Source organism: Mixophyes fleayi, chromosome 6 (genome assembly GCF_038048845.1).
Source record: "Mixophyes fleayi isolate aMixFle1 chromosome 6, aMixFle1.hap1, whole genome shotgun sequence".
Lineage (NCBI taxonomy): Eukaryota > Metazoa > Chordata > Amphibia > Anura > Limnodynastidae > Mixophyes > Mixophyes fleayi.
This window is the reverse complement of record NC_134407.1, coordinates 155,118,799-155,243,369: the sequence shown is the minus strand read 5'-3', so window position 1 is coordinate 155,243,369 and position 124,571 is coordinate 155,118,799. Positions and strand designations below refer to the sequence as shown.

The following is a 124,571-nucleotide window of genomic DNA, read 5'->3' as shown; positions in this document are numbered from 1 at the left end:
ATCGATCAGCGCTGACAGGCTGCCAAAACGGCAAAGAGCACCGGTAAATCGGAGCATCGGGGGCCGCCATATTGGATTATACCAAGTTCCCCCCTCACCAAAGGAGGGGGGGGTACTTGTACAATAAGAGAAACGGCCACCAGAAATCTGCTAATAGCGACTGCTACCTAATGTAGATGCAGCAGATCACCCTCTTTAAACAGCAGAAAACTCGAGGCGCAGGAAAATGGTGCAGTTGGAGGGTACTAAGGACAGAGTCCCTCCTCCGCAATCTGAAGCAAGTGGGCTGTACCAAGGGTGCCAAACACTGCCCTGGATAAGAGCAGCAGACATTCTTGGCGACACTGACTTGCTGACAGACCTCTCCTGCTCCATAAGAATCTTGGGAGTGGTTGGAAGTACCACTTTTCTTATATCTCTATATGATAAGGGTATATTGAGATAAAGTTGTTGTAGCAATAGCATTTTTTAAATAAAATATAGAATACTATTTGCACAACACATAACCTTTGCAAGAAATACTAATTTTTGACTCATAGATTATATAGTATCTTTGTTTACTTGTGAGTAATTGCCTGTATTTCATTCTTTTACTGTTATACTATTCCCTTAGAAAAATGTGTAAAAAGGGAAAGGCACCTCGGGCAAAATATTATACCTGTTCCAAGTGTAAAGATGACTGCAGCGGGGGGGGTACCCTGGCCATGCAGGCTCAAGTTAGCGCACCTCCACTAGCAGAAATGTCCTGACATGGGGTTGAGACATTGGTTAAGCTGCTATCTAAACCAACAGAGATTGCAGCAGTTCTCTCCTCTACCTCAGTAGCAATTAACCCCCTATTAACAGGAGGGAGGACTATGGGGGCCACAGACTTAGGACAGGCTGGGGCTCTGTCTGTCATCACCATACAAGACCCTCCTACAGGAGAACCAGCTTGGTCGGCTTCCCTAGTTAGAGGACTTGATAGGTTAAACCGATTCTTGGATGCGCCAAGACACTTACCCAAAAATAAGAAAATAAACTTGCCCAAAAATAAAAATAAGAGACACTAACCCCCTTCTGACCCTCTCTGATTTGGAAGGATCGTCGAAAGAGGAGGGTGAACTGATAGAAGACCCTGATTCTACACAGGTCAGACCCAGAAGAGTCTTACAGATATCAGAGTATTGAGAACCTGGTGGTAGCAGTTCGTTAGGTATTCTGGATCTAGAAGAGAATAGAACATCAGATCAAAGTCTTTAAAAAACAAACAAACTATGAAACGTGCGATTCACTCTCCTCCATCAGTGTAACTGAAGGAAATAGCGGAAACAACCAGATAGGAAATGTACTGTTCCGCAAAAGTATCTAGCTTTATATCCATTACAGGAGGAGGGTATCAACCGTTAGGCACAGGTTCCAAGAGTTGATTCTCCGGTGGCACGCTTATCGTGACCCACCACACTCCCTATCCCAGGAAGAGCCACCCTGCAGGATAACACTGACTGCAAAAGAGGGATTTTTAAAGTCTACACTGGCAGGTACATCATACAGACCTATGTTTTCATTTCCAGAGTTATGGAAACATGGGCTGACCAATTTAGCAGCAGGTCTGCAAAATTCGGAATTGCTTTCCCTTGCTCTGCATCTCAAGGATGCTTATACGAGACTGCCCAGATTGCAGCCTCCTATTCTCCATCTATTTCTGCAACCGCAGTAGCGACCATGAGAACCTTATGGCTCATGTCCTGGGATGCAGACACGGAGTCAAAAAAGTATTTAGAATCACTCCCTTATTCAGGGAGAGTGTTATACGGACCTAAACTGGACCGCATACTTTGCCAGGCCATAGGAGACAAAAGCAGCTTCATCCCTGTAAATGTTTCATAACCTAAAACACTGATTTGGTTCATTTCAGCAGTCCTTTCGTGGGGGCTTTGCTGGTCGCAGCCAGACACATAGACAGAGAACTTCGGCCTCTAGAGGACAATCGTATAGAGGTAGGTCTTCCTCCTCCACAAAACATCCATCTCCCAAGCGTCCAGAAAAGCAGTCTGTTTCTCTCCCTCTCCTCCTTGCGGGAGGGGGTGGACGTCTGCTGCTGTTCAGAGATCAGTGGGCAGCATCCTCTGAAGACCATTGTATTCGGGGGATCATGACAAGACGATACAGGAGATCTATCAGGTCCGGCACTTCGTCTGTTCTTCGCAACCAGCTTACCCCGCAACCCTCGAATGAATGGGGCGATACTTACATGTATTGCCTCTCTTCTTGCCACCAAAGTTATCCACCAGGTTCTGGAACACCAAAAGAGACATGTTTCTACTCCAATCTCTTTCTGTTCCCAAAACTTGTTCCAGCCTTTGCTAAATCTAAAGTAGTTAAACCACCAATGGACTGGAACCAGATCAATTCATGGCATCTATAGCCATCAAAGATGTCTACCTTCACATACCTATCTGGAAGGCTCATCAGGCCATTCTCAGATTTACAGTGGGACCATCTCACTACCAATTCAGAGCTCTCCCATTTGGCCTTTCGACAGCACCAAGTGGTTACAAAAATAATGGCAGCCTGTTTTCATTCTAGAGGAGTGGAAATAGTGCCCTATCTGGACGATCTGCTCATAAAAGCCTCCTTCGCTCTCCTGCTGAATCAGCACCTGGTCCTCACAATCAGGACCCTGAAGACGCAGGCATGGCTCATAAATCAAGAAGTCACAATTGATTCTGTGCCAGAAAATGATCTTTCTGGGACTAATCATGGACACCAACAAACAAAAGGTTTGGGCTGCACGAAATGGGGCCTCGGCTAACCAGTTGTGCAAAGCAGCCACATAGTCCTCGGTCCATACTTTTAACCAAATGTTATCAATCCAACATGTTTGGGTCAGCTGCTTTTGGCAGTAGTGCTCTACGTGCCAGGCTGTCAGAGCAGTCCCTCCCTTAAGAGGGCTGCTTTAGAACGTCCCCATGGTAGCAGTGTCCCCCAGATAGGATGAAAGAGAAAAGAGGCTTTTTGTACGTTAAATCCATTTCTCTGATTCCATCTGTGGGGCACTGCGTTCCCTCCTTTCTGCTGGGTGGTCTCTGGTTGGTTGTCTCCCCTTCTTTGGGGCTTTATACTTGGACTGGAGAGGCTACAGGGGGTTGCAGAGACAAAGGGTTTATCAGCTTTGATACATTAACAAAGTTAACCTGTTAAGTGCCAACTCCACCACCACTCTCACAACCCATGGCAACAGTGTCCCCCAGAGGGAATCAGAGAAACGGATTTATCGTAAGTATAAAAATCCTCTTTTCTTTGTATACTGCCTAACAAAGATGATGTATTGATTATTTAAAAAAAACAAAAACAAAACAAACAGACTTTTGTACTGTAATCTGATGTGCATCTGTCACCTACCCCCAGTGGAGTCAGCCATTTTCTGCCTTTTATTATTCAATCTGCAAGATGGCTGCCTCTGTACACTTTAAATGTTGAAAAGGTCTTGCAAATCTTATGTTGTGCTACAGATTTTGCTCCCCTGGGAATGACAGATGACTTATTACTTGTTCATTATTTTCGCAGCAACAAGATTTATGTTTGTATATAAAGACTTTATTTAAATATAATGTCCAGGAATATACTGCTGCTAGTCCTGTTCTTCAGGTGAATCACTTTCCTCCTGCTTGGCCTTGTATTTCTCCATCTTTGTAATCAAGTCTTTAAAAAAAAAAAAAAGTTACTTTTTATTTACACAGTTCAAATGTCCATATTCAATACACTTTTATTGTTTAACTTGCAGTAGAGCAATCAAAGCTTATTGGTTGCTATGGTTTGTTATTCTATAGTGCCAACATATTGTGCAGTACTATACATTCAGAGGATCACATTACAAACAAGTGACTGACACAAATACAGTGTGTGCTTACATAACCATAGGATTTTTGATTCACCCTAAAATCCATTTCTCGTCGGCCATTGGGGGAATAGCTAGACAGGGGGTATAGCAGGTGGTTCAAGGCGTCAAAAGCACTTTAAAAAAAAAACTTGTGAATATAGCTCCACCCCTACTATACTCCTCCCACCAGAAGTTGTATTTAGTTTATTTATAACAAAGTAGGGCTGAAAATAGGTTAACCAGAACAACCAACCCACCATCGAACACAGAGCAAGGGTGGGCGCGCAATGTCCTCCAATGGACTACGAGAAATGGATTTTACGGTGGGTTAAAAATCCTCTTTTCTCTTACGTCCTATTGGGAGGACACTGCTAGACACAGACGACATACCAAATCTACCCCTAAGGGAGGGATTACTCTGACACCACTACACACAAAACCTTGCATTCTGGAATGCGAAGCTTGCAACCTGTAGATTGTGACAAAAGTGTAGACTGCCTATCACGTGGGCACCCGGCGCAACTGTTTGGCTGAAGGTCCGTGATGCGTCGCCCATGAAGCACCCACAGCCTTGGTCAAATGAGCCAACAAGCACTGGACTAGCTGACCTCATGTAGGCCATTTTTATGGTGGAAGTTATCCAACGAGCTAAGCTTTTGCGCAGCATACAGAAATAAATATATTCCTTGGTTTTGCCATGTCCCGCAAAAAGGTCCACATAGCGCCTGGGCCACGTCCAGTAATAACAAGGACTGATCTGAAGTCTGAGAGAAGGCAGGTACCATAGTCTCCTAATTCAAATGGAAGTGTGAGAACTTTTGAAACAAAGGAGGGCTTCGTGGGAAGCACCATCCGTTCTGAATGGAAAACTAGGAAGGGGGAGAAACACAAGAAAACGCCCCCAACTCTGACACTGGGCGTGCAGAAGACACCGCCAGTAGAAAAGCCACCTTCCAGGTAAGATACTTAAGCTCCAAATGGTTCTTTGGCCAAAGCTTGAAGAACCAAATTCAGATCCCATACCTCAAAAAGGGTAACATGTGAAGTGTCCCCCTGTGAAAAGATGGCAAGACAGCCAACTTGCGCTGAAAGAAAACCGACAGTGTTGAAACTTGCAACTTCAAAAAAGATAAATCGCAAGCCTTTGTCAAGGACTGCCTAAAGGAAGGCGAGCAGCCTCGATAGGTTGAAACGTGATGTGTAGGAATAATTTGCCTCACAACAATGAACACATGCAGTCCAGATCCAAAGGTAATTTTCAGCGGAGGCAGGTTTCCTGAAATTAATCGTGGTTTTTACCACCGACGTGGAAAATCCCTTTGTCTGGAGGATCATGGTTTAAATAGCAATGCAGTCAAAGCCAGCCAACTTAATCAGTGGCAGCGAAGAGGACCTTGTGCTAGTAAATGTGGGCGGAAAGGCAATCTGACCGGAAGTTCTATTGCCATCCCAAGAAGATCTGATTACCATGCTCAGTGAGGCCAATATGGGGCCACCAGGATGGCAGGCACCTGTTCCCTTTTCAACTTCTTGAGAAGCGAAAGAAGTGGAGGCAAGAGGTAGACCAGGCAAAACCACAGGTGTCCACGAATCCTGCAGCTGGATCCCGGAATTTTGTGCAAAATAGGGGAACCTTGAAGTTCAGCCATGGCGCCATCAGGTCTATGGTCTGGGCGACCTCATCTTTTTGCATTCTCTTGGACAGACCTTATTGCGGCTGAGAACCAATCTTCCAGTTTTCTACCTCTGGGATGAAGAGATGATGTAGAGATCACAGGAACATGTCGTTCCGCGCACATTATCCTGGAAGATTCTTTCATGGCCCTGGCACTGCAGGTGCCTCTTGATGGTTCAGGTATGCTACTGCTGTTGCATTGTCCAACTAGACTCAGTGGCTTTCCCTGCAGAAAGATCTGTGCCTGGACAAGTACATTGTAAATTGCCCGAAGCTCCAGTGCATTGATGGGAAATAACCCCTAATGGGGATCCCACAAATCCTAATAGGATCGGGTATAGACAGTCTGTGTCTGCAGTTGGTGTAACAAACTGCTAATAATGAATAGAACTCCTTTACAACTCAGCACTTATTGTTTTCTACCGGTCAATCTTCATTGATGAACTTGTCCTATTTTTTTTGCGAACCAAACCTCTTTTTAGACCCGGGTCTATCCGTTCAAAAGATCCTTATATCAAGTAATACAACACGCAGTCAAAGTGAAATCCTGTATTCGCATACATTAAGCCTGTCTTACGCATTTCTCCACGACTGTGGTTTCATCAGCGACGTCAGATGGTTGCAATCAAGCTTCCTTTTAAACAAATATCAGCCAATCAAATAAACCAATGTTCATACATGGCATAATAAATTCATTAATTTGTATATTTATAAATCATATGTGTATATAACACATATGGTAGAAACCTTTGTGATTATAAGTCACTTGGACAATTAAAAAAATTTTTACACAACATTAACACAATTAAAATAATTTTAAATATCAATCCTGAAAAATCACTTATTCACATCTTTTTGATGTTTGGATCAAAATACTAATCATTAACCACCAATAGGGCAATATCCAGAAAGTTAATTGGTCTTCTATTGTGAATTTTAAACCAAAATCATTTGAATTCAAGTGCTTAACAAGTAAATCAGAGGAAACAGAATCCCCTTTCCAAATGAAAAAAAAAATCCCCAATGTATCTCCCATACAGCACTAGGTTTGCACCATTTGGATTGTCCCAGATGTATTGTGTTTCGAAAAAACCCATATATAAATTAGCAAAACTGGGGGCGAACCTAGTGCCCATAGCTGTGCAGTGTATCTGTAAAAAAAAAAAAAAAGTGTGAAATTATGTGACAAAATAAATTTAATAGAATCTAGAATAAACCTATTATCTCTAGCTTTGTAAAGCCTGGTGGACCCCTAGCACCAAACGATCCACACCCTGGATGATGAATGATTCTTCCACACTACTTGAATCCTCTTCCCCAGAGTCTCTGGGAATTTCACCCTCTTTTCCAGATGAGAGGTCTGAAGTGGAGTCTAGAATACTAGCCTCCTTCAATGTCTAGCAGTGACCTCCAAAAGGTAAGAAAGAGAAACAGGATTTTTATATTTGCATTAAATCCTTTCCTCTGATGTTCAGACCTGGAATTTGTCACTTTAAAAGTTCAGCAAAATGTCAACTCCTATCTGCAGGGATCTTCAATTATTTTTACCAAGTCCCATAGGACAGGAAAGAGAGGAAAGAACATGAGAGAAAAAGGACTAGCTACTCTTGAAATTTCATACCTGGAACATAAAGGGTGAGCGCCCAGTGTCGGAGAAAAAGATTTAAGTAAGTAGAGAGAATGGGAAAAAACATTGAACCTGTAAAACCTCATACATATGTATCTGCTAGCTGCCCAAAACTGTGCGGCAAGACTCCATTGTTTTTCCGCCCAAGAGATGCTTAGTGTAAAAGCACATTCTACCAGGTCACTATCAGAAATAAGGCTCCTTGCCCCCAATGTGAGCCTGTTGAATGACAGCTGAAATAGTCTAACAATCATTGTCTTTGATGCAGGCCAATCTCTCTTGCAGGCATGATGAAAAAATAAAACGGCAATCTTCCAAATCTCAAGTGACATCCCGGCATAGTTTGTTTAACATACAATAAGTGAAGAGGACCACTTTTCTTCCACTGATTAATCATGGTGCAACACCAGAAAATCCTGATTTAAGTGAAAACTACCCATCTTAGGCTGAAAAGAAAGGTTCATTGGGAAGAAATATGAGACATGGGGGTATATTTACTAAACTGCTGGTTTGAAAAAGTGGAGATGTTGCCTATAGCAACCAATCTCATTTTGTAAAATGCAGTAAATAAATGACAGCTAGAATCCGCTTTGTTGCTATAGGCAACTTCTCCATTTTTTTTTCAAACCCGCAGCTTAGTAAATATACCTCATGGAGATCTATAAGGTCAAGGCTCCTCCCTGCACTGTGGAGATAACCAACAGGAACACCACTTTCTCAGGTTAAAGCTCATCTCCACCAGATCTAGCTGTTCAAAAGGAATATGTTGTAAGCCATCAAATTCAAATCGCAAGGTGCAATAAGAGGACTGTATGGAGGTTGCCATGCATAGCTCCCTGCAAATAGGTATGTACCTCCATTAAATCATCCTCTAAAGCAGACAGAAAAAGCAGGGATCTCCCCTTGAAGAACTAACTCTCAAACCCTTGTCTGATCACTTCTGCCTCCTGAGCTGTTAGAGAGAATGAATGCCCTGAAAACTGAAATTCTAGATCTAATGCTACCAGCAAACAGAGCTGCCTGCACCCCCCCCCCCATCATTTAGATGCATCACAAATGTGATCTACATATTCTGCGAAGACCTGTGTCTTGTTGACTGCAATCCATCCAAAAGCAGATCTTACCACTTTTCCACTGCCACACTGACACAACCCAAAGCTAAAATGGGTCTAACAGCAACCCCAGCCGCCACATATATAGACCTAAGGATGGTCTCAACCATATGGTCTGTGCCATCTCTATGGTTGGAGAATTAAGATTCAGAATAGTGGTGCTAGTAGACAAGCTCGCTATAGGCTAGCTTCAGGTGGAAATTTTCACTGAGCGAGGACTGAAAGTGAGAAATCTGCGCAAGTCCTGAAACCTCTGGTCCACAATACACCAAGTAAAACCTGCATAAGTGGAGAAAAGGGGAAGGTACCATGGTTTTCTCTTAATAATAAACTGCAAATTGTCAGGCGTCCCAGACTTCTCACTATCATGGGTGTCAAAGGCCTGGTCTCATAGCCCGCACTACAACCTCTGCCCCTGTATGTTCTGGCAGGCTTGAGTACAGGCAGCCCACTAATTAGGAAGTACTAAGATACATGGGGATGCACCTCCTGCTAGGGCCCAGCACTCATAATGGCTGGCATTCAAAAGACAGATTCCCCCCTGATCCCTAGCCAACAGTGCCTAGTGGGGACTGTGCCTCCCGGACTGTAGACACTGCAGTTCTAAGTGCAGGCTCTAGTCTGGGGACTCATTGGGACTTGCTACACTCCCCTCTCCCAACACTCACCTCTGCTACTCTTCCGGTATGTGTTTTGGGGTTGCAGCATCCAATGGTGTTTGACTAGTTCCCCGGTGTTAGAACAGTAACCTGGTTAGTAGACATGTTGCCTACACACAGTGGAGGCAGCAATTTTGGACAATAAATGAGTGTCCATGAAAAAAAAAGTGATCACTGGTTCCTAATTAATCAAAAAACCACAATAATATTGACTGAACAAAAAAAATAGCTACTCCACTATGTGTCGGGAACAGGTCCACTAACAATAACAAAACAAACAACAGTCACTGCATAATATAGGCAAACTATCATTAAACACTCACACATACCTTTAGCTGGGTTAAACACTCCATTTGTTTGCGTGTTGCAGACATAACACCGTTTGGATTTGCGATAATGCTGCAGGGCACAACTCTCACAGAAATAATGTTTACACCTGAAATATTAAAAATATAAGTCAAAGCTTGCTGATAGTCTCCATCACAATCCCTAGAATATTCATTAAATGAAAATGAAGTTAAAGTTGTTTAATACACTACATCAAGAATTATATTAGGATGGTATGAGGGAGAATAGGGAAAGTGCAAGCTTAATATAGTTGAGTAATTTTCATTGCTGTACAATTATACAACATGAACAGGGCCACATGAATATAATAACTCTGCTTGCAGGCCAAATACTTTAAAAGGGATTGTCTATTTTTCACCAGCCGCCCATTGGCTGCATATGGAATATATTTACTGCTCTATGTGCTGAGGAAATTCCCATCTCACTATATCTTTCTGCACAGTAATCTTACTCTCCCTATAAAATCTCAAGAGAACATTGTACAGATCATCAGGTGTTACTTACTTTGTAATGACAGGGTTCTTGAAAAAATCTCTGCAAATAAAACATTTAAAGGGCAAGTTCTCCTCGTCGCTGCTCACCTCATAATTCTCTTCATCTGAAAAAAGAAAAACCAAAAAAACGGTAGAAGCAAAATAGTCGCTAGTTCCACATTAGAATGACTAATGGTAGATAACCTACAGCAGATCTAACCATCTCTGACGAACCATGATGAGAACTGTAATTGCCTATATATCAACCTAGTGTACACGGGAGTGACCTACAATAGTACATAATTTCATGGAGCTCTCAGAATCGCACAGGCAGATCTGTAAATAATTCATCTAGAGTTTATGAGAAATATTTTGGGCTTCACGTTGTTGCTATCATGTAAAACGCTTAATTGGAAAGAATTAGTGATTGGCAGATGATGGTCATCTGCCAACTGGATTATTGAGCATTATCTGACCAAATTCCAACAAATCATTCTAGTATTGCACTCGCTTTAGAGCCACACTAGGTAAAATCTTGGCGATACTGTAACATTTACTTCAAGCATAAAGACCAACTACATATCTCTAAAGCTGCAGCCACAAGTATGAATTGGTGCAAAAAATGAGTAAACAAAAATTATGGTTGCAAAATTTTCACACTCCAATATGCCTTAAACAAAAAAAAAAAAACATTAAGTGGACATAGTGTAAGTCAGTTGGTTGGAGATTAATCTCACATCACTGCTCCCACTATCACAAGTTTCATTTTTCTAGGTTATTACCCTATCCAATATTCTAACCCAGCTGTATACCAATATTTAGGATAATGCAGACTACTAGTGACTGTATTACTCTACAAATCCATACAATTAATGAAGGGTAAAAAGACACCCAGAGGATAGTCTTATGTAAAGGCAACATGCCCTATATGTAAAACGAACATATTGTACCATTGGCCCCATAACGTCCCTCTTCCAGCTCTCGCTCCAGCTGCCAGCCATGTTTGTAGTCCGAGCGATCATGGAGGAATTTACAGCTGTCTGAAATAGAAGAAGAGGAGACCATTATAAGGAATAGGCACAGAAGATGAAACCTTAACAGCGGTGATAATAAAAAAGATTTTTACTCACCGTAAAATCGATTTCTCTCAGTCCATTGGGGGACACACCGAGACATTGGGTATAGTAGTGGGTCTAGGAGTTTAGGTATTTATCTATTTCTTTGATCTTCACTCTCCTCCCTACTATGCCCCTACTCTTCTGTGGATACCTCAGTTTTGACTAACCAAGCATATGAGGAAGGAGAGCCCTATAGGGCAAAGAATATAAGCATAACATTCACACAACAGAACTATTTACACAGCAAGGGAGGGTGCGCAGTGTCCCCCAATGGAGTAAGATAAATCGATTTTACGGTGAGTAAAAATCTTTTCTCTTTCCTACCATTGGGGGACATACCAAAGCTGCCTCTAAGGGAGGGATTGCTCTGGCACGGCTGCACGCAATACCCTGCGCCCAAAGCTCGCATCAAGGATGCAAAGCCCTGCAACCTGTAGAATTTAGAGACACAGATGACCATGTAGCCGCTATGCATAGCTGCTCTGCCAAGGCCCCATGACGCGCCGCCCACGAAGTGCCAACAGCTCTGGTAGAGTGAGCCTTTAACGATACCGGAACAGGCAGAGATGCTCGAACATAAGCCAGTCTAATGGTGGAAGTGATCCAGCGGGCAATTGACTGTTTGGAAGCTGGACAACCACGCTTTTGCGCATCTTAAAGAATAAAAAGATCCTTGGTCTTACGGACAGAGGTTGCGCGGTCTTTATACCGAAAAGCACAAACCACATCCAGCAACAGTAAGTCTTCATTAGAGGGGAAGGACGAAGACGGACGAAGACGGAATGCAGGGACCACAATCTCTTGATTTAAGTGGAACCTAGACACGACCTTCGGAACAAAGGATGGTTTGGTGCGAAGAACCGCTCTATCTTCGTGAAAGACTAGGAAAGGAGAAGTGCAGCAGAGCGCTGCTAATTCCAACACTCTACGAGCTGATGAGATAGCTAAGAGGAATACCGTTTTTTAAGTGAGATGGCACAAATCCACCGAATCTAGAGGTTCAAATGGCGTATGGATCAGCGCATTGAGCACCAGTTGGGGGGCACAAGGCTCTACTGGGTGAATGAACAGGGGCTGCACATAAATGACCCACTGCAGGGAGGTCTGAACATCCTCGATGGCTGCCAGCTTCCGCTGAAAATAAATGGAGAGCGCCGAGACCTGAACCTTAAGGGACCACAGACAGAGCCCCTTATCTAAGCCGACCTGCAGGAAGGCCAGCAGCTTAGGAAGGCTAAACCTGGATGTGTGAAAACCCTGGGCCTCACACCAAAGAATGTAAACCTTTTAGACTCGATAAATGGCTGAGGAGGACAATTTCTTGGCATTGATCAGACTACTAATAACCTGTTGACAGAAGCCCATGGCCTTGAGAATTAGGGTCTCAATAGCCACACCGTCAAAGTTAGTCAATCTAAATCGTGGCAAAGAGGACCCTGAAAGAGAAGATCTGGTCGCATTTACAGGAGGAAGGGAGGATCTGTTGCCAGTTTCAGAATGTCTGAAAACCATGCCCGTGTGGCCAATGAGGAGCTACCAGAATTGCGGGAACCCGCTCTCTTTTTAGTTTTTTTTAGTACCCGCGAGAGCATGGGTATTGGAGGAAACAGGTACACTTGCCGAAAGTGCCATGGAATGGACATGGCATCTGTGAAATGTGCCCTAGGGTCTCGAGACTTTGAGCAGTATACGGGAACTTGATTGTTTAGCCTGGATGCCATGAGATTGATCTCCGGCATGCTCCAGTGTTCCACTAGAAGAGCAAAGACCCACTTGTTGAGAGACCATTCGCCCGGGTGAACCCTCTGGCTGCTGAGGAAGTCGGCCTCCCAATTTTCTACGCCTGAAATGTAATCGGCCGGTATCTGGGGTACGTGGCACTCCGCCCATACCATGATCTTGGCGATCTCCCGCATGGCCCCTACATTGCGAGTTCCCCCTTGGCGATTCAGATGTGCCATGGCCGTGGCATTGTCTAATTGAATCTGAAGAGGCTTCCTTGCCAGAAACCTCTGAGCCTTTGTTAATGTCCTGTGCACCGCTCTGAGTTCTAGAATATTGATCGAGAGTGTGGCCTCTTGGAGGGACCAGACACCCTGAAATCTCAGGGACCCCGTTACCCCTCCCAAGCCTAACAGACTTGCGTCTGAGGTAACTAAGGTCCATGGGCCGGTCTGAAGGGTCTGATCATTGTCCAGATATTGTCTGGACAACCACCACACCAGGAAAAGACAAGTGGGTCTCGACAGGCGAATAATTTGCCTGTCTAAATGTTACAGAGAGCCCGACCACTTCCGAAGAATCTCTTGTTGAAGAGGGCGAAAGTGAAATTCTGCAAAGAGCGCGGCTTCGAACACTGAAACCATGGTTCCCAGGAGTTTCATGCAACTGAGGTGAGATACCTCTGTCCGCGCAAGCAGGATCCTGGTTCTGCGCAAGAGGGTGAGGATCTTGATTTCCGGTAAATAGACTCTCTGGGTCACTGTGTCAAACATGAGACCCAGAAAGCGCATTCACTGTGCCGGAATGAGAGATGATTTGGGTAAATTCAGAATCCACCCATGAGCTTCCAGATACTGCATAGTGGTCTGAATGTGGCGAGTTAAGAATGCTGCCGACGGTGCTTTCAGAAGATCATCGACTAGATAGACTATTGTGACTCCCTTCTGCCGCAGGAGCCCCACCATGATGGCCATGAGCTAGGTAAACACTTGGGGAGCGGTAGCTAGGCCAAAAGGGCCCTGAACTGAAAGTGGGAGTTTCCTACCGCAAAGCAGAGAAGGCAATGGTGCCCCCTCCATATGGGAACATGTAGGTAGGCATCCTTGATGTCTATGGAAGCCAGAAACTCTTCCTGCTCCATTCCTGCGATAACAGTCCGAAGGGACTACATCTTGAGCTTTTGAGTTATTACCCGCTTGTTCAGAGACTGCCGGTTTAAAATAGGGCTTAATGATTCATCCTGTTTTGGCACTAGGAAGAGACTGGAGTAAAACCCCTGACCTCTTTCCTGTGTTGGAACGGGAACAATAACACCGGCTGCCAGCAAATTCTGGATTGCTTCCTGAAGTGCCTTGCGCCCGAAGGGACAAACGGTGGTTGCTGTGGAAAAGAACCTTGGTGGTGGGAACAGAGCTAGGTCTATGACATAGCCCCGGGACACAATTCCTCGTGTCCCAAGCGTCCGCGGTGGATGCCCATCACTGGCGCTGGAAGTGAAGAAGGCGTGTCCCCACCGCAGGTTCCCGAGGAAAAAGACTGTCACGCTGTGGGCGTATCACCCGGTCTCGAGGCTCCACGCCTAACAGTGCCCCTGCCTCTGCTATACCCTCCCCTGAGGGCTGGCCTCTCAATTGGGTGCCCCGGCCTCGAACAAAGGAACAAAAGGACCAAAAACATCCTTGACGTGGTCTACTGGAACCCATGGGGAGAACGTTACTTTTACCTCCTGTGGCCACCTGAATGGCCACCTTCTCTAGCTCTCATCCGAACAGAGTAACCCCATCAAATAGCAAAGCCTCTAGAGCTCGCTCTGAATAAGCGTCCGCCGTCCAGGAGCGTAACCATAATGTACAACAAGCTGCAATAATGAGAGCCAAGAATCTAGAATTAACGGACACAGCATCCATGGCTGCCTGCCCTACATAATCAGAAGTCTCCTGAATATGCTCGGCCAAGGAGAGACGTTCCGCACGTGGGATGTTATCCTGAATGCTTCTAACTGCTCAGCCCATAGCTGAATAGCTTTGTTGGCTGAGGCCACTGCCATAGTGGGTCTAAACATACTGCCTGATGCCACGTAAGCTAAGCGGAGGGCCTGATCGCACTTTTTATTTGTGGGATCCCTCAGTGAAACCCGCTCCTGGGTGGGAATTGCTAAAGAGGAGGACACGCGTATTACAGGAGTGTCAACCCTGGGGAGGCCTCCCATTTAACTGAATCTTCTGCCGGAAGAGGGTAAAGTGACTTAAATCTACCCGGCATCAAAAACTGCTTATTTGGCCTTAGCCAGGCATCGGCTCCCATTTCCATCATCTGGGGGGGATGGTGGGAAAGCCGCCACCTGCGCCTTGGTCTTTTTAAAGAAAGAGAACCCCGAGGGGGCCGTGGGTTCTGGATCTACAAAACTAAGGTATGTCTGACACCCAAAATGAGATTATCAATATTATAGTCAGATGCAGAATCTATAGAACTGTGTCCTCTTCTTGTAGATCAAAGTCTAATACACCTTCCTCTTCTGAAGAATGCTCTGAATCATGATCGCAGCCATGGGCTGTATCAAAAATAATCCTTTTGGCCCTGTGTGTCACTGTAAGTAGGCGCTCCTCTCCCTGAACTAAATCGGGCTGAGCAGATGTGCCTGCGTCAACTAGGGAGTGTGTAGAAGTGTAAGAAAATGGAACCTCACGTCCCTCTGTGGACTGTATCACCACCCTGGTGAGTTCTTCAAGGGGGGTCAGTTCCTCCTCCAGAACGGCCCCTAAATATGGCCGCCTCTATAAACTTCCGATCAGCGCATACTTAATATGACTGTAGGCATGCATCGCATCAACGCCGTATTTACAGTGCCCAGGCAGCGTGTGCAGTCTCTCCCTAGTATACGAATCACCTCCTAAGGAGCGTGATTGATACCTTGTCCCCCGCTGCTCGTAGTCTAGGGGGAGGGACTTGCCGGCATGTCCGTCGGGCGGGGGGGGGCGCTGCATCTCCCCCACGCGACTAAGTTACAGTGGCCCTGGAAAGAAAAAAAACGTCCTCTTTCCTATGTGGGGCACCTAAAGCTCTAATGGCAGAAATATAAAATATGGCCCAAAAAGTTAATTTCTAGGGGATGACTGCAGGTCAAGAGGTGCAAGGCAAGCGAGCGTATGCTGCTGCTTACCTTCGCAGGGACCCTGGGTGAATAGAGCCGACAGGCTATTCACCTCTCTGGGTCTTAGGATCGATCCCCGCACAGCACCTGAAAGGGAAAATAAAATAAAAACATGAAAAAACCTAAAACTAGACTAAGTAGAGGCAGGAGCCTACACCAAAGTGTCCCATCTCATAGGGACTTTAAAAAAACAAACCTGAGGTATCCACAGGAGAGGAGGGGCATAGTAGAAGAGGAGGGGCATAGTAGGGGAGGAGAGTGAAGATCAAAGAAGTTGGTAAGTGCCTAAACTCTTAGACCCACTACTATACCCAATATCTCGCAGTGTCCCCCAATGGTAGGAAAGAGAAAAGGAGTTTGGAGTTAAGAGAAAAGTTAGAGAGTATAAAAAGATTAGCGGAATGACCCAGTATTGTGAAATGGGAGAGAAATAGGCAATGTTTGGAAAAGATAGTAAATGATACATCTCTCGTCATTTGTATGTTTCTTGACCAACTGGTGCAAAACATATTGTATTAATTTGTTTTGCAACTTTTTATAGTAAAATTATGTTATAGAAGCCATTAAAGCTGCAAATGAATCGGTTAGTCACATTAAAATAGAAGCACTCAGGATGTATGTCAATTACACTGCTATTATTAGGCTAGAATGCAAATAGCTTGTTGAAGAAACAAATTAATCTAGTAATAAAAAAATAGTCTTATAAACAAAATAAGTAGAATTAAAAACAGATGTAATTGACAATTTATCAGCAATGTCAATGAGGTGTAGCACCTTCACCCAACCTATAGGTAGTGACTTGTTACAGCAATGTACTAAATACGAGAGAGAACAGAGACGGACAAAGTACAGACTATGACAAATGAGTTTTGTGAATGTAATAAAGGATTAAGTAGAAGAGCAGCAGTGGAATCCATGACAGACAGAAGATCAGCTGTCAGCACTCACCCCCAAACCCACAAAATCCAGTCTCTTTATAATCTTTGCAAATATCTGGCTGGTAGTCCCACCGTACTGTGGCTCTGAGATGTTCTGGGGCCCTGATTGGACCTTTCCTGTGTTGAGAATTGGGTTTGCAAAAGTCAATATTAAAAGTGTTTACTATGAAAAGGAAGAAGAAAAACAAAACATTCACAACGTGTTAGTGTGTCTTTAAATACGATGTTCACCCTCGAAATATATGTCTTTTGCTACAAATAACAGACAACTTCTTTTATAGGAGAACTCAACCAAAACATTATTAACTTTAAAAGCCTGAATTTTAACTTATGTCCTACATTTTATTCTCCTGACTCTATATGAAGGGAGGTCCATAATGTGCTTATAGCTGTCAACAGCTTCTAACACTGAGCTAAGACGGTTCTTTTCAGTCAAACTGGGGCAGTTGTCAGTGTCCGCCTCCTTAGCTTGATTTATGCCTCCATGAAATTTAAGGCTCAGCAGGGAATATCCAGGTAATGGAGCAAAGCATGATGGGACACAGTTCTTTGAATTATAGCAGTCTTCAGAGCTCAGCAACGGAAGTAACATGGTAATGGAAGTAGTCAAAAATAGAAAGTGGCACCAGCCATGCCATACATGAAGCATGTAAAAAAATAAACAGTACAAGAATAGGGCAAATTAACTAAAATTTCTGCTTTGACTGGAGTTCTCTTTTAAACTTACTCTTACCCTAAACTCTTTTTAGAATACTTTACAGAATTTTTACGATGGTGCTAGTAAGGCTGCTTGCAAAGCTCTCTGTCACTAATATCCAGAAAAAGTAGCACGCTTTAATCATTTGTCCCTGGAAATACTCATAGTTTTCAGTATTGACCAACTACACAATAATATTCCTATTTTCCTGCATGTTAGAGGAAATTCTTATTCTATCTTAACACATATAGAAAATATTTAAACTCAAATTCCATAGTGCGTGGATTGTAGTGCCCCAAGGTCTCCTGAGACTAGTGCACACAACCTGGTTAAATCATGCACTGGTAGAGCAGCAGATTGTCCCTGGAAAACATTGTAAAACGTTGGCAACTGTAAAAGATCTAGCACACTTTATTTATCAGTATTCCTTTATCATCTGCTTCAGCTCTGCTGTCAGTTTTATTGCACACTCATAATCCAATAGTTTAGGGCATGACTTATACACAATTCCTTGGCACTGATGATGTTATAGGGGTGTAACCAAATCTGGAAAGGATCTAATATATGACATAAAGCAGGCACAACGTCCCTATGTTTACAAATAGCCCGCACAAAGGGGTAATAAAACTGTGTGTAGTACATACACTCCCTGTGCTAGACACAGTAAAGTAAAGAACATTTGAGGTTATAGTTCTTTTAGACTCCTGTATGAGCTACTTACAGCACTGTCACTAAACATTACTTATGTTGGAGTGAATTTTTATTCATTTAAAAGCTTTGTCATGGTGGTATTTGGCCACTCACGCGATTTAAATGTGATGTTTGCGATGTTAAACATTTGTTGTATTGATGGACTGGAGAAATATGGGAAACAAGATGCACATTCCCCACTCCCAATTAAAAATAGCAGAAAAATAATTATTATTCAGTCAAGCTGGAGGCTGAAGGGATAGGATAATTATAAGAGAAGGAGTGTCTGTACCTCACCATGCCAGAAGATGCATTCCCTAGTGATGTGTCTTTAGGTTTAACAAACTTCTGGTAATTGTGCATTCCACGATATATTTTATCGTCCTCCTTTCCCTTAATTTCCTGAAGAGACAGGAAGAAGAAAAGAAAAAAAAAAAGATTTACATGGCAAATGGACAATAGAAGTTTTAACTAAGTTTAAAGAAGACATTAAAAAAGTAAGTCTCCTCCTTTGCGTAATCAAATGAAACAAGTACAAGTTATAACCAATTTCATAAAGGCTTAGAGGAACCTGTAGCTCTACAAAGGCTGCAGAAAAGACAATGTTGCACCTTACCTCTTGTACTTTCTGGCTCCTTTCAAATATTGCCTGTGCATCCTTGTCCTTCTCTGTATCTAGCTCATACGTGGCTGTGGCTCCCATGTCATCTGGGCCTACAGCTTTCTGTAAATGTCAAAAGAGGACAATATAGCTAGATTAAGCTCAGGGAAGATAGTAAGCCTATATTTTTATCAAATGTTAATATTTGAGAAGAACATGTAATATGCTTCTAATAGAAGTTTAACATCTTCATAGAAAATAGGTAACAACTCTGCAGAGCTCACCATTCAGTGGAGAATAATTCTCTGTGTCCATAAATCCCTTATCTTTTCCCAGAACCCTGCTGTTAATCTTAACCAAAGCTCTGACGCTATTCTACCTTGGGGGCACACCAAATTTAAAGGGCTGCATATGTGTATTAAATTATGACAGAGAGCAGACAATGGGCCAGCAAGCAAAACTCCTTAAATTTCCATGTAGTCTGTACAGAGGGTTAACATAAAAATGTCCCAAACATATAATTTCCCTTGTATTAGGCACAAATAAGTAAAGAACATTTCTGTGGTTAAATTGCCTTCAAACCAAGGAAAAGAAAAGCAAAGGGTGGAAAAGAATGGATCAGTGTTTGAGTATTTATTTTTTGTCTGAAAATATGGAGAGGTAAATTTATCAAGAGTAGGTATCAGGCGAGTGAAACTCCTGCAAAGTATCTTACCGCAGATCGTGTGGATTTATAAGACACAGTTATGGATTTTGATGAAGCCTCCTCTTCATCACTACTACTCGCTTTGTAGTCAGCTGTCTCCTTGATACTTTGTTTTGTCTGAAAAAGCAAGACATAAAATGAATACAATAGAACACTTACAATGCTAGAGGCAGGTAAAGAAATTCCATGTTTTTTTTGTTTTCTTTTAATAAGGCCTCCACACAGAGAACAGTCACAAGTGGATGCAATGATGTAAAATAACACTGTCATTTCACAAATGGATATGTGAAACTTTTCATTCAACAATAAAGATACATTGGACATTGTCCACACCCTGGATTGTGAGACAACTGTAATCTGTAAACTGTCTGCTGTATTCCTTCATCAGTGCTAATCTGCTGTTTCTTCACTAGATTTCTAAAAGGGCATCCTGTTCAACAAAACAGGATGTCAGGTGTGCATAAAGAAATGCTTTATCCACAAGGCCTGATCTCAAATACAACCGGCTCCGAAATCTGTCAGTAGATTTGTAAACCGCCTTATCATCATCATCAGCTAACACCTACTCTCACCAATTTCTACATTCTCCTCCCCTGATATGGCAGTTCCTCATTTTCACCAAACCCTAGCAACTGCCCTTGATCAAGTGGCTCCAGCGACTCTTCATACTCCACGTACACTTTGTTGTCAACCGTGGCACACTAAACTAACAAAATATACAAAAACTCTCCCGTAAAGCTGAACGTCACTGGCAAATCTTGTACCTCTAATAATTTCAGTGCATAGACGGCTATCTACCACTCCTATCAAAGTGCTCTGGACACTGCTAAACAAGCATACTTCCAATCTCTCATCTATGCTCAGGCTTCTAACCCCAAATGCCTTTTTAACACATTTAAATCTCTTCTCAATCCTCCCATCCCAAACCCTCCAACTGCCATCAGTACCTAGGATCTTGCTTCCTATTTCAAGGACAAAATTGACAAGATCAGACTTGAAGTGGTATCATCTCCCTTGTAAAGCGCTACGGAATCTGCTGGTGCTATATAAATAAATGATGCTGATAATGAAGCACCAGCAGATTCTGTAGCCCTTTACAATTGGGAACAAACAGTAATAAACAACTCTGGGTAATACATACAGACAGATAGGTAAGAGGGCCCTGCTCGCAAGCTTACAATCTATGGAACAATGGTTTGATACACAAGGTTAAGTGCTACATCATATTGAATATTTGTCCAGCTAGAACGGAAAGGCTTTAAAGTATTTAGTGGGCTGTATGCTCAATCACACAACTATATTGGCCAGAGGGTTGTTGTCTTGTGTTAGCTGTGTAAAGGGTGGTAATAGGGTAAGCTAGGAAGAGTAAGAGGGTGGTAGAGGAATATTATAAGCTTGTCTGAAGAGGTGGATTTTCAGAGAACTCTTGAAAGTTTGAGGACTAGAGGAAAGTCTTGTGGTGGGAGGGAGTGAATTCCATAAAATGGGTACAGCCCGAAAAAAGTCCTGTAACCGAGAATGGGAGGAAGTGATGAGAGTGGAAGATGGCCGCAGATCTTGTGCAGAACGGAGTTGTCGAGTTGGGAAGATATTTTGAGACAAGTGAGGAGATGTAGGTCGGTACAATTTTGTTGATTGCCTTGTATGTTAGTAGAAGAATTTTATATTGGATTGTTTGAAAAACAGGCATCCAATGTAGAGACTGACAGAGTGACTCAGCAGACGAAAAACGATTCGTAAGGAAAATCAATCTAGCTCCTGCATGCAAAATAGATCGTAGGGGCTCAAATCTGATTTTGGGAAGACCAGTAAGGAGGGAATTACAATAGTCGATGCGGGAGATGATGAGAGCATGAATTAAAGTTATTGCAGTGTCTTGTGTGAGATATGTACGCATTCTGGAAATGTTTTTAGATGTATGCAGCATGATGTAAAATATAGAGTTGATGTGGGGAACAAAGCATAGTTGTGAGTCAAGGATTACACCTAGGCAGCGAGCTTACGGGGTGGGATTGATGGTCACGTTGTCAACAGAAATAAAAATGTCATGCAGAAAGCTTCTATTGTTAGGTGGGAATATTATTAATTCTGTTTTTTAAAGATTTGAAACATTTTCATATAAAATATATTAAGTTATTGGTCCTTGACATTGTGATAATAAATGTGCAAAATCCCTACCATCTGCACCATGGGCTTGATGATCTCCCTCTTTTTCCTCCTGATCACAGATGCCCCCTCATCATCTTCTCCACTGCTCTCTGCAGAGACAACAGTATAATACTCTGTCAGGATCCAACTGAAATTGAACATTTCTCAATCGGCTGCATATGTGTTGCAGCATAGGACATGTTTAGCAGATGAATATTTGTACACAAACATTTTACCACCTTCTCCTTCTTATGCAGGGACCAACTGTCTGCCACAAAAACAAATGTCATTTGAACTGCTTATGTCTTGTCATCATATAGACCTGCGTATATTTGGATTTTTGTACAATGTGGTTCATACACAGATGACCTACAACAATTCTGCATTCAGTTTGGCTCAGCAAAATGTCACACATTTCTTGTCAATTAAGCACGTAGTTGCATGATGGATACAACAAATTTTAATTAAAGAAATGTGCAACCAATCTCTGTCACCTACACTGTGTCTAGCAGAGTTCATGATGTGCAGTAATTGCATATCACATGTGTATGCCTACAAATATGCATGTTATCACATCATGAATCCATTAGTAACTGTGTTACATATATTCCATATATATTTATGCCACACAACACAAAACCCACAACCGCAAAGTTTTGAGTTGGTGAACAAATGTATAGCATCTAAAATTTGAAATGGATTTGAAATGGCTAGAGTCATTATAAGCATGTTTCTCCATACAGATCTATACATAACACACAAATGGATATTGCTTACCAGGGAATGCTGGTACTTGCCTTTCGACAATAGAGCCACAAGCTTCCCACCACTGATTATTCCTTGCACAATCAGAAGAATGCATATATATATTCAATAGCACAAGCTTGTCATTGCTGTTTAGCGCAACAAATAAACTGCACCTATAAGTTTTGTTACAGATGTAAAAAAAAAAACAACAAAAAAAAACGTCTTATTTTCAATTTCCAAGACTCATTGGGTGATATTGCCAGAAACGAATGTGCAGGAAAACTGTGGCACTGCCAATAACAACCAATCAGGTGTTTGCTATAATTTTCTAACCCGCACTGCAAATATTACAGCTAGACTCCGACAGGCTGCTAGTTGTCTTCTGCACTAGTTTCTATAAGTTCCCAAAATGTCTTTAGGATGTGAACTACTTACAAATGTTGACTTTCATGTAGGACAAACAACATGCTTGTTAGGATTGTCATCATATTTGCTACAGTATGTAAGCTTGCAAACACTGTATCTGTTAATACAAAAAATTCTGGTTCTATTACGGTGTTTGTTACTAACTGTAAATCACAAAATATTAACAGTAACAACAATAGAACGGTCTATATTTTTACGTGTTTCCAATACTAATGGGAACTTTGTATAGCTGAATACCACAAACATGCTCTGCCTTTCCTGGGGCCAGGTAGCGATCCCTTTAAATCCAGCGCCCCTTCCCCTGTGTTTTCCCACAATGCTCCGCGCAGATACCCAGCAAGTTATTCTCACCCCTGTCCTCTTCTCTGCGTTTCCGGCCGGCGAATTTCCTGGTGCTCTTCTTAAAAAGGAAACTGCAAATTGGGGTCTTCGACGAAGCAATTGCGGAGGGCTCCGAATCTGTCATCTTTACAGTGCCCGAGTCTTGTGTGTCCGCCATCTGTTTTGTGACGTCACCGAACTATAGAGACGGCTGTGGGATAGAGATGCCATAAGAGGCTGACATTACGAAGAGGACACCTGCTGGATAAAGGGAATACTACATGGTATCGTTACAGTAGCAACTATGGCTAATCATAGGCATTGTGCATATATACAAGAGACAGACTTAAGGCAGAGGCGCTCAAACCCAGTCCTCAAGAGCTACCCACAGGTCATGTTTTCAGGATATCAGTTTGCAGAAACAGGTGGGATAATTACTCACCCAGAAAAATAGATTCTCACCTGTGCATGATTAAGAAAACCTGCAAACATGATCTGTTGGTAGCTCTTGAGGACGGAGTATGAGCCTCTATGGCTCAGTGTATGTGCTGGATTTCTCTGACAAAAATTGTCATTAAAGCGTCTTCTTTAAGCATATAACGGCCTGCAATGTTCCCTGAGCGCTGTCTTACTCCGGTTTCATTATGTACACAAGATTCCAGGAGGCACAGGGTAAGTTGTACATTTATTTTCTTGGAGTGTATTATAAGGAATAACACACCCTACTGTAAATTATTATGGATGTTACACGTGACCTCAAAGTTTTCCGACCTTATAAAAGCACTCTGCCTGTGGCCTTGTGCCTTTATATCATCGCAAAACTCCTCAGTGACTTATAATTTGGAATAGGGGGTGCGTTTTACGAAATAAAACTGTTTTATCTAATGTCTAGATATTTTATTTCAATATTATGGGAGCCCTGGGCATGAAAGTTTTAAAAATATAAAAATAGCTCAGTGTGAACATTAAATAATTATAATATATATTTCTAAATAATCAAATAACTGTTTTTGTTTTTGGGATGCTGCAGTGCTAATCACAAAATAACAGCCTGCTTTATTTTTTGTGGGGGGTTACCACTGATGAGTTTTGTTTTGTTTGTTTTTAAACATGGGAAGCATCACACGTCATGCTCTCTCCCAGGTTGCAAGGGGCATCATGAGCCTCTGTTATTTTTAAGATCTACACAAGGCACTTTATAAAACGTCTTTCAGCCAAAATATGACCGGTCCTGTTTAAAAATGTTCATTGCTACAGCAATATGTGAAAAGAGCAAAAGGATACCATTCAGTTTTCCATTTTACAATTTAATATAAGAATGTTAACTTTGATATAGTTTGCTTTTTTGGATAAGGAGGTCAGGTCGAAATTCATTTTTCCATAGAAAGACATGGTAGAATGTTGCCATTGTAGATCACCTGTACAGTCATGGCCAAAAGTTTTGAGAATGACCCAAGTATTGGCTTTCACAAAGTTTGCTGCTTCAGTGTTTTTAGACTTTTTTGTCAGATGTTGCTATGGTATACTGAAGTAAAATTACAAGCATTTCATAAGTGTCAAATGCTTTTATTGACAATTACATTAAGTTTATGGAAAGAATAAATATGTGCAGTATTGACCCTTATTTTTGAAGACCTCTGCAACTCGCCCTGGCATGCTGTCCATCAACTTCTGGGCCACATACTGACTGATGGCTGCCCATTCTTGCCTAATCAATGCTTGGAGTTTGTCAGAATTTGTGGGTTTTTGTTTGTCCACCCGCCTCTTGAGGATTGACCACAAGTTCTCAATGAGATTAAGGTCTGAGGAGTTTCCTGGGCATGGACCCAAAATTTTGATGTTTTGGTCCCCGAGCCACTTAGTTATCACTTTAGCCTTATAGCAAAGTGCCCCATCATACTGGAAAAGGCATTGTTCATCACCAATCTGTTCTTGGATGGTTGGGAGAAGTTTCTCTTGGAGGATGTTTTTGTACCATTCTTTATTCATGGCTGTGTTCTTAGCAGGGCTGCCAAGAGGAATTCAGGGCCCCGGTACAACAAATTTGTGGGGCCCCCCCTTATAGTTGAGCATGCAAAAAAATTTTGCGCCGCCTCACGGCGGCGCAAATTTTTTCAAAGTTGTAGTTAGGCATTTGGGGGCGTGGCTAACATCAAAATCACTAGGCACTCAATTCGCCGGAGCGTCACATATGTCCAAGCACTCCTGACTTTCAGGACATCTACCACCACAGTGTAGTATACAAAGAATGCAGTGTGTACACAAACAGTTCAGTCTTGGCCTGCACCTAACATTGGGCACAACACTCACCAAAAATTGGTATTGTCCCTACTAGAATCACAACATTTCACACACTGTGCTGCTCTCTCCTACCTGTTCTTCTCACTTTCTCCACCTGTGGCTGCTGGTTTCTTTAGTTGTGGCTTGTCTGGATCCTGGAATGTTGAAGGACCTATTTGGAAAAAAAAATGGCTACACTTAGAAAATTACAGCCAGCCCCGGCGTCAAATCAATAGCACCCACAATTAATAATTAGGCATTCCTCCAGCCCCAACATTAAAATAATAGTATTCACATTTAATAAATAAACCTATTCCCTTCCTGCAAACAGCAATACCTATTTCCCGCAACCATCACTGCCATTAAATAACTCATAGTCACATTTAATAAATAGACCTCATTCTCCCCAAACTCATCCCCACATTCAATAGCCCCCAAACCACCCCATCTTAAATTAAGTCCCCACTATTAAATTGCCTCCCCATCACCCTACAAACAAAATAGCACCCATTAATTTGCCACCATCTACCTCACACTCACTACATTGCAACAAGCCCCCTGTGCACATTACTGTGCCCCTTCATCACTACACTGTGCCCCCTTATGTTCACACTGCGCCCTCCATGCTGCTTCCCCTCCTTTTTATTCACTCTGTACATTTCTCCCACTTTTTTTTCATTCTGTACATCTCTCCCCACTTTTTTTTTCATTCTGTACATCTCTCCCTGCTTTTTTTTCATTCTGTACATCTCTCCCCACTTTTTTTTCATTCTGTACATCTCTCCCCACTTTTTTTTTCATTCTGTACATCTCTCCCCACTTTTTTTTCATTCTGTACATCTCTCCCCACTTTTTTTTTCATTCTGTACATCTTTCCCCACTTTTTTTTTCATTCTGTACATCTTTCCCCATTTTTTTTTTTATTCTGTACATCTTTCCCCACTTTTTTTTTCATTCTGTACATCTTTCCCCACTTTTTTTTTCATTCTGTACATCTTTCCCCACTTTTTTTTTCATTCTGTACATCTTTCCCCACTTTTTTTTTCATTCTGTACATCTCTCCCCCTTCTTTGTCACACTCTCCCTTTCTACTTTCCTTCCCTTGACTCTCTGTTCTTTACTTACTTGTTAGTTTCTTTCTTTTCTTCTGTGTTCTCTTCTTTCTTCTTGCTTGGTCCCCTCTGCGACGTTCCTCACTGACTGTCGGGCGTGACTTGATGACGTCACGCCCGACAGTCAGTGTGAAACGAGCAGAGAGGAGGGAGGGCGGCGCGATCAGGTGAATATGTAAATTTTTTTTTTTTTTAACTATCTAGCTCCCCCCACCAACGGACGGGTCGGACACCCCAAGCCCCCCCCCCCCCCCCCCCCCCCCTCCCCGGGAAAAAAAAAAAAAAAAAGAAGACAAAAATAAAAAAAAATTGCAATAAAGAAAAGTGTAAAAAATAAAATAAAATTCAGCGGTGGGGGCCCGGTCCGGGCCCCCTGGCATGGCCGGGCCCGGGTAAATAGTACCCGCTCCCCCCCCCTCTCGGCGGCCCTGGTTCTTAGGCAAAATTGTGAGTGAGCCCACTCCCTTGGCTGAGATGCATCCCGAGACCCATGAATGGTCTCGTGATGCTTTACTGTTGACATGACACAGAACTGATGGTAGCACTCACTTTTCCTTCTCTGGACAAGTGTTTTTCCAGATGCCCCAAGCAACCTGAAAGGGGATTCATCAGAGAAAATGGCTTTACCCCAGTCCTCAGCAGTCCAATCCCTCTATCTTTTGCAGAATATCAGTCTGTCCCTGATATTTTTCCTGGACAGAAGTGGCTTCTTTGCTGGTCTTCTTGACACCAGGCCATCCTCCAAAAGTCTTTGCCTCACTGTGGTGCAGATGCACTCACACCTGCCTGCTTCCATTCCTGAGCAAGCTCTGCACTGGTGCTGCTCCTATCTCACAGCTGAATTAACTTTAGGAGACAGTCCTGGCGCTTGCTGGACGTTTTTGGGCGCCCTGAAGCCTTCTCCACAACTATTGAACCTCTCTCCTTCAAGTTCATGATGATCCAATAAATGGTTGCTTTAGGTGCAATCTTACTAGCAGCAATATCCTTGTCTGTGAAGCCCTTTTTGTGCAAAGCAATGATGACTGCACATGTTTCTTTGCAGCTAACAATGGTTATCAGAGGAAGAACAATGGTTTCAAGCACCACCCTCCTTTTAAAGCTTCCAGTCTGTTATTCTAACTGTCAGCATGATAGGGTGATCTCCAGCCTTGTCCTTGTCAATACTCTCACCTGTGTTAATGAGAGAATCACTAACCTGATGTCAGCTGGTTCTTTTGTGGCAGGGCTGAAATGCAGTGGAAATGTTGTTTTTGAGATAAAGTTCATTGTCATGGCAAAGAGGGACTTTGAAATTAATTGCAATTCATTTGATCACTCTTCATGACATTCTGGAGTATATGCAAATTGCCATCATAAAAACGGAGGCAGCAGACTTTGTAAAAAATATTTGTGTCATTCTTAAAACTTTTGGCCATGACTGTAGATCACTAAATAAAGACAGCAAGAAGGCATTTAAAATATGTTCTATTCTGTCCGGGTAAGAAACTTTGACATAGTACTGTTTACTTTATGCTTCTTTTTATTTAATACAACTTTCTGTCCAGTACAAGTACATGAGCCTGGTGGAAATTTAGGACTGCCCCCTTTAACGCCTACTCCACCTTGAATAGTCAGTCACATCTCATACCTCCCTACTTTTGAAGTTCAAACGTAACGTAGACTGCATGCTCCTCGTAAAGTACACTAAAGGGGATGTGCCCTTGTTACAATGTTTTTTTTTTACATTCTGATTAGGGTGTGGGAACACCTCGGGGCTTACCCTAAACCCCTTTCCCTCCCCTAAAATCTCACCTGCATTTTCGCGTGCAGCACTGTCACCTGTTCTCTGCTGCTCTGTGTGCAGAGAGGTGGTGAGTGGGTCACATCTCCCAACATTCCTTCAGTCGGGAGGTATGTTGTCTCCTCTAAGGAAAGCAATGCTGAGTATGAACACTGTTTCCAAGAACCACAGGAGGCGAAATAAGTGGTATGGTTCCTGGCCATAATATTAGACCTTTAGGCTACCTGACAGCTGAGGTCCAGTAATTGTGGCAAAGTGGTAAATTCTTCAACCAAAGTAGTTAAAGTACCACTAATTCTGAAAGTAGAATTTTTCATACACGAATCATGAAGGTACAGTACAATCCTTGTTATCCAGACACTTCACTACAACTCTGTTATAAAGTTAATTATTACTTCCCTACTCCATTACACAACTGCAGCTCCTCCCACATTTTAGGGCCGTGTCCTTATGGGGTCTAATACAGAACAAAAATCTGAGTCTACAGGAATTCTAGTTTCTGTGACATTACTGTCCCTACCCTAGTGTATGGATCGCTAATCCACACAGCATAACTGTCAATTCCTTTCTGTCTGCATAGTTAGAGCTGTACCTTCCTCCTAACATGACAACCTACTACAAAGGGGTGCATGTTGTTTTTTTAAGTGTTAACCCTAAAGTTATTTATTGTATGTTATTTAGCTCAGTAATAGTACCTAACTTGATTAAACAAAGATATATTACTTCATATGTACCGCAGGAAATTTACCTGCCCTATAAAACACTAGGGGGCGCTAAGTGATGAAACGGACATGAAGCCTACTAAAACAAAACACTAAATAAATAGCACAACCAATGCAGTTTACAAAAACATCTCCATATAAATATTTATTTGCATGCACACAGAAAAATTAGTAAACATGTAATTCACAATAGGACAATGAAAACCGTAAATACAAAACAGTGGGTGGTGTTAAATATAGAGTACAATATATTTAAGTAAAATTATAATGGCTATAATTATGTAATAGCGCAAATTATGCTGTACATAATAGAGTACTCATTTTAAGGGTCACAATAAAGCTTAACTTGCTTAAGCATGTAAAATACTTATAATTTACCTTGCTCTTGCCAGTAGTCTTGCGGTAGTATTTCCTTCCCGGGTGTCTCTGTATGAGTTCTGCTGGCCTATTGGGCATATGTTGTGCGCTATTGCTATTATGGGTTGAAAAAAAAAAAAACCTTGACACTTTTTAACCTTTAGTGAGGTAAGTGTTTAATTTTTTTTTACAGCATTTCAGTGATGTTTGAAGCAAAGTGTAAGGGAAATAAGTAACCCTTGACATTGGGCTATGAGCTTAAATGTGTTGATCAAAACGTGAGCCCAACCCTCATATTTGTATTGTGGTAAATATATTTACAATTGTGCTAGCATTGACAGGTAAAAAATATCAAAGGGTTTATTGTAACAATATCAACATTTTGGTTCTTCTTGGAACCTTTTTCCAAGGCAATAAAACAAATGAAAGGCACAGATTTCTTTTCCCAAAGTGAGAGCATTCTTAACATTCACACAATTGCAAACGCCTGTTGTAAAGTGCATCAGCTGCTTTGCTGTCTTGTTTTGTGGCGTATATGCAGTTAAATAGTGATTTGAAAAAAAAAAGTATGGCGAGAATCTTTTGTATTCAAATTAATTATAACAGTATATTCATTAGTCAAAGTGGACATTTAGAAGTGGTGGTATGGAAAATGTAAGTGAATGGAATCTGATAGTTTTACAATGAAGACAATAGAAGAAGTTGCGGTATGGCATAATACCCTATACCAGCCTACTTTGACCACTGAGTATATTACTATAAATATTAGATGTAGCATATTACCAAATAAAGTGACAATTTATGTGTTCCCATAATAAATGCCTCCAGTACAAAAATCCAGTATAGAATTACAATACAAAAATACGGTGTTGCCCCTACATTTTAAAGATACAAACTCTGTCAATTATTTATGTATGTATGAAGATAATTATAATTTTTTATTTATTATTATTGTTATTATTTCTACTAGTACTAGCAGCATTTATTTGTATGGTGCCACAAACATGGCAGTAGTACAAACAAGGTAGTCAGATCTCACATAAGCAAACAAAAGTTCACAAAATGTACATGCCAAAAGGAGAACTGAATTGTGCGGATAACATGCAAGTAGTAATGCAAGAAAGGAAACCTAAATGAAGTATTTTTCCAAAGGGCAATTGCTGGGCAATTACATGGATGCCAAGGGTAGCCGAAGGTGACAAGGGTAGGAAGAAGTGGGGAAGAGGGGGGAGGGAGGCAACAAGAAGAAGGAAGGGTCTGCTTGTGAGAGCTGGCAATTGAAAGGGAATGGGGGGGTGGTTTAAGTGGAAAAATGAGGGGGTGACATGTACAAGGGAAGAAGGGTTATGGTAAGGAGGGGTAAGGCAGCGATTTGGTAGGAGTTTTGAGGGAGCGTTTAAACCAGTGGAGGCCGGAGGATCGTTTGATAGAACAAGGTAGCCCATTCCAGAGTGGGGAAGCAGTGCAAGAAAAGTCTTGGAGGTGGGAGTGAGATGAAGTGATCAGAGGGGAGGAGTGGTGAAAGTCATTGGTCAAGCGGAGGGGGCAGGAGAATGTGTCTAGGGAGAGAAGGCTAGAGATGGCAGGAGAGTGGGAAAGAGCTTTATAGGCAAGGGTGAGGGGTTTGAATTGAGGATGAGGAGCCAGGGGAGGGTTTCGCAGAAGGGGGGGGGGGGGGGAGGCAAAACCAGAGTGTCTTGATTGAAAGATCAATCCTGTTGCAGCATTAAGAAGAGATTGTAGAGGAGAGAAGCGGGTGTGGTGAGCCCAGATAGGAGAAGGTTTTTTTCTTTTGAAAGCCTTGAGCGTGCTTTCGTGTCCTAGTGCTCGAAAAAATAAGTGAGAAACCCCAAATAAAAAACGTGCACAAGGTTGCGGGTTCAGACCCTCCTCAAAAGAGGAAGGGTCCCTTGATCCCCGACCCCCAGATCCATAAGGACCCTTAGGGGGCAAGGGTCTTCAGACCCCCTTCGCCGCAAGGCTAGGGGGGTCCCTTTTGCCAAGGGTTTTACCCCAAGGCACCAGTTCTTCTGCCTCTCCCCGAAGGGGGAGACCTCAGAGGGGTTCAGGGAGATGGGAGCCACTAGGACCACACCGCCTCCCCTAGATCGTCAGGGGATCGGACCCATAAGGGATGCCGCAAACCCATCCAATCCGTGAGAAAAAACATAAAAAAGGCAAGTGACAAAACGGTGTAGAAAATAAATAGTGCCGTGCATAACGGCCCCAGCCTTCCGGCCGAGATGTTAAAAATTGTTCCTGCCCAGCCAAAAGGCCGGGGCAAGAAAAGGTGGTGGTAGCTGGAAGTGAGATTGTGCTCTGTGCCTTCGTGTCAAGTGAGGATGATTTAAACCTCAAGTGATATCGGCACCCCTGGGTCACCACTCCAGGGGCACTTTTTAAACTCAGGCTTCCAAGCTACCGGTCTTCTGGCCAGACCAAGCTTTCCCATGGTCTTTTCAGGTTGGGCGAGGCCTTACTCAGACAGGTACTCACTTGATCTTAGCCAAAAGGCCGAGAAGCGATAGATAGGAGAAGGTTGCAATAATTGAGGAAAGAGACGATCAGACCAATATTTGTGTGTATGTCTGTGATAAAAGGGAATATATATATAAATCTATATATACTACTTTTTCATGGCTCGTGGTTATGGTTAATTGCACAGGTAGGTGCAGTTGATTTAAATATTTTACATACTCCATGAGTTCATTGTCTCGAAGCAAATAAATAGTCTACAAAACAGGTGTGTGTTTAGTATGTGCTTCTTTTCAAAATCTATGTATTAGCATAAACAGCTGCTGTGGCCTTGTCCATTATGGCACCAGATACCTATAAATAATAGTGTTCATTTGAGAAAAAGTAACTATATTTCAAAGTACAATTGAAAAATTGTAATTAATGATGTAAAGGTGGACCAGATTACACTTTTTTTTAATGAAATATCATCAATATCAATGTCTACACTTAATGGGAAACAAAAACATTGCTATAGTTCTAACTACTTCATAATAATAATAACAATATAATAAGAGATGAGGTTTTGCATATGTTGCTTAAATCTACCAATGACCCAAATTCAGATGATTGAAGTCATGCAGTTCACACTGCCGGAGACAGAGACGGCAGTTTCAGTTCTGTTTATAAGAATTCACAGAATTCATTTCAATAACAGTTTTGTCCTTGTAATTGTACATTCAGTTTGTTCAACAAAGCTATGAAATACGATAAAAAAGCTTAATCTAGCAGCTACACTTCATCTTCCAACTGCTTGCATTCCAGAGCTATAGAGACAAGAAATTGCTTCATTTCAGGCAATAAATAGATCTTTGCAGAAATTCACCCCTACTAGGCCATTGAACATAGGTGTGCAGCAAAATGCTGGTCTGTTTTGCTTCATTTTCTTCAAGTTGCGACCAGAAGAGAGATCACTAAAGACTTGTGAACAAGTTGAATTGACGATAATGTGCAATAACCTTGGCATTGTTCATGTTCAGCATTTTATCGCATAAAGCCTGTTGAGTTTATGCAATGATAATTCACAATGTCTGGAAACCTGTCCTCACTTTTGCATAGAGCAGTGATCCCATTGGCCCATTGGTCTCCATTAGAATGTATGGAAATAAGTTTGTAAATCGGCAACTGCGCATTGTTTATGGAGTCATTTTATGTCTGAAAGATATTCATCTCTTTGAGTTTTCACTCTAAAAGGTCTATTGATGAACAATCGCAAATTGCTCACATTAATTTTAATTTCTTATCGCCATGATAAGAAATTAATTAACGTGGCATTTATTAAAATTGATTATCTGGGACAGCGGCTCCGATCACTTTACTAACAGGTTTTTAATAGCCTGATTGAATTCGCGATATGGGAAGTATGTAGCCTGCTGGGGTGGGATCCGAAGATCCCTCTCCTTATGACGCTTTCCCCATACTATCTGAAGACTAACGCCATCTGAAGATGTCGTTAGCTACTGGGGTCAAGCTCCGAATTTCTGAGTTTGGTTAATAAGGCAAAATCGTATTCCTCATAGACACCTATAGGAATTGGATTTGCAACAGATATCGAAGATATCCTCTATTAATAAATAGCCTTGAAACTTGCGATCAATTTGGAGATTCATAAATAGGCCCCTACGAATGGTATTTGTCTGCTAAAGAGGAGATGGTCAGCATTATACCACTAACAAAAATGCAAAGCTGTGAAGTGTCGTTCAGGTCTGTTATCTCATCGAATTGAAGGGAACAGAAAACACAACTCTTTTCAGTTGCTAGAAAAAAATCTTCATCCGTGATTCCAACGTTGCATCACAGTGCTGCTGGATAACAGAATATCCTTAGCAGTGGAAACATATGTTTTTAAAATCCTGAAGTAATATGTCGGCTGCCTCTAAAATGCCACTTTGACCATTTCTCCATCGTGTAGAAAATGTTTGTGCTTTACAAGTATGTGGCTCGTCCATACTGTAGCTGCCTTTTGATTTACAGTTGGGCCTTGTAAATATGGTGAGCAGTCAGATACCATTTCAGTTCTTAGCCTTTCTTCTGTTAACAAGGAAGTCACTGTCGTACTCCCTGGGTAGACTTTCTCCCTTTCGTTGCAGGACTTACTCTTGATTGATGCAAACATTTTAAATTGGACATGGTAAAAATGAATCCATCCTCCCCCTCATTGTGAGACTGCTACGTCATCTGTTTCTTGGCTCTTCATACACTACTCATAAATAGTTCAATATGTGCCACTTCCACAGCAGAAGAATTGAGCTGTGTCCAGACAAAATAGATGTCCTGTTCCGCCAGTTCCGGAGTAGAAATATAGACTATTGATTATTACATGCACCTCTTCAAGTACAACAACCATATGCAATTAACCAGATATAAATAGACAAACCCATTGCCATCACAACAATATTTGAAGGTGGTGCATGAAGTTGGAAAAACCCTACAAATGCAGGTGCTAATTTATTTAATATTGCAAATAAAAATAATTTTAAAGACATTTGAATACATAAATATCTTCACCTATAATAACTATACTTGGCAAACAACACAGCGGCTAATGCTGATATTCAACTAATACACATATCCATATTTCAGAAAGTACACATGTAATATGCAGCTAATAAATATATTTATAAAATATGCTGCTAACACATTTAATAAAATACATATGTAAATATACAGCAAATACACTTTTATAAAATACACAGCTAACGTATTTATCTTCAATTTCATATACAAATACATGAAGGCAAATTCTGTATCTATATGAGTTAATAATAATTTACAACAAGATGTTTTTGTAACTTGTAGAACTTTTGTTTATTGTTACTTAGGACAGTTAGATTAGATTTTGTTCATTTCCTCACACTCTTTAGCAGTGCTTTGCCTCTGTTCATATCTTCTGGCCCTGTTACAACTTCCTCCACTCACCTCCTCCTCTTTTCTTCATGAGCTCAATCTATGTCCTGTTCACTCATCCTCTTTTCTGTTCCATCAGCCCCATGTGTATAACTGTTGTCCAGCTCTTTAAAAAATAAAAAAAAAAATCCAACAGAGCTATAAGCCACTCAGCACACAGGCCCTGTAGAGTTTGCAGCTATTGTATCCACAATAGTTCCTCCTTTGTTTCTGCCTGATTGTAGATTCTTGCACACTCAAACAAAACAAGTAATCAACTCAAAAGTGGGCCGATCACCTACACCCAATGGTGGCAGCTATTTTGCGGTCAGACCAGTGGTTGATGTGAGTTGGTAAACGATGGCATGCCACACCACCACTTCTCTTAATGCTTTGATTGTAAAACTATCAAATTCCATTTTCATTTTTTATATCACCACTTCTAAATTTCCACCTCATCATCATCATCATCTATTTATATAGCGCCACTAATTCTGCAGCGCTGTACAGAAACCTCGACTGCCGGAGCTGACCAAATAGTTGTATGATTGCAGCCTCTCCGTTCCTTAAGAAGCGTTGATATCGCTGATACTTGTGAATATTGGTTAAACCCACAAAATGGTTCACTTCATTGGATGTCATTTACAATATGCAAAACGACCATGGGGGTGTGCAAAACCAGTTCTTGACCCATTGTGCGCCTAGATTCCAGTTGAGATGAATGGGGTTACAGAATTAGTTGAAGGCTCTTAATCCAAAAACATACCTAGAAGGTTAATTGGCTGCTATCAAATTGACTCTAGTCTGTGATTCTGTCTCTCTGTGTGTGTGTTAGGGAATTTAGACTGTAAGCTCCAATGGTGCAGGGACTGATGTTAGTGCATTCTCTGTACAGCGCTGCAGAATTAGTGGCGCTATATAAATAAATGATGATGATGCCATTCCTTGCAAAAGATGGAGGGGACATAATTATGTACTGAGAAAAAAGGATTGAGGGGGCACATCTTTAGGGGCCTCCCTTGCTCTGCAGAATGGACACGGATATTTCCACTCTGTAAAAGGACTTGAATATTGCACTAGCTCCGAGCTGGTGGTCTTCTGGTCTCGTCCTGTACTTTTAATGGGATCCAGTTTGGTCATCCATGTTGCACTCTGGCAGAAAAGTCAATTTCGAGGTGCACTCTCAGAAATGTAACAAAAACAGTCCCAATTTCCCATTATTTCTATGATAACTGTAAATTCTAAATGGGACTAAACCAAGTAATATTTTAGTTGAAGTGTGAGAATTTTAATTTAATGAAAGGCGTATGAAGTTGGACTTAGTTGTGACACTTTTGCACAGTGTACCTCTTAAAATTTTCCGTTTCTCTGCGCTTCTAAGTGCACTTTTAAATTGTGGAGGGTAGAGCTACACTGATGCCTGCTCGGCACACCATCCAAATGTAATGATGTAAAGCCAGTGCGTTTTGTGTCTCGTAAAGGACCTCCATTGTGTGCAGGGAGAAATATGGTGACAGAGCACACTTCAGTTTTTCAAATTTTTGTCTTTCCATTGCTTGAGCAAAACTAAAATACTATATTTGCAACTATTTACATTTTTATTTTCTTAATATGGCATTTTGAGTTCAGTGTATCAGAAAGTAAACTTACAAGCAGCAGAATGCTCCTTGCAAGGCCTTGTGGAAAGCAGAAGTGAAGACCAAAGGGAGGGGGGAGAGGAGGGGGGAGAGGAGGGTGGCGGATGTGGACGTGGGTAAAGATACATGGGGGAGATAAACATGAAAGTGGGAGATAAAAAGCACAGTAAACCTGTCTAGATGGTGTATGTAATGTTTTTACTCAAATCAGTTACTTGGATGTGGCATTGAATTTTTCAGAAATTGCCAACAACATATCAGCAATATAAATAAATGTACCAAATTGTTATTTTTCCATACATAGGTCACACTTCACTGCAGTACGCGGCAATGTTGTTTAAGTCTTCACCTTAAAATGGCACTAAGCCTAAAACCATACTTGCCAACTCTCCCGGAATGTCCGGGAGACTCCCGCATTTTGTGAGAGTCTCCCGGACTCCCGGGCGAGTGTGGCAATCTCCCGAATTCTGCCCACTTCACTAGGAAGTGCCCCACTTCCTAGTGAAGTGGGCAGAATTAGATCCCAAACGCCGCGATTCCCGGTGAATCGCGGCGTTTGGCCCCGCCCCCGCTGTCAAATGACGCAATTTGCGTCATGACGTCACAGGGGGCGGGGCCGAAATGACGCGATTTCGGCCACCCCGCCCCTTCACGCCCCCCTCCACTGGCTGGCTCCCGGAAGGGAGCTGAAGAAAGTAGGTAAGTATGCCTAAAACACACATTGATACAATCTAAGAAGCAATACTCCGCAATATACCTCAGTACAAGCTATATAGCCCTCTGTTATCATCCATTTAGTCTTGATGTCTGTGGTGAACTACAGAGGTCCTAATGCTGTGCATAGGTCATCATCTATTTTTTTTTATATAGCGCCACTAATTTCGTAGCGCTGTACAGAGAACTCACTCACATCAGTCCCTGCACATTGGAGCTTAGTCTAAATTCCCTAACACACACACACACACACACACACACACACACACACACACACACACACACACACACACACACACACACACACACACACACAGAGAGCAGCCAATTAACCTACCAGTTTTGGAGTATGGGAGGAAATCGGAGCACCTGGAGGGAACCCACGCAAACACGGGGAAAACATACAAATTCCACATAGATAAGGCCATGGTTGGGAATCGAACTATTGACCCCAGTGCAGTGAGGCAGAAGTGCTAACCACTGAACCACCGTACTGTCCATGTAGGTCAGTTCCTACGCTCATATATTCAGTTCTTATAAGCTCCCCAAACATTCCAATATCTGCTTTTGTTAATAATAGTTTATGAATATAACATTATAATAGGTTTAGTGGTCGGTTAAATAATTTCATTTTGTCTTTCGTCTGTTCACAGTATAGTTTACGTACTTATTTAGTTGTTGTTCTAGGGCTTCCTTTTATCTGCAATAGGTAGCATGTTCTCATTAGATAATGGTGTCCTTAGGTAATGGTGTTTTTACAACAAAAGTGTAACATTAAAAGTAATCTAGTAACACTTGGTGATGAATTATTGCTCTCATGGGGGCATATTTAAGAAATAATGATAGTGCACTATTGTGCACTTACCGTGAAATCCAGGTCCCAGAGTGTGTCCCGCATATTTAAGACGGGTGCATCGCAGCAGATATCATGGATATCTGCTGCTTTGCATTCCTTTTCGTTTTTGGGAGCAGTCACCATTCAACTGTATGGTGACTGCTCCCAACAGCAATCTACCAAGTTCCGAAAAAAAAAAATTTCCGGTAACTTGTCTTGATAATGTACGCCAGCTGGCATACATTATCATAATTGTCAGATTTCAGTGCTGTCAGCAATGCTCCGAAGAGCAGAGCTGGACAGCGCATGTGTGGAGGGATCACATGATCCTTCCCTGTCACTCACCGCTTTCCACCGCAGAGTTGCAGAGACAGAGCAAGGATGGTTTTTTGCGCATGTGCAGTTTTTCAAACTGCACATGCGCAATTCCAGTGTAAAAAAAAAATGAAGAGGACCAGGAGGAGATCCGTGGACATCGCGTTCTGAAGAGGGGGGGTAAGTGTGATTTTTTTTTTGATTTTTTTTTATCACAGAAACAGCAGTTTATCGGAAATGCTGTTTCTGTGATCCGTTTTTAATAAATTCGAGAAATAGTTCAATCCTTATCCATGCGATAAGGATTGATAACTATTTTTCATTTTTGCCGAACATTGATAAATGTACCCCATGGAGTGGTAATTTATGTACATTAAAATGCATGAATCCACAGCTCTGAAAGCATGTTGAGGTCTTGGCTTTTCACTGGATCATATGATGGCGTTTCTAATATGCCAGGATTGAACTTTTTTTGCTTCCAAAGGCCTTGTTTGTGTCTACCCCTTGCTCCCCCCTATTGTAGCAGTGCTGTCTCCATTGACAAACCTTTCATCATCATCATCATTTATATAGCGCCAACATATTCCGTAGCGCTTTACAATTGGGGACAAACATAGTAAACTAATAAACAAACTGGGTAAAACAGACAAAGAGGTGAGAAGGCCCTGCTCACAAGCTTACAATCTATGGGATCTTTATTACATCCTCCCTGTACAATAGAAATAAACATATTTTGTTAGCAATTAAACATGATTATTGTCCTGTTACCACAGCTCACTGCACTGGAATCAGTCTAGTCCTCCAAAAAGATCTATTGCAGTGCAGGATTTGAGCTTTAGTGTCCTGCAGTGAAAATAAGCAGACTGTGGCACAATCTGCCAAGTTATAGATAGTTTCCTAGCGTGCAGGGGTGACAGAACCAGAATTAGATATTTTTGTGCTGTCGGCAAGAGTGAAAAGGCTCCACACCCGGTATAGTAGTGGGTGGGAGCAAGTTGAGCCACCCTAGTTATAGCTCTGTAACCTGTGTTTATTTGCAGCACAAATTTTATTTAGCACAAATATTATTTAGGTACTCTCATACCCAAGCCAAATGGTACCCATTTAGCCCCTATCACTCTGCTCTTACAGTTACAGTCTGCTTACATTAGACAGCTGGCCACAGGTATGTTAGCCACAGTCTTACTCACAGCTTTACTTAGTTGCTGCTTGGCTAGATCCTAGAAAAGGCTTCCTTCCCCCATCAAGATCGACATTAACTTAATAGGATTATTTATTAAATTTGAATGCTATCTCCCCTAGACCTAACATTAAATAGCATCCACATTTAATAAATAGTGCTCCCCCATCGAGCTCAGCCCCTCACTAAATGAATAGGCATAAATTGATAGAGCACACCATTAAATAGCTATCACCACTAAATGAATAGCCGCTACCATCACCCCAACAATAAATGACTAACCATCACACACACCATCATTACATTAATAGCCCTCACCCACATTACATTAAGGTAATGCAAGACTTACCTTTTTCCATTCTGAAATGCATACTGTAGGACTGATCTGTTTGCCTCCATTGCAGGAGGCAAACAGCAGTGGCTCTGGCGTGCTTGCATACATAAAATGTCAACTGACATTTAGTGCATGAACTAGCAGGCAGATGTGTAGAGAGCTGGCCTCAGAAGTGGAGGAGGCAGCTAACACGGTGGTGGGGAGGAGAGCGCAAACAGAAGTGAGGGGGCAGACCCCCTCCCAGGGCTTGACTGCTCCCCTTTATGTGACTGGGAACTGGAGCAGTCAGGGAACTGGGATTGGATCTGTGACAGAAAGTAGAATATGGTGACTGGTACAGACCCTGGACCAGCCATTTAGAAGGGTCAAAAAAACAGTGGCTGGCTCCCATAAACTAGGGCCAGCACCTCTTTATGAAAAAAACAAAATCCAGATGCTGAGCCTGAGCCCCCCCCCATCTGGTTATGGTTCTGGTGGGTGATATATACTACATGGGAGTGGGGAAATAGGTTGTCCAAAAGTGGGTCACCTGGAAGTCATTCCAATCTCCATTGAGATGTAGACATGCAATGGTGAATCTGTAACAGGCATAATAGGGGGTATTCAATTGTTGCTCCGGACCGCAAAAAAAACCGAGCGCGTTAAAACTATTACCGTTTATACAGTAAACTTGCGCGTAAAAACCGTTAATACGGTAGTTTACTCACTGAATTTCATCTTGCAGCTCAGGGAGCTGCGAGATGAAATTCAGCGAGTAATTACCGTATAAACGGTAATAGTTTTAACGCGCTCGGTTTTTTGCGGTCCGGAGCAACCATTGAATACCCCCCAGTTACTACATTTAAAGCAAAATATAGACACAATAATAATCATCCATTTACCCATCCTGACGACACCCCACAAAATTATGACTGTTGGAAAGTATGCTAGAAAAGTGGCACAGAGAAGACACACTTAAACCTCCTTGATACTTAGTAGCTTCCCTAAAATATCTAGTTCTATTGACATATTACAAACTTATAGTCAAGATAATAATATAAATCCATCTAAAAAATGTAATTCTTCTTTTATATAGAATACCATGCCCTGTACTCCTTCACTGGCTTGGGAAAACCAACTTTCAGTGACTTTGATATATTTGTAGTGTACAGTAGGGAATCCATTATCAAATACAATATGTGTGCACTGTTGTTTAGGATTTGTTTAATATCAGAAATCTGGAAATGACCACTGTCACTTATGTAACATCACGTGTTTTATGGCAAAATGTATAATCGTGTCTGTGTTGATTAAAGAGGATCTATATTGGTATTCTTATGTCTTTGGTTGCTATGAGTTACTGCTCACTGAACCAACACTATACAAAACAATCACAGATATGCTTTCATTGGTCTAATACAATTAGATTCATAAAAGAAAATGTCTTAGTGCAGTAACCCATAGCAATCACTGTTACATTTTTCCACTATTATTATAGTTATTATTATCAACATTTATTTACATAACATCAACATATCTGATAGCTCTTTTCATTTGGGGGCAAACATAGTCATAAAGCAAGACTTGGGGGCATACTTACTAAGCGGTGGTTCCCAAAAACGCCTATTCTCACTGCTTTGCTGTAATTATAGCAAAATCGCTGTTTGAAAAAAATTGGCGGTTCGCCGAGACCCCGCTTAGTAAATATACCCCTTGGTATGAACAGACTGACAACGCGGTAAGAGGGTCCATGTCAGTAACTCTCTGCTTTTTACATTTGTCTTCCTGTTGTCGCAGTATTATGATATTATATCCTGTGTGGACATCACTTTGTCAAATGTATTCTGTTTCTGCATTTGCTGGCCATATAATAACTTACAAATACAGTGTTTAGTCTAGGAAGAATTCATAAGGGAGAGGGAAAGGAGTCTACAGTCACTGATAACTGTCCTTATGATCTCCCTTTATAGCAAAAACATGTTCTGTATTGCTGTGCAAAGCAAGAAATACATAGAACAATACATGTTTGACTATACCAATTCACAGAGAGGGCCTATGCACAACAGCTTACAGTCTAGATGATTGTCCATAATTGTACTTCTTCCTTTATCTTACCGTTACCTTTTTAACTTTTTTTTTTTTTTTAAATCTGTTTTGTATGCAGCAGTACAGAACATGTCATGTAATGTCAAGTCCAGCTTTTGTGGAACTACAAGTCCCAGCTTGCACTGCAAGCCTCGTATTTCCACAACAGCTGCAGACCCACATGTTGCTTACCTCCACTGTCATCTGTCATTAGACAAATTCGCACATATGTGTAACAGAATCCTTGCTCCCCGTTATTTTCTCCTCACCTTCAATCACTTATTTTTTCCACACCCATACACCTGTCTATGCAGTACCTCCCTCAGTCTCCATAGTAACTGGTTCTGAATAATGGGAGCATCAAGTCGATCACCATAGAAACCAAAGCATTCAATGGCCCCACTGTACATCCAACAACCAGACAGTCTTTCTATCTACTGTATATTGACATATATAAACACACAGCATCTACCTATCTGTACATACAGGCCCATGACTATATTATGTCTCTCTATCCATCTCTGTAAAAGATAGCTTAGTGTACCTCAGCCTGCACAGCATTAAAGAGTATCTTGGGTTAATGTAGATTGCTTTAAGCACTCAATTGCACATTTTATAGTATCCTGTGCCACAGAGTCTGCAAAGGGGAAGAGTGAGCATGAGAAATGTGTGATGCAAGTGAGAGGATGATTTAACAAAATATGATGTAACTGGTAAATGAGTGAAAAGTAACATTAATTAGGTTTAAGGGGGTGGAAGTGAAAAAGAAGATGTTTTAGTCTTGAGAAATATGTTTAATGCAAGTGTTTATTTGTAATGAAAAATAATAACAAAAAATATTAAAAGTATGATTTTGTTAAAAGACCTATGCAGGAAATTAGGATCCAGAATTTGGAGACATCAGGGACAGATAAACCGGACAGGGGAGAGTGTGGGGGCAGCAAGAGAAGAGAAGAAAGAGGAGGGGAAGACTCGAGGAGTCCAATGGGAAAAGAGAAGGAGTATTGAAAAAAGCATTGGGGGAGGGTGACAGGGGATGGAGGGAGAGAGATAACCAGGGAGGAGAGGAAGAGGGGGAGGGGGAAGGCTGTTGCATGAAACAGCCACACAAAGGACCGGGGTTGTGAAAGAGAGAAAGCGAGCAGAGCAGGAAGAAGCATCTCAGAGAGACGGTGACCAGGAATGAGGTGAGTACACAGGACCCTGCTGACAGCAATTGCTAAAAATCAAAAGCACAGGAAAGCATGCAGGGCAAAATTGCAGCTTGAAAAATGATAACAGGATATGCATAGCCGTACGATAAGACACAGAAGGACAGAGCTAGCCAAACAATGGGACAATGTAGAGAATAGCATTGCAAGATGCAAAGTATTATTACAGCTGTGACACATAAATCAATAATATAACATGCGAAATAGCACAACATTCATATAAATAACTTGATAAGAGCACTATTCCCACATACACAGCAATAACGTTTGTATTGGAAACCTAATAATTGACAATACAAAGCCATTATAGTAGCAATAAATAATAAAGTATTTATTCAACTAACATGTATACTGCAATACATTTACATAAAAACCATATAAATGTAAGCAGGTATTCAATTTTAGGATTTCCCTGCTTGCATGCAGGTGAGTTTGGCTTTAAAGTTTGGACCCTTTTAGTGGAGTACCAGACTGTAATATCTACCCATGCACAGCATGTTGTTGGCAGGACAATAACTATGTATGTTCAGGCGCAGAACACATGTGTACATACCAGAAGCATGATGGGTATAAAACACATACACTGCTACAAACTTGGACAAAATTGTTAATCTAAGTCATGTTATCAGCACCACTTATTATAGTCTGTTTGCATGTTTTCGCCATTGAATTTGCAATTTCACTCCTAGGTGCACAGATGATAACAGGCAAGTGTAGATTGATATGCCGTAGTATATTCCATACATTTTCTTGAATGAAAGCTTTAGCGAGCTGGTTATGTATATTCCTGTATTGACATCATGATATGTTGCAGTTTGTCTTCTGGATTTTATATCACTATGGAATATGTTTTTCGCTATGTAAGTATAGGTTGATAACACAATGATACAGATACATCTAGAGGTACAGACAGTAATACAGGTGCAGAGTAATTACTGCAACTGCATATATTTTGCACACATATATGTAGACATGTATCCCACTTTCACTCAAGATGACTATACTCTTACATCTTCAGCAGCTCTACAGTCCAAAATGATTGACTGACTGAATTTTATACACAAGATTGAAATCTTTAAAAAGCCAAAACATCCACTAATGCATTTAATTGCAGTGATGTACAACAAATCCAAATATTGATACAAAAATACACATACATACATTTTTCTATTTTTTATGTCATGTAATCATATGTACAAATATTAACATTAGGCATATGCAGCCTGAAAAAAAACACTGCAAAGACAAAAGGGAAGACAGATACCATCACACACAATGATTATGAAACAGACACTGAAAGACAAGACTCAGTAGACATACATACAGACTTAAGTGATAAACACATTTACAATGCTGCATTTAAAAGTTAATGCAACACAAAATAGTGTCATGTTTTTACATGGACCTGTCACAATAAAGGAAGTGCATTTGCCCTGATATAGTACGCATGAAAATTCAGTACAGAAACTAGTGGCATCACTTGGTATTATATGCCTAATGTGTGAGTGATGTCACTAGTTCCATGTTAATTGATAAGCTAAACATTGGTTCAGCCTACAAAATGGCTGCCTCCATTTTGTATATTTCGCTTTAAGACCAAATGACTGCAATGAGGTTACTTGAGACACAGGCCCCACTTTTATCTTAGGGATCCACTATTTGCCATGACTACTTGCCTACTACTGACATCCTTTTTGCCTCTACAATTTTCCTCTGGACCAATTCAGAGGTAAATATTCTGTCTACCCAAGGCCACCATAAATAACTATGCTTTAAAATAATAATCATGTTCCAATGTCTAAACAGCACTGTCTAAAATTCTTATGCTAAGATTTCCTCTGGAATAACAGGTCAGTGGCAGTAATCTGATCTAGATGTTTTCCCTATAAGTTATTGACACCCTTTTTTATTGTGTAATACGATATTTGGAGCTTCTTCATTCATAGCCCCATGGAAGTAAGTTTACTTGTTTCATAGCTAAGGCAGCCTTATCAAATAGAAACATTTCATTGTGACCCTGCTACATAACTTAAGTCATTGGGCTCCCTATGCTAAATTAAACCATTAACACAATACGGAATAGAGATATAGGGACAATACTATAATAAATCGTTTAGAGGAAATGGCCAGATAGACTGGATAAAAGATGGACAACATAAACAAAATGCATACAAGAAAAAAGACAAATACTTGTACAGACAAATAGGCTACATGCAGGTAGAAAAATACGTCCAGACAGAGAAAAGACAGATATATAATACACACATACAGCCAGCAGAAATAAAAGACACACTTCAAGATACTCAAGAAAATAGAATAGACACACAGACAGACAGGAGGGATGACAGATACAAGAGTGTTAGGAGAGAAGGCTGGAAGACACCTGTCCAGACAGGAAAGGAGACAGACAAAGTTCAGATAGACAGGAGAGAAGACAGACTGACAGACACATGTTCAGAAAGGAGATCAGACAGACGGACACATTTTCTGTCAGCAGAGAAGACACACAGAGATGTATCCAGACACCACAAGGTAAGACAGAGAGACACATGTCAGAAGAAAAAGACAGAGAGACATCTAGACAGGAATGGAAATGGACAGCTAGTCTGTCTTCTCTCATCACTGTCTGGATGTGTCTGTAGTATACCCAGTAAACAGACAGACAAGTTCTGGCACACAAGGTGAAAGACTGACAGAAAATAATCAAGGCGAAAGGAGAGGGGAATATTGACCGGCATGTATACAGAAATATACTTCTACCTATAAATACACATTTAAAGTAGAAAAGAGACAGAAGGATCCAAACTAAGGCGGATAACAACATTGAGTCCAACCTCAGAAAAACACAGGCCCAGATTACTTCAAACTGACTTTGCCTACATCACTCCTCTTCTACTGCCAGATACATATATGTTTGTCATTCACATACATGACTGCTTTTATTGTACCAGATTTCTAATCTAAAGGACAATGCCAATGGGACAAACAGACACAAGGTCACATTAGGTCTGAAGGTCTGGAGAGATGCACAAACCGTAAAAAAGACAAGCAAGACTGCCAGCCAGAAGAAGATACACTAGAGCTTTACAGTACAAAGAAAATATTCCAGTAAAATATATGTGTTGCTTTAAGAACAATGTTCTTTATTTGTAAGGGTATTGTATTAGCATTTGGACATATGAGGTATTGTCTAGTTTCTAACATAATGGATTCTAACTCTCATTTTGTAGAATGCACTAAATAAATGATAATCAGAATCTGATTGGTTGCTATAGGCAACATCTCCACTTTTTGAAACCCGCAATTTAGTAAATATACCCCTCAGACTTTCAAACTAGTGTGTGACGACGAGATTCGTGTCTTCACGCTCAGTCCTCCTCAGCTCATATTCACTTTTTTACATGCCAGCATGAAGTTACCCATCTTCTGGGGAGATAGAAATTATTTCTGAGTATTAATGAGAGAGGGATCATCTCATGTATTGGCAGATGTATGCTGAGAACAGTCTTTTGACATTATCAAACTTTCAGAAATCTGCCAACTTTTGGGATGATTACATACATTTGGTAGTGTTGGATCTCCATCCCACAGGTCAGGCCACACAATCAGCTCATTTAAATAGCGCTTACAGCATTTTAGCAGGTAGTAGTAGACATATAGGGAGGTACACTGTTTTATAGCTGGGTTTTCTCAAGAATATGTGTGTCATTAAACTTGGGAGAGAGTAAAGTGTAGACTCCAGCAGGACTATTGAGCAGAGTCTCTGCATTTGCATACATGGCGTAATTCCTTTCTTTGCATGCACCCTGTAGGAAGCATAGGAAAACTGCAATTGTTTGTACATTTACATAGTTTACAAAGCACTATGTAAAACATTCATTATCTAAAATATGACAGGTTCTCTTTAATATAACTATTAGCTCAAATCTACGGCTGGGTACACACTACAATCTTGTCAGCAGATTATCGGGTCATTCAGATGGTAAACGACCAGTTGCCACGATATCACATTAGTACGCTACAATGAGGAAGGACTATCTTTCAAAAGATTTGTAAAACGGACTAAAAATCTTTTTCAGCGCTGGAATATTTAGTATTAATAATAATAATATCTTTAATTTATAAGGCACCACAAAGGGTCCGCAGCGCTGTACATAACATACTAAAAACAGTGAGCCATGACACAACATGATACAGAAAGAACAAAATTAAACAAAAATATATACACAGACACAGGTAATATGGTAATGCAAATCAAATTATTACTGGGACAATGAGTGAAAGTGATAGTAGAAATCAGCGAGAAGTAGGCCGAAGCTTAAGAAAATAGGGCTAGGGAAGCAGGCCAAGAGGTACAGAGGGTGATGGAATAGTAAAAGGAGCACACAAGGACAGGGGGCCTTGCTCCTGAGAGCTTACGTCCTAAAGGAAAGGGGAGACACAAATAGGGTGGTACTAACTGGGGGAGAGAGTTCGGAGGAGGACTGATAGACTTGAATAAAGAAATGAGTCTTAAGGGCACGCTTGAAGCCTTTGAGAGTAGATGCTAACCTGATGGAACGTGGAAGATCGTTCAACAGCTGGGGAGCAGCCCAGGCAAAGTCCTGTAGACGGGAGTGAGAAGAGGTTATCAGTGAAGCAGTGAGTCGGCGGTGAGAGGCAAAGCGGAGGGAGCGGCTAGGAGTGTAGGTAGAGATGGAGATGTTGGGAGGGGAGGATTGAATGAGAGCTTTAAAGGTGAGGGTGAGAAGTTTAAATTTAATTCTGTAGGCCATGGGGAGCCAATGTAGTGACTGTTGGAGGGAAACAGCAGAGATAGAGCGGCGGGAGATAAAAATTAGGTGGCCAGCAGCATTGAGGATAGACTTAAGAGGATCAAGGCGAGAATCAGGTAGGCCACAGAGAAGGAGATTACAGTAATCAAGACGAGAGATTACAAGCGAGTGAACAAGTGTTTTCGTTGTTCCAATCCTACAGTATGTACGTACTTGCGACCAATTGCCCAACAGACTGACACTAGTTCCTCCAACAGCAAGGCCTTTCTAGGCGTGTATATTTAAATTTATGATGCTGTCTCTACGTCTCACACGTGGTGTGGTGTCAGAACGTCAAGCAAATGGGAAAAGTGTTCTTTTAATGGAAAAGCAATAATAAACCTGTTTTATATTAAAATAAACCGTAGTAATTGCGCAGTTACGTACGTTCACGATACACACACATGTCCAATAGAATGAATGGTGATGATGTATTTCCTTTAGCAGAATCTTTGTTTGTGGGTGTTGTGTGCACTAAGGTTCAGCCTTTTATTTAACTTTGTTTAGCATATTGCTGCTGGGGGATATATATCTGCTCAGTGTTTACGGAGTCGCAATCTTTTGAGACAATGTTACGACAAACAAAAATCACAGCCCAGATGCTAAATCGTGTTAAAATCGTTTAAAACATGTAGAGTGTGTATGCATGAATCAGCATGCTGATCAGAACTTCAGTGGTAAAATTATTATAGATAACAAATCAGTCGAAAATTTTTGTAGTGTGCACCCAACCTGATATAGCAATTTTACTGATAGACTGCTGTAAAGTTGTCTGTAATTCCAGTGAATCGATGAAAGCAAAAAGCTATGTAGAACGTCAAGATCATACTTAGGGCTAGATTTACTAAGCTGTGGGTTTGAAAAAGTGGGGATGTTGCCTATAGCAACCAATCAGATTCTAGCTTTCATTTATTTAGTACCTTTTACAAAATGACAGCTAGAATCTGATTGGTTGCTATAGGCAACATCTCCACCTTTTTCAAACCCGCAGCTTAGTAAATCTAGCCCTAAGTCCCATACCGCAGTGTTTGGGTTCCTGTCCACTGCCGATACTGTAACTACAAGCTAGACATATTTTCTTCCTGAAAGTCTGCCATCATGCGTGCATATATCTATGTACACAAGTACAACTACAGTTTATAATAAATCTTAAAATGTACTAAATGCTTAAAGCACAGTGGAGGTTTTTTCTTAAGTGCAAAATGGCTGCTCCGCAATGTAATAGCAGCTTTAGATCCATAGGTTTATGGAGCGAGATGGCTGCGATCAGGGAATTGCTGCAGTTGGTACAGGCAGAGGGGCGTGAAGTCATACCCACTGATGTACAGAGTAAGCACACCTTCTGTGGAGCAGTATAGGAACAACATTAGTGAAGAAATAATGGAGTGGAAAGGGTGCTTTTTACGGGTATTTCCTGCAGTGTGGATGGTGCATAGTTGTTGTCACTGAGTAAAACTGTTATACCAGCTCAGAGCTGGCATTCTTAGGATCTCGTCCTGTACTTTTACTGAGATCCCTTTTATATATCTATTGCACATTGATGGAGATGCTTTCCTAGGTACACTCCATGCAATGGAATAAACACACACAATTGCCACATTTACTAAAGACAGACCTGATTTCCTCTCTGATGGTCAATTGAAGTCTTAGTTAATTAAAGCCATAAATGAGTCTAAACTGAGTAGTATTTTAGACAACTCTCCTGAAACTGACCACCGTCCTGGATCCCACATCAGAAGTGGGCAGGGCCTTGATGATGTGATTCAGCGCAAATGGCTTCATCATGAACCCAATGGGCCGTGATGACACAAACCACGTTGTCGCGCTTCATGCGCTTGTCCCTTGGACCTAACCTGAGGAAGTCAAAAAAGTAGACAAGTAGGATTTATGATGGAAAAATAGAAGTTTAATTTTTTGGTACAATAAATATGACACAATATCCATCCATAAATACAGAGAAGTCACTCTCTGGCCTGATTAAAGCCGATAACAAGTACTGCTCATAGGATGTATAGATCATAGATTTGGCTGGGTACCTAGGTAACATTTGTTTAATTTAGATGAAAGCAGCAGAGATCTGGTCGTCATAACATAAAAATGCTGTAAAGAACACATGCAGACAAGATGAGGCTCTACAAAAACATGTGTCAGAGAGGGGGGGGACAATCTCAAATTCTACAGCATTTCCTGTAAGTCTGAGAGCAGAAATAACTTAATCACTCACTCTGCACTTCTCTCAGGTGTCTAAATACTTAGACAGGACTATTGAGAGAGCAACAGAGATCATAATGGGCAGTTCACTTCCATTGAAGCTGCTGTCTGTCTTTGCATCCTTACTACTTATATCATAAAATGTTAAGGAGTTACATCAAAATATTTTTTTTTGCCTTCAGATACTGACTAAAATTCATTTCTTGACATTAATAGGTATCAAAGTCTGTTTATTTCTGAGCTCAATAATATTCCAGAAATGACTAAACAAATCATACTTCCCCACTGTCCCAATTTCAGCTGGGCAATCCTGATTTTTGAACCCTGGCATGAGAGTGGGGCTTACATGGTAGTGGTTGGGTCGTTGTCAGAAAGTGAGCATGGTTTTATGGATTAGGGTGGGTTTTGGGGGACTTGGAGGTGTTACCGAATGGACTTGCTCTACCACCCTATCTCACTGCCACCACTACCACGCTCCTTCACTGACTCTGTTTCCTTCAATGTATTGTGGGTTGCAGCACCTCATTGCTAGTGACTGGACTAGTTCCTACTGACCACTTTCGCTGGGTCGGGACTTCAGATTAACAGACACAGATTTGACTCGGGGAGTTGGGTTCAACACAGGACAGCTTGTGGATGAGGTAGAGTTCTTACCTGTAGGTCACAAGATTCTACAGATTGTTAAGAAGACAAGTGTTTATTGCTCAGTTGGTGCTCTTAAAAGAGCTGTTACACATCACTGAGAGATAGTGACGATAGATGGAATACACAGCATAGAATACAGCAACATGTTCTCTTTATATAGAGCCAAAATCAGTTTCCACCCCTGACATCAATTCAAATAAGCACTTGAAACACTGGACCACTCCTAGTAGATTATTTTAACAGGGTAATCTGGCAGAAGGGACAGACTGTGCTAAAGCAAACAATCTGGACTAGATTTGATTGAACCAATGTAGTTTATGTGCAGTTCATTTCTTTCCATGAGGAAGGACTTCTCTTCCAAACAAGAGAACTTTCAATATAGTGATATTATATGTTAATGGTTAGCATCAGGCAATTATTCTGGGTGCAGATAACAATGGGTGAAAATCTAAAATTGATATTTAATAACGATGTACAATAATCTGTGATTCCCAAATAACTGAATGATTCATCATTGGGACAGGTGATGCCTTCCCCCTGCCTGGGCTCAGACCATTAACATGTTATATCCCGCCTCAAAAACTGTCTGTACCTTGATACACTTGATGCATTTACAGTAACATACGGAAGGCGTGCTCTGCCAGTAATAGAAATAAGTTGGTTTAATGTGTGGCACGGTGGACCCAATCATAGGAGGCAAGGCTAATTTTGTCCTGATTTTTCCTGAATATATTTCAGGTGCTATGCTTACATATGTGTACCATGTTCTCTGGGACTTCTCTGCAGCCTGTACGTCTCTAACTAAGCAGGCCGATAGTGGCTGCCAGACCTGTTCTGCATAAATGCACTGTGTGGATTGGTCGATTTATACATTGGAACATAGACATTTATGTCATAACAAGTAGTGTCAGATTATTGACCTGTATTAGATCCCATTAGGACACTGCCCTAATGATGTGGGAGGGCTTCAGCTGTCTGTATTTGGGTGATTGGGGGGAGGGGGGATAATACTTTATATCAGAGTGGAATAGCAGGTTAATGCTAAACTGTGTATGGTTCATATCTGAACATTACAATTTTGGGGTTGTTTCGACCTCCTCAAATAATGAGAAAAAAAGGAGAATTGGCATTTACTTAACATTTTACTATTGTAAATTTATACGTTTTTAGAACATCGGTAGAAATGCACTTTGTCAAGTAAAGTGCTCCTGAAAGTTAAAGGCCTATTTTCTGTCACCTCCGAGAACGTGTAGTTTTTTTTTCATGTTGGCCTCAAATGATGAGCTTAGTCTGCATATACTTATGAACGCTCCTGATCCACCGACCTCATCCAATCAAAAGAAACCCCATAGATGTTACCATTCTGACAAACAAACCCCAAGTGAATCACATACAAACAAGTACATTATTTCTTAAAAAGCTACAAATGGAATTTGTGCTGACAGCTCTGACCTTTTTACACTTTCAGTAATTACCTCCAGAGTGTCAGTACTAGGCCTCATACCCACTGGTATCAATCTTGTGTGTTTGTTGTAGTACAACTAATACGAGTACAATACAAGATAACAAGTCTAAAATGGAAACCATTATTTCCAATTACTGGTTGTTGTCAACAATGGATATTGTCAATATTATATAGACTTGGGGAATAGTTATGTGGTGCAAAGGGAAAAGGGGCTATAGCTCATAGCAACCCATCAGACTCATTTTTTCTATTACGGTTTGGAAAATTAAAGTAAACACCTGGTATGTTGCTATTAGCAATGCCAGCATTGTTTTCATTTGCGTTGGCTTCTATAAATGTCCCCAAATTATGTATTTATGGCTTTGGATTTAAACCACTTTAGAATGATGCTATTGAAAGTGCAGCCATGTGTCCTCTTCACCGACCAACTCACAAGAAGCAAAATGTGATTGTAAAGTATCGCACCTCATGTCCTGTTATGCTACACAAAGTGTTTGCAAGTTGTGAAAATGTACAGCGCAGTTCCAGGATGTTCTGTTGTGTCTGAGGCTCATATCCTGTGTGTGCCCCAAGGGAGGTGACTTACAAACTTAGTTATCTGTAGTCAGTAGTATAGAGGGGCGGGTAAGAGTGAACTCCAAAATCCAGAGTGTCAGAACGGTGTGGTCTCCAGCTGCAGAGCCTCAGTAGCCGTGAGTTCCTTTACTGCTTTTATCCTTCCTTGTGTCTCTTACACTTCCTACCTCTCCTGCATTTCTCTTCCATCCTGCTCCCTCTGTTTTGTACTTACAGCAGGTGGGTGGCCAACACTGTGCACATAGGCTCTTTCCCATCACAACAAGTTATTTTTATATGTGAGAGAAGAAGATGCCATCTGTGTGCACATGCAAATGTGTAATGAGGGAGGTAGGGCTGTGCAGATCTCTTCTGTGTCACTTATACACTGTGGCTAACTACTGAAGACAAGATTATAGCTGCATATATTGTAGGAGAGGTAGGCATCCTGCGGCTCTCCAGCTGTTAAGTAGGCAATGTGAATTTTAGATCTTGTGAGCAGGTCTTCGCTATTTGTTTCAAGTTATGTTCTGTATTGGATTCCTGTACTATAATCAATAAAGTTGATTTATCATCATTTATATAGCTCCACTAATTCCACAGCGCTTTACAGAGACCTCACTCAATCAGTCTCTGCAACAATAGAGAGTATCAATTCTCTAGCATACACACACACTAGGGTCAATTTTTATAGCAGCCAATTATCCTACTAGTATGTTTTTGGAGTGCGGGAGGAAACTGGAGCACCCAGAGGAAACCCACGCAAACACGGGGAGAACATACAAAGTCCACACAGATAAGGCCATGCTCAGGAATCAAATTCATGACCCCATTGCTGTGAGGCAGAAGTGCTAACCACTAAGCCACTGTGCTGCCCAGTTTATGAACTGCAAATTATGGGGGCTTGCAACACATTTCTTCTTGTGCATAGCAAGCAGCACAGGCACAGTACTCATTCATTTAGGTCTTGAGAACCACCATATAAGTGCTCTGCACAACCTTTTGCAGGTTTGTGGGACAGGCTGGAAATCACTTCAAAGTCCATCTTAAGATCTACCTTACTAGACTTTAGGATAACAGCGTTTTCAAAGTTATTCTAAAATACTGATTGCTGTATCTTTGTCTTGCATTAATCATGAATGAGGGGACATCAGGACAATCTATATCACGTGTATATTGAAATGTTTTGATTGCATTGTTCAAACAATGCCCAAAAATGTAATCTATAATTGCATCCCAAAATACAAATGCTCACTTTTGCATGAGGACACATAACTGTGCGCATACATACACCCAACCCGAAATTGGCATACTACACCCAGATTCGCTTAGGTCACTCGATCAGTAAATGCTAAGGTTTGCAACCGCTGTCACTTTCAGGTGGGGAGTGTATAAAATTAGGCTCATTTGCATAAAAACTGGTGCAAACAGCATATGCCATCTTCTTAAATGACCCTTAATGTACATTTGTCCCACCTCCCAACTGTGTAGTGATGCTGAAAAATATGTTGGTGCGATCCAGCTGTTGTGGAACTACAAGTCCCAGAATGTTCTGCCAGTTAAAGTTTATAGAAAAGGCTCTTTTTTAATTTATTTAATGGACTTGGGGTCTAAAATCTAATGAATTTACATCTAATTTTTTGGGTTATGTATTCTTATGAAATTATTCTAATGAATGTAGTGATAGCTGAAGATTATAAAACATTCTTATGCATCTTACAGTGTATGTTCTAAATGTACAGCGCTGCATAATATGTCAGCGCTTTATCAATAAAACATGATAATAATAATGGTGTTTGCTGTGTTTTGTAGTCAGTTTGAGGTGTGTAACTTGCTCTGTACGGTAATATGATGTTTGCTGTGTTACGAGGTGAAAAGAAGGCTGCGTGCAGGAACATGACATAGGACTTATCAGCCTCAGTGCAGGTGGTGGTCTGCAGCTCACTGATGGACTGTTGTCACCCAGGATTTCAATTAGTAACTGAGAATAGCAGCAGGAGATTATTATAGAAATAATCTCCTCTAGGAATTGTTACGGTATTTGTTGTGTTTAGCTGTAAAAAATGACTGATATATTTTACACAAACAGTGAACTGATCGCTAAAATTATTTTTTTAACTGTACTACTGAACTGTTCTGCTATACTTTCACACTTATGTGCACAATAACCAAATCTTGGCCAAGAATGTTTGAAATTGTTGTGTCCAGCCCTGCAGGGTAGGCAGTTTTAGTTTTGCATGTCTCCTACGCTAAGAGTCCCCCTGAGGCAGGTGCAGGAATTTCACTTATAAGGCTATTTGCTGCTATGATGCCAAATGAGGGCGAGGAGTGTGCTAATATACCTCCAGAATATATAGGAGAAATGTACATGTGTAGAACAATAATGGGGCAAGGTCACAGGAAATAACAGAAGCCACAGGGTGACGGAAATGACAGAGGTGACTTTCACAAGCTGCATTAACCCCTTCGTGCCCTTCTGAGAAAGAGGTAGATAATATACACAGATTATTTTTATGACATGTCACCAGCGCACGCAGGTGACATGTCATTTAAATTTTTATGGCTTCCAGCCACCCCTCATATATCGCACTTGCAAATTTGCACAAGCTTTACATAGTCCTATTCTTATTACCCTTTATTTATACAGCAGCAACATAATACTCAATGCCTTACAGAGAATGTTTCATCATTCATGTCAGTTCCTGTCCCAGAGGACCTTACAGTCTAAGTTCTCTACCACACAAACACTTAAACCAGCATTATGGACTATTAGTGTATATGTATTGTGTGAGGAAACCGGAGAACACCCACACAAACATAGAGAGAACAAACTCCACACACAGATCGTACCCTGCTCTGACTAGAACTCATGGTTATTTCTCTTCCCCATTACTTATCTGTATTTTGTGTTGTTTATTATTTGTTGATTGTGTGGCGCTGTAGATTCTGTGGCACCATGTAAATAAGATGATGGTGGTTCCAGCGCTGTGAGGCAGCAATACTAACCATTGTTCCTCTGTGCACTGGTAAATTCAGCACAATGGCGTAGCTAGGCCTCCTTAGACATGAGGAAGAACCAGCGCGTCATTTGGCTGCAAAATGTAGTATTTTTTGTTTGGTGGAATATGACTGTAAGTGCTCCCAGTCCTATCCCAACCACACCACACAGATCTCTGAACAATGCACACAATTTATAGAACGTCTTGTCATACAAGTATACACACAATATGCTACGTTTGGCACATACTCTGTAACTATAATTGTGTGTTGTGGGGGGATTGTATATAATTTAGGCGCAAATAAATGTGTTGTGGTTGGAGATTCAATTGGCCGCGATATCTGGCTGCGCACATTGCCGGCCATTACGGTAAGGAATTCACGCTCCTTTTTCCTTGCACTGATATGGGATGCAAGGGAAAATGTGTGGTAATATGAGTCAAAACATTGATGCGATGTGTCTGTGTGGACTGTTCTGGAGACGCATCACGCCAAATTGAATCTGCCCCTAAATGACTTATTTGGTCATTAATTCTTAGCAAGATTATGAGATTTCCCACAAGTTAACTGTAGTACTTCAGGCAATTTTGCAGTGGTGTAAAGCTCCGGCAATACAATCTTCTTCTAGATCCCCTTTTGCTTCGTTAGTCCACTCTATATTTAAATTTGCGGTTTGCAAAAATGTATGAATAAAGCTGGGATGACAATGGTCAAATCTTTCTGTGTGGTGTGGTTGGGATAGGGCTGGGAGCGCTTACAGCCAAATTCCACCAGCAAAGAAAGCTATGTTTTGCAGCCAAATGCGTACAGGTTTGAAAATGCTGTTCACATCTAGTTGTATCCACAAAGTGATATGTAGACATTGTAAAATTCTAGTAGGAGGCCATACTATATGCACATATAATATCTGAGCGCATATTTAAAGGGTATCTTTTTAAAGAGCACACAATAAGTTGGCGCTCTATAAAAGTTATAATCTATAGATCAGTAATGTAAGGAAGCCAATACTTTGTTTATATACGGTTCCTCCTAATGAGCCATTTCTTGCTTATATCACTGGTCCATAGTGGCTTAATAGGTTGCATTCTCTTGAATACTGTCTCAGCAAACAAATTGGCTGTTTTCTCTGTGTAGGTGACAGGTGTACTTTAAGGTCTTTCTGAAATTTTCTTTACAGATGAGAAATAAACCTGACCGGTCCCAGGAGCAGAAACCCAGAGAGATGTTTCAAGCTAAAATTCCCTCCACAGCAGCCGCAGGGCATGTAAGTACAGCTCTTCCTAAAAATACTCTGCAGTGGTGCCGTGATGCAAGGTTTGTGTTCCACTGCAGGAATGGAAATGTACAGTATTGGAACATTTAGTTCACAAAGCCATGATTGTTCAGTCACTGTTTGAAAATGCCTTTTTCTGTTTTAAAGTTTACACATAAAACACAGAGGAGAACTGTCAACGATTGTCACAGCCAGAGAATACATTAGTTAAGGTCACTAACATTCAGTTACAAAAATTCTTTATGGCGATTCTAAAAATACTATGGAATGGTGTATTTAACTAGCTTTATACTGGGCACTTTATTTTTGTGACTGAGCACCACATACAGTATCGAGGAGTCTTTTTATAAGATACTACTGACAACTCCCACTATAACATAAACTAATATTCAACTGTATGTCGCCCTGGGAAACCACAGTGCAATATCTCATGCAGAGCAATGGATCATCCCTCCTCTCACACACCACTATAAGGCCTCCTTTTCCTGTACACTAAATGGGGCCTTGCAGTGGTGTGTAGGCCAGGCTTCTGTCCAGGAAGTTGGATGTTGTGCTCTAGAGTCAGTGTGAACTGTGCAGCCGGAGGCATATGTATAAAAATTACTTTGGTTTATTTCCTTGTTGGCTTCAGCTGTGTGGTCACTTGCTGAAACTCTCTGTCTACACTGCGCCTATCAGATACAAAGGACAGAGGATGATAGCTAAGAACATTCTAATCAAGCTGACCCTGAGATGCTCTACAATATGAAGGCTTCAAGCAACCCGCTACTCAGCCATTCGGTAATCAGAGCATGACATGGCCAGTGCTGAGGCAGAATACCACTAAAAGACAAACTGTTTCACCCATAGCGGGGCTTATCAGTGGAGGCTGGGCGTTGCAGATTGTGTGGTGTCTTATAAACCATGATTACTATGTAAAGCGATATGGAGACAGCCTAAATGAAACAATGAAAGCTTTAGGGAGAGTTGTAAAGCTACATTACCACCTAGGAAACATTGCTTCTAAAGTGAATCCTGCCCCTGGACAGGGCTGCTACACGGAGGTGTATTTCCTGTGACTCTGCTGGTTCTGTAATATAGAACCGGCATATAAATAAAGATCACAATCTTAAAATGGCAGTGTGTGATGTAACTAAACACCTTGCTTCTATATGTATCTCACGCTCAGGGCCGGATTAACCCTAGGGCTAACTGGGCTACAGCCCAGGGGCCTCGGGTATCCAGGGGGCCCTTGAAAGTGCTCAGCAGCAGTATTGATCGGTTGGGGGCGGGGGCGCCCCTGGCGCGATCAGTGCTGCTGAGCACTTTCGCTGCAGTACTTCCCCGGCGTGCTGTAGTCTCCTTATTGAGGAGATCTCGTGAGTCTCACTCTCACGAGATCTCCTCAGTAAAGAGTGTACAGCGCGCCAGGGAAGGAGGAGAAGGAGATAAGTGCCGGGGGGGGGTGGCGGCGGCTCGGCTCACCGGGGGGGGGGACCCTCACGGGGGAATGGAGGCCCCCTTAGCCCAGGGGCCTCCATTCCATTAATCCGGCCCTGCTCATGCTACAAATTCAGAGGTATGCAGATGGGAAGTGTACACTAGAGCATGAAGTCCTTGTAAATTGGAAAGTAGAATGAATGTGTAAGGAGGACAGTGGACAGTCTAGCCTAAATGTTTCCTGCTCCCTCAAAGCCCCTACCTACAGCCAATGATGAAAAAGCTGTAACACAATGCCTTTCCTCTCATAAAAGTCACATTCAAACTGTGAATTAGGAGTTTACAATATATACATTTTTTTGTAAGCCACAATAAGAGGCAAGAGTTGATATACAGCTAGTGTTTTATGTTATTTTGCCCAGTGGTGTGGTATTTTTTGTGTATAATTATGTGCTATGTTTTATCCATATACTTGCCAACTTTATCCATATACTTGCCAACCCCCCCCCCCCCGCCAATTCTCTAACCGGGAGCTTGCCCTGCTCTCCCGGGAGGTCTCCCTCTCCCAGAAATGTGGGAGTCTTCCAGACATTCCAGGAGAGTAGGCAACTATGCATTAAAGAAATGCAGCTAATGAATCTCTAGAGACTGAAGTGTCTTTTACATTTCTGTCTCCATTACTGAAGATATGTTGTCTTACCTGTCAGTCTTTGATTAAATCTTGGTCTCCATGAAAATGACCACCACCATAGGCATCAGTACATGGACATAGGACACAATTTCTGAACTGTGTCATCATGCCACAGATGGCGAAGCCAACCACGTCTTGTACTGGCTCAGCATCAGGGAGAATGTCAGACTCTTCAGGGAGTGAGGGAGATCACCCCTATTTCAGGGAGTCTCCCTGACATTTAGGGAGAGTTGACAAGTATGGTTTTAACTCATACATACATTTAGCAAGTTTGGAAATATACCAGTAATGAATTTAAAAACATTTTGTGTGAATGAAAGTAGATCTGTCAACACCAGGCAGTGGTGGCGCCATTTTGTGACTTTCACCAAAGTTCATGAGAATGCGGTGTACCAATTCACTAGGCACTTTGTGCCTCATACCTTTGTGATATTCCTAGTTCCTAATACATAATATGGCTACCTCCCTTAGTTTGTATGAAACATTCTAGTGTAAGCATGTACTGTAGGCAGGTATGTTTGGGTAATATGGTTAAAAAAAACAAAAAAAATTGGACTTTCTAGTCTAAGCAAAAAATGAGAGAACTTAAGACATTGTAGGAGGATAGATGAGGTCATATGACAAATTAACATTTTATATGAAACGTCCTAATCCCAACAGTTTACATGCTAAAATAGGAAACATTTAGAGAGTTGAGCGATCCTTTTCCTGAGGCATATGAGCCGGAACCATGATGTGTGTACAACATAATGTAATTATGTTCTCCTGTGTTCTGTTCATCTCTTAGGATTCTGCTTGCAGTCCGGCAGCAAGTGTGGTACAGCGGTCAAAGGTGAGTGAAAGGTCACCTACTCTTCTTGTGTCTTTTATGTATGCATTGAGTTCCAGAAAAAGTAAAAAAGTTGGGTACATAAATATAACGGATAGTTGAAAAGTGCAAATAGGAAAACCACAAGGAAAAACAAAAAAACGTACAATCCAAGTAGGTAATGGAAAAAAGTAGTAGGGGGTAAAGTGCTGATTAATTATATAAGCACACTGTTATGCACGTTTTGTCGCTATCCAATAACGATTGTCGATTCTCGATTTGTGTTTCCAACGCACATTTATTCTCAAAAAGTAGCAGAATTATTAAAGCGAAATAATAGTAAGTACAGCCGTTACTTATCGTAGGCGCTCTGGATCCAGTGAACAGTGATTCAGGTCTGAAGTCTGTGGTCAAGATGACTGAACACTAGATGAAAAGCTCCTGCTTATATGCAAACAGAAATACAGTAAAACAATGCAGATGGTGTGGCTTGCTTCTATTGGTCCAGGCTCCAGGAAGGTCCAGGGGGTTGTAGATCATAGGCTAGTTCAAACTAAAGAATCCAAAGGTGGGGATCATCTCTCCAGGGGATGTGCTCCTTTCTTCCCGCCAAGACTCCAGTTACAACTAGTCCATTAGCATTTTATAGTCAGCATCATATTAAAGGTTTATTCCCTAACATCAATAACTAGAGTATGCACTGTGCGATCTCTTCACCGAATGAACCGGACAGCTGCTGATGAATAGGGGATTAATATGATATCAGACATGACACCTTTCCTTTAACCTGTACCATATGTATTACTAATATGCATAGAACTTATAATATTACACATAAACACTACTATATTTCGACATAAATAACTATGTGTTGCAACTACAATTAATGTGTACTATTTACAAATGTGTGTGTGTTCGAATGTATACAAAAGTGTAAAACTGTTATTGCCACGTGTTGCGACTGGACACGCCCTTCCACGCCGTAGCGTGCTCTACGCATATTTTCAGACAAAGACAACCAAGTTTGCTCGATATTAATTGAAATGACTTTATCCAATTTGCTGACCTCGACAGCACACAACTGGAGAATTGAGTAAACATATGCTTAATGAAGTGGGAGCTAGGACTGTGTGTTATGAGGGTTTTGTTATTTATTTGTGACATATGTAAATGATGTTGATATGTCACAACAGTCTTTTAGTGTGAAGCCTCCAGTTAGAGAACTCTGCTCCTCCTGCCAGACAACCGTGTACCCTATGGAGAGACTAGTCGCCGACAAACATATCTTTCACAACAGATGTTTTTGTTGCAAGCACTGCAGTACCAAACTGAGGTGGGTATTATTTTCCAACAAGACTTGGGAATGAAATTCAGAAAAAACGTAAAAGAATGTTAAAGCTTCTTAAATCCTTCTTATTAATAGTTATTTATGTGATTTTGGGAAATATTTAATTACACTGAAAAGGTAAAAAAAAAAAGTTATTTTTATTGTCACCAATGAGTATATTTAGTGGAATAACTGGTAGATTAATAAGTTATTTTAAAAGCTTGTATACTTTATTAAGAAAGGCACACAAGCTTTTCTATTCCTTAAAATTACATAAACCTAGGAAAAGGGGTTCCGTTTTGGGCTGGTTGTTTTTACAATACCATCATATCACCCTTGTTATTCATACGCATTTGTGCACATCATGTCAATTATTTGTGAGCCTTTTAATAAATATATGTAAAAAAACCCAACCATACCACGTCCATATAACAAAGGTGCAGCACTTTTAATGAAGAAATGAAAATTTGATCATCTTGGATTTTAAAATATTGTATGAGACGCTCTATATATGACGGTCATTTGGCAAAGCCCCTTAACGCAGTGTATTTTTTAAACAAATTTCATGTTGGAAACATAATTATTTCTCAAAGTTAAACTTGCATTAACACATAATAGTTGTGTGTATTCTACCGAAAAGATACCTGGCACTGATATGAGAATATGAGAAACCAAGATAGGCAAAATTGCACTCGCAGCTGTAGAGGAACCTGTGAGACCCTCAGAGAAACAAAACTGTCAATCACTAGAAACAGAGCTGAATGGAAGAAAGCATGTGTTAAAAAAAAACTAATAAGCAATGTGAGCTTATGAATATAAATGAATAACAAATTTATTAAAATCTAATATACATAGATAAGCCAACTCTAATCAAATCCTATGTGAATAGCTGTTGCGCAACTAAATATACACCTCTAAAATTAACATATGTATATCAAAAAGGAGCAACAGTAACAAAACATAATAACAGTGATCAAAGATATAATAGCTGTATATAATCACAGTTCCTACAGTGTTCAACAAGGAGGAAACTGGTATAAGAACAGGGCTAAACATTCCTATAATCAAAATCCCGATGTAAAGGAAATCTGTAGTTTCACCTAGGGAGTTTGAACAACAGCTTTTATGACTTGGATAGTATAATGATAATAATAGTCACCTGGTCCTCCGGCAAAATCTCTGTATGTTGACAGGAAAGCAAACAATTAGCAAATGAAAATAAATGCAGATTTTAACGCACCAATCACAGGGATGTATAGTTACCAAGGGAGGTGCTCCAATGGATATGCAGTTTCCACATAGATGACGATACGATGGATAAATAAAATGACAATTTCCTGTCCAAAAAAAAAAAGTATTAAGCCACGTTGTGATGTATAATAAATAACCTTCAGATGGAAAAGTTCACAAACGCACAGCTAAGTTTTGTGGTATCTTGTTGATCCTGCGCCCTTCCAATCTGTAATACAGCAAGTCAGAGGACTTCAATTGGAAGCGATGAATGAATGAACAGTAGAGGCATTCAAAACAACATAGATGTAATCACACCAAGCCTGACCCGTTTCATCGCTAACACAAATTCATCAGAGGCCATATGAGTAGTCTGTCGAAAGTGTCATTTTATTTATCCATCATATCGTCATCTATGTGATAACTGCATATCCATTGGAGCACCTCCCTTGAAAGCTATACATCCCTGTAATTGGTATGTTAAAATCTGCATTTATTTTCATTTGCTAATTGGTTGCTTTCCTGTCAACATACAGAGATTTTGCCGGAAGTCTACATGACTATTATTATCATTATACTATCCAAGTCATAAAAGCTGTTGTTCAAACTCTCTGGGTGAAACTACAGATTTCCTTTACATCAGGATTTTGATTATAGGAACGTTTAGCCCTGTTCTTATACCAGTTTCCTCGTTGTTGAAGGCTGTAGGAATTGAGATTATATACAGCTATTATATCTTTGATCACTGTTATTATGTTTTGTTACTGTTAGAGTATTTGCTCCTTTTTGATATACATATGTTAATTTTAGAGGTATATATTTAGTTGTGCAACAGCTATTCACATAGGATTCAATTAGAGTTGGTTTATCTATGTATATTAGTTTTAATAATAACTTTGTTATTCTTATTATTTATATTCATGAACTCACATCATTTATTAGTTTTTATTTGATAGGGCTTTCTTGTGTGTATTCCAGGCTGGATGTCTGTTTATGGGAAACATGCCAAGTGTAAAGCTCCCGTACACAAATTAAAAGGTGACCATTTTGTTGGGTGAATTATTATTCAGAAGATTGCGACCCAACAATTCATTAGGAACATCACTGAGCCATGAAGTGATGTCTCCCTATTTTAGTGAATTCACAGGTTAAATATTGGTTTAATCCACAACATGGCTGCTCCATTGTTTGTAGGCAATGATTCTACTTTCCGAATCATTTGCTAAAATAGGAAGCACTATTTGTGTAAGCGGTGTGTGATATGGAAATTATGTAAAAAAAAAAAACCAAACAAACTGATTATATAGAATGTAGATTTTTTTTTGATTCCTGTTACTATAGGAGCCTGTTTTGTCAGGAACAGATTTTCCTTGGGCACACATGACCTTCCAAACAATAGATATATTTTAGTTGTTTAGAGAATTTTTTTTTTGATGTCATTAGCAACATCATTTATCTAATAACCAAATATTGTTTAAAATGCATGTTCAGTCTCAAATTTTGTTGTGTAACTGTTGAATTTAATGTAGTCTTATATGAGAATCTTTATTTGCCAGGTGAACATGTAATTCACTCCGCTATAGTAGAGCGTAGGCAACAATTTTGTGGGCTGATCCCAGTGAGAGCAGATAGCCTATAAAATACCTAGAAAGCAGTGACATCACCAAGATACTGATATCTAATAAAGTGATCACTGTATCCTGATTGATATTTGTTGAGCCTACACAATAGTGGCTTCCACTGCCCTAGCCACACATCATATGAGGCTTAAGCATGTGGTTTGTACTACTCCTGAGTGTTGTCAGATAGTGAAGTACAGCTATATACGGAGGCACAGTTTGCGAATTGCAAGCATGGCGAGAACCAGTCTATGCCGTTTGGATTCTAGGAATTATACCCACCTTGACCTGGCCGTTATAGGAATTATGTGCATTGTTTTATTTATTATGAGAAATGTAATTAATTCTGCTTGTCTCCCACAGCCTGGGCTCCTATGCTGCACTGCACGGAGAATTTTACTGCAAGCCTCACTTCCAACAACTTTTTAAGAGCAAAGGGAACTATGATGAAGGTTTTGGACGCCGACCTCATAAAGATCTGTGGACCCACAAGGAACAAGAGGCATCTGGGGACAAAGCACCTTGAAAACGAAGATCATCCATATCGCACTTGGGGCTTAGATTGTCACCCACAATGCACTTGTTACTGGGTCTTTTATATGCCTCAGTGTGGCTTTTTAATTTTTTTTTTTGCAGGTAAACGCACTTTCTATAGGATGTAGCTTACGCAGTTAGTCCCTCCCTGGGAGGGACAGGTTTGCTGTAAAGGGATAAGATGCCACCTTGGCCATGAATTTCATAATAGGACGTTCTTGCTCTTTGTTACAGTTTGCTTCATCCAGTTTCATGTATAGTACTCTGAAATATCCAATTTACTATTGAAACTGTCCTTTTAAATTCTAGGCAAAGGTGGTCTCTTGAATGTGTCTGGGGTAGGGTGAGGTGTGTGAGAAAGGGTATCACAGTTGATAGTAATTGACAGCTGCAAGAGTCGTGCATTGGTACATAGTTAGTGGTCACCCATTTTCTGCTGCCATTTGAATTGCAAATCTCAGGGGGGTGGGAGGGGGGACAGGGAACTAGGCTGTATACATCTTGCTGGAAAAGCACTAATTATTTAATTCCTCAGAATACACCAAAGTAATATTGCTAGAAATTGTGGGTGTGACTATTTTGCTTTTATAATAAGACACCTAGTAACAGGCCAGCCATACCCTTCACTCACTGACCTCAGGGGACATGCACTTCTGTTCTGTAAATTCAGATTGCGTCCAGGCTCCTCACCAGACACGCTCACGTGTTGGCACTCCATCCTTCCTATATTCATTTCCTCTTTGTACCAGAAAGAGACTGAAACATTCCTTAACTCTACTGCTGGTGGGGATAGTAGCCCCTCTCTTCCAGTGAGAGTTACTAGTACTCTGCACTGAGGTTGGGTCTTGTTTACAGACTGTTTATAACATATGAATACTCTCAGTGAGCCTTGATTGTACAATAAAAGCCTCTATAGGACCCATTGCTCCCTATTGTGTTTATACAGCTGCATTGCACCTTCCATAAACCTCCCACCCTAGCAATACTCTGCAAAGGGGAACAGTCTATAATAGGTTTAATGGACACATGCCTGGAGTCAAGTATCAGAAAATGCCCCAACAGCAGATAATTACAAGGGAACATATTAAAATATACAAATGTGTTTAATAGGAATTAAGGGCCTTAGACGTTTACCCATTACCTACCCTGAGCGGAAGCAATAGTTTGGTGGGACAAACCAATATGCAGCTCCCCGAAACCTAATGTTCCTATGTAATCCTTTTGCAAATACATTTTTATATTTTCATATAGATTTTTGGATGTGATCTACTACCATTAGTGCAGCCTCATCAGTTTTATCCGAGACCTGAAGGTGTCTAAAGGTCTGTTTGGCCTTTAAGTGTACCGGTTGTCTACACACAGTGAGCTATGTTAGGGTAGAGAATCACATTACAAGTCACTAGGACCAGTGCAGACATATCTCCCAACATTTCTATACACAAAATCAGGTCAAATTTGATCAGCTAAACTACATCTCAACCCCCAAACAGTTACCTCATTTGACAAGGCCTCAAATAAAATCTTGAACTCTGTCCCTTCTGGTCCACAAAATCTTTTACTATTGCCAGGTATGCATCATGCTGTGCCTAAATGATGTCACTGCTGACGGATAGGTTGCATTCGCATGAATACTGGTTCAGCCCCCGCTGCGTGTAGGTGACTGTTATATACTGTAAGTTTATCACGCTGAAATGAGGTACTTAGAAATTGTGATTCCACTTCCAGCACCGATCATCAATGAATATCCTGTTCTGAAAGTGTTTTTTAAAGGGATATGGACACCATCCTAAAATTGTAAATGAATAAAAAGCACAGCAGCTCTACAAAGCTTACTGCAAATTCCTAAAAACCTCCATCTAGTGGTGATCGCCACAGCTTCAGGAAATTGTACGATTTATGGTACTGGTCCATGGAAGTGGCCTAGTTACAGCAGCATTACCTTTCGTAGAATAAAACTCAGGGTTTAGCATCAGCTTCACGCATAGGTTAAAAATAGATTAAATCATTCTTGCTCCCTGTACCCAACGGGCTCTACGACTTCATCTCAACTATAAAGGGTGCTGCCCACTCTCAAAGCATTTAATCAATTTCAAACTGAGGATTATTCCAGTATGTGACTGTTCTGTAATACAGGGTAATTACATAAATGATTTATTCAATTTGTTTAATGCCGTGTTCTGCCTGATTATTGATAATTTCTCTCACAACAGAAAGGTATGATTTAAAATAGTTCATAGACATGTGCGCACGCCTTAGTGTCTTTGGGGAAGAGGCAAGAGAGTGCGTGTGTACGCCAATATCTGCTGGAAGCAGGAGAGGACGTATGTCTGTACTGAGGAGAGATGGATGGTCTTTATTGGGAGGAAGCATGAGGGCCGTGTGTGCTCCCCAATGTCTATATATTAGGAGACGACGAGAGGCACATACCCCTTGTCAAATGCCAATAATGTTTTTTGTATACAACATTTGCACTCACAGTTCAAGCACAAAACACAGGTTTATATAATATAAATGACCATTTTATTGTAAAATAAAAACTGGATACATTGTGAGGGCTCTGCACTGCAAGCCCTAAGTCAGATAGATATATATCCATCCATTTATTTTGAGATTTATACAGTAAATAGGATATTCCCTTTGGCACAGGTTCCCTTCTCCCCCCACACATGAAGGAACGTAATGTATATATTCATTTAACATTTTAGACCCACTTGTAAAAGATTCCCCCTGCCAGGTAGTAATATTTCTCCCACACAGATCACAGCTGCCTTCCTTTCCTGCTCTGTGTATGATATTTCCAGACACTGCTTCAATCGCTTTCCTTTTCAGCACAGAGCATGTTTCAGCTCATACTCACTTGTGAACAGAAAGTACATATCTTGCAGAGTACTCTCTCTAGCAAGGACAATTTCATTTTGGGTTATATCATATAGAAGTAACAATAATGAATGCATTTTCCTATTGAGTTTCCTTGACTGGCTACTGTCACCTATTACAAATACAGATTATTGTCCAATAACCATACTGCTCCTACAGGCTATGTGATAGTATTGTGGACATTCAAGCAAAGAAAAAAGAACTTTGAAAATTATCCCTGTTGGGCCTTGTAGTTCTACAACTGCTGACGAGGCACAGGTTACCCAGGAGGACAGTGAAGAATAAAACTAAAACACACATGACACCAGCACATCAAAGAGACACACATTCTTAAGCGGATTGTGTTACTGTGTGACTATTCTTCCTTACAATCTATGGAATACAGTTACACCTGTCACTCATCAATTAAAAGTCCAAGATGATAACTACAAGACAGTTACAAGCATTAAAAAAAACATATGTTTAGCTTCAAAATGTAACATTCAGGTTCTCTAGTTAAATGCAGAGAAAATGAGAACAGATAAGGCATAAACAGGCATTCAGAATGAAAGCAGCATACATGTAAGTCAACCTATCCATTATAGGAATGCCACACACAACTTGTCAAATCATTGGGAATGGCAGGCGAGTAAGCAAAAGACTATGTTGCAGCTTTACAGTACACCGGTCGTTCACCTACACAGTGGAGGTAAACCATTATGTGCGAGTGGAGAATGTATCTTATCCATTCACTGGAGGTATGCAAGAGTAGTCTATCCCATCGCTAGTAACCATTGATATCTTTGTAAGTATAAGCAAGCAGTGTAACCATTCACAATGAACCAGTGTTGTCATTGGGACCCAGTGAATGGATAGAGTGCGTTCTTGTGACTATTGGCTCAGCTCACAAAGGTCATCTCCATTGAGTATAGTAATCAGGTACCCTGTAAAAATTGGTGTTTATTTAGTGCACAATAAAAAAACAGCTGAAAGGTGTTTTATTATGCATATGTGAACACTTTCTATTATACAGTTTCTTGCAATTGTATTTATCATCAGTCTGTGCAATTCTATACTTAGAGTTGTGGGATACAATTGAAATAAGTGTGTCTCACTATATTCAAAGCACCACACTACAATCCTGAGCAATGTGTACAAAGTCTAAGGGCTAATGGATTTGGAGGTGTTAATCTGCCTCTGTCGCTTTCTATTTTCCCAGTAGACAGAGGGGAGCCTGTGACACCAGTGCTCATGGGATCATTTGTTCCTATGAGAAAAAGAGCAGCTTCTAAGCAGAATGAAAAACTGATGTGATAATTTTAAAGAAAACACACTTTTGTATTAACGCAATGGGTACCATTGAGCCTACAGCTCAATGGTACCCAATGTGCCAACATCTCGTTAGTCTACCTGAAGAAACATAAGCAGCTGAACAGACAGATTAAAGCCACGTGTACTTTTAGCCTAATACTGTAGTTTTTTTTCTTTTTAAACGATATGCAAAAACTATATATTCGATTAGGGTCTCTAATAACACTGAAATCCAGGAAAAATGTTATATGGTGGAGAAAATGTGATTAAAAAAAAAAAAAAATTGTGTGTGGTTAAACATACACAGCATAAGCAGTCCTGGGTAACAAAGATACTCGCTGCTGCTGCTTTATCTGACAATTTATCAGTGGTAATAAGAGTTACATTAAGGTTAAGTCTGGTCTCTTTATGACACTGCTGCCTTGTATTCAGTCATCATGGTAACTGTATGCCCATCCTCTAATCATTAGTTCTATCTAGTATGGAGTCTGAGTAGGTAACAGTACAGCAAGGATGTGCTGATGCATATTTCTATCATCCTACTCTTTCCTTGGTACAGCAAACTACTTACAATTGTACCAGTTGCCTACACATAGTGAAGTGGATTTTGCTGGCTGAACGAAGATTATAAAGAATGTAATCAACCAATGCACAAGGAACAAGCCATCACTAAGGCCGAAGAGTGCAGGCCACCGTTGAATGGACTGAACCAGTGTTTCTGGGAACGCAGCAATTCACTATGAACCAGCTGCCTCCATATTAAGGGGTGTGAAGACAAAAATAAAAACCCCTACAAACAAAATAAAATAAAAAATATGGGAAATTGTATGTCCCCCATTTGCAAACACAATAAACACAGAAGACATGCAAAGTCCAAACATTTCAGACGTGGAAGCAAATGATAAGTAATGAATAAAAGGCACTCAAGCATCAAAAAAATATTTGTTTGTCCCCCTATCTTAACTGGTACACCCTTCCCACCCTGGTTTCCCAAGCAGGATTTTTAGTTCTACCCTGCACAACTTTCTTCCTCTCTCTTACTAGCACAGAGGCTGTCTTTGGCATGAGCTCACACAGCATCCACTGAAAGGATAACCCCTTACAGATCTGTATACTAGAGGTGGGGCAGGTATTGTTGCTAGACTACACCCCCAAGTTGTTGTATTGGGAGTCTCACATGGAAGCAAGATTGACAGAAAGGCTTTGAGTGTAAATAATGGGACAGTGGGGCAGCAAAATATAAAGGGTCCTGGCGGTAAATGTATCATATAGAGAGTTTTGCAAATTGCTGATGTCCGGCGACATTGCATGGTAAATTTAAAGCGGCAATAGCTTTAAAGGCAAGTTTTGCCTTTAAATTTACCATGCAAAGTCACCAGATATCTGCAATTTTATAAAAAAAATAAAAAAATAAAAATCGCTATTTGATACATACACCCCCTGGAGTGTAATAACGTACAAACACCTATGCAAAACGTAGGTTAACATGCCTTTATGCATTTAAATCGGGTCTCTGTGGAAGATGAATGGATGAGCCTGGTATGTAGCACATTATGCCCAGCCTGGCCAATAATACAAGTAAAACTATTTAGCACTTTTTTACCCGTTACAGAAAAAAGTGAAGTGCGTGTGGACAAGAGAAGGGAGATTTCTTCAGAGTTTTAGGAGCGTTTGAGTCTGAGCAAATAGTCACTAATGTTTAAAACTGGGAACACACAGATGACCATGTGATGAAGGGACAGGGCTACAAAAATTTGTATCCAAAAACAGCTTTGCAATGCTTACAGAAGCACAGAGTGCTTCAGGTGAACCTACTTTTGCATATCTATTTAGGAAAGTGGGAAGTGGGAAAACTAGGCCAATTTGAAGCCAATCTGAGCATCAAAACATTAACAGCACACAGTATCAATACAAGGTGAAACTGGCGCAGGAAGAAAAACTGTGGTGTCAAATGCACCTCTATATGAAAGTAGTCACATTTCCAGCTTTTACAATATTGCACATGCGTTCATACTTTGTTCTGTGACTTTAGTGCAAAATCTGCTCCAAAACTAAAATGGAAGGCTTTGTCTATTTTCATGTAAAAATGGAAAGTCCTAGATCTCCTTAATATATGGCCTATGTTACCCAGAGTGCTTGGGACTTTCCAGAGAAGGTTATTCTTCTTAATTTGGAACACCTTGCCTAACAAACACTAAATTACCCAAAATGCCCCATGCTTTCCCCTCCTCATTAAACGGTTTAGCAGTGTTTCTCAAAGTGACTCCCATTCACAAAGCAGCACCAATTATTTGCTTTCTTCAATTTTTCAGAGATCTCTGAACTGGTTTCTGGATAACAAACCCTATACCTCATTATACTTTTAGATACTTCCTGTTCTGCACAGCACGAACTCATTTTGTAAAGATTTTTAAGAAACATACAGGAAGTATTCAGGGAGATGTACTGAAACAAGTTTACAACAGCCAGATGGTAATGGATATAAGTGTTAAGAGCCATGTTATATTTACCATGTGAAAAAGTTAAACCTACATCTCTACTACAGCCTTGGTTCATATAATGCCCCACAAGGAGAATTTTACTAAAGCCAGTACGTATCAAAATGCTTCTGGTTTTGGACTGCAGTAAATAGGAGAGATACTGTTTTGAAGTCTACTTTAAATCTAAGCAAAAAATCCTGCAACACTCTACAATAAATGTCCCAACAGACACAAATCATGTAACCTGGCAAGCTAAGGGGGTATGGAATGGTTAGTGCCAACATATTTATGCCTTATACAATGGCCTGAACAAATTCTACTATCTTCTAATTATTAATATCTTATGCACAATGGTAACAGATGTTGACTTTTAATGCATACAGTATACTGGAGCCCACAAGACTTCGCCAAAAGCAGAAATGCCATCAGTAAGCTCTTGCTGCACCATGATTGACATGTAACATTCCCCTTTATCCCTCAATAACCTAGCCTTATTACACAGCTTTCTTGTAAAAGGTCTTTAGTACAAGGTTGAGTTTCCATTCCTTTCATTTAAAAACATGGCAGCATATTAAATATAATAAAACATATAGTTTGAAGATCTGTTAAACAACAGATCTTGTTAAGTCTCATGAAAAATCCACTATAAAACTCTTACAGTAGGAGGAGAACTGTGACAAATATACAGAAGTAATCAATATACAACCATAATACTATAAAAGATCAGACACGTGTACACGGCACACATACAGTCTTCTGTTTGCACATATTGGCACCATATTCTGAATAAAAAAAATAAAAAAAATGTAAAGCAATTTAAACTCACTATTTGGTCCACATATGGCATCACCACTAGAGAGAGTCTCACCTATACAGGTCATTTTTTTTAATTTTTTTTTTAAGGAAAGTTCCTCAAATGTTGAATAGTTTAATCTACAAGATAGAACCCATAGAACATATAAAGCCCTATCCTAACTAGAAGTGTTTTCTGTAGACACTATGGTTTATGTTTCACTAACATGCTCCTGGCATGATCAGGGTATTAGCCATAGTAAATTCTCTAATGATCAACAGATTCAGAACTGTACCTGCTAAAATACCTGCAGGCAGCTGTAGAGTTCACCACGTTTATAACTAAAATATCCAGACCTCAGCGCTCAATTCCAGGATAATGTAATGATGAAAATGAAGCCATATAAAACTATTAAATGTTCAGATCTCAAATAGCATCTCTTTTTTATGTTGTTCCAACAGTTATTGAAATGGTACAGAAGTCACTAGAGATTTATCCACTTGTTATACAGTGTGGTGTAGGAGGCTCCTCAGTGCAGTCCACCAATACTACTTATTCTCCCAAATTGTATTCGTATTCACGTGCGTCAGAAAATGAGAGGACAGAATTTTATTACGTGTTTTATTTCATCTTGAGCGGTGAGGATTGGATGTTCTAGTGAATGCTCTGTCTATAGCTGGCCACCTCTGACACGTCACAAGCCTGACATCATGGTGGAACCAAGCAGCGTAAATAGACACACTTCCTATGATACATCTCTTAACCAAAGACCTTCACCAGATGATAAAAAAATTATTATGACCAACCCCTTGAAAATGGCAGGAGCTTTAGAACAGGTAAGTGCTATAAAAACATATACAGAAAAAAGTTAGGATATGGTTTATATTGGGTACTATTCTGGAAACGTAATCCTTTAAAACAAACAAACAAGTTTTGGTTCTCTGGCGATAAATGGAACCAATGCAGATGGCCATTGACTGATCAACTGCACCAACATGCCTGATAAAAATCTACATCACAAAAAGGTCTGTGGTGCCAAATTAACCAGCAATGTTTGGGAAATTTGGAGGAAAACAACCAAATTGCTCCCTGTGTAGATAGATACGTAGCAAGCTTAAATCCACAAAACAGAGTGAAATGTGTAACATATATACATACACCCTCAGCCACCATACATCAACTTGTACATGTGGAATACTAAAACATAATACGTTTTAAGATTTCTGCTCTTCACCAATAAACATTTGTGCTAATCATGAAGTGCATTGTGTTAAACCCTCTGGAACCTTGACATTAAAGCAGTACTGAAAGGATGCATGGTATATAGACAATTCTTCTCCAACGATTTAAGAATAGCATCAAATGTTTTGTATAAAAAAAAAAAAAATCTCTTGGCATACAGAATAGGCTTGTAAACATATCACAGACTCCTGACTAAGGCACGCTTTGTGTTAACCACTTCCAGACCGAGCTGATAGGCAATCTAAGGATGTTAGATTTGGTCAAGAACTGCAAAGCCACGGAATGAACTCTTGTGATATACGGCTTTCCCACCATTAGTGAAATAGTTCGACTTCCCTCACAAGTAACCCTTGACAAAGGAACAGGCCATCAGGCCACAGTTATTTTGCTTCCTGGCTGAAGAGGTATTAAGGCACTTGTTTCAGCTGTGGAAGAACACCTTACTGAAGAGAGGCTGGTGCAGTTTAAACGTTCCTGGAAGTCACCATGCACCATTTTGTTCTTTTAAATTAGGTCTATAGATTGGTGCAAAGGAAACCTCCCCTGGGCATCATCTAAGTTACTTCACCATTACAAAAAAAACCATTGGTTCTGATGCTCTAATACTGACATGGTCCCTCCCAGCTGCTGGATCTAGAACCTGCTCTGAACACAGCAAGGTATGGGAGGGGGTGATTGTCATCGCTCTTCATTAGAAGCTCTGGAATCTTCCCTCAACATTAAAAGTTTCAACTTTCTGAAGAATTTCCATTTACGAGGGAAGGACAACACTTTTCTGTAGACTCAATATGTGAGTTGAGCAAAGGGATGCCGGAGGAGCTCCTCAGCAGACGGCCTCTGCCGTGCCTCCACCAGTATCCGCTTTACAAAGTCCCGGCATTGCTCTGATGTATTTGGAGGAAGCTGAGGATTAGTTGGCTGGGTGGCAATTTTAAAAATGGCAGCCATGGCTTCATACTCTGCCCAAGGAGGTTTTTCTGTCAGCATTTCCACCACAGTACATCCCAGGCTCCTATAGTAGAAATATGAGAGCACAGAATGAGGAGTTACAGTAAGACAAGAAAAGAGTGTCCTGGATCAAATACAAACAGAACTTTATAACAGGACCAAATACATTAATAAGTCCTGGTGGAAATGGCAGATATGATGCCACAGCTGCTACAAGTGACAGTTTACTATGTAAGCTTGAAACACACATGGTAGCTTATGAAGCCTGGGGCAGAGGTAAAAAGCAGCACTGTACCCACAATGTGGTGTCATCCACAGCAGCAAACAATCGTGTTTCTGTTGCTCTGGTTCACAGCACATTTACACACCTAGTACGAGGGTATTTAAGTCCCTGTGTCTTGTAAATACCATTACGACAATTAAGAGGTGCAGTAAATTCAAGGGCAGCAGGCAAAAAAACAACAATAAAACACTAGTAAAACAATCAACATAATCCATCACACTACAGAAAATTAAGTACTATTCCCAGTTAAACTGCACTGGTTACCATGAATTAACAGCTTTTAGATTTGGAAAAATAAAGGCTTCCTGTTTACTACACTTATGGTTTCTTTGTTTTTATTAGGTTTTTTCTCTCTCTCAAACCTAATTTCAGTGGCTTCTGTTTGAAAATGAGTAAGAGGAGACAGATTCAGCAGGCACCTTAATAGTGTACAAATAAAGATTTTCCCTGCCAATGGTAGTTTCTTAACACACCTATACAAATCACTGTATGTTTTAAATGACAGCTGTGTTCTTTTATGTGGTATGTATAACAGGTGCACATTAAACAGTAAGATAACTGTTAAAGACAAAAAGACTCTAATTTGGGATACAAATAAAGAACTAGTCTCTCACAAGAAAAACAGCAGAACATAACAGAACCTGTTAGTAGCGAAGCAGGTAGGACAAGCCAGTTCTAAAGTATAAATGAGAAATAGTGCCCCATTCTTTATCAGTATGCAGTCACTCAGCCTTCTTCAGTAATACGTTATTTACTTACCAGACATCTGCTTTCCTCCCGTAACCTTCCCCGCTGATCACCTCTGGACTCATCCAGTATGGTGTCCCTGTCACAGAGCGGATTCCAGTTCCTGACATGCAGATAGTCTGAAGCCTCTTACTGGCTCCAAAGTCTCCCAGCTTGACATTCCCTGCAGAGTCCCGCAGAATGTTGGCTCCTGTGGTGTGGAGACAGAGATATATAAATATCATAGGCGACTTCAAGAAAAAGCACAAAGAGAAAAGAGAGCGAGAGAAAACAGAAGAGAGAAAAAAAACAGAAGAAAGAAAAAAAAAAAAAAAAAAGGAGCAAATCCCCATATGTAGCGAAAACGGATTTGCCCTACACATCATGGGTCCACCGCTGGAGATAGCAGTGCTAATGCAGATGGTAGCCCCACTGGCGGTAAGATTTGTCAAGTGTCACCGGCAATAGCCTATTTAACATGGACCACTGCGGTCCACCGCAGGAGATAGCAGTGCTAATGCAGATAGTAGCCCCGCAATACTTTTTGTGTTATCACCATCTCAGGATGAAAGATGAAAAAAAAACCAATGCTTTATTATTTGAATTGAGAATATTTTTTAAAGATATTTTAAATTTTTAATTCTATTTTTTTTCTTTTTACAAAGAAAAACTGAAAGCCTAAGTCTGCACTTTCGGTTCCATTGTGCATGCACAAACGGCTAGCTGGATCCAAGTCTGTTCCAAGACTGGCATGGCGAAGCTGTTGTTAACTGCATCAAGTACCGCTCAGCTGCCTGCGGATATTTTACGGATATAAAATAATTATCACCGAAATCTATCAATGCTGCAATTCTGACCCCCAATCAGGCTGTATAGATACAAATAGGGGCCAATAAGTCTACTGATCTTGATAGAGATCTCAAAGATGCTGTTTGGGTTGGTATATTATGGCAAATCTGACCATTTATGTGGTCACTGCCCAAAGCATGTTAATGGTGCACTGTGTATGGGGAAACTTAAATAACAGAAAGTATTGCGGTTAAAGATTGTAAAGTAAACAAATAAAGAGGTAAATACCCTTTATGTCCCTGTGTACAATCATGTTGCTGTGGAGGTAAGAGACTCCCTCCAGTATCTGACGGGTGTATCTGCGAGTAACGTTTTCCGTCAGAGCTCCATAAGCTTTCAGCTGATCTTTCACTGATCCCTGAGGAACAAGACATACTGTTAAGTGAATTATGTAAAAACTTGCTTTTTTCTTTTTTAAATTAAAGAGCTCCATTCAACTCGTTTTAATAACAATTCTTAAACACAACAAAAAGTAGGAGGTAATTACTACATTGACCGTTGAAAAATATATTTTCCAAGGATCTGTATTCCATGGGAACGGGGATAGTGCCCATCACCCTTCCCTTTACCACTAGATATGACAGGATATATGGGAGAAAAGCAACAACAAAGGCATCCCTGGGAGGGCTGACCTGTATCTCCCTAGGTGCCTGAAAGAAGCTGCTATTACTGTAAACAAAGTTCTAGTGCATCATCATAGGGGATACAAACACGGTGGTGATTTCCCAATGTTTAGTACATGGGAAGGAGAAATGCTAATCACTTACTAGAGCCTGCAGGACTTCCTTGCCAAAGGCAGGTACATGAGCCCATCTCTCATCTCTAATTATGATAGGTAGAAAAGAAACGCAGTTCAATAACTGTGTAAGTGAATGGTCCCACTATGGCTCAGGCAATATAAGATGACTTCTAGCTACTTGGGCTTCCACCCGGACTGGCCGAAAATCACAGGTAGCACAAGGAGGGCCAGATCGTCTCACAGGTAACAGATCCGTGGCAAGACATGAGTGAAACCACTATGACTTGGGGTCTGAGAACCAGACATGTTACCAAGGGGTGGCAACACAATGTCATATGATGCGGATAGAGAAATCGCATTTGCGCTGCTGGATTGTACTTTCAGTGATTTGCTCTCTCAGCTTAAGGGCTGCATAGTATTGGCAACCATATGCACACTGAGGAGCCTCAATGACATGGAGGAACAGTAAAGCACGGGGAGGGGGGGGAAAGGAGGTAGAAGTTAAGTTAATATGCTGTACAATAATAATAAATGGGTAGTTTCCTTCAACTTGCTCCATTCTGCATATTCCTATACCAAGATATCTGAACAACAGAACAATGTACATCTCATTCCTACTGAATAGCCCTATTGCATGCGTCACTCACCCCTGGCATATACTCCATAAAAATAGTCAGCGTCCTCTCCCCTTTGTCACGTAAGCAACCATAGTACTGTACTATTCTCTCATGATGGAGATTCTTTAGCAGCTGGATCTCACACTCCAGAGCACTAACCTCCTGCAGGGGAAGCCCAGAAAAAGGCAGCAACACAAGAGTTTTAGATACAAAATATACATTTGTGCATCCTAGTAAGAAAAAAAACAACACATAATCAAGCATGCCGTACTGTAATACGGATCTATACATGCTACTGTCTGCACACACCAACAGTAAACTCTTTAATGCCAGAGACAAACAATTTTGTCTGATTTCGTCATACAAATGAATATTTTTAAATGAAACTGTAGAGACCGACTGCTTTTCTGAACCGTTTGTTTGGCTAAGTTCAATAAGTCTTCTCACACCAACATACCAGACATTGAATAAAAGGACAGGTGCAATTTAATCACTGAATTGAAGGGATCTGTTTTGTTTGTTTTTTCTTAAATGCTGCTAAATTATTATACCAAGTGATTAATTTATTTAGCCAGAAAAAAATAGATGAAGTGTGTTAAACCTTAGCAGAACAGGGGTGCTAAAGAAAATCTATATTCAGTCCCTAGGATATACAAAGAGGAGGAGAATAATGAGAACTTTTGGAGGGAGATGGGGATACAGACAGTAGATCACCACCTGTCCGCTGGCTTAGAAGCAGGGTGGGGAAATTCTTTTAAAAGGGAGGAGGATGTAATGACCTTGCTTGTTTCTGGACTATCTGGATCAAACTGGACCTGCTTAGCTGCCAGTTCACGTCCTATATCCACATCATAGCACAGGTAAACACGACCAAAGGCTCCTTGACCTAGGAGTTTCCCTCTGCGCCAGTTTATGGGAGCACTCGGGGCTGGAAGAAAAAAAAAAAAAAAAAAAAGAGAAAAGTTCAGTTAAAACCGGAAAACCCCCCCCCCCCCCCCCATGATAAATGTATATGTACTAAAACATTAGAATCAAATTTTGTGAGCTGTGTGTCAAAAGATAATTACTTCAATATCAATCTCAAAAAGACAATTTCTCATTTTAACTACAAAATTAGCCTTGGAATCTTGTTTTGCTTTTTTCCATAAAACAAAGAAATCAATCAGTTACCCACTGTCAGAGTTTTTCACCCAACTATTCAGATGACTCGCCAAAAAATGTGGCTTATAATGGGATTTCTGTACTCGCGTTAAATCCTTTTTTACGAATCCAATGTGGGTCACTGGAAGACAGGTATAGAGTGTGGTGACTGGATCTGGGGTGTTTTCAAATTTACCCCCGGTTGGATTCAGAGAAAAGATTTAACGAAAATACAAAACTGACATTTTCTCTTTCATCTTAATGATGGACACTGGAGACTTCTCAAAGCTGTCCAATATATCCTGGGACAGTCCAGTGCCACAAGAATCACTTGAATTCCCCCTCTCTACCTTTTTTAGCATCAGCAAAAGCATCACTACTGGCGGGAACCAGTAGACAAGATGGAAGGCTTCAAGGAACTGAAATGTGGCCTACTAGAAACGCCTGCAGATTCATTGTTCTGAAGCAGAAAAGCTTCACCTTGTGGTTCAACAGAGACTCACATGTCAACATGCGGTTGACCCCACCTGACGTACTACCTCTGGTTGAAGAAACCATTCCCCAGGATGAAGAGCGTGTCTGCTGGAGAAGTCTGCTTCCCAGTTCTTTACCCTTAGGATGGAGATCGGTGAATAGATACATGTCTGCGGGCTAACAGGTTTCACTAGTCCTTATAGGCAAAAGAAATTGTCCTCTGGTAAGACACCTGTCAAGCAGAAGCCTCAGAAAGATCATCCGTTGGAAGTAGTCACTTTGGATTTCCTGTAGTTGATTATCCAACCATGAGTCTCTAAAACCTGGGAAATCTTCTGAACATGGGCCTGAAGCAAGCAAAGGAGTTCATCTCAATTAGCTGGTCGTCCAGGTACAGGATGACATTTTGGATCTGAGAAAGGCCACTATCACTGCCATAATCTTTGTAAACACTGTCGGCATTGTCAAAAGTGCGAAGTGTAGGGCCAGAAGCGGAAAATTATGGGACCGAATACTAAAACCCTAGAAGGCATTAGTGCCTCTCCCAGATTTAAACATATAATTACGCATCTTTGATGGCTATGGACACCATGAACTAGTCCCTTTCCATGCTGTCGATGAGCGACCTCGAGGACTCCATCTTGAATGTGTCTACCCGCATCTGCATGTTATTATTATTATCGTTTATTTGTAGGGCGCCACAAGGTTTCCGCAGCGCCGCACACAGTACAAACAGTAGACTATACAGTAGACTATACAGGGTAGAACAGTATAGAACAACAAACACAAAGTACCAGTACTTCAGAAACTCCGGGAGGGAAGATACAGTAGAGACGGAGCAGAAGAACAGGTATGGAGACTGGAGGGAAGAGGGCTCTGCTCATTCGAGCTTACATCCTAAGGGAGGTTAAACAAAGTCAGGCACAAAAGGGAGCAGTGAATCAAAAGGGGAGAGAGAAGAGGGGTCAAGGGAGGATGAGCAGAAGAGATGAGAGGTTAAGTGAATGGTTTGTAGGCCTTAAGGAACAGGTGAGTTTTAAGTGCCCGTTTGAAGGAGCACAGATTGGGAGAGAGACGGATGGATCGAGGGAGGTCGTTCCAGTGAAGAGGGGGCAGCACGGGAGAAGTCTTGGATTCGAGAGTGGGAAGAGGTGATCAGTGTGGAGGAGAGGCGGCGATCATTGGCCGAGCGCAGGGAGCGGGCAGGAGTGTGAATGGAGAGGAGGTTAGAGATATAAGGGGTAGTAGACTGGGAGAGAGCCTTGTAAGTGGTGGTAAGGAGTTTAAAAAGGATTTAGTAGGGGAAGGGAAGCCAGTGTAAGGCGAGACAGAGTGGAGAAGCGGAGGAGGAGCGACGTGAGAGGAAGATGAGTCTTGCAGCCGCATTAAGTATAAAGCGGAGGGGGGCAAGGTGGGAGTGGGGGAGGCCAGTAAGGAGAAGGTTGCAGTAATCGAGGCGGGAGATGATGAGAGCATGGATGATAGTTTTGGTGGCATCCTGAGAGAGAAAGGGACGGATGCGGGCAATGCTACGGAGTTGAAAGCGATAGGCTTGGGCGAGGGATTGAATGTGGGGGGCAAAAGAGAGAGAGAGGAGTCAAGAGTGACACCCAGGCAGCGGAGTTGGGTGACAGAGGAGATAGTGGAGTTATTGACAACGATAGAGAGGTCGTTGTGGGATGGGAGTCTGGGCGGGGGAAAAACAATGAGTTCAGTTTTTGAGATGTTAATTTTAAGAAAGCCTGAGGACATCCAGGAGGAAATAGCTGAGAGGCAGTCAGTCACACAAGAGAGGAGGGAGGAGGAAAGATCGGGAGAAGAGATGTAGAGCTGAATATCATCAGCATAAAGGTGATACTGAAGACTGAACGAGGAGATGAGAGCACCAAGGGAGGAAGTATAGAGCGAGAACAGAGCCCTGGGGGACTCCTACAGGGAGAGGGGAGGGGGTGGAGGAAGACCAGACATGGAAACAGAGAAGGAGCGGTTAGCAAGGTATGAGGTGAACCAGGCATGGACAGAACCAGAAAGGCCAAGAGAGAGAAGAGTATGCAGCAGGAGGGGGTGGTCCACGGTGTCGAAGCCCGCAGAGAGGTCGAGGAGGAGGATGAGTATGGAGAAGTGACCTTTGGATTTGGCTGAAAGGAGGTCATTAGTGACTTTAGCCAGGGCAGTTTCGGTGGAGTGGAGGGGGCGGTAGCCGGATTGGAGTGGGTCAAGGAGGGAGTTGTCAGAGAGGTGACTGGTAAGGCGGCTGCAGACAACCCGCTCAAGTAGTTTGGAGGCATAGGGGAGAAGAGAGATAGGGCGGTAGTTTGCAAGAGAGGTGGGGTCAAGATTAGGTTTCTTGAGGATAGGGGAGATAAGAGCGTGCTTGAATGAGGATGGTCCCACTACGCCAGAGGAGAGTGGCAGGTTAAAGAGGTGTGCGAGGTAAGAGCAGGCAGTAGGAGAGAGCGAAGGAGGTGAGAGGGGATGGGATCAAGAGGACAGGTAGAGGGTGGAGAGGAAAGAATAAGGGAGCGAACTTCTTCACCTGATGTAGGGGTGAAGGAGCACCACAGCTGGTTAATGGAGGGAGGTGAAGCGATGAGGGTGGTGGGAGAGGGGTAGGAGGAGGAGGAGGAGGAGATGTTCCCTCTAATGGCTTCAATTTTGGAAGAGAAAAAGGTAGCAAAGTCAGAAGCAGAGAGGGAAGGCGGGACAGTGGGAGGGGGGGGGGGGAGAGGAGGGAGTTAAATGTGGCGAAGAGGCAGCGGGGATCGGAGGACTGAGAAGAGATAAGGGACTTAAAGAAGGATTGTTTAGCGAGGGACAGGGCAGAACAGAAAGAGTAGAGGATAAATTTAAAGTGAAGGAAGTCCGCCAGGGAACGAGATTTCCTCCAGAGGCGTTCGGCTGTGTGAGAGCACTTTTGGAGGGAGCGGGTAAGTTTGGCGTGCCAGGGTTGGGGAATAAGGCGACGCCGGCAAATAGAAGAGGCCGGGCAACAGTGTCCAGGGCAGTAGTGAGGGAGTGGTTGTAGAGAGAGGACGCTTGATCAGGGCAAGCCAGAGAGGGAAGGGGTGATAGGAGAGTTTCAAGAGAGGAGAAGGAGATGGGGTCAATGGCGTCAAGGTTGCGCCTGGTGAGGGTGGCTTAAGGCGAGGAGGGGGCGGGGGAGGAAGACAGAGTAAAGGAGAGGAGTAGGTGGTCAGAGAGAGGGAAGGGAGAGTTGGAGAAGTCAGAGAGATTGCAGAGGTGAGAGAAGACAAGGTCGAGGGAGAGACCAAGACAGTGGGTGGAGGAGGAGGTCCACTGAGTGAGGCACAGGGAGGAGGAAAGGGCCAGAAGTTTGATGGTGGCTGGGTCAGAGGAGTTGTCAATAGGGATATTAAAGTTGCCAAGTATAATGGAAGGCAGGTCGGAGGAAAGATAGTGGGGGAGCCAGGCGGAAAAGTTGTCAAGGAAAAGAGAGGTAGGGCCAGGGGGACGATAGATGACGGAGACACGGAGGTGGATGGGGGAGAAGAGCCGAATGGAGTGGACTTCAAAGGAGGAGAAGGAGAGGGAAGGTAAAGCGGGAATGACCCGAAAAGTGCAGTTAGGGGATAGGAGGAGGCCCACTCCACCTCCTGGACGCTCGTCTGGTCTGGTGGAGTGGGTGAAAGAGGCCCTGATAGGAGAGAGCGGCAGGAGAGGCAGTATCAGAAGAAGTGAGCCAGGTTTCAGTGATGGCAAGGAGATTGAGAGAGTTGGAGATGAAGAGGTCATGGATGGAGGACAATTTGTTACGGACGGACCTGGAGTTCCAGAGGGCACATGAAAAAGGGAGGGAGGGAGGAACGAGGGGAGATATGGATGAGATTATCAGGGTTGATGGAGCGAGGGGTGGGGTGGGGGATGGGACCGTGAGAGATAGGTCTGGGGGAGAGGATAGGAATAGGAAAGGAGCGAGGCGGCATGATGAGAGACAGGGGAAGGGTGAGGGAGAAACACAGAGGGAGGGCAGCAAAAGGGAAGCGTGGTGACTTCAGTTCAGCAGCAGGTGCGAAGCAGCGAGGAGAGCGGCATCGATGGGGCAGCAGGAGACGGCGTCAGGAGGAGCAGGACACACGCGGTGAGGGATGGAGGCTGGAGACATCATCTGGAGCAGCGTGGAGACCTGACCGGAGCCACAGGAGACAGCAGCCCGACGTAGACAGCAGCGGACGGAGGAGGAATAGCGGGGCACCAGAGAGGCAGACCAGACAATGTTCAGGCATTTCAGGTTCAGAGTAGTTCAAAAGAATCGGTACAACTTCTGGACCAAGAAGAGATTGCAGATGGGCTCCCATCACAGGAGTTTCTGGATGGGCGGCCTGCCCATTATGCCTACTGCTTGTCGGAGGGTTTTAAACACTGGACTTCTAGCTGCCCAAGCCTGTCTGCATCGCTCCCGGAAGAGGACTAGAGCCTTGAGGGCAGACGTGCCCCCTTGCCTTACCGAACAAATCGCTTTCTTACTTTGGCCTGGACAATGATTTTATCCAGTTTGGAACCAAATAGAACCTCTCATTAGTGTGGAAGAGCTTCCTGGTTCCTCTTGGACTAATGCCACAATGGGAGGAGTAGAGAAGGGAACATCCTCACTTTGCTCCCTACAAAACAGAGTCCAACTTACTGGGCGTTTGTTCTCAGCCTCACTTGCTAAGCACCAGGCATCCACCCTGGACTGGGTGGACTGGATGAAAGGAAATTAAGAGAGATATCTGGAGCAGGTAAAAAGACTGTCCCATCTCCAGGCTTAGTCCTGGACTAACTCCATTTCAGAGACATAAAAAGAAATGAGGGAAGAAAAGAAACCAGAAGCACTTGCACAATCTGAGAGGATGTGGAGCTGCAAGACAGAGGATAGGAAAAAACCCCACAGATAAACAGCACTCCAATACCTCACAACTTAATTCCCTGCAGCAGGGAGAAGGAGCTGCTGCTACAAGATGCTCCAAAAACGGTAACCGTCTCTCTTCTGTTGGGCTTGGCAAGCTGTGAAGCCGCACCAGGGAATAAGTTCCACAGGGATTTCCACTCCCTACAGAGCCCATTATCTAGTGATGGCTGTCATCCAAAGGACCGCCCTATTAACCGCCCAGTGCCTAGCATGGGCTGCATTGAACAACCCCAACCAGATTCCATATTTCTCCCCTACACCTGGACCCCTATGACAGCAAAAGGAGAGCCCCTACCTAGTATCAGAGGCAGGACTGTGACTAATATGCTGCTCTCATCTTTGTCGCGTCTGGTGTTTGTGGTCCAGTGTGTCACAGGTCCAATGGCCCTGGAGGCATAGGGATACTGGGCGCAACCCAAAATTTACGCAAATGTCTAAATGACCACTCTATGACTTATGTCTACTTTCAAGCAACATTGTTAGTCCTGCACTTTGCAAATCCCAAACTGGAAAATTAGAGGAACTAATAGTGGTATAGTAAGTAAATAGTATTGGTAATAGTAGTTAGTAAATGCCTGGAGAGCTGAAACTTTCCACAGATAAATCAAAATAAAATCAACTAAATAATGTAACTATGTAACTGTTCGGTAAGCACGATTTTCATAACAAATAAACTTGTAGAACTGACTGGAAGTCTCAGCATGCCCTTCCAAGCTTTGACCGACAGGTCCTGTTGGTAGTTTAGCTCTGAAACAGCTGGACAATTTGTTTAGGTCTGCCCTAATTATCATTATCATCATCATGTATTTCTATCCTGCCCACACAATAAAAAGTGCAGAGATTTGGCTCACACCCTAATCCATCATATGTGCTACACGGCTGTGACTTACAATATAGCATACAAACCAAAGTGTAGGTACTGTAATGCAATATAAACTCTAATAGCTTTATAACATCTAGAATAAACATGATTTCTCAGGCATATACAATTTTATCAAAATATGCGCCACCTACCACAAGGTATCGTTATACAGATGGGAACCTACAGTTAACATTTCTATAACAGGACTTATTTCTTAGTGCCTCCATACTACAAATAATAGTAGGAACCAGACTATATGCCGTTGGAATTTTTTTTCGTGGAATCGCAACCACAATATCAAAATTTGCACCAAGAACCTCATGTTTTCTCCAGAAGTTATAACATAGAATGGACATTATGTTTTCAATTGTATGCAAGTGTTGCTTTACGGCTCAGAGCATGCACCTTTGTAACTGTGTACCAAAGCAAATACATTACAGACATATGTACAAGATATAGGAGACTGCAGTATGGAAAGGAATCGTAATATTCATGTCAGTACTATCTAAAAGTGCCTTACACTTTGTGGCAACGTTCCTCTCTGGTACGCTCAGTGTGTTCTCACTGTCTGCACTCCTGAGCCGGTTGCGAGTTTCTAAGTACTGTACATTTAAGCCCAGATTCTCCCCGTTGGTGCTTAAAGAGCGACTAGATGGCACAAGTGTGAAGAGATTCCCTTGAGGACGTCTAATCCGTGGGAATGTTCTGCGTCCTAAAGGCATAGGGAACAAGATTTTAATATCAACATCAATGAAATGAGCTTTTTTTTTTTTGGAACATCATGCTGACAAAACCACCCAAAAAAGAAAAAACAAAACAAAAAAAACAAACACATTTACGGATTACTAAAACAATCTCCAAATTTCCAGAGTATGAAAATACCAGAAAGGGAAATAACACACACACACCCCAAATATAAAATACAAGGGGAGTAAATGCAACTCTTTTCCATACAGGAAATATATTACCCTTTTTTGGATATAGCAAAAGCAATTTTACAGCTGATATGGGACAAACACCCTTCCAACTCTAAATATACCCACAGATTTTCAACACTGATTTGCCAAGGTGTATTGTTAATTGCAGCTTCTAGCTGGATTTATTACTTGAAATGAGCCCGAAATCTCACATTTTCAGCACTCAATGCAAACTAATTCCGGTCTCCCATACATTTACTTTCTCTCTTTCCCATACTTTCTATCTTGCGTGACATCATAAGGGTGTTTTGTTTTTTTTAACAAATGAGGATTTCTGTATGGTTCCTGGTACCACCTAACCACCTAGCTGTTATCTCATCAGGCACTGAAACGTTCACCACAGTGTCCTACAATGGGACACTATGTAGAGCACCTACATCAAGTTTCAAGTTGAAAGACGAGTTTGCTAAAATGTCAACTCTTGGCATAAACCTGGTGGCCAAAAGTTCACTCTTTTTGGAGATCAGATGAGTCAGCTACAATGAATTTCCACTTTAAAATATGCCAAACCGATAGTCAATAAATGTCCAATATGCACAATTTGGTTATGCAGATTTGATCGTTTCTGGTTTATAGGAATTATTTAAGTCATAATTGAAGCTAAAACAAATAGTATTTTAGGAGAAAAAAAAATAAAGTGGGTAGTCCTACAGTGGTTGTAGGGTGGACGTTTAACCATTTCCATCATGAGCTTTTCTAAGACTATCCACCAACTTACAAAATGTATGTGCAGATTGATTTCAGTTTATTTACCCAACAAAGTTCTTAAATACCCTTCAATCACTGTACTCATATCTTGCAAGGTCCAGCACTTACCATCATTGTAGTCTTTATGGTGAACAGATACATGATATCTTCGAGGGTAGGTCCCACCTTTCCCTGCTTTGTCATAGAATTGATTCTCACGATCTGCATTGAAATTTAATTAAAGATTATAACTTGCATGGGGAATTACTTGTTGATGCGAAAAACGCTGCACATAACTTCCTATCTTTGTACCTGAGAAATCCTGCCTGTTATCTGGATAACTCTGGGCTCTTGACATCCGAGATTTCCTGAATGAAGGGCTAGAGAAAGAGAAAAGATGTAAGTACAGAACATACCAATAGCACCATGGCAGGACAAAACATGTTGTATGCATTTTTGTCTAGAGGTACATTTGAACCAAAAATCATCCTACATCAGTGTGACAGAAGCCTTGGTGCTTTGTGCTGTTTGAGGACTGTTTATTCCATTCTCAATCGGTGGCTCCATCCCACATCTCACACCGCAACACAACCCCTGCCCCTACTTACACAATCCCACAAGGGAACAAGTCATTGCCTCTCACAAGTTCATCACACTAATATCCTGAAATACTCTTCACTTACAGAAATATTCTCACAATTTCCTTGGCTACAGTTTGATCTATCCCAACATTGCATAAATGTGAAAACAAAGTCATGCAGGAGATGGAAACGAAAACAGATAGCTGTTCCATCCCTGGTTGAACGTAGCGTGAAGTATTTAATCAAAATAATATATTTCACTGTATCCTTTAAAGATATATTAAGAAAAAAAACTTTCAAATATAGCAGCAATGTTTTCACATTTTGTATAAACCTATACAGAACTGTCTACAGACACTGGCTATTAAATATTTACCTGTCCTCTGACTGGTCTAGAGACTGACAGCTGCCAGATATTGAATTTTCTGTACTACTCAGTGGATCAAGCATCTGTACCAGGAAACAAAACATAGATGAAGAAAATCAAATAGAAAGAAATAATGCATTTATAGATTTCTGTTGGGAACAGCCATAGACAGGTTCCATCCCAGCTGATTAGATCAGAATAGCAACAGCAGGTGACAATTTACAGGCAAGTGCGCCTCATAGCAAACCCCAGACTTACACACTGATCACTGGTCTCTGGGATGAACTCGCCTTCACTGTTGATGCTAGTATAGGAACCCTGCCTAGCGATCCTCTGCTGTCTCTCAGGGACATAACCAGGAGGTGGAGAACTGCGGCCAGTGTTCTGCGAACCTGTGAGATGAGAAAAAAAAATTAAATTATATATTCTTCATGCCCAATCCTACATGTTCACCATACAACTACCATCATAGAAAGGCTGCCATCTAAAATTCAATGAACATACTGATGAAACGCACAACAGGAATGAAGCCGAGAGCTTTATTTCTGACGGCACATAAGTTGTTCTTTGGGTCAGTATATTAATTTTCCTCATGTATCGGTACCTATAGTTCTACAGCAGCTGTTCTTCATGGTATGCAGCACTTACGTAAAATGTCCTGTTGATTGTTTAAAGGGAACCGGTGACTCCACTGCTGCACACTCAGATGGTCTGACATCCATATCCAGCAATAAAGGAAGCCACACACACTTTTTTTTTGGCCACAGAAAAGGTAGTCTGAGCAGTGGAGCTCCTAACACCTAGATATGTAGATCTGCTGACAACATCTAAAGATGTTCTTGGAATACCAAGATCGTCTGGGATAATCATAGGTAACAGTGTTCATACCCCTTCAAGCCTAACCTACTGCAGAGTTCAAAGATTCAGCAGAATAAAGTGGAAAAATGCAAAATAGACTGGAATGGCCAAGGAAGCTCCAACATGTTTACGCTCTCAGGGCTAGTACCTGGCTCTATAGAGGGAGAGCTTGTGATTTAAAGGCGATGCCTACAGGTTTATCTCAGACGTCTACAAGATTCTGAAAAACCTCATCATGAAATAGATCACTGGTTGGTGTCTAGGTTTTGACGGATAAGGTAGTCCGCCACACAGTTGCTGGCACACCCTCAAGTAATCACCTCAGTCCATCTGTAGCCCGAAGCCAAAAAAAAAGACCCTTCGCTCCAGGAATATAACCAAAAATGCTAACTCCAGAGGAAAATACATACCTTGGACAAAAACCAACCTTCAAGCTTCAAGACTAGTGTGTCTTGTGATCACTTGCCATATGAGGACCAAAAAGGATCACCCCAAAAAATAACACACACAGGAGTGTTCTACCCACAACTCCAGGGAGACAACCACCCTCAGAGATAGTGGGATGGAACTTGCAAGATATCTGTTCCAGGAGCACACTGTATGCAAAATGAATGCAGAATTGCATGTAAGAATTGCAGAACCATCATGCAGTATCTGATTGTCAAGGGTTGAAAACCTACATTGAGTGTTGCACATATCTGAATGTTTGTGCTGTTCTGTGTCAGAGATCTTCACTCATTTGCAGACATTTATTCATTTGGTAAAAATTTAGATATTGTACATTAGAACATAAAATACTTTTTTGCTCTTCAAAAGTATTGCCTGTATACTGCCAGAGGTCCTGTGTGCAGCGTGAGGCGGAGTTCTATGAGCATCGCCTGTCTGCATCTGAACAGGCTGTTGTGGAAGAACCGACTTGGCTTCGTTCTCCGACGACCATAGCCGAATTCATGCGGATAATGTCTCACCTTCCACCCTCCCAACTGGTACCGCCCTCTTGTGGGGAGTCCCAGGCTAAGATTGCTTTGGCGTACTCCCTTGCAGAGTCCACTCAGGGTTTAGCTAGGGCCTCTTCCTCCTTGAAACGCCTCCTTAGCGCTTCTCATTGGATGAAGAGCAAACATGTCGCAGAGGCTGCTCAGACACAAGATTCAAACTCTGACCTCTCTTCAGAAGAGGAGAGAGTTGTTGATGGGTGAGGATGACTCCTATAGCGTTGAGGATTTATCCACTGCTCAGAATGTGGACAACCTAGTTTTAGGGGTTCATCAAACATTAGGGCTGCAGAGATCGCAGAGGCTGGGTTCTTCCTTTTTAAACAGCAAAAGAAACAGGTGGCCTGTTTCCCTCCATCTCCTCAGTTGTTGGAATTGATATCAGAGACATGGAAAAAACCTGATCCGTTACTTTCATATGCCAGGAAAGTTTAAATCCCTTTACCCTTATAGGAGGCGGCAAAATGGGAGAGACTTTCTACTGTGAATCCACCTATTGCCAGGCTGACCAGATCCACTGCCTGAACAGGGTGGTGTTTCTCTCAAGGAAGCCACAGACAAAAAATACGATTTCTTGCTGCACGCAGCTTATATAGCAGCGGGTAGCCTTTCAGATCTGGCATGTATACAGCCTGGGCAATCGGCTTAACAGCTGCCCTAAGGGTCTGCAAGAAAATCAGCTGTGGGCGGGATTTCATGCAGATCACAAGGACATGTTCGACCTTCTGGTTCAGCGTTGTGGGGTCAGCCCCAGATCGATCTCATGGACTCCCGTCTGCACCTCAAGATTCCTCTGTTCTGTGCAAAATCGCAGGATCTCGCCATTGGGTACATCGATGCCATGATGATTCTGTGGCGGTTTCGTCTGGTGTACTCATTTCTGCCAATTCCCATGCTCCCACAGGTGCTCAAGGGAGATAGTACCAGCCCAAGACTAGCCTCACCAGACATTGTACTCAGACATCCTGTAGGTCCACCCATCAGCTGCCTCTTCATCCCGATCTTGTGCAGCGCCATCTTTGATGCCACTTGCTACGTCGTATGGCTTTCACAGGGTGGCTACAGAGGCCCTGATTCTTCAGGATCAGGGTTTCTCTCCAAGGGTGATTCAGACTATGATCAAGGCCAGGAAACCACCTGCTGCTACAAATTATTATCGTGGTGTGGAAAGCATATGTTCTCTGGTGCGAGGTTCAGAGTTTTCACACCTCTTGCTTTAACCTCTCTAGCTTCTTCTCCTTCCTTCAGGCAGGTCTGGACAAAGATCTCCACTTATTTTCCTTAAAGGTGCAGATTTCAGCGCTTTCCATCTTTTCCTAGCTCTAACTGTCAAGTATGTCGGAAGACCATACCTTCCTGCAGGGGGTTCTTCATGCTCTACCCCCGGTTCTGTGCACCCGATTGAATGCTGGGAGCTTAATCTGTTGCTCTGGGCCCTTTCTAGAGAGCCCTTTGAATCAATGGAGTCTGCAGATCTGTTATGTCACGTGGGAGGTGGCATTTTTACACGCTGTCATCAGCGTGTTTGGCATTCGAGTTGAGGGCTTTGTGCTGTACTCCCCCCTCTCTGGTCTTTCATCCGGACCGGACTTTTGTCCCTAAGGTGGTCTGTTTGTGCTGTATGCTGCACACAAGTGTGGTTGGCCGCTACTCGGATCTCAGGATGCTAGCTTTAGCCGCAAGATTTACACTCGGCCATTTCAGAGCAATCCCTCCCTCAGAGACAGCTTTGGAATGCCACCCAAAGTGTCGCAGTGTCCCCCAATTTTTGTTACTCACCGTAAAATCATTTTCTTAATCCATTGGGGCAAATTGAGCTCCCACCCTTTGATCTGATTGTTTGCTCGTTGTCCATTTTGGTTGTTCTTCTTGACCTTGTTAGGCCCTCTCTCTCTTTTGGGCTTTGTTGTTAAAAAACAACTGAGGAATAGTTCCTATAGGAGGGACATAGTAGGAGAGGAGCTATCCTACCAACACTTAGTTAAAGTACCACTGACTCCAGAACCACCTACTATAACCGAATGTGACACAGTGTCTCAATGGACTGAGAGGAACGGATTCTACGAAGTAACAAAAATCCTGTTATATCATATATAGCAAAGTGAATTAATATAACAATCTGTTAATTTTACATGTCTCACAATATTCAAGGCAAAGGTGGATATTCAATTTATTTCTTGAAAATCAAGATGTTTTCTCTATTTGTACATTTATTGAACTGTGCTAGGGTCACATTTCCAGCAGAAGGGCTGCATGTGGATAAACTATGTGGATGTGACCGTGAAAACATTGAATCTGTCAATGCACAAGATATACAATTGATGTCAGAAGGTAATAGTGCTGTTTAATGAAGGGAATATACTGTACAGTCATAAATGCCTAAGAATCCTATAAAGGTCTGGTGGTTACTCACTGACAGACAGGTGTCGGCTGCGGGTCTCTGCAGAATGATAAGCTGTAGTAACGTCTCCCAGGGACTGTGAGGCCTTAATCCGCACTTGTTTCTGGACCCCCGAGTGGGGCGAGGATGTCTAGGAAAAGATGTGTAAAATGTGGAACTGTGATAGCCTGGACCATAACCGAATGGCAATATTCATCCACGTTCTATTTATGGGGCGACTATCTATAAGGACTGAAGAGTCAGAGTGTATTATATACACATCTTAGTGCTTAAAGTGCGCACCTGCATATTTGATTGTCTCTTGTACTTTAAGTCACAGCAGGGTAGCACCTTTAATATATTTGAAAACTAGGGTGTGCGGGCCACCCCACCTTGAAATTTTCTACATTTCAAAGGTTGTCATTGCCTTCTTTCCAGACCAACAGCCCACCCCCATCTACCCATAGGTGTTTTTAATCAGAGTACTCCTTGTAGTTTAGAGGCATGAAATGAGGTAAGTCCCATATTATAAATAGTTAATGTGACATCTGACAGAGGTCACCTGGACGCGATAGATGGGCACCCACAGTTTGATCAAAATGTGCACCAAGAATCTCGTGTTTATTCTAGCTGTTCTTTTATATCGTTTACATTACAGCAGAGTTTAACATTTATCTGTCTTTAATTATCAATAAATAAGGTCTTAGTGCTTAAAGAGTGCGCCTGTACTTATAAATAATAAAGAAGATCCTACCTGGTTCTTATCGTGAGAAAGAAGAAGAATCCGAAGACTTTTCATACTAGAGCTGCGATCTAAGAGATCCACGGCTTTGTCAAGGTCATCCTGACTCCTGAGGGGAATTGAAAGCTGCAAAAAAAAGATCCGAATCAGCACAACATCCTCACTTCCAGATATGTGAATATTTGGGTCCCTGTGGTCTGCGAGGAACAGCCAGTAACAGTGTTCCCATCCTTAATCTTTCTTAAGTCCCTTCCTTTACGATCAGACCAATTATTAGGACTTCATGCGGCTTCAATTTTGGGACAACTTACTTTTTATTTTCATAATCTGCAGATACTATCCTATATTAAAGGTATTGCAGAAAATTATCCTGAAATAGGTGTCTAGTACTCCCAATGATAGAGATATAAAATACATGTACGGTACTTTTAAATCAAGGTCTTTCGGAAGTTATATCTGAAGAAATAGTTATGTTTGGTTTTTTTTGTTTAAACTAAAGGAGTTTGTATTGTAGTAGCGGCGATGCCCGCATTAGACGAGTCCAATTTTAATACTTGTCCACTACTGGTATTTATCCCTCATTAAATATTGTAGGGGTGCACTCACAGAACAATGGATTATATAATAAAAAGAAAAGGAAGTTCTGTTGTAGAGACACTAATTTTGTTGATACCCGACTCATAATCCAACAATATATTAAAAATTACTTTTGTTAGAACTATTAAAAGTATTCCTAATTGTATGGCAGAAATGGATTTGTGCAAAATACTAATTAAAATATGTGGATAAAGTAAGAAATCCAGTGTAATAGATTTAAAAGGGGAGGGGGGGGGGGGGGGGAGGAGAATTTCCCCTATAGTGATAATCTATGCTCTTGAATAAGCCAAATTATTGGCACTATGGTTGATCAAACTGATTCTATAGCCAGAATGATTTTTCTGGGATTTATAATTCGTTATTAATTATATTATTTTAATATGAAAACGTCTGGTGTAGTTGATATTTTTAGTGATTACCAAAACCTATGTTATTTCTCATATGGACTAAGAGAAGTTATCCTCTATTATCTCCTATATAACAACTAGTTCTCAATTCTTAAGAATAGTTGTCAGTAGGAAAACAGTGAAAGGTACCAAAAACTGTTGTTCTGAGCCCAGTTAGCGCACACATTTTGTGCTACTTCTTGGAAATGATTTAATCAGTGTGTATCTGAATCACCTATAATGTATTTTATATTTATCATCATCATACATCACATTGTACCCGGTGGTAGGCAGTACCATAGGTAGCTAGGGAACAATTGACACAGTTTTTCACTTATTCAATAGCTGTGAATGCTTCCAAGTAAAGGTTTAGTTTGTTCAATACTTCAAGCCAAGATATCTTTTATATATCTTAAAATCAAACAATGTGCTCTATGACCTATTAAAATGACTGCCGTCTAAGTGTTGGGTCATCACAATAAACTTCACCTCATTGTTCATATAATGGAGATCCATCTGCTGTCCAAATACTAGTTTCACTTTTTGCTCCACCTCATCATATTTCACCGGCCGAGGAAACTGCAGGATCCTGTGAAATTTAGATGCATTATCAATTTATCTGGAAACCCAAAAATGTATATACCCATCAAAGAGGTCATTCAGCTGGGTTCTGTTATAGTAATTCACTGAGAAAACATTGTACAACCAGTACAATAATAGAATGTGCATTAAATAAAAAATATTTTGGTTCATGTGCATTTGGGGACAAGCAGGGGCTTAGTTAGCTATGCAGAGATACCACTGACCCAGGCAGATGCTATTCTGGAGCCACTTTCAGGATTTAAAATATTTATCCCTTAGGAAAAGTATTTATATTTCTACAGCTAGGAGACGTTAGGTTGGATCGGGGACATGAATACATTTGAGTTTAGTATGTACATTTACTGCTATCTTGGAAAAACAAAAACTCCACAAAACAGGAGATAACACTATCAGTTGAAAGCATCACCATAGATGGAAATATTTTTACAAATCCATATTATAGAAAATGAACAGTAAGTCAAGAAATAAGTCAACAGAAATTATTTCAATTTCAGGTACCGGCAGCAACTTTTTAGGCAAATTATAAATACACTCGCAAATCTATTTATATAGCACCAGCATACTCCGTAATGCTTTACAATAGGGAACAATCAATAATAGAACCAGACTGGGTATCAACAAAGAGTCTAAATTCAATACATATACACCATTGCAAGATTGAGAAAACCATAGGTAAAAAATATAAATAAATAAATTTAAAAAACCAAACACGTTTCCCTTTTCTCCTTTGGCAAAATGTTAGGTGGTCAGAGTGCTGGTTATGCCCACAAAATAACTGTATATAGATGTGTGCACTTTGATTGTTTGTACCAGTCTTGCTAAATTATATATTCTTAATGTATTTTATGACAGCTGCACCACTGTTGGCGTATTATCTCTCCAATACCGATTAAGAGGAGTTAAACGTCCGAGTTATGTGGACAATACTGTACAGAATAAAACAGAACTACAAAATATCTGAACTCTTAAGAGCCCTGTACAGACGTCTGGAGCCCTCATCTGACATTGTGTATTTCTGCCAGAACACTGTTGGCAAAATCCAAACAACTCACATCTAAAAGTCTTTCACTGGCCTATCACATAAAGATTTGGAAGTTTCATGAAGCCTTTAACAGATATGTTTCTAGAGGAAACCACAAGAGACATTCCTGGAATATCCAGCACCATCCAGGGCACAGAGACAGCCAATGTCTGCAAACAGTCAGCTGAACCTTCCACCTCTAATAGGAAGTGCTCTACTTCATCCTCATGGCCAGTACAAGGAGTTATCACACCGTATAAATTACTTCTGCTGAGCCTCCAGCCATCTTACATGCTTGTGGTTAGATCTGGCAGCCACTGAGCAGCCGCGAGGCCACTTCCCGGCTCCTGTCTGTAAATGAAAACTCCATAAGCAGAAAAGGAAACTCAGGCTAGTGATAGAAGTGAGCCAAAGCCGGTTCACAATCAGGCCATTTATTACACTGCATCCTGTGCTGGATACGTTCCTGTACTATACACATACAAACACTGTTTTCCTTTTAAGCTCAACACAACACTACAAATAAATGCGTGAGCACGAGGAAGCAAAATCTAAGGACAAGCCATTAGACCACACACCGAGCAGCTCTCACTTAACGCAGGGATGGCACGCTGCTAGATACCTAGTCATATTTTGGCAGATCATATGTTACAGGTGCTCTGTGGAAATGGTGAATGAGGAAATCATTTTCCTGAAGAGGAAACGAATACAAGCTCAGAATGACACATGGAAATCTACTGCAGACTAGAGATTTAGGGCCATTAAACCAAATCTACAAGCTCATTAATACAAGAGCCAATCACAAGTGCTTAAATTTGTGTAAACGTTCCAATTTCTCAACATAACTTGACATGCATAACAGGGGAAAGCAAAGGGTTTTCAAGCTTTATAATATATATATATATTAAAATATAAAGCTTCGTCATCTATATCATCATTTAATTATATAGCACCACTGATTCCACAGCGCTGTACAGAGAACTCATTCACATCAGTCCCTGCCCCATTGGAGCTTACAGTCTAACATACTCACAGACAGAGAAACTATATATATATATATATATATATATCTCTTCCTGCACTTGCCATATTTTGATTGGTTCAAAACCATAGTGCTAAGGGGTAAAACACAAACTACCCCCTCCCCCCCCCCCATCATCATTCACAAGTAGATCTCTTCTAAAGGCAGCTTGCCTTTTAAGTTTAGTAAAGGGACTGAGCAAAGTAGACTGTGTCTAGTATTGTATGATTGAAAACAAAATGTGTACACAGGAGCACATTTCTGTCCATATATTTGGCAGGATTGTTAGAGAAGTAGTAACAAGAGAAAAATACATCTGCTTCTGAATGGGATATGGTTTTGCAATACATTGGCAAGTTATAAATCAAAGGATAATAAAGGTTATAAATAATTCTACTCACCGCCTCTCCCCATTGTGTTCAAACTTTATCCTCACATCATTCTTAAATAAAGAATAGAAACAATCACATACACATTCTTAATGTTTGCATTTTATAAAATAGTTTTGGGGAACCCCAATTTATTTCAACTTATGTTTGACTAGAAGGTTTTTGATACCTTATATTTAATGCTTAAAAGGCCATAAAAGAGAAAGTCAAAAGGGTGCAGACTTTACATTAGGAAAAGATAATAACTGTGTAATAAAACAACATGCAAGAAACTGCTAAATATTCTAAAAAGAACAAGTCAAACAAGCTAAAAACAAACTATGAAATAAACTTTCCTATGGCCTGTGTTAGTGGCTTCTAATATCCTAAGAAAATACAGGAGGTGCATTAGCCCATATAGTAACTTATCTGACAGTCAACAGTACTGAAGTTCCAAAAGAAAAACCTGACCTGTTTATTGGGCGGACAGCTAGCTTTTGTTTTCACCCCTTCGATCCCTCCTGTTCGTAGTCGCCTGCCCATTTGTAGGGCAACCAGGTCCTTCATAATGGACTTAAGAGCTTCCTGCTCGTCTGCAAATAAAAACAGTAAAAATATTATACATATTTTTATTTTAATCAGAACTAGTCATGACATACAATAAAGGATAATTTACCTAAAAACTCAAATTAAACGGATATGGAACAACTTGTAATACAAATACTGCATACATGTAAAAGATGCCATATGCAGACATTAAGATATTTGACTGTGTGTGCAAGCCTTGCCAACGAGCCTGATCAATGCCCCAAGTAGATTTCTACTACATCCGTCATCAGAACTTTATATAGAGCAAATAGGACTTGACTTTTACATACATTTGTTAGTCGTTTTGCTTTTGGTGATGTTTTTCTTGCATAGCACTTGTAAATACCAATTGTAAAGCGCTACGGAATCTGCTGGCGCCATATAAATAAATGTTGAGGATGATGATGATGATAGCACTTCACTTGCAAGATCATCTTTCATATAAATTATATAAATAAGATTACTGCAACAGAAATTATTCCCTTGAGCCTGTAAGATGCAGGGTTGAGTGGTATACTTAAATCATCAATGACATACATTTAGGGCCGCAATAATATTTATTAAATATTTATACAGGGCCATTTATATAGGGGCAACACACGCTGCAGCACTTTCCACTTAATGGCATATTGAATTCACTACATCGAACATAAAACTACCATTAAATTTATTAGGGTACAAACATTCATTCATCGCCATCCATTTGACAACCTGCACCTCACCTATGGGACGCACAAAGATACATCTCCAAGAAAGGCGTATCTTAAAGGAACGCATGAGTAAAACGATGGGTATATCTAAGGGCCATGGTAGACGTGTCTCTCGAAAGATTATTGTACTGAATACATTAACGTCCCTGACTCACACCCCCAAGTACAAGTGAAAATATAAGATACACTCAACTCAAAGTTATACATATGTGCTGTGCAACAAATCTTGAGTCACTTTTTACACAATAGACTCAGACCAAGATACCTTAATACACTGATATAGCTGTAATAACTAAATTAGTAATGAATACAACAATCTCAGCATTTGCTTATGGAGATCTGCAGCTATTTTGTGTATTGTGCATTGTACAGGCTGGTGACCACTAATAGGTGATGGTGAAAATAACAATGGAAATCTTCATCATCATCACCATTTATTTATATAGCGCCACTGATTCCACAGCGCTGTACAGAGAACTCACTCACATCAGTCCCTGCTCCATTGGAGCTTACAGCCTAAATTCACAGGGGGGGGGGGGGGGAGACGGAGGGGGGGGGAGACGGAGGGGGGGAGACGGAGAGAGAGACTAGGGTCAATTTTGATGGCAGCCAATTAACTTTCCAGTACGTTTTTGGTGTGTGGGAGGAAACCCACGCAAACACAGGGAGAACATACAAACTCCACACAGATAAGGCCATGGTCAGGAATTGAACTCATGACCCCAGCGCTGTGAGGCAGAAGTGCTAACCACTTAGCCACCGTTGTTAAATTTGAGTCCGAGACAAGTGGAATAAATATACACACACTTATATACAAACAGGTAGGGGGACAAAAAAAAAAAAAACCCCGAAAGCACAAACCTAAAGACAAATTCACTAAGCAGGGTATTAGACCACCATGCATGGCCTATATGTATCAAGGAATGGAGTCTACCAATGTCTGGGATTGTGCAGAAAGCATGCAGCACCATTTTTATTATAAGAAAGTCACTCAAATGACACCTGTGGCTGATCGTAGTGGAAAATTGTCTCTTGAGTTGCTGCAGAATATCCGTTAAAAGTTCCACTGGGTTCCAAATTGGTGACTGAGAATGCCATGACTTATGGATAACATCAGTGTCAGATAATGCATTGTCATCCTGGAAAGGACAACTCCCATCAGGTAAGAAGTGCTGCAACATTGGGTGAAGTATCATTAAGTAACAATTAGCATTTACTTTGCCGTCTACGGAAAGCACTGCACCCAAACCGTACAGGAAAACGTGCCCCACAACATTAAGCACCCACCAGAAACATTCATTATTGGAAACAAGCATTTATGGCTAAAGAGTTCTTTAGATTGACGTCACATATCCTCATCATCACCATTATATCACATATAGCGCCACTAATTCCGCAGCGCTGTGCAGAGAACTCACTCACAACAGACAATGTCCCATTGGAGCTAACAGACTAAATTCCCTAACAGACAGACACAGACAGACAGACACAGACACAGACAGACAGACTAGGATCAATGTGTAGCAGCCAATTAACCTACCAGTATGTTTTTGGAGTGTGGGAGGAAACCCACGCAAGCACAGAGAGAACATACACACTGCACACAGATAAAGCCTTGGTCGGGAATTGAACTCATGACCCCAGTGCTGTAAGGCAGAAGTGCTAACCACATACACTTGTCTGTTTGTTAAGAACATGGCAGAGAATGATTATCTAATCTCATGATTTTCCTCCACTGCTCTGAAATCTATTGCCTGTGTTCTTTGCACCACTGAAGTCACAAAAGTTCAGTGCCCGTTGTGATGATCAGCTGATGTAGGCACTGCAATGAACCTGGGAAATCTCTATTCTTTGAAGTTTTCAAGAAGAATTATCAGCCACCAATGTTAAACCATTCACTGGCAAGTCTGTATCACTACAGGTGTGGTATAGTTGGAATGAGGAGAGACAGTGGAAGGTGGAGACAAAAATCAGCTGATCATTGTGGAAATCTTAAGGCAGTCTATTGTCAGCAATCATAACAGTCCTTCACCATTCATATTAACTGAACCTCCTCCTTTTCTGATTCTGTAGAAATGTTGCATGGGGCTCTTGTAGTTGTCTGTCAACTCTGAGTAGATGGACGCCAGGTATTTTGCTTTTGATACAGATCCAGGACAGTTGTTCTCTATAGTCAAGGTAGTTCAGGTGGCAATTGCTGGAACCAAGATGATGGAGATCACCAAAGAAGGGAGAGATAGAACTACTTATGTTGAAACCCAGTCCAGTTGCATCCACTAGATATTCTAAACAATCGTGCCCTTGGTGTTGAGATACTCCTAGGCACCACATGATAACTTACCAATGCCTTCTCAAATTTTTTACCAGTTTTCTATTTGTGAGAAGAGGCTTATGCGAGAGGTTGGGCACAGAGCTTATCTAAAGCACAGCTCTCTCTAAAGCTGGGTACACCTTACAATAACTTCATTCAATTATCGTGCAGATCACACGACAAACAACCTTTTGTTCAGATGTTGCAGTTGTGTGTACACTCCGACAATCATGTTTTATCATACCAAAGCACATTGTATCTTTTGATTTGGTTTTATAAGCTTCCTAAAAATCATGATCAATGATGGAACAATGTCAGGCAAATGTGGAAGTGCGTACATACTCACGACCAGCAGTGTAGGCATTTCTCTGCTGTGTACAGAGGAATGATCTTTTCAGCAGATGGTTATGAGAAATGAAGAGCACAGATCTGAAGGTAAATCTTATAGGTGTGTGCACAAATCTGCATGCTCACCAGGATTTTCAGTCGTTGGTAAAATTGTTACAAAAATCGCATCTGCAGTAATTTTCTGTTGTGTGTACCCAGTTGTCTAAATGCCATTTGTTGCCATCTTCGGATTATGTTTTTTCCCCTCGGAGATCCAGGCCGACATAGCCTTAGACACCATTGCTCGTGAAACATTAGCAACTTGAACAGCCTTGGTCACCGAAGCTCTTGTCAACGCGCCTAAACATTCATCCCTATTTCAAAGTCACAGAGGTCTCCGCTTGCAGCCATGCTCGCCATAATTATAGGCAATCAGTCCAGCATTTTTATACATGACAGTGACCAAGCTGGGATATTATTTACTTAATTAAGGCTTGAGTTACACCTGTGTGGTTCATTGTTTTCGGTATTCTTAGCGTTCCTCATTTAAAAAAGGTGCTTCTATTTTTTGTGTCAAATACCTGTATATAATATACACCACAGAAACATGGCCTGTGCACACACATTACATAGCATGCAACAAACCAGTAATACAGCCAATGAGCGCACACAAACAGAAATAAAAAATTTGTCAAACCAGGAAAATACAGCCTGTGCATGTACCATACTAGTAAAACATTCCGTGCCCAAAAGTAAAACCTGCACATGTAACTTAAGGTATCACAGCACGAATAAAACTTCAGCTCACATATACATCATTTTAAAAAATAAAGCATGCACGCCAATAATACAGCATACACATTTTAAGTAATGTTTGTATGGTGGGTTAGATAGATAACATTTTTATAACAGCACACTAGGAAATCAAACGTTTTACTAGATGGAAAACATAAAAGGATAGATTAGCAACAGCAGCTGTACTAAATATGATCAAACCTTGTAATAACACTTACACACATATTTCAGTGTCTTTGCTGTGGAGGAGTTACATTTTGGGTTTTTATGCACCATATCTAACAACTGTCCTGCAACATTTCCAATTCGATGAAATGCTGATGTTATAGGTATGCAAGAAGGCATTAAAAAGTTAGAGCCGGAGATTGTTCACACATAGCCACCTTAAATCCACTTTTCAGCCGCTAACACCTGAAATTTGCATTATAAATATTAGTGCAGGGGATGGTGGTGTTATATGGTATACGGTAGCATATCATACCGCCGCTTCAATTGGTTTGATTGTAAAATTACCAAATTCCATTTACTTACATTCCCAAAGCACCACTACTAAATTTCCATACTGCCAATGTATTACAAATGGCTTCTTCTGGGCTCATTTCCACCATTGCATTCTAAAGATGTTACATTTTAGAATGCAGCATAACCAATTTCCCAATATATTGGTTAAGAACATAGAAAAAAAAATATTTAAAGTTTATCACTAAAATATGTCTACAGCATGTGTAACTTTTTTACAAAATGTTACCCATTTGGCACCCATGTGAACAAGTCTGGGAGCTGTCACCCGATGAGAAGAATTTGGTCCACATTTCTGTACCTGCATTTTATATAATCCTTGCTTTATACTTTTATTTACTCCTATTTCGAAACAATGTAGAAAGACAATGCAGTGTGTCTTATCTATACACCTTAGAACGTTTGTGTAAATATATCTGAATGTGTGCAGTCTGACTTCATCCAAGTATATGTCTGACAGAGTGCAACCTAGGTGAATTGAAAGCAGATTAATACCTACAACTAAATCAGGGATTGTAATGTAAATGTTGCATGCATTGGAATAATGTCTGTAAACATGCAGAGACTGACCAGACTCTCTTTCAAGTACCGCTCCAGTGTGAACACTTACAAATAAATATAACGCAAAATATTGGCATACATCAGTCCATAAGAGACATGCAGGGCACAGAACAGCTCAGCAGCAGTATGGAGCGGTGACGTGCTGCCAGCCCGCCCGGTGCAGCGCACAGTGTCCTGCAGAGCCCGACCGGTGCTACATCATTAGGAATGCACAGCAGATGTCAGCGCACAGCACACACGGACAACGGGCACGCTGTCTCCAGGGATACTCCACACTCACCCATGGCGGTAGACGAGTAGACGTCCCGGGCTTTGTCAGCGTCCCGGCGCCTTGGGCCTTCACTAGGTGGTCCCAGGTCTACTTGAGTCGCTTTCCGTTGCGTTAACGTCCAAGGCCTGCACTCCCTCTACTTCTCCACGGGTGTCCTGTCATGCCCGCGGGCGTCTCCGGGTCACCTCATATCCGGGTGCCCTCAATCTTCGAGCTCCCAAGGCCTCACGCAAGCGCAGCTCTTTACTTTACACAGGACAGGACAGTCGTCAGTCACCGCAGGGCGGGACAACTAGCAGCCATTAGGAGCACAAGTCAGTACGTGGAACGCAGCGCAGGCGTTGGGCGGGGCTTCCGATGACAGCTGTCATTGACACTGGGCGGAGCATGTGTGGTCATAGCGACAACAAAACAATCCTATGGCGCCTGTGTACACTAATAAACCATACAGCTGCAGCACTACATGTCTAAAGCATCACCATCATTTATTTATATTGCGCCACCTATTCTGCAGCACTGTACAGAGAATGTTTGTCATTCACACCAGTTCCCACCCCATTGGAGCTTAGTCTAAATTCCCTAACCCACAAGGCTAGGGTTCATGTTTGTCAGCAGTTACAGTGTGGGAGAAAACCAGAGCACCAGCAAAACCCCAAGCAAACTCCCCACAGACAAGGTACTGGTCAGGAATCAAACTCATGACCCCAATGCTATGAGGCATAAACACTAAACACTGAGACACCAAGCTGCCCCCGAATAGCACTGCTCTTGGGATAATCATTGGGAACATCATCATATAACAGGTTTACTATAGATGTTATGTATATTATTGCAATATTTACTAAACTACTGATATTGCTATTGGTTATCTGTGACAGCTAGTGAGATTGTCCTATATAGTAATTGGTCTACTAGCACTGTAAATATCTATTTTAGATTTATTAGAAGGCAGGGAAAAAGTAATTTAGATAAAGTGAAAGGTTGACTTTAAGTTTATTGCTTTGGAAGATTCCTTTTAAAATTGAAATTAATTGAATTACTCCCAGTACCCACTTTTTCAACTTTAAAAACATTCAATAACACAATGACAATCTGATTTCATGATAAACATATTCTCAGTGAATGCATGGTGACCTCTCCTAGGAAACAAATCTGTAGTCAAGCTTACACTAAATGCACACTGGCCCAAAGATTGCACGAAAAACCTCCAATCAGCCATCATCCGACCGTTTGGTCAGATATCGTGTGAGTGTGTATAGTGACACAATGAACTAAAGTTGTCCCAAAGTGCTGATCATCGTTTCATTTGGCTGGTCGCACTGTTTAATATTTAACGACCAACCACGGACTAATCATGTAGTGTGTATGCACTCATGCTCACAATCTCCATAGAATTTACAGAGTCTGGCTCTTTCCAGCCGATTCTACGAATGAATGTCACGATGAAAAAATTTAGAAAGTGCTGGAGAAGGAATAGTTCATTTGTTTGTTCTGAGACAGAATGTTTAGTTTCAGAGTTAAATTCGCTAGGACATGTGGATAGCTACAAGGCGGTTTTAATCAGTGTGACAATAATGAATAAATGACTAGTGTGCTGTCATTCACTGAAGACTAGAGGACCAGATGAAAATCACATATATGAAGGTAAATCATGTTAGTGTGTATACATTAATCTCCAGATGGATCGGAAATTCAGTCGTAGGTACAATCGTTTGAGATAACATGTTGGTCGAAAAAAATTGTTCAGTGTGTACCTAGCGTAAGGCTTCAGCTGCACCACCTATGGAATTAGGCTGTTCCAAGAAATATACTGCAATATCAGTTAGATCAATAGTAAAATGAATGGAGAGCACTAGAGAAATTAATAGGCATACAGACCAGGTGAACCGTTTATTCACAAATAAATAAGTTACACTTAACAGATGTCAGGAATAAAGAATATGACAATGTTGTGCAAGCAATGCTGATTAGCTTAACCACAATCTGTATCCTGCTATGAATTTTGGGGTAGCATAACATATAAAACATTATAGAAATGTTTTTGGTTTTTTTTTATACAAATACCCTTTACCTTGGTAACAATACTATCAAGTTACTGCTAAAATTTATGTAACAAGAAAAAAAACCAAAACATAATAATTGTACAAAAAATTACACGGTAGCCAAGTGGTTAGCACTTCTGCCTTACAGCACTGGGGTCATGAGTTCAATTCCTGTCCATGGCCTTATCTGTGAGGAGTTTGTATGTTCTCCCTGTGGTTGTGTGGGTTTCCTCCCACACTCCAAAAAAAACATACTGGTAGGTTAAGAGAGTGTGTGTGTGTGTGTGTGTGTGTGTGTGTGTGTGTGTGTGTGTGTGTGTGTGTGTGTGTGTTTAGACTGTAAGCCCCAATGGGGCAGGGACTGATGCGAGTGAGTTCTCTGTACAGCGCTGCGGAATGAGTGGCGCTATATAAATAAATAAATGAGGATGATTATAACATAATAATACATGCCATAAAAGGTAGGTAATAATGCCATCCATTTACGAATTCAGTTTGTGAAAAATCTATGCAAAAAAAAGTAAAACTTTAAACATGCAGTAAAAGCTATTGTAATATCGTAATAATACATGACCTCAAATATATGTAATATTTAATTTACTAAATTTTGTAAAACAAAATATTGATCATAGAGAAAAAATATTTTAACTAACAAATGCATGTTACATACATTTGAGGTCATGTATAATTATATTACAATACCCTTCGGGGCGTATTCAATTGTTAGCGTTAACGCTAACAAACGAGTGCTCAAAAAATCTTAGCGTTAATACGGTAATTACTCGCAAAATTTCAGCTCGCAGCTGAAATTTCGCGAGTAAACTACTGTATTAACGCTTTTCGCGCGCAATATTACCGTATAAACGGTACTATTTTTGGAGCGCTCGTTTATCAGCGTTAACGCTAACAATTGAATACGCCCCTTCATGTTTAATATTTAATTGTCTTGCATATTATGTGCATACATTCCATTTGTTACGGGGTTGCATTATTTTATAGGAATATTATAATATTAATCTCATTTTTGTACAATATTTATTTTTTCATGTTTATTTATTTACATAAATTTTAGCAGTAACTTTATTGCACGATTACCAAGGTCAGGTGTATTGGTATAAATAAGAAACACATAGGGCTATATTTACTACACTGCAGGTTTGAAAAAGTGGAACTTTTGACTATAGCAACATCTCTACCTTTTCAAACCCACACTTTAGTAAATATACCCCAGCAGTGATAAAGATTGTGGTTTACCTTATTGCTTGGACAACACTGTTATACTGTGTGTTCAATTTATTACTGTCAAATGTATATGTAACTTTTGAAATTCATTTATTAATCAAGTTTCCCTTGGTAAAAAATGTGCTAATAGAATCTGCCCCATAGACCATTTATAAGGTATATTTTAAAATCAAAAGTGGATCTTTGGCATGACTTGTCACCATACAGTGCTATTTTATATCACCAGGTACATGAGGGACAAATATAACACTGTGCATCAAGAACTCACATGATAAAATTAAAGTTATTGTTTTCATGGAAAATAAATTAAGAGTTCATTGCTGCATCCCATAAGTTCTGTGACTAAGTCATGAGTCTTAATGTTCCTAACATACAGATAGGACCGTGATGGCAGCAGCTTCTGGAGCATGGGAGTTGCTGCTATTTGATGTTATCATAAACATGCATGACATCCGACTGGTCATTGATCAATTGCAGGAGCTTGAAAACCTGTTCCTTATCGGTATCTGAGAGTTGTACAGTGATTGTTGGCAAGTATTCAGGACCAGATGAGATTGGTAGCAATCCCAAGGAAATTAGTTGGGAGCGGACTTCACGCAATGAGGAAAAATCACAAATATACTGTAAAGAGAGGAAAAAGAAGATAAGAAATTTTTATTGGTCCAGCCTCTGTAACATGTCTCCTTATTACGACACATCTGTTCACACCTTGTACATGTCCCTCTCCTCCTCATCTTGCATCTCCTGCACATCCTCAGCTCCAGCTTGAATTGCTAAATCAAGTGCCTGCTCCATTTGCAAAAGGTTTCCATCTCGGTCACAGGTCTGCACAGTTACCACCCCTTTTTTAGTGAAGCAGTGGAGGGCTCCATCGGTTGGTGTCCCTCTGTAGGCCACAAAGAAAGGCAATTTTTTTTATATTGAAATCTAAACCCACATACAACTGTTGCTAACTATAATACAGCTATATCTAGTGTGAGGACTTGCTTTGAGTGAAAAACATATATATATGCATTTGCTAATGTTTAATATGTAGTGTACATTTACAATATACTGGTTCATTATGATGCTCTCTTTCATAACAATGTTGTTGTTGTTTACAGAAAACTTTCCGCTAAATGCGAATACTGAGATTGGACACATCCAGACAGCATAGTGTTGCCAGTACTAGCAAGTATCTAATAAAATAAAACATCTGTGTAACATCTGGCCTATAAAGAGTAGATAGATCTGTCCTATGCCAGTCACACACAACTTCCCAAGATTACCGAATCTATACTCTCAGAAAAAACCTCGATGACTGTTAGTAAATCCATTATCAAGCATGTTGATAGATGCAGTTAGATGACTGCTACAGGCCTGTGCACACCCTTACCTTCCAACCATGTTAACAGGCCTCAGTGAGACCAGAAGTGATATGGTAACTCGGACTGGGAAAAGAAAAGTGATCCTGTTTGACCCTTGGCTATAGCACTGACCCCTCATGATTCACTGCTGCTGAATTGTAGTCACTGGGGTTCTTAAAAAGGGTTTGCTCTACAGCAGGACTGGCCAACCTGTGGCTCTCCAGGTGTTGTGAAACTACAAACCCCAGCATGCTAGCTGGCAGGGCATGTTGGGACCTGTAGTTTCACAACACCTGGAGAGCCACAGGTTGGCCAGTCCTGCTGTAGAGCAAACCCTTTTTAAGAACCCCAGTGACTACAGTTCAGCAGCAGTGAATCATGAGGGGTCAGTGCTATAGCCAAGGGTCAAACAGGATCGGTGGTTCTTTTTTATGGGGATATTTTCTGATCTTTACGGCTTATGCCATCAGGAGACATTTTTTTTTGGCCAGATATGCGAATCACGGCTATGAGTTTCCATCACCTTTTATAAAAAACAAAGCAAAAACGAGAAATAATTGAAGTAAAGGTGTTTTTGAAGTTATTTTAGTTTTGGAAAACTAAAGATTATTAGGACTAGATCACAGTACTTTCGTAAAGATCCAATGTACCATGTTTATAATAAGTGGAGACTATTGAAAGAACCCCCAAAAAAATAAGCCAGACACAGACTGATGATCGCAGTAGTGCACTAGCTGGCCTAACGCACAGCAACCCTAAAAGAGGATGGATACCCCCAGCCTAATCACAATGTTTATCATGATTGGTACAGAGGCTCAGCAGCAGCGCAGACTACCTGGCAGAAGAGCATACCAAGGTAGATTGTGAACGGATCATGTGATATATGCATACAATCCACGGTGGGCCGCTTTGGCAGAATACACATTGCTGCTGCTGAAACCCCCAGATAATCATGATAAATATTGTGACGTGGCCGTAGGTTTACATTCTCCTAAACAAAAGGTAAAAGCCTGTCAAAATTAAATCAATAAATAAGCATGCACCTGGCCATGAAATAAAACCATTAAGTCTAACACATAATTCTGATTACAAAAAATGCAAAACTAATCATTCTCAGGGCACAATCAAAAGGTATAAAATTTCCACTGCTGCAGTCACAAAACATGTTGTTTTAATTTAAATTCACAGACATAATCTTTGGGACGGCGGGATATTGACTTCTTGTACATTAGGCACAACGTGCTCCATGTCTCAGCGATGTCACTGGTTCCTACTAAATTGATAATCTGTGAGGACAGGATATATTGGAATAGCTCACAAAATGGATTTAAAGTTTCAGCTTTACCCTGACCACCTACCCATTATTTTTCAGAAGTAATCTTAGATCTGCAAAAGAGCGATTGGTGTTATCTGTTAGAAGCTCAATAAGAAGGGAAGAGCCACCAGGCCCTCTTGCTTGAAACAGTGTGTAGGAGGTGGGCTTAGATTTATCCTGAAAAAGAAAAATAATATACAACATATAAACGTAGAAATATACCATAAATAAATTTTTCATGCAAAGTACTAATCAACAATTTTCAGCTGGGGTGAGTTTAGCATTAAGCAAAACAGGTTTTTGTCTAGGGACAGCAGAGACTGAGAGGCAACTATTTCCCTGTAACGCATGAATATGAAATTGTTTCTCCTTTAATCGGCAAGGAAAATAAACAAATGTAGAAAATAAACCGATTTTTGGCTTATCTGCAGTGGCAAAGAATTGTGTAGGGCAGTGACATTGTGTTCTGCTCTAGAGCTGGATTAGCTTAGCTACAGAATATTGTGTGTAAAAAATGTGGATAGTGGATGAAGGACATACAGCACAAAAGGTTGACTCCAGTGATGTAAATCTAGCCCAAATTTCACACTGGTTTTCTGGAGACTATTCAGATGCTTTTGCCAATAGTTCGGGTATCATCATTACAATAAATTTGAGAACCAATTGAAGACAACATGCTGCAGTCTCAAAGTTTCAGTTCAAGAAATCAGTGAAAACAGAAAAATGCCATTGGATACACTTTCTATTTGGAGGTGTTTTGCATCTAAGAACCATAGCAATAATAGGATTCTTGTTACTCACCGTAAAAGCTGTTTCTCTTAGTCCACTGGGGTACACTGTGAGACACTGGTTTATAGAAGGTTGTCCTGGAGTCAGGGATACATTAACTAAAAGTGTTGGGAGGATACCAACCACTACTATGCTTCTCCAATAGGAACTATTCCTCAGTTTTTGTTAGTAACAAAGCCCAAACAGAGAGACGGCCTAACAAGGTCAAGAAGAAAAACTAAAACAGACAACAATCAAACAATCAGAGCAAAGGGTGGGAGCGCAGTGTCTCCAAATAGGCTAAAAGAAATAGATTTTATGGTGACTAACAAAAATCCTATTTTCTCTGTCACCCTATTAGGGGACACTGCGAAACATTGGGGACATTCCAAAGGAATGGATTGCTCTGTAACACAAAACCTTGCGCCCAAAGCAAGTAGCAGCTTGGCACAAATGTTTGGCTGAAGCACTATGACGCACCGCTCACTAAGCACAAGCTGAGCCGGTTTAATGTAACCCAACTCAGATACCAGACACCCCGACGAGACAGCAAGTAAAAATTTCACCTTCCAGGTGACATAACTGAGACCTGCAGACTCCATTGGTTCAAAGGGCTCTCTAGTAAGGGCCCAGAGCACCAGATCAAGGTCCCATGGTTCAACCGGGTGCACAGAAGGGGGTTGAGCATGAAGAACTCCATGCAGGAAGGTCTTCTTTTATACTTGTAAATTTGCGCTGCAAAAAGATGGACATCGTTGATATCTGCATCTTTAAGGAAGATAAGCAGAGACCCTTATCTAAATCCATCTGAAGGAAGGAGAGGAAATGAGAAAGATTAAATAGAGGTGAAAAAACTCTGAACTTTACACCAGAGAACATATGCTGTCCACAACCAATAAAGAATTGGCAGCAGACAAAGGGTTTCCTGGCCTCAATCATAGTCAATCACCTTTGGAGAGAAACCCTGAGCCTGAAGAATCAGAGTCTCAGTAGCCACGCTGTCAGAGCCAGACGACTTAACAAGTGGAAATGAAGAAGGCCTTGCACAAGAAGGTCGGGACAAAGAGGCAACCTGATGAGTGGAACTATGGCCATCCCCAGGATGTCAGAGTACCATTCCCGGCGGTGCCAGTCGGGGGCTACCAAGATGGCTGGTACCCTCTCCTGCTTGAGCACCCATTGGAGCATGGGGATTGGCAGAAACAAGTACACCAGAGAAAACCGCCACAGAATCATCACGGCATCAATGTACTCCGTGGTGGGATCCCAGGATTTTGCGTAGAAGAGAGGAATCTTGAACTTCAGATGGGACGCCATGAGGTCGATCTCTGGCTGACCCAAACGCTTAACTAGAAGGGAAAACGCGCCCTTATGAAGAGACCATTCTCCCGGATGAAATCTGTTGCAACTGAGGTAATCGGCCTCCCAGTTTACCACACCTGGGATGGAGATGGCCGATATCACCAGAACGTGACGCTCCACCCAGGACATGACCCTTGAAGTTTCCTTCATGGCAAGAGCACTGCGGGTGACCCCTGGATGGTTCAGGGAAGCCACCGCCGTCTCCTTGTCCGACTGGACCTTCAGAGGCTTGCCTGCTAGCTGCTTCTGAGCTATTACCAGCGCTTGGTAAACTTCAGGGAGCTCCAGCACATTGATGGCCAAAAGTGAATCCTAAGAGTCCCAAAGGCCCGGGAACTGGAAAGCACCAATGACCATGCCCCATCCCGATAGAGTGGCATCTGTGGTCATCAGTATTCACACTCAAGACTGGAAGGAGCGACCCATGGTGAGATCCAACCACCAGAGAAAGGACTGGCGGCAGATAACCTGATGAACTGTCTGTCCACATGAGAGGGGATTTCGACAACTTCCAAAGAAGCTCCCTCTGGAACATCAGAGAATGAAATTAGGCAAAGGGAACCGTTTCGAACACAGATACCATGGTGCCCAGAAACTTCATGCAGTGGAGAAGGGACACCTCCTGCCTCGCTAGGAGGGATCTGGTCTTCGACAGGTCCAAGAGAACCTTGTCCTCTGGCAGAAACACCCGCTGACACCTGGTGTTGAAATTGAGGCTCAGAAAGCACATCCTCTGTGCGGGAATTAAGGAAGACTTGCACCGGTTTATGATCCAACAGTGTGCTTCCAAGAAGGACATCGTTAGGTACAAATAGCGGCGCAGACCCGAGTAAGATAGGGCCTTCAGTAACTGGTTGGTCAAGTAAAGAACAACTGTGATGCCCTAAAAGCAGAGGAGGCCTGCCATGACAGCCATCACCTTCGTGAAAATCCTTGGGGCGGTAGCCAGACTAATGGGTTAAGCCATGAAATGATAATGGGCATTGCGACCGCCAAGCAAAGGAGACACTGATGCCCCGCCCAGATGGGAACATGGAGGTAGGTATCCTATATGTTTAGAGAAGCAAGGAAGTCCCCTGGTTCCAAGCCCACGATGATGGATCGTAGCAACTCCATTTTGAAGCCCAGGACTCAAATCCATTTGTTGAGGGGTTTTAGGTTCAGGAAAGGCCGGAAGGATCCATTCGGCTTTGGAATCAGAAGACATTGGGGCGGTACACCTGTCAAATCGTAACGCAGGTGTCCTAAAGCGAGCTCAGGGAGGACAGAAACCTCCCGTGGAGCAGAAGGGCAACCCCAAACCCAGTTCCAGTGGAGGAACTGGAATGATCACACCCGAATCCAAGAGTTTTTGGATTGCCCCCCTGGAGCATGCTACGCAGAAGACCTCATAATGGCAGACACGTAGTGAAGAATTTGCGTCATGGGAAATGAAGCAGACTGATCACACAACCCTGGGTGACAATCCCTCGAACCCAGGCATCAGGGGTTGATTCCAGCCATTGTTCCTGAAAGCACTTAAGACAGGCCACTACCACAATTCCGTGGCAGAGTCCATCTGTTGGCCTAGGGTTCCCAAGTCTAGAAGACCCTTGGTCCCTATAGAATCCTCCACTTGAAGAAGAGGACTCCCCCCCCCTTGTGGAAGCCCTTGCTGAAGAGGTGAAAGAACCGAAACCTGGGATGTTTAGGTTTAGTCTGGATAACTGCTAAAAAGAGCTCTTGCCACCAGTGGCCAACTGAATAATCCAATTAGGCTCCAAAGAGGATCACGCCGTCAAAGGGTCATGCCTCTAGCGTATGTCTGAAATCAGCATCTGCAGACCAAGAGCATAGCCATAAGGAAAGCCTTGCCGCTACAATGTAGAGAGCTTCAAGGTAACGGAGATTGCATCCAAAGATGCTTTTCCTAAAAAATCTGAAGCCTCTCGAATGTGATCAGTTAGAACAAGCAAATCAGCCTGCAGCCAATTTTCTTGCAGACCCTTGGCCAACTGTTCAGACCATGCTGAATAGACTTGTTCACCCAGGCTGTAGACATGCCCAGTCTGAAAAGGCGACCCGCCGCTACATAAGCTGAGCACCGCAAGAAATCACATTTTTTGCTGTGGCGTCCTTGAGAGAAACACCACCCTGTAGCAGTGAATCTAGTTGGCTTGGCTATAGGTGGACCCACAGCGGGAAGAGTCTTCAATTTTGCCACCTCCTCTAAGGCCAGAGGCTCTAGCTAAACCCTGGGCAGACTCAGCAAGGGAATTCGCTAAGGCAGACTCCGACTTGGACACTCCCAAGATAAGAGGTACCAGGTGCAAATGTGGAATGTCGGGTGCAGAAATAGAACTGGAAGAATCACCTACCTCACGGTGAGACATTACCCGCGTGAGTTCAGCTATGGACGTTGTCAGAGGGCAAAGCCAAGCCAGTTCTTCCACACCTGCAGATACAGACTGAGGCAGCTGCTGTTCTTGGAACTCCGACTGTCCACAAGAGAATTTAGCATTACATTTTGCATAAGTATAATGCAACACAGACTTTCCGGCATTCCCTTTCTTCTTGGAAGTCCCTTTTTCTGCCATAAAGGTAAATTATTACACAATTACAGGGAAAGAACAGAATAAATGTCACAAAAAGTGAATATACAGATAGACTGGTCACTGGCACCTATACACTTGCCATATACCTATATGAGATTATATATATATATATATATATTATATAGGATAGCTCATTCTCACACTACACAGAGGTAACAGGATAAGAGAGTATGAGGTAAACAGTGACAAAGTACAGGAGACCACCTATACCAATTAGAGACCGTTTCCAACATGGAGGAGCACAGCAGAGGGAGATCAGCAGAAAAGAAAATGGGACCTCCGCATGCCAAGGAAAGGGAGGAAGAGACCACCCCTACCTACACACCCACAACAAGGAAAAGGAAATCTCCTCTGTCCTTAATGGCTGCACTGTGCCCTCCCAATGAGCACTGCCACAGCTGTACTCTCCGATTCAACAGAGATCTGCTGTGGCTGCCTGTCCTCTGGCCGAGTCTACTCTACTGTGCACAGTACTGCTCGTTGCCTAGGGGGACCATTGTGTGCTGTGGTTGCTGCTGTCAGCACTACCTGCCTGCACAGAGAACACCCGCCGGCAGTGTCCTGTTCGCTGAATGCAAGAGGCTGATGCAGCAGTGTTCGAGGTGAGGGAAAGCTGCAGGTTACTCACCCTGGCTTAGAGGCCCAGAGTGGAGGAAAGCCACAGGCTGTCCATTCCTGGGGAGGCGTCCCTCAGCCCAACACACTAAACAGTTAAAAACAGTAAAAATTTAAAAGTGAAAATGAAAAAATAAAAAAATCAAGGGCAGGAGCCCTAAAAACATATGCCCGACAAAGGGCACTTAAAATAAACTGAGGAACAGTTCCTATAAGAGGGGCATAGTAGGGGTGGAGCTATCCTCCCAACACTTAAACAGTTAAAGTGCCCTGACTCCTGAACACCTACTCTACCCCAATGTTCCCCAACAGGGCAACAGAGAAACTCTATTTTTTGAAATGCTTGTGTTTCGCTGAAAATAACTTCATCAAGTCTAGTAATGGCTACTTAATGGAATAACATTTTTTTACAGTTAATTTTGCATATAAAAACTGCTAGAAAGCCTGAAAATATTCTTGCAGTGGTTCTATATGTCTGCTTTTACTTATTTAGTGTAATCCCAGAAAGTTGGCACAAAATTACACTAGGTAGTTCACCCTAATGTACCAACTATTTGTACTCTACACAATTACCTGGGGGTATTTAAGGCCAAAAAAGACCTGTTAATTTTTTTTTTAGTCAAAAATATATATACATGCACATATTTGCATTATATATATATATATATATATATATATATATATATATATATATATATATATACACACACACACACACACACGTATGCATATACACACACAAATATATATATACACACATATATAGTTGCAGTTTGTATGGATATAATAGTTCTGCCTACTACAGGACACATGAATAGCATATCCACTGCTCCAGTATGTACCGTGTTTCTCTATATAAATCCCTAGTGATGCTAAATTGTCCATGCTAAACCTGGAACTGCTGCATTAAGTGTTCAAATTAAAATGTTGCTACATGGGATTCCAGCCCAGGTAAATCAGCATTTAGAAAAGTTACTAGTTTAAAAAAAAGAAAAGAAAAAAAAGTGGATTTGCATCATTCAGTAGTAACAGCATCTGACAGTATGAGTAATGTATTTTTATTTATCTTCTCTATTGTAGGTCTACGTGTACTATTATAGTATTGCATGCACTCTTTATTTGTCTGTGTATAACTATTATTACTTGACATAATGCAGGTTCACAATGTAAATGAACTTGCTCAATACTATTCATCATTAAATAATTTGATTGATTGAATGTGAACAGCAGTTTGTGCCTGGCTCTGTATTGTACTAACTTACCGCTCCTTTGATAGCAGCCTCGATGGAGGACTTCGGCATGTTCTTTTGTTGGCACTGCTCAACCAGCTGGTGTAACTGTGCATTGAAGCTGGGGTTTGCACCGCCCTCTGCAAGGAGTACACATTAAACAATACTGTTACAAGTGCAAATCTGCACTAAAACCACACCAAGCTAGACATTAGCTTTCATCTGTCCAGTGTGAATTAAACACTTAAAGCACTATGCTTATGATTTGGCACAGATTTACACCTTTGAGCAATGTTAGTAAATAATCCTTACTGGGCCACTCTTCTCCATCAGTTGCAGATGAGATGCCACCAACTCATACCTCTCACAGCCACTTTGATCATCATAGAGAGCTTGGCGAACACGCGAGCCCTGGCTTCATCCTTTGGACCCTTTATATGCTTCACTTTGGACCACTTGTTATGTCCAGCTGAGACTACCTTAGACGTATGAAGTTTCGCCTCCTGGATTCTCAAGTCCATACAATTTACTTTGTCCAAGGCTTCCTGACAGCCCAGCAGTGACCTCAAAAGACTATTCCTGTAGGATGAACAGATCCTGCTTAGAGCCAGAGACATAGCGCCCACACTTGCAGACTCTGCAGATAAAGAGTAACAGCTGTTCATATACTGTCTAAATAACAACACTCTTTCCAACAGCACAGCATAACAAGGTAAAATATTTTAAAATCTATCCTAGAATTTCTATTTCCCTATTTTTCATTCAAGAATGACAAATGTAAATCCAAATATACTAATAATAAATAATAACTGGATAAGTTGGTAAAATTGTTTAATAAATAACCTACCGTATAAGCAGTAAGCAATAATTATATATATATATATATATATATATAAAATTTATTTTTTAAATAAAGTTTATTTATTAAAGTGTTTAAGACAGCACAAATACATTTTTACAACACAAAAAAACAAGACAAAAATTAAAATAAAATGATTGGAAGTTAAAAGATAACATCCCCTCTAGCTAATCTACATCTCTATTCTCATCGTTAATAGCAGAGTACATGTATACATGGCTTAAAGAAATATCCTAATAGTCACTCCTGTAAAACTCACTGTACTGACCCTTATACATATAGTGTACTCGTTAATACGGTTGTTAAAACGTGTATATAAGTAATCATATTTAAGATGCAAAAATATTATTGCTTGATTCATACCTTACTTTTAAACACATATTATAAAATGCACGTTGTTTATATCCCATGGAAAGCAATAAACTATGCTTTGCAACAAATAAATAATTCATATTCTCCAGCTAAAATCCGGTAAATCCCCCCACACACTGACCTCTACCTCTCACATTTTACTTTGCTCGTTTACCTTTGGTAACAGCTAGATCCCCTTCAGCAAAAGGACCTTCTGACATCACCGGGTCATGTGACTGCTGTAGTCACATGGTACACAGGGGAGGCACAGGCACTGCTGCATGTGTTTCTGTGAAGCTGCAAAAAGTAATGTAGAATCAGGTAGAGCAATGTTCTGGCAACAAACATTGCAATATTTCTACTGAATTCAGGTACAAAAATAGTTTTCCTTGTCAGGCTAATTCACGTGTGAGGTGCTTTTCAGGCATTATTTAATCCCAGAGAAGAGTCTTCAAAACAGGACACATTGGGTGGAATTCAGATAGTTCTACATGTCAGCAATTTGAATAGTCCAACATTGTGAATGAGTATTCCCAAAGTGGCATTGCATGTCCTATGTTTTTTTAATGCTACCACTTATACTTGGTAATGGCCAGTGATTGATCCTAATTGTGCTTTGGCATTGCTGTAGTCCACTTATAAATCCCCATAGTGAATTCCACAGTGGGTTCTGTCCCAACAATGGAGGGAGGCAGATTTACTTGACACTTTCAGATTGCCTTGCTTTAAAAGCAATACAATAGGTTAGGTGGGGAGGATTAGGCAAATTTAACAATTGCTTTTTGAGAGATAATGGGCTAGATTTACTAAGCTGCGGGTTTGAAAAAGTGGAGACGTTGCCTATAGCAACCAATCAGATTCTAGCTTTCATTTATTTAGCACCTTCTACAAAATGACAGCTAGAATTTGATTGGTTGCTATAGGCAACATCCCCGCTTTTTCAAACCCACAGCTTAGTAAATCTAGCCCAATGTGTGAATACTGCTTATTTTTCATGCTGATCAAATAGTATACATAGGCCTCTCTATGGTAACAGAACCTTTATATTTTTTTACTTGACAGGTAAAGACCAAAAGCAAAGAAATATGTATTGTGGACAAATAACTACTGTGGGGTAAATTCACATTCTAAACATGTATGAATGGAAGGTTCAAATGTAAATGGTGTTAAAATCAATACATGCATTGCAGTTAATAATAGGTAACATTGGATATCCACAGAAAGAATGTCTCCTACACTTTAGAGAAATGTAAATTACTTTGGTAACAGCTATGATGGTTTGTAACAGGAAAACTCATTAGAGACAAGAAGTACGAAATTATTGCCCCTGTTAGCACTGTATGGATAATGCAATATTGTCCATTGCAGTTCATTCCATTCAAAGGGATGCAGACAGACACATTACATAACAAAGGTTTGCCACCCACAGCCCTAATGACCATTTTTTGGTGTCGGCTTTCCGGTAGTTCACTGGATGACATGTTTAGGAGTCTGCAAACATGTGACCTTTCCATGAAAACCCTTGCCAATCCTGGTCGAAAATAAAGGGGTTCCTTTTATTCATTAAAAGGAAAACACACCACTTTCTTTTGGGAATAGAGTTTAGGGATATACTCTATGGTTTATTTTACAAATATAACTGCTATCTGTAAGGATTTGATATATAAACACTCTAGTAAAATATACATAGCATTAACGTGCCCTGTAACTCCTGCCATCTTCGAGAGGGCAACCACTATAAATCCTTGTACGGCTGGTCCCTCCACTACGTCATCTTGCCAACATAACAGTCAAAAAAGTAAATTGTGCCACTCAGTTCAAATCTGATGAAATCAAGTTAGTGACAAGGGGGAGAGGAACCATCATTGACAAAGTACTTACTACATCTGAAAATGGCAGAAGAGGAAAGTACTATACACACTTTACTAGAAGGTCTATTTAGCACATCTAACATTGAGTGAAAAAATACACAAGGCAAAATAATTTAGTCTTTCATTTTGTTCTGTAATATATATTTTACACTGTTTATTGAAAGAACTGAGCGTACAACAGGTAGTTGAAACAGTAAGAAAGATGCTACTACGGACAATAAAAGTTAAGAGCATACCACATATATAATCCCCTTATGTTCCCGTGTAGCTACTGAAAGGAATGGAGAATCAGGTAAGATGCGGTAATGTAGAGCACATTGGTGAAAAGAAAAGGAGACTTTGGGAATGATCTGATGATTAAGGGGCAAGTGAGTGAAACGCTTGTGTGCATGGGGCATGTGAGGGAAAAGCTTGTGTGCATGGGGCATGTGAGAGAAAAGCTTGTGTGCATGGGGCATGTGAGGGAAAAGCTTGTGTGCATGGGGCATGTGAGGGAAAAGCTTGTGGGCATGTCAGGGAAAAGGTTGTGAGCAGGGCACTGGCAGATCCAGGTGGGGGCGATTGAGGCAATCGCCCCCCCCCCCTTCCTCCCCTAGCAAGGGTGTTCTGTCTGTAGCTGCACACTATAGGCCTGATTCATTAAGGAACTTAAATTAAGAAGTTTCTTATTTAAGTCATACTTGCCTACTTTTAGAGGCATCTGTCCGGGAGGGGGTCCGTCGAGGGGCGAGGCCACGAGCGTGGGCGCCGTTAGGCTCCACCCCCTGTCAATCAATGTAGCCATTTTAGCCAATCGAAGCAGGGGGCGGGGCCATGATGACGTGTTTAGCCCCGCCCCCGTCATCTTCAACAGCGAGGACACCTGGATCCGGGATTTTTGCCTGCTCTCTCGGGAGTCCGGGAGAACTCACAAAAATTCGGGAGTCTCCCGGACATTCCGGGAGAGTAGGCAACTATGATTTAAGTCTCCTGGATAAAACCATGTTACAATGCAAGGGGTGCACATTAGTTTATTATTTTGCACATAAGTTAAATACTGTCTGTTTTTTCATGTGGAAATGTGAAAGAAAAGCTTGTGTGCCGGGGGGGACATGTGAAGATATAGCTGCTGGGCAGGCGGCCATGTGAAGGAATAGCTGCTGGGCAGGAGGAACATGTGAAGGAAGAGCTGCTGGGCAGGAGGGACATGTGAAGGAAGAGCTGCTGGGCAGGGGAGGCATGTGAGGGAATAGCTGGCTGGTAATAGAGAAAAGTGAGGTGGTGGGCAAAAGAAGCATGTGCAACCTCCATCATGCTGCAATGAAAATGTCCCATGCAATCTTTTCAAAATTGCTGTTACAAGAATAAGCTCTCTCCTCTTGATCATTATCTGCCATTCTCTTACTGAAATCACCTTGTATTCCTATTCTATTATACATTCTCTACAAAAGTATTTACTTCTCTTCAATCCTTTTCCACTTGTCAGTTGTTAGATCTATGCTTACAATCTTGCTACATCCCAACTCTCTGCTCACACCAAAGTTCCTTCTCTTCCTAATGTTACCACTGCTCTCAGGACTACAACCCTTCGTGTATGCTGCACACTACTCCGGGACAGGGGTGGGCTGGCCCGGGGGGCAGGTAGGCCGGCCGGCTGCCCCCCCGGATGCAAAATTCAACACTTTCCCCGCGGCCACGTCTGATGACATCAGATGCTGCCGCGTCAGTGCACATGCGGCCGCATCCCCTGTCATGTGATGCGTCCGCCTGTGTGCCCCCTGGGCTTCCCTCTCCCAGCCCACGCCTGCTCCGGGATCTCTTCAACTGAATGTCTACCAAGTATTGTCTCTGTAACTGCAAAACCCTGCTGAAAGCTCACCTTTCAAAGGAAGCATCCAAACTGGTTTGTAACTTCTGGATAGATATATATCTCTGGGACTTGACTCCCACAGCATCGCTTTATATGGTGAAAGCACATTCTCTGGAGTTTTCTACTGGGGTTTTGCTCCTTTACGGTATCAATTCATCAAGAGGTGCTACAAAAGTTTGATAACACCAGAAAGAGCCATGAAAATAACTTTGATTGGGGCGTGGCTTGGCAGCCATACTGGCCGGACGGAGGTTTTACAAGCTCTCCACCACCTGTATAAATTTCGCCCGCCATAGGTGTCTTTTAGCCTACCAAATAGCTCTTGTATGCTGATTTTGTCGGGGGTACCCCCTCCCCATGTATTGTGAGCGCCATTTCGCTTTGACAGCCTTAAACCACCAGAGCTGTGTTGGGCCTAGCTGAAGGACTAACTAGAGGTTTGCGTGCCTTTGGATTAGGTGAGCCAGCGTGGCCCCTTAAAGATTTTAACATCTGCTGTGTACCCGGCCACCCACCTCCCACAGAGCCTGCAGATAGTGCCTCTAACCCCCTTCACCACCTGACTGCTGTGCAATTCAGACCGCAACTGCAAGTGAGTGCAGCCGAATGCATGAGACGGCCCCCTGTTTGCAATGGGGCGTGGGCCTGGGGCGAGAAAGACAAATGCCGCCGCCCTAGCACTCAATTTTAACCAAATGAACCTAAAATATTCGTAAATTGCTCCCCCCTTCAGCTTTGCACCCTGGGTGATCGCCCCTGTCGCACAGCCCTAGTTACAGCCCTGATATCACCCCACTGCCGGATCCATCCTCCAGTCCTCACCATGGGGTAAATGTATCAAGCTGAGAGTTTTCCGGCGTGTTTGAAAAGTGGAGATGTTGCCTATAGCAACCAATCAGATTCTAGCTATCATTTTGTAGAATGTACTAAAATGATAGTTAAAATCTGATTGGTTTTTCAAACACGCCGAAAAACTTTCAGCTTGATACATTTACCCCCATGTCTAATAAACCAAAGAAAGTGACATTGGGTACCTCGGCAAATTTCTTCGGATCAAAATCTAAAGTCTCTTCTCCCCAATCTGACCGCCAGGGGGCTTCGGGCTCCTCACCATCATCTGAAGTGGAGCTCGACCCTCAGATCCAAGAGGTAATAACTAACCTCCTTAAAGGAGTAAAGGTGGCCTTTCACCAAGAACTGACAAAAGTGGTCAATGACTTCAAATCCGAATTAATATCTCTGGGTAACAGGACAGATGCCCTGGAATCGAAAATGGATGATATCTGCCGCTCCCGGTCTGTGCTAGACAAGGAACTTTCCCACCTTCATGACTAAGTTAAGGCTTTGAAAGATAAACAGGAGGACTCTGAAAACCGCTGTTGCTGAAACAATATCCGCATAGGAAATGTGGCTGAAGAAGTTGGCACAGCTGATCTCCAAGCTTTCCTCAAGGCCCTGTTCCTTCACCTTCTTCCGGATATCTCTGAAGCGGACTATCTCATGGACTGGGCTCACCGAGATCTGAGAGCCAAACCTACCAGCGTTCAACCTCCATGGGACATCATCGTTAGCTTACATTGCTTTCCCTCCAGGGACCGCATCCTAACTGGTACCAGAGACCAATCTGTTGTCTCTTTCTGGGACATAGATATCCAACTGTTTCAGGACCTCGCACCCTCTACGATCCAAAAACGAAGGGACAACCTGTCACAAGGATTCTCCGAGAGCACAACATTTGATATCGCTGGTGTTTTCCATTCCAGCTTCAAATTCCCGCTGCCAATTCCTCTCACTTTGTTAAAACACTGGATCAAGGTCAGAACCTTCTTGCCAAGTTGGACATCCTTCCCATGACATCTGCTCTTCAATTCACGCCTGCTGAGACCCAACGCCCGGCGCTTCCCCGGCCTGAGAGGTCCCATGCCTCTTGACGATGTCCTCGGGACACAGAGAGATCATGATATGACTGTACTTGTGTATGCTTTTCTCTTTAATTGTTTTTTTTTTCAGGCGGATTTCCAACACCAGTTGGAGCTTACTACCTTGCCTGTCAATTTTCGGTTTCCTCCGTTCTCTCAAAGCATCAACTATATTGCTTAGTTTGTTATCATTAGATAATGTCTTTTAGCTTTGCTATGTTTTAAGCACTTCATAAATTTCTGCCTTCTCATAACCAACTATGTTATTTGACGATCGGTTGCACCACACCACTCTTTGACTCCTCAGCCAAGAGAGCTATTGATTCTTTACCCCCTCCCTCTCCCCCTCTCCCTTCCCTCTTCCCTTCCCCCTCTCTCTTCCCCCTTCCTCTCCTTCTCTTACCTCCCCTCCTACATAGCTTATTTTCCGATTATTCAATGAGTATATCCTCTTAAGTTTGCACACTGCTTTACTACTAGGTACAACTCTTCTTTAAAGAGCACTTTATAAGAATTTTTGACTTTTTGAATTGCATAATTTCATAAATTCAATCAAAAGTTTCTGCTCACCTTCCCATATGATGAGTATATCGTCTATGAACCTTAACCATAACAGAATATGATCCGTGTATTTCTCATTTTCAGTGGTGAAGACAGTTTCTCTTTCCCACCATTATGGACCAACTTAATGTTAATCATATGAATCTGAGACTTTCATATGATATTAATGCGGAGAAAATCAATTTTTTAGATCTAACAATATTTATTACAGAAGACAAAGTACTCTCTACAGATATGTTCAAGAAAGCTACAGCAACTAATAGCATACTTCATGCCTCTAGCCACCTCCCGTCAACAATACGTAGCATACCAAAGGGAGAACTTTTACGCACGAGACAAAATTGCGGTAGTTCATTTACTTTTAAAAAACGTGCAGATGAATTGCAAGAAAGATTATGTACAAGAGGTTATAGCCACAATATAGTAAAAAGAGCTTATAATGAAGTCAAGAATATTGACCGAGAGGAACTGATTTTTCCGCAACGGCGAATGAAGTCTAAAAATAGTATTGTTAGGTTTACTAGTACTTATAACAATCAATGGCAAAGAATTCAAGCAAGTTTACAAAAACACAGTCATGTTCTAAAACTGGATTCTGATTTAAAAGAAATTATTGGTGAAAAGATCTTCACAAGTTGGAGAAGGTCTAGAAACCTACGTGATTCATTAGTGCATAGCCATTATCAAGACATTTTGAAAACTAGTACTATTAGTGATCTTCCAAATGTTTTTTTTCCCTGTGGAAAATGCAGGGCATGTAAATTTACCAAGAAAACTAAACAATTCCATGACAAATTTGATAGGATTCATAAAATACAATCTTTTATTAATTGTGACTCTATTGGGGTAATTTACTGTCTGACATGTACTTGTAATATGAAATATATCGGTATGACCAATAGACCGCTTAAACAGCGGATATTGGAACACATCGGTAATATCAGAAATGCAACTCAAGATACATCAAGAATGAGAACTATTACCACAGTTGCAAAACATTTTTTGAAATTTCATAATAGTAATCCACAACAACTTGCAGCTTATGGATTGGAGAAAGTTCAATTGGGAGTAAGAGGAGGTGATATAAGATCAGAACTTCTAAAGAGAGAAGCAAGAAGGATATTTTTAATGGGAACAATACATCCCACTGGACTCAATGAAAATAACAACTATACTATCTTTCTTTAGTAAAAGTATATAGACCTTTATAAAATAATACTCACTCGCAGAAATAAGAATACTCATCAAATTCTATGTTAGAGGTATATCTACCTTAAGATCCCAAATCACTTATAGATTTATATTAATTTAACAGTAACATCCTTAATGGCACTCAGATACGAAATCATCATTGAATGCCATATTAATCTTTACTTCATAATTTTAATACACATTAAATCACATAATTTATATAACAATTATTATTATTAATTAAAAAATGAGTCAGGTTAGACTACTCATGTTGCACAATTTGGATTACTGTAATCACGAAGTTTTAATCATCCTTTTTTATAGATCACTTTATTAGTTTTTTTTTCTTTGTAGTTTTTTTGGGGTTTTTTTCACTATGAATATTAATTAATATTCTAATCAATTATAGCACCCATTAAGATGAAAGAAATTATACAACAAAGTGGTTATATAGAGCTGCTTTATATTGTTAAATCACTAAACCAATTATAGCACGGTTATATTTTTATATTGGATCACTTGATAATTAGATTATCTATGAGATATTCTCTACTAGTAGAGCTAATTATAAAATTCACATACTATATTATATTTCACAAACCTGTATTGTATATAACGACACTAGTTAGATATGAATTAGATACGTTGAGTTTATGCATTAAATTAATTAAGATATATGTTTTTCTATTAAATATAATTACGGTTGGAGATCTTTTTAGTGAGTATTATATAATGGGTCCGAGAGTGACTATAAACCTGATGATAGCAGCTTTTATAAGAAGAAAAGAGCTGCTATCTATGTTATACAACCTAAATGTATTAAATAAATGTAGGTATTCGTTTATTTGTCAGTAGAAACAGGTTTTATTTATCTGATCTAACTTCAGCCTATACTTGATTAATTATAACTGTTGTTGGGCGGAATTTTGAGAGAATCTCCTCCCTTTGGTACACGTTTTTGCAGTTTAATATAATCATGAATGAGTATTGTACAGCGGATCTATGAGGGA

At 41.2% G+C, this 124,571-nt stretch overlaps 4 protein-coding genes across 9 annotated transcripts; 1 reads left to right on the top strand and 3 right to left on the bottom strand.

Annotated features, from left to right (window-relative positions):
* Positions 1-3,557: 3,557 nt before the first annotated feature.
* RNF113A (ring finger protein 113A) lies at positions 3,558-29,392 on the bottom strand. Of its 2 annotated transcripts, XM_075176844.1 has the most exons (11): positions 29,297-29,392; positions 23,052-23,232; positions 21,558-21,637; positions 19,389-19,496; positions 18,689-18,796; positions 18,365-18,474; positions 16,696-16,802; positions 10,707-10,796; positions 9,788-9,881; positions 9,265-9,371; positions 3,558-3,684 (listed from the first exon to the last, which is right to left on the bottom strand). In XM_075176844.1, the coding sequence occupies exons 2-11, from the start codon at positions 23,197-23,199 to the stop codon at positions 3,614-3,616; spliced, it is 1,023 nt and encodes a 340-aa protein (XP_075032945.1). In that variant the 5' UTR covers positions 23,200-23,232; positions 29,297-29,392; the 3' UTR covers positions 3,558-3,613. The 2 variants fall into 2 exon arrangements, with proteins under 2 accessions (XP_075032945.1, XP_075032946.1); XM_075176845.1 differs by lacking the exon at positions 29,297-29,392 and having other exon boundaries at positions 23,052-23,246.
* LIMD2 (LIM domain containing 2) lies at positions 23,562-66,721 on the top strand. 3 transcript variants are annotated; one of them, XM_075176846.1, is made up of 5 exons: positions 23,562-23,693; positions 56,830-56,916; positions 59,823-59,867; positions 61,037-61,176; positions 64,383-66,721. In XM_075176846.1, exons 1-5 carry the CDS (start codon positions 23,631-23,633, stop codon positions 64,543-64,545), a joined length of 498 nt encoding a protein of 165 aa, XP_075032947.1. In that variant the 5' UTR covers positions 23,562-23,630; the 3' UTR covers positions 64,546-66,721. The 3 variants fall into 3 exon arrangements, with proteins under 3 accessions (XP_075032947.1, XP_075032948.1, XP_075032949.1); XM_075176847.1 differs by lacking the exon at positions 23,562-23,693 and adding an exon at positions 42,836-42,941; XM_075176848.1 differs by lacking the exon at positions 23,562-23,693 and adding an exon at positions 52,692-52,792.
* Positions 66,722-67,050: 329 nt separating this feature from the next.
* MAP3K3 (mitogen-activated protein kinase kinase kinase 3) lies at positions 67,051-102,713 on the bottom strand. Its single transcript, XM_075176836.1, has 16 exons — positions 102,457-102,713; positions 96,837-96,958; positions 96,399-96,439; positions 93,842-93,941; positions 92,382-92,495; positions 91,661-91,778; positions 87,653-87,786; positions 87,404-87,477; positions 86,759-86,826; positions 86,576-86,668; positions 85,303-85,494; positions 78,177-78,325; positions 77,428-77,559; positions 76,270-76,399; positions 75,226-75,403; positions 67,051-74,247 (listed from the first exon to the last, which is right to left on the bottom strand). Exons 1-16 carry the CDS (start codon positions 102,458-102,460, stop codon positions 74,019-74,021), a joined length of 1,878 nt encoding a protein of 625 aa, XP_075032937.1. The 5' UTR covers positions 102,461-102,713; the 3' UTR covers positions 67,051-74,018.
* A 703-nt stretch (positions 102,714-103,416) lies between these two features.
* On the bottom strand, positions 103,417-116,397 carry TACO1 (translational activator of cytochrome c oxidase I). Of its 3 annotated transcripts, none has more exons than XM_075176833.1 (6): positions 116,346-116,397; positions 115,322-115,597; positions 114,994-115,100; positions 108,436-108,569; positions 106,440-106,617; positions 103,417-106,352 (listed from the first exon to the last, which is right to left on the bottom strand). In XM_075176833.1, the coding sequence occupies exons 1-6, from the start codon at positions 116,389-116,391 to the stop codon at positions 106,152-106,154; spliced, it is 942 nt and encodes a 313-aa protein (XP_075032934.1). In that variant the 5' UTR covers positions 116,392-116,397; the 3' UTR covers positions 103,417-106,151. The 3 variants fall into 3 exon arrangements, with proteins under 3 accessions (XP_075032934.1, XP_075032935.1, XP_075032936.1); XM_075176834.1 differs by lacking the exon at positions 116,346-116,397 and adding an exon at positions 116,313-116,344; XM_075176835.1 differs by lacking the exon at positions 116,346-116,397 and adding an exon at positions 116,319-116,340.
* Between the last annotated feature and the right edge of the window lie 8,174 nt (positions 116,398-124,571).

Coding starts and splice junctions, on each gene's coding strand:
- TACO1 (XM_075176833.1), bottom strand. CDS start 116,391: ATGTCAGAAGGTCCTTTTGCTGAAGGGGATCTAGCTGTTACCAAAG. Junction 106,618..108,435: donor TTACTTCTGAAAAATAATGG/GTAGGTGGTCAG, acceptor TGTGGCCTACAG/AGGGACACCAACCGATGGAG. Junction 106,353..106,439: donor AGGAGAGGGACATGTACAAG/GTGTGAACAGAT, acceptor CTCTCTTTACAG/TATATTTGTGATTTTTCCTC.
- RNF113A (XM_075176844.1), bottom strand. CDS start 23,199: ATGGCGGACACACAAGACTCGGGCACTGTAAAGATGACAGATTCGGAG. Junction 18,475..18,688: donor GGAGCCAGAAAGTACAAGAG/GTAAGGTGCAAC, acceptor CTGTCTCTTCAG/GAAATTAAGGGAAAGGAGGA. Junction 10,797..16,695: donor TGGATTTTGTGGGTTTGGGG/GTGAGTGCTGAC, acceptor CTTCTATTTCAG/ACAGCTGTAAATTCCTCCAT.
- MAP3K3 (XM_075176836.1), bottom strand. Junction 93,942..96,398: donor GAACACAATGGGGAGAGGCG/GTGAGTAGAATT, acceptor TAAATTTCACAG/GATCCTGCAGTTTCCTCGGC. Junction 92,496..93,841: donor TCCATTATATGAACAATGAG/GTGAAGTTTATT, acceptor TTTTTTTTGCAG/CTTTCAATTCCCCTCAGGAG.
- LIMD2 (XM_075176846.1), top strand. CDS start 23,631: ATGTTCCCTGAGCGCTGTCTTACTCCGGTTTCATTATGTACACAAGAT. Junction 23,694..56,829: donor AAGATTCCAGGAGGCACAGG/GTAAGTTGTACA, acceptor TTTTCTTTACAG/ATGAGAAATAAACCTGACCG. Junction 56,917..59,822: donor CCACAGCAGCCGCAGGGCAT/GTAAGTACAGCT, acceptor TTCATCTCTTAG/GATTCTGCTTGCAGTCCGGC.